Source organism: Mus caroli, unplaced genomic scaffold, assembly GCF_978045245.1.
Source record: "Mus caroli unplaced genomic scaffold, Mus_caroli_1 scaffold_6, whole genome shotgun sequence".
NCBI lineage: Eukaryota > Metazoa > Chordata > Mammalia > Rodentia > Muridae > Mus > Mus caroli.
The window spans coordinates 36,122,757-36,266,935 of record NW_028227261.1 but is presented as its reverse complement, the minus strand read 5'-3'; the positions used below and the strand labels follow the sequence as shown (position 1 = coordinate 36,266,935).

The 144,179-nt window shown below is 41.4% G+C and overlaps 1 protein-coding gene across 6 annotated transcripts; it reads left to right on the top strand.

Annotated features, from left to right (window-relative positions):
- Window positions 1-30,937: 30,937 nt before the first annotated feature.
- Window positions 30,938-143,191, top strand: Scmh1 (Scm polycomb group protein homolog 1). Of its 6 annotated transcripts, none has more exons than XM_085839011.1 (17): window positions 30,954-31,116; window positions 68,693-68,821; window positions 74,966-75,028; window positions 75,474-75,497; window positions 78,026-78,250; window positions 84,755-84,897; window positions 85,813-85,883; window positions 88,796-89,030; window positions 93,840-93,928; window positions 99,771-100,014; window positions 120,057-120,286; window positions 123,288-123,414; window positions 130,319-130,519; window positions 132,124-132,315; window positions 135,782-135,976; window positions 141,137-141,279; window positions 142,124-143,191. In XM_085839011.1, the coding sequence occupies exons 6-17, from the start codon at window positions 84,822-84,824 to the stop codon at window positions 142,247-142,249; spliced, it is 1,929 nt and encodes a 642-aa protein (XP_085695137.1). In that variant the 5' UTR covers window positions 30,954-31,116; window positions 68,693-68,821; window positions 74,966-75,028; window positions 75,474-75,497; window positions 78,026-78,250; window positions 84,755-84,821; the 3' UTR covers window positions 142,250-143,191. The 6 variants fall into 6 exon arrangements, with proteins under 6 accessions (XP_021016465.1, XP_085695136.1, XP_085695137.1 ...); XM_021160808.3 differs by lacking the exon at window positions 30,954-31,116 and adding an exon at window positions 138,258-138,323; XM_021160806.3 differs by lacking the exons at window positions 78,026-78,250; window positions 84,755-84,897 and adding an exon at window positions 138,258-138,323 and having other exon boundaries at window positions 30,938-31,116.
- Window positions 143,192-144,179: the final 988 nt, after the last annotated feature.

Below are 144,179 nucleotides of genomic sequence, written 5' to 3'. Positions count from 1 at the left end.
GTCCTCTTTCAAGGCGAAGCACAGGCAGTGGGGGGTGGCGGTGGGGGTGGGGGTGGGGGACTCCTGAGGAGTGCCTCTGGCCACTTTCTTCTTTCCAGGCCTCCTTAACAGAGCAGCATGCATTTCTTTATACCTTGGCTCCCTAAGAAACAGACTCAACACAGGGTTTTTAATTGGTGAAACTCATTTGATATTCATCACATCTGGGCTTTTCTGGGAGAGCCCCAGTGTCAGATACCCTGCACTCTCATTCCCTCAAACACAGCTCAAAATAATCAGTGAGATGGCTAGCATTCACGGTGTGCTACGCCTGGACAGGCCCTATTCTCCAGACGCTGTGAACAGACTTGTGAGAACTCTCACAAGGACCTGACAGAGCAGATCTTATCATTACTCCTCCTTTCTCAAGAGAAATTGAGACACAAAGAGGAAGTAGGAAAATTGTTCAGGTTGGTAGAGGTGGAATCCTAGCCAAGATAGACTGTCTCTCCCCAAACTGTCATGGACATAGCCTAAAGGACACCCAGAAGTGGCTTTAAAATCTCTTTGTCAAAAACAATTGCCCAGAGGATGTAGCTAAATGGGAGAGCATGTGGCCAGCATTATGCACTGGATTTGAGTTTGCCCTGTAGCACTAAAGAAAAAGAAAGTGCCCCCAATAACTCCCCCCCAGGCAAATGGGACTATAGGTCTCTTCCCTCCAACAGGAGTGAACGTGAATGGCAGAGCTGAGGCTTCTTGAACTCTCCACAGGCTGGCAGCTGAGAGCTCTGTGTCCCAGCTAGAAGATAGGGAAGGCCAGCGCTGGTGCTCACCCCAGGCAGGGCCAGTGTAAGGCACTGGTCCCAGCGACACAAGAGCCTTGGGAAGCATCAGAGCCAGTATGAAGAAGCTACTTGGGATGATACAGGAAATACCTGGCTTCACACAGAGAGGTAGGCACATCAAGTCGAACCTGCCCACTCCACAAAAGTCATTTGAAAACATGCTTAGAGGGCAGAGATAAGCAGCCATTCCATTTCGAAGCCGAGTATGGTTCCATCAGCCCAGCCCCACAGCAGAGGCTGAATCCAAAGCCAAGTATCTGGACACACACTCTGCCTCCCAGAGTTACTGCTCAAGGGGAGGAGTGAGATCTTCGTAACACCACTCGAGCAGAAAACTGCAGAGGTGACTTCTTATACCTCACAGATCTCATTTAGCTTTAATGATGCATATTAGTTTCTAGTTATAAAGAAAAAATGCTTATTCTAAACATTAAGAAAATGTCGTGTGTGCACATGTGTATGTGCAGAGGCTAGAGGAAGATGGCAGTGTCCTACTCTGTAACTCTCTGCCTTATGCATGTCAGATGGGCTCTCACACTCAACCTGAAGGGGAGAGGCTTAGTTACCAGCAAGTCCTTGGAGTCCTACTGTCTCAGCCCTTCCTACAACTTAGCACCAAGGTTACAAAACCACACCTGGCTTTTTACATGGATGTTGGGATTTGATCTCTGGTCCCTGTGTTTATATGCCAAGTATTCTTACCCAATGAGCCATTATCCCAGCCTCAAAAAACCCTTTTTTAAAAGTAAGTCATTCAGCCGGGCGTGGTGGCGCACGCCTTTAATCCCAGCACTCGGGAGGCAGAGGCAGGCGGATTTCTGAGTTCGAGGCCAGCCTGGTCTACAAAGTGAGCTCCAGGACAGCCAGGGCTATACAGAGAAACCCTGTCTCGTAAAAAAAAAAAAAAAAAAAAAAAAAAAAAAAAAAAAAGTAAGTCATTCATAATCACGCCATCCAGAAATAAGAACTGTTAGCACGGTGGGGCTTTTGGAGTCATTTTCTTACACTTATACGCTTTTCCATCATCATTAGGAATCTAACAGTATATGATAAATATTGTCTTATCCCCAAAGCTCTCCAACCATGATTTAACAGCTGTGCAACATCTGATTCTCTAGGACATCCTCTTCGTGTTGGATATTTAGTTAGGTGTAATGTGGCATACATCTAGGGTAGTATGGCTATAGACCGGTTAATCTTTAGATTGTCTCCTCTTATGTCCATTCCAAAACTTCAGTAGTTGTTGGAACAAGAAGTCATGCCACCCAGTCTGTATGAATGAAAGAACAGGCAGATGAATGAACTGGGTTGAGAGTCTAAACAGCCTGAGGAGGGAGTCTGGACCAGAGGGAGAAGGCCTGAGCTGGCCATCAGAAAGCTCTTAGTTCTTTTCTTTTTTTTTGTTTTTTTGTTTTTTTGTTTTTTTGTTTTTTGAGACAGGGTTTCTCTGTATAGCCCTGGCTGTCCTGGAACTCACTTTGTAGACCAGGCTGGCCTCGAACTCAGAAATCCGCCTGCCTCTGCCTCCCGAGTGCTGGGATTAAAGGCGTGCACCATCACGCCCGGCTTAGTTCTTTTCAAGGCAAATGCTGTGACCAATGCCCTGACTATGGGCATGCAGGCAAGAGGCCCTCCCTCCTCAAGACTGGCCTCAAAGAATAAACTCAACAGGAACTTGCCAAGCATGCATCCCCACCTCAGGCAGTACAGGACTGAAAGAGGCACTTGCTCTACTTTCCAAAGTATTCAAAAGCAGAGCTGTCAAAAGCAGGCCCCCCAAACGTTCATATTATGTGGGAGACAGTCTTGGGGAGAAAAGGAGAAAGGAGGAGAATTGTGCAATTGGAAACATCTAGCAATCCAGACACAAGACGACTCAATGGAAATTGCCCTCTGCCATGTTTTGTGGTTTGAGAAAAAGGGGGACTCACTCACAGCTACAGATAGAAACACACAGAGCAAGAAAAATCAGGGGGAGGCAGACACAGAGAGGTGGTGGCAGCCACAGGGAGGGCCTATGAGGAGCGTGTGGGGCAGAGCAGGCTAAGTGGCATAGCCTTGCACCTAGCCTGGGTCTGCTCTCTGTTGACCTGGTCTGCAAAGGGTGAACACAGCAAGCCCAGGGCCAGTCCTGACTCAACTTGCCCAAAGGGGACCCAACAGACCACCTCCTCCTCCAATATGAGGGTTTGGAATAGTCTTCTCTTACTGTGCTGAGCCAAGAAAGCCAATCTCTAAAGGCTATGTATAGCATTATCCACTTCTTTCTTTCTTCCCTTCCTTCCTCATTCTCTTCTTCTTCCTCCTCCTCCTCCTCCTTCTTTTTTGTTTTTGTTTTGTTTTTCAAGACAAGGTCTCTCTGTGTAGCCCTGTCTGTCCTGGAACTAGCCATCACTACCCAGCAAGTACTGTCCAAGAGCAGATTGACAAATTCCAGAATCAGGAATGGTGTGTGTGTGTGTGTGCGTGTGCGTGTGCGTGTGTGTGTGTGTGTGTGTGTGTGTGAGAGAGAGAGAGAGAGAGAGAGAGAGAGAGAGAGAGAGTGAAGCTAGCACATGGGGGACCTGTGCAGTGCTTTAATGGTTCTGTATCTTGACTGCCATAGTATTTGCACACATCTGTACATGTGATCAAATGACATGAAGCACACACATTGTGTTGATGTTGGGATCCTGGTTTTAATTTGGGCCTTTAGGGGAACTAAGCGAAGAGTCAAGGGACCTCTTCGTACATGTTTGACAACTTCCTTTGAATGTATAATTATTTTAAACTAAAAAGCTACCCAAAATAGAACATGTCCTATTTTATAATTGGAAAAGTTATCCTATAATGTTAATCATCACATAGATGAAAGTTAAAATATATTTTGTCATGACCTAAGGGTTACAATCCACACAGAGATTCTCACATTAGCAGAAGTTACCTCAGGAAGAGAAGTTGGAACAGAAACTAGTTGAGGGATTTGGAATGAAAGAGGCTGAGAAGGAAGTGCACTCTGCCTCTTACCTGTGTGTCTTTGGGCAGGTCACTCTGCCTCTCTGGGTCCAGAGTCCTCATCTGCGAAACGGATTGTTATACACACTAGAAGACACAGCACTCGTGAAACACATTATGCTCCATAGAGATGAGTCCCTTCAGTACTCAAGATAGCTATCTGTCATGACAACTGCCCTGGCCTGAGAGCAGGTGACCAGGATGTTGGGAGTTGATCTCTGGTCCCTGTGTTTATAAACCTGCTGGGGCTGAGCAGGATAGCTACATCTGAAGTGCCCTTAGGAAAATTCCCTAAATGCTGTCTAATAGTCCAGAAACATGTTTCTGATTATTGTTTAACACGAATACTGGCAGGAGAGCCACCTGTGAAGACTGTCCACAAAGATGGGAGGCTGAGGACACTGGCAGTGGGGAAACCCTTCAGTGCCTGGTCTCCAACTTCCAATAGGAGAGACTCTGTGAGCCTCCAAGCTCGAGGGCAACTCTCTTATTCACAGATGGAAGTCTCCCCAATGGGAAGTCTGTACCGGAGTTCTCAGGCCTTGCTTCTGGAAATCCATTAGCATGGGGAGCACGGCCAGCTCTGGGGCTGCATGACTTCTGGGAACATCAGTGGCATCCATGATGGCCTGTCCCGCTGCACCACATGCCTTCATAGAGCTGTTTCCTTTGCTCCTCACTCTTGCTTCAAGCCTCCCTCTCCCAGACCCAGGCTCCGAGGAAGGTCAGCTGTCCACCGCTTGAGTTCTCCCGGTGACAGCAGCCCACCCCGTGTTGGACAGCTCCTGTTGTCAGGAGGCTCTCTCAGTCAGCCAGGTGTGATGGCTTTGACCCAGCCAACCAACCCAGCCAACCAACCCCACACACATTCTGTCAGCCTGCCGCTTACATTTCACTCCTGCACATTTGAAAGATGGAAACCTACTCTAGAGTCCCTTCTTAAAATGCAAGTGACCACCTAAAGCTCTAGCAAGGGGAGACCTTGAGGTGAAGTGCAAGTAAGGACCCCAGGCAGGAGCATGGCGAAGAGCGGGGATACAATGAAAAGCAAGCCTGGGAGTCTGGAGACTCAAATGCATTGCAGACCTGTCTTCTCAGGTACTAGAACAGAGATTTATAGGGAGAGGGGAAGGACCCTTTGTTTCCTGAATCTGCATGCCAGTTCCTGGACAATCCTGCCCTTGGCCACAGGCATCTTCCCTCTACCGATTAAGGGGTCCATAAACTTCTGGTCAAGATGGGGTTGCAAATTCATGCTTGCAATCTCTTCTCCCAGAACCAAACTTAGAGCAGCAGTGTGAAAGACAGACTGAGAGAAGGAAGCACCCTGCTCAGAGACAGGACAAACGTCTCTGTGGATCAGAAAGACAGGGAGTGGACACAGCCAGGGTACAATCCTAGTAGCAGGGGACCCTCTGGCCTCTGCTCCCTTAGGGCCAGTGAGGCTACATCAGCCACACATAAAGCTGTGCAAACAACTCACCCCTGTTCAGGAGCTGGTGTGTAAAGTCCTCACTCTCTGCCCAAAAGTTGTCTGGTTAAAACCTGAATCTGGAAGAGACTGGAATAGACACAAAATAGTGCAAAAGGACCCAAAGTCCACAAAACATTAATCCCACCTCAGAAAAGCTGCAAAAGAAAGTTCCAGAACAAAGGGGGAAATAAAACGGTGTCTTGGGAATGACTCCATTGCAGACAAAAAGTAAGTCATGGGGTTATATGAAAACAACTTCAAAATATAACCAAGAATAGGGATTGTGAGATGGCTCAGTGACAGTGTGTTGGGGGCTTGCTGTCAAGCCTGATGACCTGACTTTGATCCCCAAGCTCACATAGTGGAAGGAGAGAATCAATTCCTACAAACTATTCTCTAACCTCCACAAGTATACTGTAGCACACACATACACACACACATGCACTAAATCTAAAAAGTCAGTAATAGCAGTCATTCATAACAATAATAGTAGATTATAAATTAAAGATGTGTAAACAGCAAACATAAGCCATTATAAAACACTGACAGTGATAAATAGGACATATATGTATACCACCTAGATAACCTCGGGAGACAGAATAAATCCAATTGAATATGGTAAACGGCAGAATTAAGTGTTTGGAGGCAAGAATTGAAGATTTCACTTAGGATGCAAGAGTCAAATTATAGGACACAGGAAATAATGTTCTGGGGAAAGTTGGTTTGTACATAGTGTCAGTGAACAGCCCACATTCCCCAGAGTGACCTAAGCAGTCATTTAGGACAGTATTTCTGACCACAAAGCCGTGCTCAGTTTATAAAGGGGAAAGCAGAGTGCTAAAGCCGGTAGCCCCAGAAAAGCTGCTGGGCCAGCAGAAGGCATCAGCTCTTGGCTAAATGCTTTGGCTTCCTTTGAACTGGTGGGAGAGTTAGGTTCCATTTGGCACTAGGTCCTTTTAATGGTTTGAATGAAAATGGCCCCCAAAGGCTCATAGGGATTGGCATTATTTGAAAGGATTAGGAGATGTGGCATTGTTGGGGTGGGTGTGGCATTGTTGGAGTGGGTGTGGCATTGTCCGAGAGTGTCACTGTGGGTGAGCTTTCAGGTTTCAAGTGCTCAAGCCAGGCCCAGTGGTCACGCTGTCCACCTGCTGGCTGCTGATCCAACCATAGAACTCTCAGCTACTTTTCCAGCACCATGAATGCCTGCACATTGCCATGTTTCCTGCCATGATGATAACGGACTATGTCTCTGAACCTGTAAGCCAGCCCCAGTTAAATGTTTCCCTCTATAAGAGTTGCTGTGGTCATGGTGTCTCGTCATAGCTCCATAGAAACCCTAAGACAGTTCATAGCCTTGCCTTGTCAGGATAAGAGTCAGTTGTATCCAGCAATAACTTGCTCATGGCCTAATCTCTTGTTAGTCTTTCCTTCCTGTCTCATGGGACTTTTTAGCTGTGTTTCTTGGGTCTATCCCTTCAGTAAACTGCTTGCATGCAAATCCTTGTTTCAGAGTTTGCTTTTGGAAACTGGAATGGAGATAAATAGAAAAGAACCATAGCTTAACCAAGATGCAACTTCCTTCCAGAGTGGTCCAGCCTCATGTAGTGAGGACTAAGACAACTGCATAAAGTCTTCCAGTGCTGTCCCTACTCCAGCCAACTCACACATCTTTCAAATAGAAAGAAACAGGCCAAGGGCCAGCACACTCATTTGCATTAAAGATGTTTCCCCAAGGCTCCTGGTTGCATTCAATCTAGAACTATTGAGAGTGTGCCTTTATTCTAAGAGACCATGCACCTAATTAAAGGATGGATTTTATTTGCTAAGGAAAGTGAGGTTAGGTACTGGGATGCAAGTAGCATTGTATGGCCCTAGCAGCTCAGGGATGCAGGTTGGCAGGTGCTGTGGAGGGGTTCCGGAATGGAGGGATTGCCAGAGAAGCAAAATTAAAGCGGTAAAAGACTAAGACTTTTGCAGGATTAAAGGGGGATTTGAAATGCATACTCAAGGATGAATGAGAAAAAGAAAAGTAAGTCCACACTTTGCCTGGTGAAGCCATTCAAGGCCACACTTCCTCATTGTTCATGTGGATGCCTGTGCTGAGCCACTCAGACTCTTGAGCAGTGACGGCTGACTTCTCAACTCTGAGCTCCGAGATGTCCTACGGAAGCTTGAAATCAGTCACCACAGAGAGAGACAGCACATCATCCTCAAACACTACAGAGCTCCCCACTTCCGAGAGCACGAGGCTGTGTTGCAAGAGTGAGTCACACTGGCTGGAAGGCATGAACTCTCTGGGATGAGTGTGGGATTTGGAAGCAGTGGCCTTGGTTGGAGCCAACTCTCAACTATATCCCGTTGGGAAATGATTTAACTTCTTCCACTCAGTGTGATACAGAGCTAGGCCTGAGAGGGTGGCTGTGAATACTATGTCTGCCAAAAGTGGGACTCCCCCTTCCCAGAAGCAGAATGGCCTGACCCACGGTCCCCAGAGACCCTCCCTTCTTAGAAGCAACAAGAGTGAAACCTCTGGCTACAGATTTCGCCAGGTTCCTGGTCTCTCCTCTTCCTGGAAGGTCTCTACCGCCACCTATTGTTCATCATTTGTTTCTGCAGGCCAGCCTTTCTGGGGAGAATTGCTTGCTCCTGAAATGGCCTTAAGAAGAGCACTCAGCTAGATGGAGCCAAAGACACATTAGCTGTCTTAACAGTCGCTGTCTGGCCTGTCAACAAAGCCTGCTCCCTGTTGCCCTCCAGCTCCCGCCGTGTGCCAGCCTTGCTGTGCATCTTGAGGGCAGAGGGCAGAAGGCAGGGACCCGTGTCTTCAGCATTCATGCCCCTTCTGGTGCAACCATTCTAATTCAGTCCTTAAGATGCATGTGCCCTTATTCCTTATCTGGAAAATGGAAGCTGAAACCAGGAAGTAACATTCATTTAAGGTTACTAAAGCTACTAGGTGGGCAATTGAAGTAAGATTTGGTTTCAGAACCTATTTCTACAAGTCCAAGTATCTAAAAATTATTATGATTATTATTATTATTATTGTGTCTGTGGCATGTGTGTGCACATGTGCATATGTACAGCAGACAATATGGAGGCCAAAGGACAACTTGCAGACATCAGTTCTCTGCTCTCTTGTGGGCTCTGGGGATTGAACTCTGATTGTCAGGCTCATTGGTAAGTGCCTTTACCCTTCTATCCTGTGAGCCATCTCTCTGGTCCAAGTCCAAGACTGCTCTTTTCCCCACAATTGCATCTATCACAAACTAGGCATTGAGATGCTCAGTGGGTCTTTCTATGTATTAGGCTCTTTTAAAATAAGAAAGCAAAGAGGTCACTGAGCAGGGTCAGGAGACCCACACCCAGGGTCACATTGTCTCATTAGAACTGGTGAGTAATCTTAGTGACCCTCAGTGGTATTCAACATCACCAGGAAAAAAGGACCGGATCAGATGGTCTCAAAGGTTGCCATAAACATGTGGCTGTGACCTCCAAAAATCCTGGCAGGATAAACCAGTCTTTGTTATTTCATAGATGTGCCACCATGGGCAAGTTATTCATCTTGGCATACATTTTCCTCTCTTCAAAAATAAGAATGTGAAAGTCTTCATCGAAAGAACCTCTGCAAACTCTTTAGTTCCTAATAGATGGTAATTTGTGTTCATTAAAAAAAATACATTGGAGCCGGGCGTGGTGGCGCACGCCTTTAATCCCAGCACTCGGGAGGCAGAGGCAGGCGGATTTCTGAGTTCGAGGCCAGCCTGGTCTACAAAGTGAGTTCCAGGACAGCCAGAGCTACACAGAGAAACCCTGTCTCGAAAAACCACAAAAAAAAAAAAAAAAAAAAAAATACATTGGGTCTGCAAGCTACTTAATTCCTTTTGTTAAGCCACCGAGACTGACCGCCTGGCTCACTACAGGCAGGGCTTTGTTAATTCCTCAAGGTAAATCTGCACCACTATTGCACACAGAGCTGCAGACAAAGCAGCTGTTGAAGTCATTTGTTTGACATGCACATTCCTCATAAGATCACCAGGATTTACAATGTCAATAAAATTTGACATTCTTAAGACAAAGCGATCCCCAAAGAGCATTGTTCTATCCTAAGTTTCATCGTTTATGATACCTTTGCTACGTGAAAACTTAAATCCTAAACTGGGCTATTATTGTGAGGTCCAGTTAGTGAAGCTGGGACTACACTAGCCAGTACTCACAAAGACCCTTATTGTGTGCCAGGTCCTAAGTAGGTTTCCATATGACTAAGTTAACAAATGCAGTGTGAATTGGCAAAGGGACAAGATACTGGCTCCTCCTGGATCGCAAATGACAGGTATCAGGCTAGGGAGATAATTTAATAGACAAAGTACCTGTCTTGAAGCCATAAGGACCTAAGCTCTATCCCCAGAACCGCGATAAACAAGAGCCCGTGTGATGGCATGTGTTTGTAATACCTGATCTAGGGAGCTGGAGATAGGTGGATGGAGCTGCCACCAGCTAGCCTAGCCTACTTGGCAAGCTCAGGTCACTGGGAGTCCCTGTCTCAAAGCACTACGACCACAGATAATACAAGATGAAAAATGAAAAACGGCAGCTAGTGCCTGAAGAGAGGCTTGTCTGTCCTCTGGCCTCCGCATACATGAACACATTCACACAGAGACATAAATATGTTCACACACACATCGTGAACACACACCAATGCTGCGGAATGGTGATCCTCTCTACCCTATTCTTTGGGGTCTTTTCATGAAAGCAGAGGGAGTGGTGGGCACCCTGCCTTGTGGAGGGACACAGCCTCTTTCCTCAGAGTTTCAGGCTTCAGAACAACTCAGGCCAGCAGAATCTCCTTGGATGATATGAGATCCGGTGTCTACACTGCACTGTACAGTGAACAGGAGGCACCATTGCTCTGGAGCACTTCATCGGTGCTGCTTGATTTTATTTGCTTTTAACTCATTTAAATTTGAAGTGTCTTATACCTGATGGCCACTGAGCTGCACACAGCAGCTTTGGAGCCATAAGGCAGAGGGCCATCTTCCTACAGAAACCAGAAGGTACCTGATACGTGAAAAATAAGATTTGGCTTGTTTGTAGGCATTCCGTGAATCCATCTTCATGACTGCCCAACATTGCCGTTACATACTTGGAGATTTGGGCTCTACTCTAAAATTTTCTTTGCTTGGTAGGTGACATGATGATAGTGTTCTTCTGACCCATACCTACATGGTCATGACATCTGAGATTGCATGGTGAACTCATACTTCAGACATCTTGACACTCCCCACCCCATTCCTTAGCAGGTCCTTTCTCCCAGACCATCTTCTGGCAGTGTTTTGTCTACTTTGCTAGGTTTACTTAGATACAAATGTGATGTCATTAGCATCTACTTTTCACCTCTACTTGATAACTGTCCTCTAAACACAGACAGGGCTTTCTTCTTCTTCTTGCCTCCAAAACAAAGCACAAAAACCTGCTCAATAAATGTGTACAGAATTAACCCATCAAATGTACCAGAAATCACAGGCTTTACACAAATCTAGGCTTGCCAGATGAGGGAGGAAGAGCTAGCCACTAGGATACCTTGTTTCTGCTTGTGTCTCAGGTTAAGCTGCTGTGTAACTGTAGGGAAATTGTATCCCCTCTCTGGGCCTGAGACAGTTGAGCCAGATCATTTCTTATATTTTTGGTTGTGAGCATGGCCTTTAATGGCTGAGCTCTCTCTCCAGCCTGGACCAGATCATTTCTAAGATGTGCCTCAAGCTCCCCTCAAGGCATGGCCTTGAGGGGCCCCTGCCTCAGGCACTTGGGCAGGCAGAGATGGAGCCACTGGAGGAAGCAGCTGGGAGCAGTGGCTGAAACTGGCCATCACCCAAGGGCAGAATGGCAAGATATAAGGCTGAGATGATGGGACTCCACTACTGGGAAGTGCAATATGTCAGCTACTGCTACTGCTGGGCAACCAGGCCAGGAGAGCTCTGGGTACCCAGAACCCTAGTGGGGGAAAGGCTGGGAAAACAGAAAAAGCCCAGTCCTGAGACAGCCATTTCCACCCACCAGACAGCCATTCATCCACACACCACACTTCCTCATCCACCCAAGGTGTCTTCTCAGGTGTCCCGAGTGAGGAGCTCTGAGGGCATTGGAAGAAGAAACTGAGGGGTTGGGGACATAGCTCCATGGTGTAGCATTTTCCTAGCAAGTTGGAGACTCGAAATTCCATCCTGTACTGGGGGCAGGGCTGGGGAGAAACAGAAGAGGAAAGAAAAGAAGGGAGGGAAAGGATGGAAGGCAAGAAACAGAGGTGTAAGGGAAGAGATTCACCTGTTCTCGGTCACACTGGGGAGTCTCTAGCAAGCCTGCAGCTCAAGACCATCACCCTCTCAAACACCACAGAACTGTGCTGATGAACAGGCAGACTCGACTCACGGCTGGGAGTCAAAGCCTGGACAGGGTGTGCCAGACCAGTCAACAGCAACAGCACTTCCGGACAAAGAAGGAAGATTTAGGGTGTTCCTGGACTTCCTATTGACATGTCCCCTGACACTGTTTTGTTTGTTTGTTTGTTTTTAGACAGGGTTTTACTATGTAACAGGCCTGGCCTTAGACTCAACAGAGATCCACCTGCCTCTGGAGAGCTAGGACTAAAAGTGTGCACCACCACACCTGGCCAGACTCGGTCATTTGTGCAACAGCATGAATTGGAAAAGCCACTCCTTCATAAAACAGAGACAAAGTTCTTCCCAGAGTCACCATGGGGCTGAGATGTGGTGAAGTGTGCAATTGTGCCTAAGACCTCAGCTGATGCCGTGGGAATATGGAGGAAAAGGCAGCCATGCCAGGGGTTTGCTGGCCCAACACTCACAGCCAGGCTGTGGGATCCTCCTAGGGAATATTCAGGAGTTCACAGAACACCAAGACAGATAAAATTGTTATTATTACAATACATAGAGACAAACTTTATCATCCTGTAACTGCCTGAGTACTGACAGGGACCAGACAGAACACTGGTCAAGATTATTAAAAGGATCAAACATCTCCTCCCCTGAGCAAAAGGAGTGTCTCCAGGACTCTACCAATTACAGCTTCAGCCCTGCTCCAGTCTTCCCTCTCTTAGATAAAAATTAAAAAGACCACTAACTATAGAGTTACCTCCACCCTCCGCCAGCACATGCTCCCATAGTGTGCCATGGCTTTTGTACAGTGTGAGATCACGCAGCTTTGACTACAGGATGTGTTTCTGGGAAGCCTTGGTGTGGAATGTTAGAAAAGATTTAAATGGTAGATGCTCATCCCTGTGCCATATAATAATGGAGGAATAGATAGAAACATGCACATATACACTTTTTTTTTGGTCACAAGATCTTTTCTTTAGATTATACAGAGTGGGTAAATTACTAACCTGGGAATTAGAGACATGGAGCCCCTGGTCTAACCAGTCTCTAGCAAAATCTGGGCAATAACGTCCACGGGCAGGAAAAGAAACCAGGACAAGGAGAGATGAATATTTGTAGGAACCTGTCTGCCTGCCAGTCTGTATCATTGATTCCTCCGTGACTACCCTGGAGGTAGAGTTAGTATCTGTCTCCCAGCTAGGAGACAAGGAAGTAAGTTCACAGAGTTAAGTGTGGAGGATGTGCCAAGCAGGACTGTGTCCTCATTCCCTGCCTGCTCTATCCAGGCTGTGAGCACCACCACACCCAGAAAGAAGGGATGAGAGAGCTCAATGCAGCCTCCCCCAGCCCTATACATAACCCATAGGCTAACAGGTAACACTGTTCTGAGGACAGCACCCTTGTCCTTCATGAATTCTCACTCTGTAAAGAAACTGGGTCCAGAGGAAGTGGGGCCCTGCTTCTGTCTGGGTTTCCACCAATGGGAGGGGAGCCAGTCGCTTCTACTTTGTCCAGTGTTAAGGGAAGGCCTAGCGATAGCTACATCAGCCTTGGTGTATGACTCTCCACTGTAGATGTCAGCAAATGCTACAGACAGGATTCCTTTGTCCTTTTTCACTTTGGGTTGTTAAAAAGGTTCAATTTTCAAACATTTGCCAGCACACCATTGGCTTCTTCTCTCCACAGGAGAAGGGATAATAAGTATGAGTGGGGTTGCTTGGGAAGAACTCCTGTCAGAGAACAGGCAAACTGTGAGTTTGCCATTAAGATTCATGTGATCTGTGACTGTTGGTGTCAGAACCACCAGAGGATCCTAGTGACAATGTTTGCTGGGCTGTTCTGAGCCAGGAGCTTACAGAGGGGAACCCTGGGATCTGCATTTTCTACCAGGTCTCCTAAGATGACACCACTTTGGTGTCTGAGTTTGGTTGTCACAACTCTTTTTTATCCACTCTGTCATATCAAGGGACACCTCAGCTACACACAGCAAAGGTTAGACCATCAAAGAAGGTAAAATTCTGCCTCTATTTCCAGAATGCCGGCCATATGCTAGCTGAAGGTAGGGGAAGCCAGGGTCTCCATCTGAGGTATTCTATTCTATTCCTCTGAGGTAATGTTAGAAACCCAGTGATGCACAGACGTTGGAATCAGACAGACTCCTGCCCACATCACCTTTAGAACTTTAGGGGTGAGTTTGCCTGCTAGAGCTTCTGAAAGGACCTATTAACACATGGAAATGCATGGGAGACTCTTAGTTGGTTAAGCCGTTTGAAGGTAGAAGAACTAAGTTAGAGCCTGGGTCTAATTAATTTGATATGTATAATAAAAGATAAGTCCCCTAACCTCTCCAGGACTCTGTTTCTCCCTCTATAAAACCAGCCTCAGAGGTTTGAGAAAACCAAGCAGAATGCAGTGAAAGCTAACTGCTCAAATAGCACTGGGTAGATGCCCTTTCCTCAGCTAGCTCACTCTTGCTAGTGGCTCTTCTCAGCGTTCTGAGAACTGTCTCTGGCTGTGCTGAAAATTACTAAGTATTTCTTGTTGAGCAGGAATTTTAAATGTGAATACTGAATATAAACCCTAAGTGTCAGGGTTCTCCAGAGAAGAGAACCAATAGGGAAGATGGGCAGAAGAATAACAGGACAGACAGACAGACAGACAGACAGACAGACAGACAGACCAGTAAGGTCTTGGATGCTGAAGAGTTCCACACTCCACTGTGTAATATCTGGAGACCCAGGACTCCTACTTGTGTAGCTCATAGTCTTGTGTATCTGAAACCCGAGGTGGAGATTTCAGTCCAGATCTTAAAGTCTGAGGAACAAGAACACCAAAGGCAGGAGAGTATCAGTGTCCCAGCTCTGAGAGTCAAAGTAATCTCCCTCTGTCTCTCTGTTCTCTTCTGACCCTCAACAGCATGCACGCTGCCCAGACACACTGGGGTGGGGCAGGGCAGAGGGTGGGGGTGGCTCTGCTTTAGTCTATCCTAATACTGGTCTCCTCTGGAAGCGCCATTATAGACACACCCAGGAATAATACTCAATCAGGTATGCAAGCATCCTATAGGTCATCAAGTTAACACGTATCATCGGCTATCATAAGAAGGTACAAGCCACAGAAAGGAAAATAAAAACAAAAAACAAGCCGGGCAGTGGTGGCGCTTGCCTCTTAATCCCAGCACTTGGGAGGCAGAGGCAGGTGGATTTCTGAGTTCGAGGCCAGCCTGGTCTACAGAGTGAGTTCTAGGACAGCCAGGGCTACACAGAGAAACCCTGATTCGAAAAACAAAAAACAAGCAAACAAAAAAACCTAAAAGCACACACACAGATACACACAGATACACACAGCTACTAATTGGAGATTGCCACAGGGAGGCAGCATGGAGTTATAAACAAACTATTAGGCTGGGGGTCAGGAATGGAATGCACTTCTACAGCAAACTACCACAAGCTCAGAGACTTAATCCACATGCTGGTGACCTGGGTTCTGTGGGTCAGGAAACAGATGGAGGCATTTTCCAGGGCTGGAGTCGCCTCTGTGCTTGGCTAGGGAGAGATCTGCTTCCATAGGGCTGATGGTTTGGGCAGAATTCAGTTCCTCCAGTCGCAGGATGGACAGGTCAGGCTTCTTGTTGGGTGACAGGCTGGCCACCTTCAGTTCTGTTCCTTGACTAGGAGGTCTCCCATCATAGGCAGCCCAGCACATGGTAGCTGGCTTCTTCAAAGCCAACAACGGCACTAAGACAGGCGTTAAGACTCTACAAGACAGGTACCATGTTTTTATGGGAAAGGACTTTGTTACCCACTCCATCCTTCCATGTATGCTGAGTCTACCAGTTAGAAGTTAAGTCTTCCCTCCCCACTCCACACTGTCGGGGAAGGAGTGATGTAAACCTCGATTGCATAACAAAGAAGTGAGATGATAGGTGATTGACTTAACAACCTGCTCACTGCAGAAGTGGAGGTAAACCTTCTGGGGGATTTCTCTGACAAAACTACTGAGCATATTTGAGGCAGAGTAAATTGTGTGTGTGTGTGTGACACCTATACATGTCCATGCCCATGTATATGTACATATATAGGCTAGTTTGCCTTACTTAAGAGAAAGCCTACAGAGAGGCAGCAGCCAATGGGATTAAATAGCACTGTAAGACTAGAATCCAGAATTTCAATTTCCACCACATTCCTACTGCTGCTAAGTCTGCTTAGTGTCAGGACTTTGGAGACGAAGATGTAAACTTGGTTGACACTTAGAAGCTTAGTTCAGGGGGACACTGGAATGTCTTTGGGAATCTAAAAAAATCAATCTTTATCCTTAGACATTCAAGACTCTTGGGTTCCCTGGCCTGACTAAGAATCCTTCTCTCTCCTCTTGTTATTGTCCCCTCATAGTTGATGTGACACCAAAGAGGACCATTGATGCTTCCAGGGGACACTCCCCTCCCTTTGCATGTTCTTCCCCAAGAATGTCCTTTTCTTTTCTCTCCTTGGAAAATAAACAAAACTGATTGTCCTTTGGGTCTCAGCTAGAATGTCACCTTCCCCCTGAATTTTCCTTTAATTCTCTTAAAAAAAAACAAAACAACTGAACCTCTAATTCTTGTAGGCAGTATGAATCCCTCCCTCCATTCTGCTCTCAGAGTCTTGTACAGTCCCTCTTTTTAAATGTGTGACACTTGTTTTTGACTCCTGCTTCTCCTATGACACGAGGACCTTAAAGTGAGATTGTTAGAAAAATGTGAAATTAATTTGGCTTAAACAAGTCTATGGTGCCAGCTGGCCCTGTCAAAAGAGTACCACAGCCTCCCACTGAGCAGAGTCTCCCACAAGGCTAATGAGAGCATTTGGTTCAAAGCAGATGTTTCTAGCTCACTGCAAGTCAAGGAAAGGCTAGTTTGATCCCCACCCAGTTCCCTCTGTTGTAGCTCTCTGAAAGCTTTGCTCCATTCAGAAAATCTTTGTCGACTGAATGAACAGAACGGGTATCATTCAACAATGGTAATTGATATCTACCAAAGGCCGGCCCCATACTAAGAGTTCAGGTTACAGAGAAGTCAAGAAAACAAGAAAAGGGCATGAATAATCCCAAGCACATTTCATAACCCAAAACAACCTAATTCAAAGCCAGACTCAGCTACTTACTGGCCATTTGACCTTGACCACTTAACTTGACCTTTCTTAGTTAAGACAGGAAATAACAACAGCTACTTCACATGGATGACGTAAGGTACACCCACCTAGCATTCTGCAGAAGGTCACCAAACTTTAGTGGCCTTTTCCTTTTGAGGAGAATTGAAATCACAGGCAGTCACTAACCATCATGTGCTATGATCAATGCTGTAACACTCGAAAGTGCAAGGAAAGCAAATGGAGGTGTTTGTTCTCCCAGAGATGGGGAGAGACAGCTTCCGTCAGAGGAGCTGGCAGGAATATTTCGGAGCGGGAAGGGAAGCATAGCACAAAAGCAACATTGTCCTATACCTAGTCTGTGTCTTTGTCTGCTTCCAAATGAGGCAGCTTCTGTGCCCTGAAGTTAGCTCAGGGATAAAAACAATCTCTCTCTTCTGTGACAGATGACTGACATTTTTATTTTCGTGCCATACTGGAGAAAGTGCTTTCTCTCTCAACCAGAAATACGAAATAATCCTATTTGCAGCCGAGTTAACACTGAGAATTGAAATACATTGAATTCCCAAATTTTGATTCTAAGAAGAATGTCAAGCCAGTCTTGCCCCCTTGTGTGTGACACATCTAGGAAAGTGTGTTAGATAGAAATTAATGCTGTGAGACTGAGGCACACGAATAACCTAGGAGCCATACAGTTGCTGCAGGAATACTTGGAATTTTTTGATGTTTATATAGCCAGAGTTTCATGATCTTAGTAACTTAGATTCCCAGAATCCCAGATGATTAGAACTAAAAGGACTCTCAAAGCTAGATTCTGATGGGGAAATCAAGGCCAAGACACAGCCATGACCCATTCAGGCCCACAGAGCAAAATCCTTAACTTCCACCTCTGAGGTGCAGCCCTGTAAGCCCGACCCCGCTTCTGTATGATCGTTACTTCCAAGAGACTGGTTAAGTTTACAGTGGGTCTTTCCGGATTCTACACCGCAGTCATGAATGCTCACTCAAGTAAGACAAGTTCCCTTTGGTCCAAGATCAACACTAAAATCTCCCAGACTCTTGGCAATTCCCTCGGTACTAGGACCCTGAAGGTGGCAGAAATGGACTCCAAGAGCAAGAAATGAATTTCAGAGATTTAGCTCGTTCATCTCCCTTTCTACAAAATAAGCACCTTTCTTGAATGTATTCACAAGTGCATTCAGCCCTCCCAAGGGAATGCCTGCCATTGTTTGCCCACCATTCTAAGCTTCAATGAGCAGAACTCTGTCTGATCTGTCTTTTAGGAGGAAGGGGAAGGGTGACGATGCTCACTTACTGAGCACACACCTCAAATCACCTGAGTGAGGAACTCCCTAGGGAAAGGCTGGCCTGTGAGTATGTCTGGCAGGAATGGAAAGGTTGGCCTGTGAGTATGTCCGGCAGGAATTACCTGGACTGCCTTTTACCATGGGAAGACCTAGCCTGAAGTAGACAACATCATTCTCTAGTTCCCAGCCTTGGACCACATAAGAGCAGAGAAAGCTCACTGAAAACTGTACATACTCACATTGACTTCTCTCCACTCTTGCCTGTGTGCTAGCTGCTTCAAGTTCCTGCCTTGACTGGCCCCAGTAATGGAGTGTGACCTGGAATTGTGAGCTAAAATAAGTCGCTTCTCCATTAAGTTGCTTTTTGTCAAGGTCTTTCATCACAGTAACAAAACCAAAGCTAGGGCAGCTCACATCATTTTTGTTGAGTGCTTTACAAAGTAGGCGTCTTACCGGCTGAACACCTCTTATCTAAAATACTTGGGGACAGAAGTCTCAGACTTTGGAGCTTCTTATATTTTGGAATATTAGCATAGACTTTCCTGGTTGGGCATCCTTAATCCAAAACTCCAGAATGTGGAACTTTTAAAATGTCATGTTGACGTTCTGAAGCCTGTTTCATCTTTCTCAGCTCGGGCGTGTTCTCCCCATATCTCAATTTATAATTTTAAGACCCAAAAGGTTTTGAGAGTTTAAAGAACAGGCTCAAGTTCAACTGTGACAGGCACAAGGCTCACTGTGTATGTTCTCTGCCTTTCCTGTCTCTGGTATGTGGCTCTTTTGTACAGCCATGACAGCCGTCTGGGCTACAGCTTCACTTTTAAAATCAAATATTCTGCTGAACACCTCTGATGGCTCTTGAATGCCCACTTGAGGTAAACAGTCCAAACTGTTTAGTTGAACAACCAAGACCTTTGACAATCTGGGCTCTAAGAAGACTTGACGTGCCCACTTTGCTCCACTCTTCCAGTGCCCCGAGGTTTCCCAAAAGGATGCTTTTGTGTCTTTGTGTGCATTGTGCTTGCTGCCGTCATGCCCTGCCCCTCTCTTTCTGCCTAAAGAAATCATGATTTTCCTGTAAGTCTCCTTCAAATGTTACTTCCCCAGTGAAGCTTGCTCATTCTCTTCTAGCAAAATACTCTTTTCTCTACTTTCTCTAGTATGTTCTATGGCTTTCTGAAGAGCCTCTTTGGCCTTGTCTTGGTCCTTGAGGTCTACAAGCCTCAAGGACAGCTATTGTATTTTATTTTTCTTTGAATCCTCAGTTCCCAGCACCCAATAGAATCAACATTTATAGAAGTAAAAGCAAACAGGCTTAATCCTTTCTCACGTTTGTTTTCGGCTTTTTGAAGACTTAAGGCCTTGCCATACTTCACTCTTAATTATGCTGGATAAATAGTGTCAAATAGTTCATCTATTTCTTAGAGAGTCTCATGTCCAGGTTTCTCAGCTGGTTACTTGCTTCCAGGTGTCAACTGGTTACTATTCTTCTTTCTATATATGATACCAAGATTAACACTTGATGGCCCAGACATAGCACAGCCAGGAGAGTGTGAGGACTCTGATTTGTGACCTGGAGGGAGTACTCCCTGTACCATGGCCCTATGGGATCCTGTTCCTGCTTTATTTTCTCTCACTCCTCAGGAATCTGGTAAGGTAGGTGTTCTTTCTCCTGTTTTAAAGCTGAGGATCCAAGCCATCTGGTTAACATCCCAAGCCCAGAGCACAATGAGCCTTCGGTCAACTGATAACTGTAGATCATTTTAACATCAACTGCTGTCAAGTTATTATTTTTTTCCAGTTACCAGCTAGCAGCAGTCTTCAGGGCAACCAAGGACAAAAGGGATCCGTGTCTTTAGAAGGGTATAAAACCAAAGCACAGAGAAAAGGCATGTTGGATTAATGACCAGCTGCCCAGCAATAACAGCCTTGATCTAAGAGCTTAGGCAGCGCCTGGAGTTTCTCAACCACATAGCTTCCTGGAACTATTTTTATTTGGTATTTTATAAGAGGAGAGAGACAGAAGTGTTTTAGATAAAGAGTGAGGCCCAGGGCTCAGCCTGTCTCTACAAAGCACTCATGTTATCAGAGTCTACATATCAAATGGGTTGGTGTTACTCAGAGACAATAAGGAAACTGCTTCTCTGGCCTGTGGCTTGGGAGGGAAAGGATCCTGCTGTGTACCTCCATTCCATAGACATCTACTAAGCAACAGTACTATTCCAGGTGCGAGGTGCTGGGGACAGAGTGAACACGAAGCTCCTCTCTCTGAGCATAGCAGAAGACAGAAACAACAACAGACAACACATTTTAGTTAAGCAATGGAAGTATGTGTCCAGGCTACCAGGGCAGCAAGGGGAGAGCCATTTACCCCATCCCTAGGTGAGGATGCAAGAGACATTCAACATTTCCAGGGAAGGCACTCCTCATTCATGTGTAGGCGTTAACCCAGTGAAGACAGCTGAAAGAAGAAAAGTTCCAGGTATGGCAAATGCAAAACTGGAATGAAGTTTGCTTGAGTGTGGGAGGAATTACAAGCAGCTCAAGGTCGATAGTTCAAGAGTCTGGGGAGGTAGGCAGGTTTAAGTGTCTGGTGTGTGTTAAACCTTGTGGTGAACTTTTTACATGCTTTATTTCCGAACATTACCTTACCATATGACCTTACTGTATCTCTCTGGACCTCACTGGTAAAATGAAGACTAGTGAATTCTAATGTACTACTTAATATGGTACTCTTGAGTTAAGACATTCAAATCTTATGCTCTGTCTACCAAGTTTACTGGTTAACTTAAGTGACATTCGAGCATTGTGGTGGTCTTGTACCCAGAAGTTGTAGGCAGAGGGCAGAGTATTTCAGGGGACTCTGTTAGGCTTAAAGCTATTTAGAATTTGGAAAATGTAGATCATAATTCCTGCCTACAAGATTCACTGTGATAAGAAACCATTGGAAAGAGTCAGATGGTGAGCTGTGGTTACTGAGAGCTAGGAGAAAGCCTGGCTGGCTTGGAAGACAGGTCAAGGCCTCTTTAAAGAGAGAGATTGAGGGCTGGAGAGATGGTTCACCGGTTAAGAGCACTGACTGCTCTTCCAGATGGTCCTGAGATCAAATCCCAGCAACCACATGGTGGGTCACAACCATCTGTAAGAGGGATCTGATGTCCTCTTCTGGTGAGTCTGAAGACAGCCACAGTGTACTCACATATAATAAATAAATAAATAAATAAATAAATAAATTAATTAATTAATTAATTAATGAGAGAGAGAGAGAGTTTGCATTGTGGTAGGCCATAGGATGCCAGGAGAGACTAATCAGGGGCATTCCAGGCAACAACGAGAACCTGGAAAAATTAACCAAACACCACATACATTTGCTCCCTGCATCTGCCCACCCCACTGCCCACCCCCGTGCTCACTCATTCTATGTTTGGAATTCCCAGCCGACATCTGATATTCTCCACAACTAGCTCATGGTTCTAGGTCTCCTCTACCTGGACCCTCAGTTCTGCCCACATAGATCCACTTGTCACCTTCTAATTGAGCTTTTTAATTTTGCGTTCCTTATTATAAATTCTCCACACAAGACCCCACTCCCTTAACTCCACCCCAAGCCCCCAATCAAGTTTTCTTCCTAATTGTTGAAGGTCCATTTAAAATCCCACCTTGTCTTTGTAACCCTTCTTGGGTCTCTCTTCTACACATAACAGCATTTTGATTACATGCCTGTTGTACTTACATTTTCCTGTCTTACTTCATAGTCTGTCTCCACTGTCTCCTTGAGAAACACATGCTACTCCAACATCTCCTCCAAGGGACTTACACATGGAGCCACTCAGTAGTAACTGAGAGGATCAGGTTCTCAGTAAAAGTGTGTGCTCTGAGCTCCCTAAACTCAGGCATGCGTATTGGCAGTCCCAGCCACATTCAGTTCCAGCATCAGAATCCAGTTAGCTTTTGACAGAGGATGTGTCTGCATGTTTCTTCTGGGAGTCTGAGGGTGAAGCTGGCTGAGAGGTATGGAGTGGAGAAATGGGGATGGGTCTAATGGGTGTAATAAAAAATAAAATCGAGGTTATGGTAGCACAAGCCTATAATCTCAATACTAGGAACACAGAGGCAGAGGGATCATTAGTTCAAGGCAACCTAGGCTGCACAGAGAGTTCAAGGGCAGCCTACAAACTTGGAGAGTACTTCCAAACAAAACAATCCATTCTAATGGTCCCGCAAGGAATACTTGAGAGCCACTGCTTGGTCACATTTACCAAATTGTGATGTAGATACACTGTTCTTACTTTATAGATGAGCAGACATAGAGAGGCTTGGGGCTTGGAGAGGCATTAATAAGGTACTTGTCCTTGTCCTGTGGTACATCATGGAGTCAGCACTAATGCATTCTCCACTGTGTTGGACCTGCCAGGTCACATCACGGTTTTCTGTGAGGAGACAGTAGGTTCAGAGTTCCCAGTAAATCAGATTTAAAAAATGTCCAACCCTCCTCCTTCAGGTCCAAATTTGGAAAGCAGATGATAGGTCTAAACTGCCCTTGTAATGACCTCAGACAGCTTCAAAGAAGAAAAGCAGTCACAAAAGACACATAGGAAGATGTGAGCTGGATATTTTCAGAATCCTGAGGGAGGCCAGTTCGTATCCAGGCCTTTCCCTCCCCCACTCCCTTTCTTTAAGGACCAGAATCCATGCTTTTCTGCTGCCTTTGGCAGCTCTGCCCTGAGATCATCAAGAGTATAGTCAAAGTAAAATGCTGACTTTTGGTTGACAGTAACACAACAGTCACTCCTGTTTGCTGTTCTCCAAGAAGGCTCTGCCAAGTTTAATTCTTTAATGTAATACATATAGCATAGCTTCCTAGCACCCCCCAATCGCCCCCCCCCTTTTTTTTAAAAGAGCTTGCATCTTGATGAATTTCTCTCATTCCCTCATTCCCCATTGCCTCTGTTTTTACTTATGTCCCCAAGGTCACAGCATCTGTCCAGTTTCACTCTCCAGTTGCTTCCTGGGCTTTAAAGCCCATTGATCTCCTAAACAAACAAACAAACAAACAAAACAACTCCAAACGTTAAACAATTAATGACATCTAAGATGCCTGTATCCTGGGATACTAAGTGGATTATAAATGAAACTCGTGTGTCCAAGGAAACCTGCCTCACTTAAAATATTACAATGTAATACATTTCATATGCTGGTGCTTACTAAATGACCACTCAGAGAAGGGAACAGTGAGCCTCTTTTTACTTTTGTAAAAAGACATGTCAGAGATGTTTTGAGCTGGGTCTGAGAGAAAAACAGGGAGCAAAAGGACAATATGTAGTTTTATTTACCTTTTAGCAAAGTAGTACTGAGTCCTCCTTGCCGCTCTGTGAGCACTGGAGCTACACGTGGGAATGAGGTGCCTGGCTCTCAAGCAGCCTTCAGCCTAGAAAAAGAGGTTACAAATGTAGCCAGTTCACAGGAGATAAGAGAAATTCAAAGCATGCAGGTTATGTAAATGTGCGAGAGGCCCTGTTGATGACAGAGAACTCATGGCAAGGACCTTAAAGCAGTTCTCAGTTAACAGTGAGCAACAACCGTAAAGAAATGAACTCTACCAACAACCCGAAGGTGCTGGAAGCAGACCTTTCCCTCACTGAGGCTCCGGATGCCTTGATTTCAGCCTTGGACCCACTGAGCAGAGAACCCAGACCCACCCGCTGGAGTTCTGACCTCCAGAGCTCATTAGTAGGCATTGTTTGAAGCTGCTAACTTGTGTTAGCTGCTCATGCAGCAACAACATTATTGCCATAGCTATTTACGCATTTGCTTCCTGACAAGGAGTGCCTCGCATTCAGGCTGTAACTATCCCTGTAACCTAGCTGCTTGGTACTAAATTTCCACTGAATGAGCCAGTAAGCCTCAGAGATGCAGATCAATACTCAGACACATTGTGTCTACTCTGCTTTCCCAAGGATAAGAGTTACTGACCTTACACAGAAGGATCCCTGGACAGAGAACAGTAGCCATCCTCCTTCCAGGAGGATATTCCAGGCCCGGCCCCACAGTAAAACAAGTAATCAGCTTTGAGAGCCCCAAGCACGGATTGGATGGACCTTTTCCAAGGCGCTCTGCTGACAGAGGCACCATCCATCAGTACCTGTCTTATGGCACGAGAGCTACAAGTTTTTTTTTTAACTTTTTCTCCTTGCAACCTGTTCTTGCCTGAAAAACTTTGGATGTGACCTTGGATCAGTCTATAAAAATAAGCATACAAATCCACGTTGACATCATAAATTTGTTTTACAGCAATGCTTCGCTAAACATAATTTTATCATTTATCAGAGATAAAAGCAAGACAGGTATGCTCATTTTTGTAGAAATAGTTAAATCTCAGTTGAAGCTATATAAAGGTGGGAAGAGAATCAACTCCACCAAGTTGTCTTCTAGCCTCCACATGCACACTGTTGAACGTGTGCCCCACTCCCATCCCATGTGCATGCCCCCCACATCCCAGGCTCCACAGAGAAGATGGGTTCTGAATGATATTTATATCCATGGCAATCTTGGCAGAGCTGAAGTCTCAGGACTTTTACTTCCCCATATATATGCCTACATATGACATCTTTTGTGGCTAAAGTAGAGCCTTTTAAAAAATTTTATTAGACATTTTTTTTTGATTTTTCGAGACAGGGTTTCTCTGTATAGCCCTGGCTGTCCTGGAACTCACTTTGTAGACCAGGCTGGCCTCGAACTCAGAAATCTACCTGCCTCTGTCTCCCGAGTGCTGGGATTAAAGGTGTGTGCCACACCCAGTTTAGACATTTTTTAATATACATTTCAAATGTTATCCCCTTTCCTGGTTTCCCCTCCAAAAACCCCCATCCCTTCCCCCCTCCCCCTGCTCACTAACCCACCCACTCCTGCTTCCTGACTCTGGCATTCCTCTATACTGGGGCATAGAACCTTCACAGAACCAAGGGCCTCTCCTCCTATTGATGACCAACTAGGCTATCCTCTGCTACATATGCAGCTGAAGCCATGAGTCCCACTCTTTGGTTGGTGGTTTAGTCCTTGGGAGCTCTGGGTGCACTGGTTAGTTCATACTGTTGTTCCTCCTATGGGGCTGCAAACTCCTTCAGCTCCTTGGGTCCTTTCTCTAGCTCCTTCATTGGGGACTCAAAGTAAAGCCTTTTATTCAAAAGTTGAACTCTGTTTATTGATCTCTAGAAATATTTTATACTATACTCAGAAATCCACCTGCCTCTGCCTCCCAAGTGCTGGGATTAAAGGCGTGTGCCACCAAAAAACATTCTTTTAAGAAACTAATTGTATATGGAGGAAAAATAAATCATATTACCCAGTGACAAGACAAAAAAGTCTTAAATGCCCTTAGAGAAGATCAGAAGATTGGAGGGCAGGCTGTGAGAGTCAATGAGAGATGGGAAAATCATCTCTAATTCCAACAGTGGTTGAGAAAGGAGGCTCTAAACAGGACTGTTCATGTTCCTTTGTGTGGCCACCACTTACCTAGACAGCTCTCACTTCTTTTTGTGCTTCGGTTTTCTTACCTATAAAATATGAATCCTTTCACTACTTACTGGACAGGTTTGTTGTGAGAAGTCAGTGTCCCACAGTGAGTTAAGACAGGACAGGTGAAACACCTAATGAGTGCCTGGCTTATAGTAAACAATGGGAAATGCTTTGATATTCAACATCATGGAAGACTGCATGAATCAGTCTTGAATCAAGTGAGGACTTAGACACACGGTGACAGAAAGAAAAGTGTACTAAGACAGAAACTTTATGGGAAATCCTGGAGTACACAGAGGATAAATTAGAAACACGTCAATCGAAGAAGAAGAAAGAAGGATAGTGGGAAATAAGTTGAGAAAGGAAGACTGTGGTTATACCATGGAGAGCCTTGAATGCCAGGCTGAGAAGTTTGGATTGTGGCCCGTTGCTAATGAGGTCTTATTAAGTTTTATGAACTAGGAGACACGCTGCCAGGATCTGGCAGCTGTGGGCGGCAAGTTGGAGAGAACACAATCTGGATTTAGGTTACAACCCCTATAGCTACTTTATTGGACTTGGCTAAGTAAAGGAAGTCATTTCAAAACCACCACTATGGTCTGCATCTTAAATGTCTCCTAAAAGTTAATGCGTTGAAGGCTTGGTCCTCAGTATAGCAGTATTCAGAGGTGGGACATTTTGGGAGGTGATTGGATTATGAAGGATCTAACCTCATTAGTGGATAAATCAATAGACAGGTTCATAACTTAATGGGTCTGGGCAGAAGGCCTTTGCTATAAAAATGAGTCTCTTATTGCTTCCTTACCACATATATAAAAGTGAATGGGTAGAGACTAGCAAGATGGCCAGTGTACCCACTGGCTGCAAAATCATGAAGCACTCACGTGAAACCTTGGTACAGTTGCTGATCTATATCTCTAATCCCAACACGGGGCTGGGGGAGTAAGGACAGGCAGATCCCTGGGTTTCACAGACTAGCCAGCTGAGCTAACTAGTGATGTCTAGGCTCAATGAACACGATAAAAAGCAATAGAAAAAGACATTGGATGTCAACCTCTGGCCTCTACGGGTACTCACAGGCACATACACATACATGTGAGCACATACATGCACATAACACACGGTTAGCCAAGTGAAGGAACAACGCATGGAAACCTCTGAATTGGTGAGGCCAAACGCTCTTTTGATTTCTCTCAGGCACGCTGTCACTGTGACAGAAAGGAGACTAACCATAGCTTTACCCCTAGATGGCTGTCAGTCTAGCAGTGCCATTGCCTGACGTGCTGGACTAACACCGAGACCGTTTACTTTACTCCTTAACCTGTGAAGCTGATGGGTTCCATTCAGAACTGTTGAGCAGGAATGGAGCTGAAACTGAGCAAGTCTGAGCGCAGGGCTGGTGATAGAAGCCAAATGCTCTGGGGTAAGCCTTTCAACAACTTGAGATAGGCATCTGATATTCCCCAAGGGAGGATCTCTCTACTCTTTGTATTATTGTTTTGTTTTTGAAGCAGGGTCTCACTATGTAGCCCAGGCTGGACTTGAGCTGGGGATTTTCTGTCTCAAGCTCTCAAGGGTTGGGAATGCCAACACACTTGAAAGTGAAGAAAACAGAAGAGAAGGCCGGTCTGTCTAGGTCAACCTCATACTTTGTAACCAACTGCTCTGCTCCACCACACCATGGGAGCCTTCTCAGCACTCCAACACAAATAGTCCCTCAGACTTTTCATCGCAGGCTACTCAGTGGGATTCTGGTAAACGTGGATTATTTACTGTCCTGTGATGGTATATGCACCATGGTCACAGCAACTTGGAGAGAAAAGGGCTTTATTTTGCTTTCACTTCCAAGTAACAGCCCATTATTGAGGGGAGTCAGGGCAGGAACTCAAGCAAGCAAGGGACCAGGAGGCAGGAGCCAATGCAGAGGCCATAGAGGGATGCTGCTTACTGGCTTAACATTTCTCATTTTCCTGAAGAGCTGTGGGCACAAGAATCTTCACGCTGTGCTCCCAACAAAGCATTATTATTAAGAAAAGGACACCTCAGTTCACTGACCCCTGAAAGGACCTTAGGGGCACCCTGAGGCTCAAAGTGCATAGTACCATGGACTCAAAAAAAAAAAAAAAACTAATTTGGATGGCCTTTCCTTCAGTTTCTGCGTCACACTTTGTCTCCATATTTCCTCCTGTGAAATTTTGTTCCCCCTTCTAAGAAGCACTGAAGCATCCACACTTTGGTCTTCCTTCTTCTTGAGCTTCATATGGTCTGTAAATCATATCTTGGGTATACCGAACTTTTGGGCTAATATCCACTTATCAGTGAGTACATACCATGTGTGTTCTTTTGTGATTGGGTTACCTCACTCAGGGTGGTATTTTCAAGTTCCATCCATTTATCTGTGAATTTCATGAAGGCATTGTTTTTAATAGCTGAGTAGTACTCCATTGTGTAAATGTACCACATTTTCTATATCCATTCTTTTGTTGAGGGACATTTGGGTTGTTTCCAGCATCTAGCTATTATAAATAAGGCTGCTATGAACATAGTGGAGCATGTGTCCTTATTACATGTTTGAGCATCTTCTGGGTATGTGCCCAGGAATGGTATTGCTGGATCCTCAGGTAGTACTATGGCCAATTTTCTGAGGAACCACCAGACTGATTCCCAGAGTGGTGTACCAGTTTGCAATCCCGCCAACAATGGAGGAGTGTTCCTCTTTCTCCACATCCTTGCTAGCATCTGCTATCACCTGAGTTTTTGATCTCAGCCATTCTGACTGGTGTGAGGTGGAATCTGAGTTGTTTTGATTTGCGTTTTCCTGATGACTAAGGATGTTGAACATTTCTTTAGGTGCTTCTCAGCCATTTGAGTTTCCTCAGTTGAGAATTCTGTTTAGCCCTGTTCCCCATTTTTAAATAGGGTTATTTGGTTCTCTGGAGTCTAACTTCTTGAGTTCTTTGTATATATTGGATATTAGCCCTCTATCAGATGTAGGATTGGTAAAGATCTTTTCCCAATCTGTTGGTTGCTGTTTTGACCTATTGAGTGTGCTTTGCCTTACAGAAGCCTGGCAATCTTTCTTTTTTTTTTTTTTTTGGTTTTTAGAGACAGGGTTTCTCTGTATAGCCCTGGCTGTTCTGGAACTCACTCTGTAGACAAGGCTGGCCTCAAACTCAGAAATCCACCTGCCTCTGCCTCCCAAGTGCTAGGATTAAAGGCGTGCACCACCATTGCCCGGCAAGCCTTGCAATCTTATGAGGTCCCATTTTCAATTCTTGATCTTAGCGCATACATATTGGTGTTCAGGAACGTTTCCCCTGTGCCCATGTGTTCAAGGTTCTTCCCCACTTTCTCTTCTATTAGATTCAGGGTATCTGGTTTTCTGTGGAGGTCCTTGATCCACTTGGACTTGAGCTTTGTACAGGGAGAAGGAAGGTCCATCCAGAGACTGCCCCACTTGGGAATCTGTCCCATATACAGTTGCCAAACCCAGGCGCTATTGCAGATGCTGGGAAGTGCTTGCTGACTGGAGCCTGATAATGACTGTCTCCCGAGAGGCTCTGCCAGAGCCTGACAGATACAGAGGTGGATGCTTGCAGCCAACTATTGGACTGAGCGCAGGGTCCCCAATGAAGGAATTGGAGAAGGGAATGAAGGAGCTGAGGGGGTTTGTAGCCCTATGGGGGAAGCAACAGTGTCAACTGGCCAGACCCCCGCCCCCAGCTCCCAGGGACTGGACTACCAACCAAAGAGTATACAGGGAGGGACCCATGGCTCCGGCCATATATGTGGCAGAGGATAGCCTCGTTGGACATCAGTGGGAGGAGCAGCCCTTGGGCCTCAGGGGTTTGATCCCTCAGTGTAGTGGAATGTCAGGGAGAGAAGGCATTGAGTGTGTGGGTGGGTGGGGGAGCACCCTCATAGAGGCTGGGGGAGAGGGGATGGGATAAGGGGTTTCTGGAGGGGAGACCTGGAAAGGGGATAACGTTTGAAATGTAATAAGGAAAATATCCAATAGAAGAGAAAAAACCAAAACAAAACAAATTGTAGTTCTAATGTAGATGTGCAAGGATCTGCCATGCTTTGGCTTCCCTTCCCTCTCTAACATTACCACCACCAGATTTCCAGAGCCTCTCAGACTCTTGATAGCCATCCCTGCCACACCTTTTGCTCTCAGCCTCTCCTCATCCTGAGACGCCTTTTTTTGCAGCTTCCTTTAGGAACCAGATTGAATGAGCTTGGGGCTAAGTAAGGGCTGCTTTCCCGGAACTCTCTGGTTCTGGTGTGAGTTCCATAGTGATAAAGACCACTACCAAAAGCAACCTGGGAGAGGAAATGGTTTATTTGGCTTACACTTGCACAACATTGTTCATCTCTGAGGAAGGTGAGAACAGCAACAAGGAGACAGGAAATGAAGCGAGGCTATGGAGCAACATCGCTTTATTATTGGCCTTTCTTTATACCACCTAAGGACCACCTCTGCCTAGGGGTAGCACCTCCCACATCAATCATTAGTCAAGAAAATGCCCACACAGAACTTTGCCTATAGGCCATTCTGATGGAGACTGTTAGGCAACTGAGATTCCGCCTTCTGAGATAAGAGTAGATTTGTTTCAGGTTGATAAAAATCAACCAGCATTTCCCTTAACACCTGACCCCTAGGCAAGAGCACAGCCAGTGAAATTGTGTGATCTTGGAGAAGTAGCTCTCCCCCCCCCACCCCCGCCCCTGAACCCCCGTGGAACTTAAGGTTCCGCGGGCTAAAACATCACGTTCTTGAGACGCAATTGTGTGTGGGGTGGGGTAGCAACACTGGAAGGACCCAGGCCACTGTACCTAGCACGCTAACATTCAAAGCCTACTCCGGGGCAAAAGAGAAGGCCTGCTTTTGTTAGTCCTGTTGCACCTTTTGGGGCGCACTGGTTTTCTCCTCATAGCAGTTTTCCTCCCGCCTGCGCATTGGAAAGACTAAAGGTGCGAAGGAACTCTTTTAAGATCACAGCCGGCCACCAGCTGGGTGAGGGCTGAGGGCCAACGGGATTCGAACCTGGGACCTCAGAGGACGTCATTCACTTGTCTGAGAGACGCGAGCAATCCAGTGGGTCCCTTTTTTTTTTTTTTTTTTTTTTTTTTAAGGGCTGGCGGTCGCGAGGCGGGAAGGCGCGAGCGGGGTCGCCCCTTCCCGCCGCCCCGCGCGCGCGCGAGAGAGAACTCAACGGCCGCGGCGCGCGCCACCTCGCGGCAGGAGTCTCTGGCGGGCGGGGCTGGGCAGCTCTCGCCCCCGCCCCCCGCCCCTCGGCCGCCGCCGCCGCCGCCGCCTCCGTGGAGCCCCCCGCCTCCCGCCGCCGCCTCAGCCGAACCGCTCTCCAGAGCCGTCGCCCGCCCCTGCCGGCGTCCTCGCTCGCTCCCTGCGCAGCGGAAACATGGCGGCTGGAAGGGAGTGAGTGAGCCGCCCGCGCCCCGCGCCGCTGTCGCCCTCAGGTAAGCGCCTCGCTGCCACCCCCGGTCCGGCCCGGGCCCCTCAAGGCCCGCCTTACGGCCACGGGCCGGAGCGAGTCCCCGCCCGGTGACCCTGGTGTCTGTGTCCGCGGCCCTCGGGCGGCCGTGTCAACCCGGCCCAAACCCCGGCGGCCTGCTCCGCATCTGCTCGGGCCCAGTGTCCGGCGGCGGCCTGACGCGCCGGGGTCGGCCGGGGGCGCGGCGCGCGAGTCCCCGCACAGGGCCCCTTCCGAGCCGGGAGCAGGGCTTGGGGCGGAACCGGGAAGCCTGGCTCGGGCCCAGTGCGGGGGCTCTTTCGGGCTGGTGGGACGCGTCGCCAGAGAGATTCGCCTGGGTCCCAGCAGCGGAGCACCGGGGGTCGTGGACACCGTGGGCTTGGAGCTTTCTTCAGGGGTCCCGGGGCTGGGGGTGGGTGGGGGGACTCACATGTGTCACCTGTCTGGAGCCGGGCCAGCACCTGGCAGCTACAGCAGGTTTCGAACCTGAGACAGGGAGCGGCGGACAACCTTAGACCACAGCAGGGGAAGGAGTTCCCAGGGAGATAGGTGAACCCCAAAACATACCCCAAAGCGAAGAGATCTGAGAGTCATCCAGGGTCCCCCTACTCTTATCCTATTCGGGATGGAAGTTATCTTTTAAAATTCCAAATAATACCCTAATAATTTGGCGGACCTTTTAGGACGGCTCTCCGTCCTAATCCTGATAACCTTTCCAAAGTAAGACCGGCCAGACTGGCCCTGGATGGATTTGGTTATAGGTAGAAAGGAACGGCTGTCTCTCGTCTTTCTGCTTCGTTTCCCTCTTGGGCAGCTGTTAAGAGTGAAGATAGTAATCGTGTCCCCTGAGTCTTATTTTGGCTAACTCCCAATTCCTTTAGTCTTTTTCTTTACTCTGGTCTTTGATCCGCTCCTTTGATGAGCACTGGTTTGCCCATACTGCCCCCACAGAAGAGCTTCTTGTGAGCAGAGAGACCAAGCTCAATCATTTCTAAGGGAAGAGCTTTGACCCTAAAGGACTGACCTTAAATAAAAAGCACTCTCCCTTCCTCATTTTCGTACTGCGTTGAACTTAGCGGGTGGGGGTTGGGAGTGGAGCGGGAAAAGCTGTGTAGTGGTAGCATGTGTTCCCCCAAGCTAAAAGAGATCATCCTGTTTTGTGGTTTCTCTTCCTTTGAAAAATTGAACACTTCATCAAATGAGCTAATGTATATCAAAAGATTGTACAGTGTAATATATCATGCAGATAAAAGAGCTTATTATTTTTGCTCTAAAAAGGACTGAGATCTAGATTGGTGCCAAACTGCAATTTAATATTTGCTTGGAGAGAGAACTGCCTTATGACAATGAACTCTGCTTTTTTTTCCTGCCAGCAGAAGGCCTCAACTTGCTGTGAAAAAAACACTTTCTGTTGCTCATTAAAAAATCATTCCTTTTTTTTTAAAGTTTAATTCTTTTTAAGTCACTTAGCCTTGGTGGTACGTAGGGTTAAAGTACTTAAAACGGATCTTTTACTAGTTTTTTAGACCTTTGCCTAAGCATCCCTGCAAGCAAGTAATTTCTTAAGCCCATTAGAGAAGTGATGGCTTTGTAGATAAAATGCTAAGATCTGTGTCTGGGACCTCATTCAAGATCTGAGCAAAGTTTCACTGTTTTTGTAACTAAGGCAAGCGCATACCAGCAGTCAGAACTGTGTTTATCTTTGTACTTATGTCTTTGTTTTTTGAATTGGTTAGTGGTTTTAAAATTTGTAGCACATATGTCAAAAATTTAAAGGTATTGCTTTTTTTTGAGTTGTCCATGGAGGCCAGAGGAATAAGATTTCCCTACAGCTGGAGTTATAGACAGTTGTAAGATAACAGTTGGGTGCTAAGAGCTAGGCTTGGTTCCTCTGGAAGAGAGATACATGATCTTAAACATTGAGCTTTCTCACCAGCTCCACACATGTCAGATTTTAATTTCTGGTATGTTAGTTTGTGCAAACACTGTTTCACTTTTGTGTAACTTGTTAAATAATTATATGGCGCCATTCTGTACAGAACTGCATAGAAGTCTCTGAACCCTCCAGGGTAAGGGTTCAAAACTGGGAAAACTGGTATGAACATTACAATGAAATTTAAACTTGCTGTATTGTAACCTTTATACTTATATACTACCCTGTGTCAGGCATTGAGTTATGTATGGTCTAGACTGGACTCACAGATAAGTGAGACATTTCTAATCATTGTGGAGCTGGACCAATGTGGTCCTTACACAGGCTAGCTCAATAAAAGTTAAGCACTGCATGGAGAGTGAGGGCTTTTGAACTAGCCAGGCTTTGAGGGAAGGCTATGGGGAGGGATGAGCTGAGGCTCTGGTGATAAGAGGACCAAGAGGAGTAGAATATGCCTTAGAGAAAATAGAACAAATAAAGGAAAAGTATGAGAAAAGGATTGACCCCCACAAAACCCACAACACTTTGTGACTGCCAATAATGTAACAGTAGAGATAAAATATAGTAAATTATGAAGGTCCAGCCAGGCAAAGACTGTGTCATGGTGGACCTTGTATATATAAATATTGTGAAATTAATTCAGTGGAGGGTGTTCTTTAATCACTGAAAGGCTTACTAAAAGAAAAAAAAAGTAGACATGGTTGAAGTAACTTTAAAAATGGTCACAGAGATGAAAAAGTAAGAAATGAGTTTGAGAAAGCTTATGAGGTCTTATGTGTATGAGGGAATAATTCATGTTGTACTCAGGTCTTAGGCTTGGATGACTATAGGAGGAGGGTGTCATTAATTGAAACAGGAAACACTTGGAGATGGGTTTATTCTTATTTTTAGATTTAGCAATTTTTTGAGTTAGACCAGGGGACAAACATAATGGAAGTAATGTGGAAGAAAATAAATTGTGGCTAGGACATAAAATATTAGTTTATTATTATAAATAATAAAGTTGTCTGATGTGGAACTGTTCTAGGTGACAACTAGATATGCATGTATATGTGTGTGTGCGGGAAAGCTAAGTGAAATACAGCAGAAGCGAAGGTCATTGAAGTGGAGTATGGCGGAGCTGTGAGGACAGCAGAGTGATTTAGGATGATGGGATGAGGAAAAGAGGAAGATTGTGACCCAGGTGCAGTAAAGATAAAGGATTAATTGAGGTGGTAGATGACACAGGAGGCAGTCGGGCAGAAAGTGGTACTGCCAGATGGCACAAGCCTCAGAGGAGGACTTTTAAATGCAGGAGTGGATAAGTCAGGGTTTTTACCTTTTCTTCTTGCAGGCAGGGTTCTCATCTCTTCATTTTTATTTAGGGCTCACATCAAATATTGTTTGCACCAAGACTCTTTTTTGAGTCTTGAAAATAAGGAAACATACCATATACTGAATCTTTTCTGCCCATATATAATGAATGACAAAGGGATTTTTCTCTGTTGCTTGTAGGTAAGTAGGAAACAATTAGATAAAGCAGTGAGATTAACCCATGGTTTTGGGACAATCCAGAAGAAAGAGTCTAGGCTTTGGATTTAGAAACACCAGGATTCACATCTAGGCTCTGCTATTTCTAACCTTATGCCTGTAAATACCCTGATAAATATTAAAATAAATAAATAAAAAAAAAATAAATTCTTATTTCATAGTTTCATAGTTTATTTCATAAACTTACTTCAAAGTTTCCATAAAAAACATAAGAAGCACTAGAAAAGCAATTGGCTCTTTATATAAGTAAAGTAAATGTTAATTTTCTTGTCTTTACTGTTAATGGGCTTACGCTGTGCTTGCAGAAATAAAGCTTTTTCCCCCCACACTTACCAAATTATTAGGCTGAATACAGTAAGTATTCTTTTATCCGAAGGACTAAACGAACAGTAGGGAAGAGCAGGCACTTTCAACATTTGGAAATAAGTTTAGTCTTCACACTCAAGATACATTTCTTTGGGCCCTGGAGATATTTCAGTAGATTAAATAGTAATTATGTCTCGATACCAAGTATACTCTATCAGTATTTCAAATTAATTAGATTTGACACAAATTTGGGTATTTGTTTAAGTCAGCAGTGGGCTATGTGGCTCGAGAAATGGACTGAGCTTTTCTGTGAGAGCCTTGACGCTATCAAATTTGGAATTGGTTCCAGATACATTAGTGAGCGATAGGTTGTACGTCCATCCTCTCTACCTACATCAGTTCACTATGTGTTCATTTGTACACATTAATTCAGAAGTTCAATTTTTTTTATTATTGGGTATTTATTTCATTTACATTTTGAAATGTAAATCCCAAAAGTCCCCCACACCCTCCCACACCCACTCCCCCACCCACCCACTCCCACCTCTTGGCCCTGGCGTTCCCTTGTCCTGAGGCATATAAAGTCTGCACGACCAATGGGCCTCTCTTTCCACTGATGGCAGACTAGGCCATCTTTTGATACATATGCAGCTAGAGACAAGAGCTCTGGGGGGTACTGGTTAGTTCATATTGTTGTTCCACCTATAGGGTTGCAGATCCCCCCAGCTCCCTGGGTACTTCCTCCAGCTCCTCCATTGGGGGCCCTGTGATCCATCCAATAGCTGACTGTGAGCATCCACTTCTGTGTTTGCTAGGCCCCAGCATAGTCTCACAAGAGACAGCTATATCAGGGTCCTTTCAGCAAAATCTTGCTAGTGTATGCAATGGTGTCAGCGTTTGGAGGCTGATTATGGGATGGATCCCTGGGTATGGCAGTCTCTAGATGGTCCATCCTTTCGTCTCAGCTCCAAACTCTGTCTCTGTAGCTCCTTCCATGGGTGCCTTGCTCCCAATTCCAAGGGGCAAAGTATCCACACCTTGGTCTTTGTTCTTCCCAAGCTTCATGTGTTTCACAAATTGTATCTTATATCTTGGGTATTCTAAGTTTCTGGGCTAATATCCACTTATCAGTGAGTACATATCATGTGAGTTCTTTTGTGATTGAGTTACCTCACTCAGGATGATGCCCTCCAGGTCCATCCATTTGCCTAGGAATTTCATAAATTCATTCTTTTTAATAGCTGAGTAGTACTCCATTGTGTAAATGTACCACATTTTCTGTATCCATTCCTCTGTTAAGGGGCATCTGGGTTCTTTCCAGCTTCTGGCTATTATAAATAAGGCTGCTATGAACATAGTGGAGCATGTGTCCTTCTTACCGGTTGGAACATATTCTGGATACATGCCCAGGAGAGGTATTGCAGGATCCTCCGGTAGTACTATGTCCAATTTTTTGAGGAACCGCCAGACTGATTTCCAGAGTGGTTGTACAAGCTTGCAATCCTACCAACAATGGAGGAGTGTTCCTCTTTCTCCACATCCTTGCCAGCATCTGCTGTCACCTGAATTTTTGATCTTAGCCATTCTGACTGGTGTGAGGTGGAATCTCAGGGTTGTTTTGGTTTGCATTTCCCTGATGATTAAGGATGCTGAACATTTTTTCAGGTGCTTCTCTGCCATTCGGTATTCCTCAGGTAAGAATTCTTTGTTTAGCTCTGAGCCCCATTTTTTAGTGGGGTTATTTGATTTTCTGGAGTCCACCTTCTTGAGTTCTTTATATATATTGGATATTAGGCCCCTATCTGATTTAGGATAGGTAAGATCCTTTCCCAATCTGTTGGTGGCCTTTTTGTCTTATTGACGGTGTCTTTGCCTTACAGAAGCTTTGCAATTTTATGAGGTCCCATTTGTTGATTCTCGATCTTACAGCACAAGCCATTGCTGTTCTATTCCAGAAGTTCAAATTTTTGTTTGAAGTAAATAAATTCCTCTTCGAAAATAAGTCCTCCTGTAGGCGAATTTCAGATTAACAAAGTAACTGTTATGGTCTGTTTTGAAGCTGTAGTTTAATCCTTGAAAGGACCTTACTTGGTAGATAGGCTCAGTCAAACACTGGATTCTATTGGTAAAAAATTCTCTTTCCCATCATGCTGACTTAGAGTTAAAACAAAGCCCAGAGCTCTCATTGTTGCTAGGTATTAACTGCACAGAGGCGGTCACTTTGATTCTCAGACATTCAGCTTTTTTATAAAATGAGGGAAGGTATAGCTGTAAGGTTGAAGAAAGTAAATTCTTGGTAGATGTTGGTCACATAAGACACTGAAATGTTGGGTCCCTCTTTCCTTATCTGAAATTGATACCTTGGACAAAGCTTTAATGCTAACTCTAGCTATCAAGGACCTTCTGCAGCTAATTGTTTTGATAACCTTATGGTTGGATAAACCCAGAAACTCTTGGTCTCTCAGCCTCTTTAGTCATTTGTCATTTTTGGTATTATTATTCTTGTTTGGCCTGACTTCCTCTTCGTCTTTCTCCTAAGCTTTATTCTCTTCTTAAGCATTTTTACATGTTCTTCCAAGCTCCTGTTTTCCTGTGTTGTTGACCATTTCATTGGTGGTGCTGTGCGTGCCTATTGAGTCTTGGCGAGGATATTGATTGTTCTGTAACCCTTTAATATATAGCTCATCTACATTCATCTAAATGGGAGAATTGAGGATAACTAATTTTTCTAATTATTTATTTAGACTATTTCCAGACCATGTCTTTTCCTTCGTGTTAAATGCCTCTGGTTTTCTGGAATAGGTGTTAGATTTACCTTCTTAGGCCTTCCTTATTGTTTAGGGTATGGCACCCACGGTCTCTCTTTAACCTTACTCTCTTCATTCTGAGTGACTTCAGTGTTCACATGAATTATTTTTCTCCCAAACATTGGTTTTATCTTTTATCATCTAGAGCTGGCCCACCTCTGAAATGATAAATGAAAGTGACTAGCTTTGTTTAGAATTTCTCCTTTGATGGCCTTTGATTATCCTCATTAGATCATATCTTGACCTTATCACTCCTTCCCTTTCCAGGTCAATTGTTTTTAGCATACTTTTAAAATTCACCCTCTTGCCATTATCTTCTAGTACCATGCTCCATTTTTCTGTCCCTGATGGCTGAAGTCATAAACCTGTTGACTCAGACTGACCTCTTTCCTTGTCTGCATCAGTGTTACCCAACCTGAGACAAACCACACTGGTGACTGATTGCTGCCACTGGGCCTTTACTGCATGCTTACTTTTTTGTCCTATTTTCTATCATGTCTTGGGATAAAACAAACAAACAAAAACCACTCTCTTTTCAGGCTTCTGACCTTTTTAATTCCTCTTCTCAGTCTCAACATATGGCCAACTGCTTAAAAACGTAGATACCATGAAAAAGATATTTGTTTTATTTTCCTTGTAACAAAGTTGCTTTAAATTACATAAGTTTTTCTACATCTTCTGTTTGCCTAAGCTAAATCTCTGAGCCCTGTCTTTTCCTGTTGTCTAACCTTTTTCTCTCTTCTGATGCCTACACAAACACACACACACACACACCACACGTATGTATATAAATCTTATCAATGAAATAAATCTTGTAAACTGCTTACTCTTTATACAAACAAGTTGTTGTTGTTGTTGTTATTTTAGGTGTGTGAGTTGTGTGTGTGTGTGTTGGTGCACATGTGAAGGTCAAAGGTCCTGAGATTTAAACTCATGTCATCAGGCTTGGCAGCAAGCACCTTCAGATGCTGAGCCATCTTGCAGGTCCTCACTTTTTGTTTTCACCATGTCTTGAATTAATAAGGTTCAGTTTCCTAATCTGAAAATAAGCATAGTAGTACTACCTGTTGGGTGCTATAGAACCTCAAGATTTCTGTTAGTTTTTAAAAAATTCATAATGTATGTGAAGGAGCTCTGTACATCGTATATTACATTAATGTATATATTAGTTTATTGTTGCTGCTTGTATCAGTTTCCTAAGTACTCAAGAAATAATAGCCTTCCTATTTCAAAAATTAAACCGATTTAAAGGTTTTGGAATTCATTCTAGTCACCACAGTAAGGTGGCAGAGGCCTGGGAACTGCTCTAGTCAAGATCATCAGTTTCCTCCTTGGTGCTGAAGTGGGCAAGTGTATGAAAGGCAGCAGGTCTGTGCCTCAGCAGTATTTTACTTTCATGATTATTCTCTTCCCTAAAACATTTCTTTTCCCTTGGGACTCAGTGCCCTTCAGTGTTCAGTGTTACCTTGCTGGCTACATCCCTGTATGTAGTCTTTCTTCTCTTGCCTGCCGCTCCATTACATTCTCTTAACAAGCAACTGCTCACTTGTTTTAAGTGCACCTGCATTCTTAGGACTCAAACCCTTCTGTAGTCCTGAGAGTGTTAGCCTATGTTTAGGTACCCATATGCAGCTTCACAAACAGCTGCCAGCCATATCTCCCTCGGTCACTAAGTGGCCTTGTTTTTGGCACTTGTTACAACAGCACTAGCAATTTACCTTCAGAGCAGTTAATGTCCACTTTGGCTATGGGGGTGCTTCAGGTCACAGTAGAGAGGTAGAAGATGTGGGGAAGGGACAATGATTATAACTGCAGAATATTGACAGATGTTGTGTACACCTTTTTAAATTTGAAGTATGTACTAATCCTAATAATGGGAAGCCAGACATTGTCAACAGGATTTTCTGATAAGAAGCTGAAGTGCAGATGCAGAAGATGATGTGCCCAATTGTGAACAGCTACGAAGGGTCAGAATGACTCCTCAAAACCAGGTCTCGGGACACTCTGCTTTGATCAGAGCAGCTCACTGCCTCTTCGACTGCTTTCTAAAAACTTGGTGTGTATTATTGAGCCTCATGGTGGTTCTCCTGATAGTCTTCATGGATTAATTTTCTTAATTTTTGATGTTTACAAATGCTGCTGTATTTTTTGCCCTCATTGTTGATTATAATTGTTATCCACTTTTTTGTTTGTTTGTTTGTTTTGAGACAGGGTTTCTCTGTGTAGCCCTGGCTGTCCTGGAACTCACTCTGTAGAACAGGCTGGCCTTGAACTCAGAAATCCACCTGCCTCTGCCTCCCAACTGCTGGGATTAAAGGCATGCACCACCACGCCAGGCTGTTATCCATTTTTTAAAATGGAAGCATATACATGTATTTTCATTTTATCTGCATGGTTTTTGCAGCTTGGCTTCTAGCCTCATTCCCAGGTGCTTTCTTAGAATGTTTTATTAGAGTCACTTTACACCATCCTTATTGTACTAGCTAGTTTTATGTTAGCTTAACACAACCTAGAGTGAATAATTTGGTAAGAGGGAACCTCAGTTGAGAAAATACTCCTACCAGATTGTCCTGTGAGCAAGCTGATGGTGCATTTTCTTGATTGATGGGCAGTGCCACCCCTGGGTAGGTAATCCTTGGTGGAAGAAGAGAGCAGGATGAACAAACCATAGTAAGCAAGCCAATAAGCAGCATCCTTCCATGGCCTCTCCACTAGTTCCTGCCTCCAGGCCCTGCCCTGACTTACTTTGATAATGTTCCATGATAAGAAAGGGTAGGACGAACTAAAAACCCTGCCATCCCAAGTTGCTTTTGATCAGTGTTTCATCACAGCAGTAGAAATCCTAAAACACTTATATAAACATTCCTCTGGGACACTCCAACATGGTGGACATGTTAGAAACAATGAGACTGTTTTAACTGTTGTGTCCTGTGAAGTATGAGAGAAAACAGAAAAGTCAATATATTCATTCATAAACAGATAATTTAGAAGTTTAGACTTCCAATTCTGATTTTGTAGTATTTCACTGTTCCAGAAAGTTTCCAAATCATATTACATTTGTTTCTTCAAAAATAAAGCAAATTACAGGTCAGCCAGGGTTATGTAGAAAAATCCTGTCCCCAAAAATAAAATAAAATAAAATAATTAGGAGTATAAACACTTATATAAAGGTCATAATCCCAAAGTAAGAGAATATTTATTTGAGTTTAGACACATTGTTGTTGTTGTTGGCATTTTTACAGGCCTTCATTTGTTCATCAGTTTAACAAATATTTGTGTCTAATATTTATTTGTATCTAATAAATACTAGAGTTGAGACACTGCTATGATCCATGTGTCTTAGTTATAGTTACTATTGCTGTGATAGAGTCCCATGACCTAAAGCAACCTGGGGAGGAAAGGTTTATTTTGCTCATAGTTCCATATAACAGGAAATCATCAAAAGCATTGAGGGCAGGGACTCACACAGGTCAGAACTTGGAGGCAGAAGCCATAGAGGAATGCCGCTTACTGGTTTGCTCCTCATGACTTGCTTAGCCTGCTTTTTTATAGAACTCAGGACCACCAGCCTTGGGGTGGCACCACTCACAAAATAAGCTGGATCCTTCTCCATTCATTGCCAATTAAGAAAATACCTTACAGCTGGGTCTTAAGGAGGCATTTTCTCAACTAAGGATTCCTCCTCTCTGTTCATTCTAGCTTGTGTCAAATTGACATAAAACTAGTCAGTAGACTATGATAAAGATGGATACCATAATTAAGAAAATTAAAAGATAAGTCATAGAATAGCCAATATTAGTACAATAATAAAAATCCCTTTTAGTGGATTAAAACAAGATCAACCAGTACACAGATAAGACAGACCAAATGTTTATTAACCATTTGGACAAATTAAATTCTTACAAGATGCCATTTTGTACCTGTCAAATTGGCAAAAATGAAGCCTCGAAATATCAAAAGTTAGTGGAGTGCTGGAGAGATGGCTCAGCGGTTAAGAGCACTGACTGCTCTTCCGAAGGTCTTCAGTTCAAATCCCAGCAACCACATGGTGGTTTACAACCATCAGCAATGAGATCTGATGCCTTTTTTTCTGGGGTGTCTGAAGACAGCAGCAGTGCACTTATGTATAATAATAAATAAATCTTTAGTGGAGATGAAGAAGAGCTAAAAGAGCTCTTGGATACTGTTGGTGAGACTAGAAATTACACAACCACAGCAGAAAACAATTTGGCTACACCTGTTGAAAGTAAAATGTTACACCCTAAAGCCTCACCGGCATGGCTACCTAAACATGAGCTGAATAGGAACAACAATAGACATGCTAAAGGGCCAGAGGGGTAAGATGGTAGGTAAAGGAGTAGGGAAAGCTAAAAGACTCCCACCCTACTCAGAGAACTACAGACAAGTAAGGAATGCTGAGAATGGGAGAGTCTTTCCCAAGAAAGAGGACATCAATTGGTTATCCAATATGGAATGGTGAGCTCGGAAAACATACATATGTGTAACATTATACAGACTAAGCAGGTTGTATTTATGTATACATATTATACATATATGTATGTAACAAGAATTAATGAGGAATGGATATTAATTTGAAAGGGAGTAAGTAAGGGTAAGTAGGAGGGAAGAGAGAGGAAATAATGTAATATTATAATCTCAAAAATAAATCATTAAAAAACAGAAAAATGAAACATACAAAAATATTCACACATGATTATAGCAAAAAAATAAAAATAAGATCAGGCATGATAGCACATGCTATCCTAGTACTTAGGAGGCAGAGGTAAGTGGATTTCTGTGAGTTTGAGGCCAGCCTGGTCTATATATTGAGCTCTAGGACAGCCAGGGGCTACCTAGAGATACCCTGTCTCAAAAAACAAAACAAAAATTAAAATATTGACACTTTACCTAATATAATTACATATGATAATGAAGATGAACTTGTAAATCTCACAAAAATTTGAGTATAGAGTAAATTTCAGAAAATAAGTATATAAAGCTTAAGTTGTATTTCAGTTGTGTAGTGAATATATGTATCAATCCATTATACTTAAAAATATGATCTCAACAGTTGTGTTTTAAACATCAATATATAGCTCTTCTTTATGAGTATAGTATGGCAAAAAAGATAGCAGAAGTATAAAGAGATATAATTAAGTTGAATCATATAAAATTTCTGGTTTTGTAGGTCTGTAATAGCCTAATACAGGCTGTATTAAATTATCTAAACTCTTTGAATCTAGCATAACAAATGCTTTGGTTGAAATACATTCAAATTAGTATCAGAATACAAAAGTGAGAACAGCAGTCTGCCAAGGCAGAAGATGGAGACCTCTGCACGTTTCTGTAGTGAGAACAACATATGAACTCTTGAGAAAGAGCTAATGAAAAGATAGCTCCCCATAGGAAGAGATAAAGACCCCTTTGAATGGAATAGTGTTGAAATGCCTTGAGAGAAGGGGTTAAGAGGAAGAACAGGTACAACAGCATTTATCTGTATGGCACCTAACAGTTGCATAGAACTTAGACAGTCTGCTCAAGGTCACCAGGTTGGCTAATGCCTGGGACCACAGTCGGTGTATATGATCAATAAACTTATAAACAAAATCGGTAGGAAAAAGTGTTTTGAATGTCAAGGGGACAACAATAAGTTAAACAAGAATAGTTATCAGTATGAAAAACCCAAGGTAGTCAAAACAAAAATATTAAAACAGCATTTCACTTTTTCAAAAAAAGTCATTTGCTTTAAGTACAGGACACCAAAATAATGGAGGTACTGCTCTCAGAATCCTAATCATTCAGCTTCCTAGCACTTCTCTGGCCTGGTGATTATACTCCTATTAATTAACAAGATGATAGAGTCCGATATTATTCAAAAGAGATCTCCATTTTTAAGTGCTTGGCGTATCAACATGAAGAAAGGAATTTTTATCCTTTGAAGACTGTAATTATAGTTTCTCTTAGCTAATCAGGATTGATATTGATAATTTTGTTTACTCTTTATCTTCTGATTTTTAACAAAAATAGAACTTATCCTTTTGTTTTTAGTGGATTTCAAGACAAAGTCAAGGGCTTCTGGATACTCTCAAGAACATTTCAGCCTTAGATGCTTTGCCACTGAGAAGATGGAAAGAACTTCAAAGCAGAGTTTAACAATCTGGAAATTGGGGTCAGGAGAAATGGTTCAGGGATTAAGAGTGGGCATTTGTCTTATAGAAGATCTGAATTCAGTTGCCAGTACCCACAGCCTTCTGTAACTCCAGCTCCAGGGGTTTCCACTGCCTTTGATATTTGGCCATAATTAAGAAATGTATGCTAGGACACAGTTTCAAACACAGGCCAGCTTGGCTTAACTCCATGTACACTGTCCCCAGCAGCGTTCTATAATTTTAGGACTTTCTAAGTTGATTTATGATAGTTAGTTAACACATATATGTTTATTGAGTATATATTATTTCATCAAACAGTATAGACAAACTAGAATTCTGATGCTATAATTTTGGGTCTTAAATGCCCCCACAAAAGGCCCATTCGTTAAAGATTTGGTCTCTAGGTTGGTGCTTTTAGATGCTATTGGAACCTTTAAAATATGGGTCTAGGGCTGGTGAGATGGCTCAGTGGGTAAGAGCACCCGACTGCTCTTCCGGAGGTCTGAAGTTCAAATCCCAGCAACCACATGGTGGCTCACAACCACCCGTAATGAGATCTGATGCCCTCTTCTGGTACAATAAATAAATAAATAAATAAATAAATCTTTAAAAAAAAATATGGGTCTAATGGGAAGTCTCTGGGCTATTGGGGACATGCTCTCAAAAGCAATAGTGGGACCTCAGTATCTTCTTTCATTTTTTTCCTGTTTTCCATCATGAGGTTGACAGCTTTGTGCTGCTACAATGCTGATCTACCTCGGGCCCAGAATGACAGGGCCAATTGAATGTGAGTTGAATTCTCTAAAATTGATCCAAAATAAATATTTTCTCCTCATTAGTAGGTTGTCTCAGGTATTTGTTAGAATGACAGAAAATTGATTAACATCTAAGTAGAAGAATGAATTGCTTCAGTAAATCAATCAAGATTCTTTCTGCTTGTGGTGGTGCCCATGCAGGTGGTGCATGCATATGGAGGCCAGAGGAACACCTCAGGAACACTGTCCACCTTATTTCTGAGACAGGTTTTCATGGATCTGGAGCTCCATTAGTAGGCTAGGCTGGCCAGCTAGCTGGCACCCTGCAGGGCCTCTTCCTGCCTTAGCCTTCCAGTAACTGCTAAGATTACCAGTTCACATTACCATATCTGGCTTATTTTTAAAAAATTGGGTTCTGGGGATTACAGCTTGCTTCATGGCAAGCACTATACCAACTGAGTCATTTTTTTCAGCTTGAGGTTGATTTTTGAATTTGAGAAAAATGTATGTTCCTTTTTAGAAGAGTCCATGTTGATGTTTTAATTTCTGTACTCTGTCAACCTTTGGTCTGGATCTGCTTTCCCATCTCAACCTGTCACTTACAAACTCTAATGATACAAAGGAGGAGGAGATGGTTTTTCCCTTGGTGACTTTGTTACAGTTCCCTGCCTGGGGCCCTTTTGTTCTTTTAGGTTAGAAGCAGTGGTTAGGCAAAGCAAAGCTCAAGTGTTAGTCTTTGGCATGGTGCCAGTTGGCATTTGACCCCAGAGGACAAGGCAGTAGGCAGGTAGAGAAGCAGCAGGCAGAAAGTACCTTCTAGTGTTACAGCTTTCCTGCAGGCTTCAGGAAGCCAGGCCCTCAGCTCTACAGTAGTCCAGCTCCCTCCTTGGCCTGGGAAATGGAGAGTCCCTAGCCCTTGGCGGTTGTCAGTTTTACAGCTCCTGGCCTGAGGTGTCTGAGACCTCTGGCTTGTTCCTAAGGGCTTGTCAGCTCTCAGGAACTCTTCAAGTGACTAGGGGGCGTGCAGCTTCTCGTCTCAGTTTCTTATATTCTTCAGTTCTTTGTCAGCCTCAACTCTGTTCTCTTTCTCTTTCTCTTTCTGCCATTCTCCCTGTGTCTGCCCTAGATGGCTTCTTGATTTTTCAGTTCCCTCTTGTTACTATGACGTCTTTCCAGTTGCTCCTGCTCAAGAGGTGACTACTGATGCTTTTTAGCTACTATTGATGCCATTGCTGTGTGTGCTGCACTTGACCACCAGTCTTGTGGTCCTGTCCATACAGGCAGATCAGCTTTTGCAGCTCAGAGTCCTGGCTGCTCCTCTGTCTGCCTTTCTGCTGTCTTGCTGCCACTGCTGCTCTACTTTCTCTGCTCCTTCTCCCTCCTGATACTAGCTCAGCCCCACAACTAGAAGTACACAAGGCCACCCAAGAAGCTTTTACTTGTGCCTAATTTTCCAGTGGCAGAGGAGTTGTCTCTCAGCCAAGTAACCAAACTCCTTGCTTATATAGCCAGAAAATGGGTGTTCTCACCAATCATAGCAAACCTGGCATTCAGATGAAGGTTTGTTTTACAACAATTGAATCAATGTCTTTTTAGCACCTGCCACAATAGTCCCACCAGGAAAAAAAAATGTTCCTTCTGCCTTTGTTGGAAATGGTTACAGGGTCATCTAGTGTTTACTGAGGCTTGTTATACCAAAAAGACAAACTGTTTCAAACAGCCCTGGCTAAGGCTGTACCTTCAGGAGCCAGAGCAATCAGCTTTAGTCCTTACTCAGTTTTTTCAAAGTATCCATGGGGTGTTGGAAACAGCTGGTGTTCCTTGAAGAGTAGTCTGGCTGGCTGTTTGAGCCTCCCTTCAGCAGTCAAGGAAGCAACAGAGAATTCAATCATAGGGTTACATTGCCCCATCCTGTAATATCTTTTTTCATTTACAGTAAAGTGAACATCCATCAGGAATGCTTACAAGAAGATCTTTTTTTTTTACATTAGTTTTTATGTGTGTGGATGTTTTGTATGTATGTATGTATATCACTTGTGAGTTTGGTGCCTGCAGATGCCAGACTAAGGTATCGGATCCCTTGGAACTAGAGTTGCAGTCCATTTCGAGCTGCCTTATGGGTTCCTAGAACTGAACTTTGATGGCCTGGAAAAGCAATTGGTGTTTTTAACCACTGACCTATCTCTCTAGCCCCTGCAATAAAATCAGAAAGAACTTACCAACATTGTAACTTTAGTAGATACTTTATGTGTATGCCTGTGTATGTATATGTATTAGAAAATGCATGCATGTATATAAGCCAGATATTAATTTGTGTGTGTTCTTCAATTGACCCTCTACCTAATTTTTTGAGAGTTTCTCACTGAACCTGAAACTCACAGATTTGACTAGACTGGCTAGGCAGCAAGCTCTAAGGATTCTCCCCTCTCTATTTTCCCAGCACTGGGATTGCAGGTACATACCACCACACACAGCTTTTACCTGTATGCAGGGGCTCAAACTCAAGAACTCATGCTTGTGCAGTCATCACTTTATAGACTAAGTCATCATTCTAGTTCCCAGATTTAATCAGTTTTAACAGAACTGTAACAATGCTTGGTACTTTAGCAGTACTTTTCACCACATGTGCCTGGTGCTCCAGAGAGAGATGGCGCTCCCTCACCTGTTGCAGTTTTTATCCAGGTGAGATGAACCTCACTCCAGTGTCCTTCCTTAACAAGCCTATAACCCTAGTCTCTTCAGCTCACGACAGGAGCATCAAACAAATCCTAGCTGGAGACCAGGCTGAGAAAGAGCGGCTTGGTACTCTTCAAAAATGTGTACATGATTAAAAAGAAAAAAAAAAAGGAAGTCTGAGAAGTTATCAAGCCAAGCTTAAGAAAATAGAACAACTAAATATATTATAATCACTTGGGTGTCATCTTGGAACAAAAAGAGTATGTTAGGTAAAATTAAGGAAAAGTGACTCGAGTATTGGCTTTAAAATTAATAGATTATTAGGATTGGTTTATTTTTCTTATTTAAATGCATTTTATACATCACACAATCATATTGAGTATTTTGAAAAACAAATAATACATAAAAATTTGTTCACCTTTTATATTCATATCCTTTCATACCCTAAAAAATATCATTAATGAATATTTAATACTATCCATAACTGAGAGTCCTATATCTAATGTTGAATACTAAATTGTTTCAAAACATACAAATATTCTTTGGGAGTTAAGCATAGTAAAAGAGCATAAAATATTAAAAATGAATCATTCAGAACTATATTTAAAAGCCTTTACATGATACTACCTGACATAGAGAGAGAATATTTAAAATGCACTATATATCTGTGTACATTGTCTAACAATCAGTTTACTTAAAAAATATCAGTGTTTCTAGGAGAGAAATTATTTTATCAGTAAGTATATTTTAAAAATTTCAAAATAGCAAAAACTCTTTGAAGTTAAACATTAAGAAAATGCTAATTTCTCCCGGGCGGTGGTGGCGCACGCCTTTAATCCCAGCACTTAGGAGGCAGAGGCAGGTGGATTTCTGAGTTTGAGGCCAGCCTGGTCTACAGAGTGAGTTCCAGGACAGCCAGGGCTACACAGAGAAACCCTGTCTCAAAAAACAAAAAAACAAAAACAAAAACAAAAAAACAAAAAAAAAAAGAAAAGAAAAAGACCCCACCCCCAAGAAAGAAAATGCTAATTTCAAGCACAGTGAGAAAAATTATCAACAATATTTCCATGATGTTTGTAGAACATGGTTTTAATATTTTCAACTGTTGACATTCAACAAACAGAATAGTTATTTAACGGTATATTTCATTGTTATGTCTCCCTTTTCATTTCTGATTTTATTAATTTGGATACTGTCTCTGTGCCCTCTAGTTAGGCTGGCTAAGGGTTTATCTATCTTGTTGATTTTCTGAAAGAACCAGCTCCTGGTTCTGTTGATTCTTTGAGTAGTTCCTTTTGTTTCTATTTGATTCTTTCCTGCTTTCTACTCCTCTTGGGTGTATTTGCTTCTTTTTGTTCTAGAGCTTTCAGGTGTGCTGTCAAACTGCTAGTGGAAGAGCTCTCTTCAGTGCCTTTTTGAAGGCACTTAGAGCTATGAGGTTTCCTCCTACAACTGCTTTCATTGTGCCTCATAAGGTTTGGTATGTATCTTCATTTTCATTATATTCTAAAAAGCCTTTAATTTCTTTCTTTATTTCTTCCTTGACCAAGTTATCATTGAGTAGAACGTTGTTCAGCTTCCATGTGTATGTGTACTTTCCATTGTTTTTATTGGTATTTAAGACCAGCCTTAGCCCTTAGTCTGCGGTGATCTGATAGAGTGCATGAGTTTATTTCAATCTTCTTGTATCTGATGAGGCCTGTTTTGTGACCAATTATATGGTCAATTTTGGAGACAGTACCTTGAGGTGCAGAGAAGAAGGTATATTCTTTTGCTTTAGGATGAAATGTTCTATACATATCTGTTAGATCCATTTGTTTCATAACTTCCATTAGTTTCACTGTGTCTCTGTTTAGTTTGTTTCCCTGATCTGTCCATTGCTGAGAGTTGGGTGTTGAAGTCTCCCACAGTTATTGTGTGGAGTGCGATGTGTGCTTTGAGCTTTAGTAAAGTTTCTTTTATGAATGTGGGTGCCCTTGCATTTGTAGCATAGATGTTCAGAATTGAGAGTACATTTTGGTAGATTTTTCCTTTGACCAATATGAAGTATCCTTCCTTATCTTTTTTTTTTTTTGATAACTTTTGGTTGAGAATTGATTTTATTCGATATTAGAATGGCTACTCCAGCTTGTTTTTTGGGACCATTTGCTTGGAAATTTGTTTTCCAACCTTTTACTCCGAGGTAGTGTCTGCCTTTGTCACTGAGTTGCATTTCCTATATGCAGCAAAATGCTGGGTCCTATTTACATATCCAGTCTGTTAGTCTATGTCTTTTTTGGGGAATTGAGTCCATTGATGTTAAGAGATACTAAGGAAGAATGATGTTACTCCCTGTTAGTTTTGTTGTCAGAGGTGGAATTATGTTTGTGTGGCTATCTTCTTTTGGGTTTGTTGAAAGATTACTTTCTTGCTTTTTTTTCTAGGGTGTAGTTTCCCTCCTTGTGTTGGTGTTTTCCATCTGTTATCCTTTGTAGGGCTGGATTTATGGAAAGATATTGTGTAAATTTGGTTTTGTCATGGAATATTTTGGATTCTCCATCTATGGTAGTTGAGAGTTTTGCTGGGTATAGTAGCCTGGGCTGGCATTTGTGTTCTCTTAGGGTCTGTATGTCATCTGCCCAGGATCTTCTAGCTTTCATAGTCTCTGGTGAGAAGTCTGGTGTAATTTTGATAGGTCTGCCTTTATATGTTACTTGACCTTTTTCCCTTACTGCTTTTAATATTCTTTCTTTGTTTTGTGCATTAGGTGTTTTGACTATTATGTGACGGGAGGAATTTATTTTCTGGTCCAGTCTATTTGGAGTTCTGTAGGCTTCTTGTATGTTCATGGGCATCTCTTTCTTTAGGTTAAGGAAGTTTTCTTCTATAATTTTGTTGATATTTACTGGCCCTTTAAGTTGGGACTCTTTGCTCTCTTCTATACCTAATATCCTTAGGTTTGGTCTTCTCATTGTGTCTTGGATTTCCTATATGTTTTGGGTTAGGAGCTTTTTGCTTTTTGCATTTTCTTTGACTGTTGTGTCAGTGTTTTTTTATGGTATCTTCTGCACCTGAGATTCTCTCTTCTATCTCTTGTATTCTGTTGGTGATGCTTGCATCTATGACTCCTGATCTGATCTCTTTCCTAGGTTTTCTAACTCCAGGGTTGTCTCCCTTTGTGATTTCTTTATTGTTTCTAATTCCATTTTTATATCTTGGATGGTTTTGTTCATTTCCCTCACCTGTTTGATTGTGTTTTCCTGTAATTCTTTAAGGAATTTTTTGTGTTTCCTCTTTAAGAACATCTAGCTGTTTACCTGTGTTCTCCTGTATTTCTTTAAGGTCGAATTATTTATGTCCTCCTTAAAGTCCTCTATCATCATCATGAGAAGTGATTTTTTAAAATCCGAATCTTGGTTTTCCTGTGTGATGGTATATCCAGGACTTGCTATGGTGGGAGAATTGGGTTCTGATGATGCCAAGTAACCTTGGTTTCTGTCGCTTATGTTCTTACGCTTGCCTCTCGCCATCTAATTATCTCTAGTGCTACCTGCCCTCACTATATCTGACTGGAGCCTGTTCTTCCTGTGATCCTGGTTGTGTCAGAACTCCTCAGAGTTGAGCTGTCTCTGTGATCCTGTGATTCTGGGATCCTGTGATCCTGAGATTCTAAGTGTGTCAGAGCTCCTGAGAGTTAAGCTGTCTCTGGGACCCTAAGATCCTGGTGTGACCAAGCTCCTGAGATCCTGGAATCCTGTGATTCTGTGGTCCTGGGCGTGTTAGACTGCCTGGGAGTGGAGCTTTCTCTGGGTGTTGGTGGGACTGGCTTTAGAGTTGGCGCCCAAGGTCTGCTCAGGGCACTGGCCCAGACTGGGAAGGAACCTGTGCCACTGGTCAGGCGGAGTTCCCAGTTACCTCTGGTGTTGGGGCAGATATTGTGTCCTCCTCAGCTCTGACCCTATGATCCCGGGTGTGTTAGAGCGCCTTTTGGCATTGTTTTATTAACAATATGCATGTTAACAGATATGCATGTTATTATGATACAAGATATTATAAACAGGAAACTGAGTAGAAACTACAAAGTATCTATGCAGTTTTCCATAAATCTAAAACTGTTCAAATAAAGGATTAGATGCTATTTATTTGAAATGTAATTAAAACATGTTTCTTCATAATGATATGCCAAATGGTTAACTCATTTTATGGGTCTGACAAACTGCAGTCTATAGATAGACTCATGTGTTAGAGTATATGCTAAATGGATGTCATATAAATTTTCTCATATCTATGTCATACATGTAGGTGTCAAAAATATGCCAAGTGCAGGTCAACAGAAAGCATTCAGACAAATATAAACAATTTGTATCATATAATATTGTTTCTTAATTGAAAACACAGTGTCATTATTTGTCAGAATTGTGAATATGTCCTCACATTGACTTGTGAACAAAAATGATTTCATATATAGATATAGTTTTTTATTTGAATTGTTTATATGGTGCTGAAAAATGTTTTAATAGTTATTACCTTTGTATATCAACATCAGTTGAGTAGTTAAGATTTTGTCTGTATGAAAAGTATGGGATAAACTTAAAAGACCTATAAAACGTTTTCAAGGGCTAGGGAGATGCTCAGTAGGTAAAATGCTTGGTGTGTAAGCATGAGGACCTGAATTTAGATTCACAGTACACATAGGAAAAGCTGGGTGTGATGGTGCACACTTATAATCCAGTCCTGGAAGGCAGAGACGGAGGACTCCCGGGCTTGCCCACATCTAGCCTGATTGATGAACTTCAGGGTCAGTGAGAGACCCTTGTGAAAAAATAAAGTGGTGTTTGATACCTACCTTTGGCTTGTGCACAGATGAGAGAGAACATGCGGTACTTGTCTTTCTGTGTATGCATGTCTTACCTTACTAAATATCATCTAGTTTCATCTATCTTGATGAAGATGACAGGATTTCATATTTCATTGCTTAAAAATATATTCTCTCTCATGCACACACACACACACGTGGATGGATAAATAAGACACTGTCCTATCCTAGTTGGATTCTCTGTTGCTGTGACAAAACACTAATCAGAAGCAACTTAGGGGAAGAAAGGGTTTATTTCACCTTATAGGTTATAGCTCATCTTTCAGGGAAGCAAGCGCAGGAGCTCAAGAGTGGAACCAGAAGGTAAGACTCACACAGAGAGACAATGGAGGAAATCTGCTTACTGGCCAGCTTGCTTTCTAATGCAGTCCAACACCACCAGTCCAAGGGTAGCATCACCCATACTGGGCTGGGCCCTCCACATTAACCATCAGTGAAGAAAACACTGCCCACCCCCACCCCGAGACTTGCCTGCAGACCGAATCGGATAGAGCCGATTCCTTAGTGAAGCTTCCCTCTTCCCAGGTGACTGTAAAATTGACAAAAACTAGCCAGTACAGATATCATATTTTCTTGACTCTTTCATCTGATGGGCACCTAGTTTGGTTCTCTGTATATGCTCTTATGAATAGTACTTCAGTGGACATAGCCATTGAAGTATCTTTGTGGTATGCTAATCACATATCTTTGAAATGTATATTCAGAATTGGGGCAGATGTCTCATATGGTAGTTTGGCTTTTTAAAAAAGTATACATTGAATGTATAAAATAGTACATTGGTTATGATATTCCTTGCATGTATGTCATATCCTTAGATCATTTCTGTCCCCATTATACCCTTTCCCTTTATGCAGGACCCCTCCCTCTGCCCAAATAGTGCTGTTCATACTTTCATGTCTTACCTTTTTAAAACTCTAGATTCTGTGTATGAGAGAAAATATGTGATGTTTGTCTTCCTGGATCTAGCTTATTTCACTTAGCATGATGAGCGTTTCAGGCCAACCAGGGTGATATAGTGAGATTCTGCCCCTCCTTCCTCCAAAAAGGTAGATTGCTGTTTTTTAACTTCAAATGAATTAAATATCTTAATATAAGCCCTAAAACATGAAACTGTTAAAGGAAAAAATATAGAAAACATTTCAAGATTTTGGCTACCATGTCTGTCCACAGAGGAATGAAAAAAGAAAATGTGATATTTTATATATAATGAAGATTTTCATCTATGAAGAATAAGGAAGTTCTGTAACTTGACTGTACTCATTTACAACCCATAATGGTTAGACTACGTTCCCACCAATGGTGTGTGCAGAATTCCTTTTTCTCCACATTGTGTATGTGTCATGCATGCACATGCCATAAGTTTGTATAAGTCAGAAAATAACCTCAAATGTTGTTTCTCAGGAGCTGGTCCTCTATCTTTTTTGTTTTTGTTTTTGAGACAGCATATTTCCTAAATAACTTTGAATCTGGCATGAGTAAGCCCCTGGATATGGCCCATCCTGAGACTGAATCGACTCTGTGAAACCTAGAAGACAGGTTACCTGCTTCCAAGATACAGTGATACGGCAGTCACAGGAGAAAGTTCCATCAAAAAAAGGAGAAATTTTTTTATTGATTCTTTGGGAATTTTACATCATGTAAATCCCCTACTCGTTTCCCAGTCCTTCCATATCCTCCATCCATCCTTGTAATTCCATCAAAATAAAATAAAAATTAAAGAAAAAACTCACCGAAGCCTCTGGGCATGAGCCCAGGACCTTGAGGATAAAAGTATCACTGGTCTAGAGTAAGTTCATGATTCTGTAGGAGGCATTACATTCAAGATAAGAGAATAGAATTTTGTGGTTAAATTGTGTCTTCTGAGCTGCTAAAATGCCTGTATCCTTCCATCCCAAAATCTCATTGGCCTATGACTCTGTATCTGTGACTCTGCCTTTGGAAACTATATACCTTTGTAGTGCTCTATTTCTGCCCCTTTGGTCCAGTCTGAAGAAGTTTCTGCTGGTATGAAATTCTCAAAACTTTGTCAAGCTTCCCATATAATGTACATCCAAGCCATCTGATGAGAGACTTGACTGACTCACACAAATGAGTATCTAGCCTCAGTTTTTATTGTGTTTTCAGAGTGCAGTCTCTAGATGAGCAGAGATTTTTCCAAGTCATCAATTAATGGTTCCTTTTTGCTTATTGTTTTCTTAATTTGTCTTCTATATTTTACTTTAAGCATCAAGAAGACTCCAGGCCCTTTCACACTTTAGTTAGTAATACGAGATAAGCATCCAAGGTAATCACTTTTACCTTGTAAAGAAACTCAGCTGCCAAACACAATTTAAAGTTTTCTGCCACTTTATTATAAGAGATTTCTTGAAGATGTCCAATAACTTGTATTTTATTTCCTTCCAAGGTCCCACCAGAAATACCTTTAGTGCTCAGATTTTATAACCATGTGTCTCATCAAGTCAAAGTGTTTTTTTATTGAGGACCCTTAACCTCTTTCAGCTCCTTCTCTTAACTTAATTCTAGGATTAAGTCCTTAGTCTTAACTGTTAGAGCAGCATTCCATTTTAGGTACAAAGATCATTATTAGTTTCCTAGGGCTGCTAGAGCAAATCACGCAGGCCTGTCTACAGCTTGATGTCAAATTTCAGCTTTGTAGCATGATACATTCTAGAGCTGTTACTGAGTATAGCAGCCCTAGGAAAAGCAAATAGGAGTGTTGTCTGGGGTACTGTGCTCATCAGTGCAAGGCGGTGAGCACCACATAGCTGTGTGTTTAAAGGGCTTTCCGCCTTGCAAGCCATATGATAATAGGCAGGTTCTACTATGCCTGGTTCCTTTGTCTATCTTCATGAGGACCTATAGTTTTTGTACTTTAAAAAACTTCTCTTTAGTACTAACATCAATGTTGAAGATCTTAGACTACTATATAAAAATGGTTTTGCATGAAGAAGACTTAACCATGGCACTGCTGGTGAAAGGGAGCTCTAGTGCTGTAAAGTGTTGGTGAAAGGGAGCTCTAGTGCTGTAAAGTGTTGGTGAAAGGGAGCTCTAGTGCTGTAAAGTGTTGGTGAAAGGGAGCTCTAGTGCTGTAAAGTGTTGGTGAAAGGGAGCTCTAGTGCTGTAAAGTGCTGGTGAAAGGGAGCTCTAGTGCTGTAAAGTGTTGGTGAAAGGGAGCTCTAGTGTTGTAAAGTGTTGGTGAAAGGGAGCCCTAGTGCTGTAAAGTGCTGGTGAAAGGGAGCCCTAGTGCTGTAAAGTGTTGGTGAAAGGGAGCTCTAGTGCTGTAAAGTGTTGGTGAAAGGGAGCTCTAGTGTTGTAAAGTGTTGGTGAAAGGGAGCTCTAGTGCTGTAAAGTGTTGGTGAAAGGGAGCTCTAGTGTTGTAAAGTGTTGGTGAAAGGGAGCTCTAGTGCTGTAAAGTGCTGGTGAAAGGGAGCTCTAGTGCTGTAAAGTGTTGGTGAAAGGGAGCTCTAGTGCTGTAAAGTGTTGGTGAAAGGGAGCTCTAGTGCTGTAAAGTGTTGGTGAAAGGGAGCTCTAGTGCTGTAAAGTGCTGGTGAAAGGGAGCTCTAGTGCTGTAAAGTGTTGGTGAAAGGGAGCTCTAGTGCTGTAAAGTGTTGGTGAAAGGGAGCTCTAGTGTTGTAAAGTGTTGGTGAAAGGGAGCTCTAGTGCTGTAAAGTGTTGGTGAAAGGGAGCTCTAGTGCTGTAAAGTGTTGGTGAAAGGGAGCTCTAGTGCTGTAAAGTGCTGGTGAAAGGGAGCTCTAGTGCTGTAAAGTGTTGGTGAAAGGGAGCTCTAGTGCTGTAAAGTGTTGGTGAAAGGGAGCTCTAGTGCTGTAAAGTGTTGGTGAAAGGGAGCTCTAGTGCTGTAAAGTGTTGGTGAAAGGGAGCTCTAGTGCTGTAAAGTGTTGGTGAAGGGGAGCTCTAGTGCTGTAAAGTGTTGGTGAAAGGGAGCTCTAGTGCTGTAAAGTGCTGGTGAAAGGGAGCTCTAGTGCTGTAAAGTGCTGGTGAAAGGGAGCTCTAGTGCTGTAAAGTGTTGGTGAAAGGGAGCTCTAGTGCTGTAAAGTGTTGGTGAAAGGGAGCTCTAGTGCTGTAAAGTGCTGGTGAAAGGGAGCTCTAGTGCTGTAAAGTGTTGGTGAAAGGGGGCTCTAGTGCTGTAAAGTGTTGGTGAAAAGGAGCTCTAGTGCTGTAAAGTGCTGGTGAAAGGGAGCTCTAGTGCTGTAAAGTGTTGGTGAAAGGGGGCTCTAGTGCTGTAAAGTGTTGGTGAAAAGGAGCTCTAGTGCTGTAAAGTGTTGGTGAAAGGGAGCTCTAGTGCTGTAAAGTGTTGGTGAAAAGGAGCTCTAGTGCTGTAAAGTGCTGGTGAAAGGGGGCTCTAGTGCTGTAAAGTGTTGGTGAAAGGGAGCTCTAGTGCTGTAAAGTGCTGGTGAAAGGGAGCTCTAGTGCTGTAAAGTGCTGGTGAAAGGGAGCTCTAGTGCTGTAAAGTGCTGGTGAAAGGGAGCTCTAGTGTTGGTTGCCAGGACGTCATTTCAGTTGATTTTCCTTGCATTGAGCACATTAATAAATTGCCACTGTGGTAATATGAAAGTAATGAACTTTCCAGAGGCCAGCTGGGGCACAGAGTGCTAGCAGGGACCTTCTGGGCAAATGCCATTGTTGTGCACAATTTAGTTAAAAAGGTGTAAGGTTTCTGTTTTATTTCCTTTGAAACATACACTTTGCAAAGTCCAAATACTATTTTAGTGCTATGTGCTTTCTAACTCGATAAGAATGTACTTTTAATTTTACTTAGTTTTAAATTTTATTTTAAAAATTTAACTTGTGTGTGTGTATGTGGAGAGAGAATTATAATGTGATTTGACTGTTTTAAAGTATGAATTAGCTATAAATATTGTGTAGAAGAGGAATTGTTTACCAAGGGAAAAGAGTCAGAAAGGCTGAAAGGGAGCAGTTTCACTGATTTTTAAGTTAAATTGTAAGGAAAGAGTTTTAAGTTAGCAAGATGTGTTCGGTGTGCAGCAGATGAGTCAAAGTGTAATGAATCTTGTAAGACAACTTGGAGGAAGGAGGAAGAGAAGATGAGCTGGAGAAGTATCCTGAAGCAAATCTTAATTAAAGCTTTGAGTTTGCTGTGTACAATATACAAATAACTAACACAAATAAGTTAATAGTGAATCAGATGACTGAAACCTATAAAGGATTTTGAAACTGGATGAAATCTTTATATAGTTGGATTTTGTAAAATGATTTTATTATCCTTATTTAAAGTGCCTCTCAAGTATAGCTGAGATAGTAACTTTGTTAGATGCCTTTAATAAGTGACAAAGGAGCTGCAGAGACAGCACAGCCACCTGAAGCTGGGCTCACAACCAACATCATAAAGTTCATGGTAGAGATGACTGAAGACCTCATGTTTTCAAGCCTGTAGCTGTATATTGTATTTTAAAAATCTTTTGTGCCATTAATCTCAGCACCCAGGGGGCAGAGGCAGGAGGATTTCTGAGTTCGAGGCTAGCCTGGTCTACAAAGTGAGTTCCAGGACAGCCAGGGCTACACAGAGAAACCCTGTCTCAAAAAAAGAAAAGAAAACAACAACAACAAAAACCTTTTGTTATTTGAATGCATGGCTTTTAACTGGCTTTTAATCAGCTAGAATTTGCCTTTGTGTCAATAAGTTGTGTTGTAAAGCTGAATTATAGTCATTGTTACTCAATTCCTTCCATCATGAAGGTACCTTTAAACAATGATCCTATGAAGTTACAATGACTTACAGATAAATATTAAAGTCATCTTATTTTTGTTTAATTTAGGAGAGTTTCTGTCTCAGTCATTAGCTAAACTACTTTGTGCTACTGATGAGTCGCACATGAGCAACTGCCTAAGAGCTGTCTGGATTTGCAAATGAAAGACAGATGTGTGTGCGCTCGCGCACACACACACACACATACCACCCCACCCCACCCCACCCCAGTTTAATATGCCTTGACTAGCTCAAAGCCTGGACAGTTCTAATCCTCCCCGCGGCTAGCACACATTTCCCTCCAGTACTCCTGGTTTAAAGTCCTCTAATTCTATATTTTATCTTTTTTGCTCTGGCTCCTTTTGGTGGCCCCCTAGTCTTTGCTGCCCAAGACGCTTCAGGACAGCCCTTCGAGGGGGCACATTCCTTTTCACCTACACATCAGATGATTTTCCTTCAGCGGCTCTAAATCTGATATGTCTCCCTCCAAATCATGGCAATTCTCTTTTCTTCCTCCCTTCCAGTTCCTAGCCTGTGCGAATCTAAAAGTTCTGCCTCTCTCTCTCCACCCAGCCATTGGCAGTTGGCTTTTTACTGGTCGATTAAAAAAAAATCAATTGAGAACAAGGACCTTCAGCGTTTGAACACACAGATTCCCAATTTGGGGGGCAGATAAATTAAAAGCATTAGAACCAATCTTCAACAATTTTCATTAATTATTTTTCTCTCAGAAATCTATTCATGGGTTCTAATTGCAAATCCTTCCAAGAAAAAATTTAAAAATTCAATTGTGACTACTGTGTTCTTTCTTATCTGATTTTTGAAAAATGTATACTATTTTTCCCAGTTATTAGAGTACTTTCATTTAACTCATAAATATCATTTCCTCTGTGCTAGACATATTTCAGGTGTTGAGATCTCGGGCTGAATGAATAACAAGGACAACGCCATGTTGGGAGAGAGACATAAATAGATGTAGAAAATATTTAATGTTGCTAATTACTATGTAGATAACTAAGGAATAATTGAGAAGGTCTGAATGACAACTTCGAAGTGAGAGGTTTCTCTCTGGAGCTTACATTTAAAGTGAGGCCTGGAAAAATAAAAAGTTAGCCAGGTGACTAGAAGAATGAAACATTGCAGAAATGCGGAGATTCTTGGCCTCTCAGTAGAGGCTGGAGTGTGGAGTGAATGAGAGAGCTAGGACAGGATAAAAGAGAGGCAGAGAGCTCAGAGCCAGGTCACATTGTTCTATGGAGGCCATGGGAAGGTACGCTCAGCCTTAGAAAGATTTTTAATGAGTGTGATATGATTGAATTTACATTAATATGTAATCCAGACAGGATTCTATGAAAATGGTCAATACTGAGAACCTCTCATATGCAAAAGATTGCATTTTCTGCTAAGTAAAATCAAGTATTCTGGTTTTCTTGAAAAACCATAGAGGTAAGAAATTTAACCAAATTCTATTGCTTTTAAGTTAATGCACCATTTAAAAAAAAGTAAGTGCACCATTAACTAAATGTATAAACTTAAGTTTTCAGACCTTCTTTTGCAATAATAATAGCTCTAGCCTTATAGAATAGAGATAATTCAACATTTTCTTTTAATACATGTGAAATATTTAGAGAAAATTTAGTACATTATAAACCCTTAATAGATGCCTATTAATATTTATTCTTTCAAGCTTGGGTGTGTCTTGAACTTTTTAAACTTAATATAACTTTAATTAGAAACTAACCTTCATTTACGTTCTTAGAAAAATTTTTAAGTAGGGTTTGAACACCTTGCTTATATGAGACGCTTTTTCAATTATAACCGTAAAAAACAAAATACAGATCATGATTTTCTAATGAAAAATTCTCACTTAACAAGTTATACTTATAACCACATACCAAATTTTGAAGACTTATTATGAAAAAGAATGAGGCTTTTATTAATGACATTTATGTTTACTTAAAATATTTATTTATGCTTTGCTGTGGTGGCATACACCTTTAATCTCAGCACTTGGGAGGCAGAAGGCAAGTGGATCTCTCTGAGTTTAAGGCCAGCCTGGTCTACAGAGTGAGCTCTAGGACAGTCAAGGCTACACAGTAAAACCCTGTCTTAATTTTTTTTTTTTTTTAAAAGGGCTGGAGAGATGGCTCAGCAGTTAAGAGCACTGACTGCTCTTCCAAAAGTCCTGAGTTCTAATCTCAGCAACCACATGGTAGCTCACAACCATCTGTAATGAGATCTGACGCCCTCTTCTGGATTATCTGAAGACAGGAATAGTGTACTACATATAATAAATAAATAAATCTTTGAAAAAAAGACATGAATTTAAGAATAAAAAACAATTAAAAAAATAAAAATCGGGTTGGAGAGATGGCTCAGCAGTTAGAGCACTGACTGCTCTTCCAGAGATCCTGAGTTCAATTCCCAGCAACCACATGGTGGCTCACAACCATCTGTAATGGGATCTGATGCTCTCTTCTGAAGACAGCTACAGTATACTCACATACATAAGTAATTCTTTAAAAAAATAATAAAATATTTCTTAAATTTTTATGTGTGTGTATTTGTGCCTGTGTGAGTTCAGGTGCATCATGTGTGGTGGTGTAGAGAGGTCAGAAGAGGGCATCAGATCTGGAATTACAGGTGGTTTAATGCTACCATGAGGGTTTTGGGAGTCCTTAACCACTGAACTACCTCTCCAGCCCCATTTTGGCTCCTGTACTTCAGTGTCATAGTTAAAAGTCACTGACAAATTAAGTGTAATAACGACTTTACTTTGTGTTTCTCCTAACAATTTTAGCTCTTAATGAATTTTGAGTAGTTTTGTGTGTGTGTGTGTGTGTAATATATATAACAAAGGTTCAGTTTTGCTCTATGGCATTAATTAAAAATACTCTTTTTAAATATTCTTTTAGCTGCTCAGGATTTTAAAAAAGATTTCATATACATTAAAAATCAATATATATTTATTTCTGAGAATTTCATATTTGCATATTCATCACTCACTCCTATCCTCCACTACATACATTTTGGAGCCTGTTTGTGTGTGTGTGTGCAAGTGTGTGAAAAGGCCAGAAATAGACATTGGATGTCTTCCTCAATTGCTCTCCATCTTGTTTTGTTTTTTGAGACGGGCGCTCTCACTCACTGAACCTGGAGCTTACAATTGAGCTAGCAAATCTCAGGAATCCTTTAATGTCTGTCTCCCCAGTACTGGGACTAGAGGCATATGCCAGTACACCTGCATTTTTTGTGGGTTCTAGGCTTTGAACTCAGATTTTCATGTTTTCATGGCATTTTACTGAGTCATCTCTCTAGCACTTCCATGTAAATTTTAAGACCAATTTCCCTAGCTGTATGAAAGGCAAAAAAGAAAGATTGAGGTCTTCATAGGAATTTGATTTGACTCTGTATATTCCTTTGAGTAGTACCATAATCCTAACAATACTAGTCTTAGAATTCATGAACACGGGTTGCCTTTTTATTAATTGATTTTATTTATTGCCTTTAATATTTCAGAACTGTTTGATAATTTTCAGTATGCATTTCTTTGGTTAAGAAATCCCTATGTTGGGCTGAAGAGATGGCTCCGCAGTTAGGAGTACTTGCTTCTCTTTAGAAGACCTAAGTTCAGCTCTCAGCACCCACATGGCAGCTCACAACTGTCTTTAACTCCAGTTCCATATAATCTGGCACCCTCTGACAGACATTCAGGCAAAACACCAATGTACATAAAAATAAATACATTTTTAAAAAAGAATCCTATATATTTTTTCATATTATTTTAATTTCCTTTTTAGATCATCATTAACATCCTGTAACTATGCTGAGTTTATTAGTTCTATTAACTCTTTCATGTGTGTGTGTGTGTGTGTGTGTGTACTTATTAAGGTTTACTATATTCCTCTATCAGCTTCAAAGATTGTTCAGCTGCTTCCTTTCAAATCTGGATACCTGTAATTACTGGTGTGATGTATGAACGTTTTCTCTTATTATTGCCTAAGTAGTAAAAAGTAACAACTATTTACATCACATTCATATTATTATATGTACATATAGGTATTACAGGCAGTCTAGAGATGGCTTATGGGAGATGTCTTTTTCCTAATTTTAAGGGAAAAGTTTTCACTTTTTTCTTCCTTCCTTCCTTCCTTCCTTCCTTCCTTCCTTCCTTCCTCTCTCTCTCTCTCTCTCTCTTTCTTTCTTTCTTTCTTTCTTTCTTTTGGTTTTTCGAGACAGGGTTTCTCTGTGTAGCCCTGGCTGTCCTGGAACTCACTTTGTAGACCAGGCTGGCCTCGAACTCAGAAATCCTCCTGCCTCTGCCTCCTGAGTGCTGGGATTAAAGGCGTGCACACCACCATGCCCGGCTTTTTTTTTGTCAATTTTTTCTATTGTTTATACTATTAGCTATGAGTTTTTCATATGTGATGTTTATTATGTTAATACTATTCTTTGTTGAGTGTTTTATTATGAAAGTGTTAAATTTTGTCAAATGCTTTTTAACATCAATTGAGATTTTTTTTTCAAATTTTTGCCTTTTTAAAATCTCTTTCTGATTATGGCATACATTTCATTGTTTGGTTTTCATATGGTGAACCACCTTTGCATTCTGGAAATAATTTTTGCTGATATTTGTATGTAATAATCCTCAGACCATGTGGCTAAATTTTGTTAGTGTTTTTTTTTAATTTTTCTATTAAATCATAGTCTGTTACCTGTTTTTGAATTAAAATATTAGAATGCAACCATGCCCATTAATTTTTGTGCTGCTTGTGGCTGCTTTCATACTACAACAGAAGAACTGAGGTGTTCCAGCAGCCAAATTCATCCTTTCCTTTACAGTGAGCTTATTTCATTTTTGGGATACCTTTGACTGCCAAAATTTCTAAGTAATGTGCTCATATCTTCCTATCTGTAACTTCCACTCTCTAGTTGGCAGTATTTCCCCTAGAGGAATTATTGAACAAGAAGAGGAAACTTCATCACTCCTCTACATAAGAGGCCTCCAGATATTTACAAACAGTTGTGTATTTCTCAAAAGTCTTTTCCTTCCTAACCATCCATAGTTTCACACACCAGGTTGGGGAGATGGCTCAGGGTTAAAAACCACAGGCTGCTTTTTACAGAGGACCCAGAGTCTATTTCCAGCACCAACATAGAGGCTCATAACCATCTAAAACAACATTTTCAGAGGGTCCAATGCCATCTTCTGGTTTCTGTAGATACCATCCACGCACACATGTAGTACATGGATGGGTATGCATGTGGCCAAAGCATCCATACACATACAACTTTAAAAATATATATATTTAGAAAGAAAACCTTTCAAACTGGTGAGATGTCTCAGGAGGTAAGAGCACTGACTGCCCTTCCAAAGGTACTGAGTTCAAATCCCAGCAGCCACATGGTGGCTCACAACCATCCATAATGAGATCTGATGCCCTCTTCTGGTACGTCTGAAGACAGCTGCAGTGTACTTATTTATAGTAATAAATAAATCTTTGGACCGGAGCGAGCAGGGTGGACCGGATCAAGTGGGGTTGACCAGAGTGAACAAAAATCCTAAATTTGGGGCTGGTGAGATGGCTCAGCAGGTAAGAGCGCCCGACTGCTCTTCCAAAGGTCCTTAGTTCAAATCCCAGCAACCACATGGTGGCTCACAACCATCCGTAACAAGATCTGACTCCCTCTTCTGGTGTGTCTGAAGACAGCTACTTCTGTTCAAGGACCCACTTCTGTTCAAGAAGCACAAGCCAGAAGTGTACTTACATATAATTAATAAATAAATGTTTAAAAAAAAAGTCCTAAATTCAATTCCCAAGAACCAGATGAAGACTCACAACTATCTATACAGCTACAGTGTATGCTCATATACATAAAATAAATAAATAAATCTTTTTTAAAAAACCTTTCTCTCCTTGTTGCTTTGAAATCATGCACCTGTAGCACATTCAGGGTTACAGATCTAGATTTTGAACATAAGGGCCTATCTCTGATGTGTTCTGATTGACATAGAGTAGAGCATATGGGACTATCATTTCCTTTATTCCAAATACTAACAAGATTGAGCTTAGTGATACTCTAAGTCAGAGATACTTAAGAGAATTGAGCACTTGAAGCTAGCTTGGACTGCATAGTGGGATGACATCTCAGCAGACAGAAAGCTAAGTACTAACTGGGGAAGAGATGGTGATGGTGGGACATTACTTACTTCATGACATAAGGTCCACATTTGTATTCCTGGAAATACAACATGGTAACATTGGACCCACTTCTGTTCAAGAAGCACAAGCCAGAAGCATTCTAAGGAACATCAGCTTCTCTTTTGCCGTGGCTCACACAGAAGCCATTAAAAACAGTAAGCATTATATATATTGAAGTTTATTTAGGACAAAGGGCATCATTGCCTCTTAGCATTTCCACGAGCCCTCCATTGCTAGCTGCCTTTGGTTGTTGAAGAAAATGTTGGCATTCTCTGGGATTCTTCTCTTTGTATGTACAGACAGAGAGGCAAGATCTGTTACAAAGCAAGTGGCAGAAATCTATTCTTGTTCGCTCACATCTGCTATGTAGAAGAAACAGGATTGCCTGGTTTGCTGCCCTTCCTTCTCTTAGAGCACATCCTGGAGGAATATTAATCTCACTCTTGTGTCCAAATGAAGTATATAAATTAAGAGACCCTGGAGGCAGACAATCGGCTGAGAGGCACTAAGAATATGAACTAATGGAAGTGGTTCATCAGACCAGTTCCCTGCCTATTTCGAACAGGTGTTCTATTACCGGCTCTTACATTTTGAGCTCTGTATATACTGGCATGGAATTATGTTTTATCCCAAACCAAAGGGGTTCTCTTTTCGTAGTGGGTCTTCAGAGGTATTTTTGATGCATCTTTGTTTTCCAGGTTCATTTTCTGGGGGATCTTCCCTTTTTTCCTATTCCTTTGGTCCACTTCCTTTCTCACCGCTTTACATTTGTATGTATGTTCAAACCTATTGTCCTCTCATATTTTTCAAACTTTATGAGCATTTGAAACATGGTACCTATGAGCATTCTACATTTAATTATGCCACTCTTTTTTTTTTTTTTTTTTTGGTTTTTCGAGACAGGGTTTCTCTGAGTAGCCCTGGCTCGTCCTGGAACTCACTCTGTAGACCAGGCTGGCCTCGAATTCAGAAATCCAGCTGCCTCTGCCTCCCAAGTGCTGAGATTAAAGGCGTGCACCACCATGCCCTACTCACTATGCCACTCTTATTCGGCATCCAGATTGAGGTAATAATAAGCATGTTAGAAGCATTCACAGGTTTCCTTGGTCATTTTTGTTGGGGTAGGACAGCATAGAGATGGGAGACACTATAGTTAACATGGAGGAATACTAGAGCTATAACTCAGTGGTCAAGAGCACGTACTAATTTTGCAGAGGATCTGAATTTGGACCCCAGTATTTATATCAGCTACAGAGGATCCAACACCCTCTTCTGACCTCCATAGGTACCCACACATATTCATAACACAAACACAGACATACTAAATCAATAAAAATAAAAACCAGAGCTGGAGAGACAGCTCAGTGGTTAAGAACACATACTATTTATTTTTGGAGAGAGCTCTAGTTTACTTCCCAGAACTCATGTTGGGTGGCTCAGATCTGCCTGTAATTCCAGCTCCAGGGAATATGATGGATTCTAGCCATTACAGGCATTTGTACTCATGAGCATCCCCTGCCCACACACACAATACAGATAATTGAAAATTGTGAGGAGCAGATGTGGCAGCAGTCCCAAGAAGGTGCCAGGGACTGCAGCTAAGTCGTATGACTTTCACCTGACTTCCTCATATAAACCACAAACATCGTGAGAGCTGCGCAGGTGTACTAGGTTACTGGCGAAGCTATTTTGGTGGAGATATGCCCCTGCTGCCCTGATTAGCTGAAGCTGCGTGCCTGGTGAGGTGGCGTGGCCTGCTGTGCGTGGATGAGAACTGATAGTATATAAGAGTGAGAGGCCCAGGGCTCGGAGTCTTTCGCCTACACAGTCAATGCGCAGCCCAATAAACGTGTGCAGAAGGATCCTATTGTGGCGTCTTACTTGCTGGCGAGTTAGGCGTCCCACAGAAAATAAACATTAAATAAACAAATAAATGGATTAAGTACCACTTATGATAAGGAGATTTTTAAAATAAAAAATTAAAATTAAGTTGTTTTTTTTTTAAAGAAGAATATTGATTGAGTTCAAATGATTTTTCTAATGAAAGAAAGTTAATTGAACTTTTTTGGTATTATTTCTTTAGTAAAAGAAGATAGTGATATTGTGCCACATGGTGAATACTCAACTAGGTAGTATCTGTTAGTTAAGTGCTTAGTATCCTACCTGGCTTATGGTGGACTCTTTAGTGGTAGTGATAATGTTAAGAATTAATAGTAATATATGTTACAATTTACAGCTGATTTTTTTTTAATAGTAAGTATCATATGCTGAATTTGTCCAAGCTTTCTTGGCTTCCGGGGTGGTTAGAGTGATGTTTTGTCCCATTTATAAAGAATGTTTCCATATCCCTGTTGATATTTCAGCCACATTTCTTTCTTTTAAAAATTTCCAGAAATACATGCAAGTGTAGAGGAACATGAAAATAATCCTTGCACTTGGGGGTCTGAGAAAGTGGATTATGAATTCAAGGCAAGCCTGGGTTATATATCAAGTTTGAGCTTATAAAGTGAGACTATTATCATAGAGATACATGATCAAACATGTTCATTGATGTTATATTCAGAATACCTTGAATTTGGAAATAATCTTTATGGCCCTCAACAAAAGAATGAATAAAAAAAATGTATTACAAGCCGGGCGTGGTGGCGCACGCCTTTAATCCTAGCACTTGGGAAGCAGAGGCAGACAGATTTCTGAGTTCGAGACCAGCCTGGTCTACAAAGTGAGTTCCAGGACAGCCAGGGCTACACAGAGAAACCCTGTCTCAAAAAAAAAAAAAAAATGTATTACGTTTATATTGTGAAACATCACTCCTCCTTTAAAAATAATAAAATAATGAAACTTGTAGGTAAATGGATGAAATTTGAAAAAAATCACCCCAACTGAGGTGACCCAGACCCAAAAGGACAAATATGATCAGTCCCTAGTTCAGCCATCATCAGAGAATCTTACTCCTGCAACATATCAGAGCAAATACAGAGATCCACAGCAAGATGGTATGCAGAGAGGGAGAGGCCTTTCATTCGGCCATTTGTGGGATATCTCCTTCAAATCCTGTATCTCAAGGCACAGGAAGCACCATGGAAGAGGAGGAAGGAACAACATAAGAGCCAGAGGAGATCGTGCACATCAAGAAAACAAGGCCTTCTAAATCACTATAATTGATGCATGTATGAACTCACAGAGACTGAGGCAGCATGCCCAGGAAGAGATTACCAACAGAAAATGAACTTACATTTTTGGAGATTCATTGCCTCCGAATGTCATGTCAGGGCTTTTCTTATTTTAAATTCTGTCCTTTAAAAATTTTTGGGGACAAGAGGAACCTCTATAAAGTCTCAGAGACGTGAGACGAGAAGCTCCCAGGACTCAGTGGGGGTGACCTTAGCGAAAATGGCCAATGGTGGGGAGATGGAATCTGAAGAAACCACCTTCAGTAAATAGGGCCCCCAGTGAAGAGATGGGATCACCGACCCACCTTCAAACTTTTGACCTAGAATTGTTCCTATCTAAAGGAAATACAGGGACAAAAATGGAGCAGAGAATGAAGGAAAGGCCATCCAGTGATAGGCCCAACTTGGGATCTATCCCATGGGCAGGCACCAAAACCTGACACTATGTTACTGATGCTGCGCTGTGCTTGCAGACAGGAGCCTAGCATTGATGTCTGAGAGGCTCTACCAGCAGCTGAGACAGATTCGGATACTCAGAGATAACCATTGGAATGAAGTCAGGGACCCCTATGGAAGGGTTAGGGGAAGGATTGATGGAGTTGAAGGGGATGGCACCCCATAAGACCAACAGTGTCAACTAACCTGGAGCCCTAGGACTAAGTCACCAATCAAAGAACATACATGGGCTAGTGCATGGACCCTAGCACATATGTAGCAGAGAATTGCCTTGAGTGGTCGCAGTGGAAGAGGATGCTCCCAGTCCTGTAGATACTTGATGTCCCGGGGAAGGGTGATGCCTGGGTGGGGGTGTGAGGTGAGGTGGAGTAGGTGGGAGAACACACTCTCAGAGCAAAGGGGAGGAAGGGAATGGGCTGAAGAACTCTTGGAGGGGGGACATAGAGGGGTGGGTAACATTTTGAATATAAATAAATAAAATGAATATTAAAAAACCAAACCAAACAAAAACTTTTCTAAAAAATCAAAATAATTATATTCTATAAATCTACAATTTCCAGTACAGTGGCCACTCTCTATCACTGTGATTTCATTCTATAGTAATTACCACTTTATAAAACCTATCTCCAAATATGTTCAAATTGTGGGGTTAAGGTTTCAAAATATGTATGGTAGAGCTTAATTCATAATCCTTATTAGTAGGTTTTTGTGACTTGGATTTTCTGGCTTTATTTGGTTAGTCGGAAGCTATGTTTATTTTCAACATTTGTATAGAAACAAATATAAAAACATATTTCTGAGTGTAAAGAGTTCAATTGTACCTGTTGTATTTGTTATAAAGAACCGTTTAATTCTGTGATACTCTTACTAGCAAAAAAAAAAAAAAAAGAGGTATTGAAATACATTTTTCTTAATAGTGCAGCCCAGTATTAGTACTTAGGTCTCACCATGGAATTTTAACCATTCTCTTTCTCTCCACTCCCTTTCTTTACAGATGGAGAGAGTAATACACAGAGAAACTAACTTGTCAGAGGTCAGAGCAAGGTATAGGTGGATCCAGGAATAAGTCTCAAGCTTTATCACTCCTTGCTTAGTTTTAGTCCATTGACTATGCAGCCTAGTGGTAAGTATTCACTCATACTATCTTATCAGTAAGTAGAATTAAGGAGATTTTAGAGTTTAAGAGATTTCTTGTTACTAATTAAGTTTATTATCCTTTTTGTCTTAGAGTTTTATTGCTGTGAAGAGACATGACCAAGGCAACTCTTATAAAGGAAAACATTTAGTTGGGGCTGGCTTACAGTTCAGATGTTTAGTTCATTATCATCATGATGGGAAACACAGCAGCAGGCAGGCAGATATGGTGCTGGAGGAGCTGAGAGTTCTACATTTTGATCTGCAGGTGGCAGAAGGAAATTGTATGACTAGGGGTAGCTTGAGCATATATAATCTCAAAGCCCACCCCCACAGTGACACACTTCCTCCAACAAGGCCACACCTCCCAATAGTGCCACTCCTGGGGGTGGGGCAAACCCATCAAACCACCACACTTTTCCATTTAGTTTATTTTTAAATTTGGTGTATGCATATAGATGCATGAGGTTTGCGCAAATGAGTGCAGGTTCTTATAGAAGAGGGCATTGGATCCCCTGAAGCTGGAGTTACAGGAGTTACAGTCACCTGACATGGGCATTGTGAACCACTCTAGTCTTCTACAAGAAGAGTGAATACTTTAATGGCTGAGTCATCTCTCTAGGCCCCTTACTTTTCCTTTATACCTATAATGCCTTCTTGCCATTGTTGTTAACATGAATTTTCCAAGTTGGGAAAGGAGATTGGAAGTTTAACTTTTCAAATAGCTAAAACTATTTTCCTGTTTGGCCAGACTAGAGATTATTAAGAATGGAAAAAGCAACAAACAAAGAAAAAAACCCTGAAATTTAATGAATTTCTTATCTGTGTGAGCACCACAATCTAAGCATTTTTTGTTGGCTTTTGTTGTTTATTTATTTTTTAATTTTTGAGACAAGGTTTTCCTATGTAGCCCTAGCTGGCCCTGGAGCTTGCTGTGTAGATCAGGCTGACCTCAAACTCAGAGATTCCTCTGCTTCTACCTCCTGAGTGCTGGGATTAAAGGGGTCCTCCACCATTCCCAGCCCTTCACGCTAGGCACTTTCTTTCTTTTTCTTAAGTGTAATAAAGTATACAGCCATTGCCTTGTCAACTGAAGCACAGATGTCCAACTTGGTGTTCTCCAGTAGAGACCAGTGCAATTTGCATATGCAATTTAAACTTTAACATTAAAAAGATAAAAACCAGGGAAATTAATAATATGTGTTTTATATTTTAAACATTATTTTGACATGTGACCAACATAAAAAGGTGTTTAGAATCTATTTAACACATCTTAATTCAGGTCCTAGATTTATCAGAAATACCTAATTTGTATTTATATTTTAAAAATAATTACAGGCTGGAGAGATAGCTCCCCAGTTGGATGCACTTGCTGTTCTAGCAGAGGACATATGTTTGGTTTCTGGTAATCACATAGTGGTTCACAACCATCTCTTAGGCACTCACATTGTAAAAACACTCGAGCACATAAAATAAGCAAATCTGAAAATGAAAAAAAAAAGGATCACAGTTGGAAAAGTAAGTTCACATATCAAGTCTTGTTCCAAATATATTTAAAAGTTTTCTCAAATATACATAAGCGTCTTCTTAGGAGCTGTAGTCAGTTTTTTTTTTTTTTTTTTTTTTGGTTTTTCGAGACAGGGTTTCTCTGTGTAGCCCTGGCTGTCCTGGCACTCACTTTGTAGACCAGGCTGGCCTCGAACTCAGAAATCCGCCTGCCTCTGCCTCCCGAGTGCGCCACCACGCCCGGCCTGTAGTCAGTTTTTTAAATTTCAATTAATGAAAGTACACAAAACTGCAGACATACTCACCTCTTCAGTGATTGGGGCACATTGCAAGTACACGGCTGTTGATGTGGCCAGGGGCTGCCCTGCCAGACTGGGCAGCACATGCAGCCCTCGCTGCTGCTTCACTCCCTTGACACCACTGCTTTACTTCACTGTCAGGATTCCTGCTCCAAGACTCAACCCTTTCACTCCTTCCTTTATAGAACTGGCTCCTCCCTCATGTCTGCCTCAAGTCCCATGCTTTGTTTTAATATAATGTCTACAACACTTTAATGTGTGTGTTTATGTGTCTTTCCCCCTTTTTTAGACTAAAAAGTGGATGTCTTGTTATTTTTTGTGTTCTCATTATATAGCACACAGCTGGGACCTATATGTTGTCAGTGAATTTTCATTCTAAGCATGAATGAGTAGAATTTTAATAAGGAAGTAGCAGGCAGTTTAGAGATTTATTTTGAAAATAATATGTTTGAAACTTAATTTCAATATCAAATTGAATGACATAGAATATGAAGACTTGAACTGCTTTTCTGTCCATCCATTCCTTTCATTGAATCAGATGTATGTAATAGAACAGAAGATATGGCATAATCTATGCAGATTAGTAGCTCATAAGCAGGATGGACACATACATACTCTTAGACACAAAGACATACAAAAATGTATCTATCGCTGCTTTGTCAGCACCCAAATGTTCTTTGATGCTTAATGAAAGAGAATTCAAGTGTTTACTAGGATCTCAATAGTTCATTTGGTCACTTCACTTGTCCAACCTGTACATTCCTTCTCAGCTTGGAAAGTTCTCCAAAACCTTGGTAGTAAGTGTTCATCCAGCCTTTCTACCTGCTCATTTTAGTGACTAACCACAGGCCAAGTCTCATTATCTAAAAGTTTCTGACATGTGCCTCCTTGCAATGAGTATTCTTCAAGATCCCTCAAATAAGGGTCTGGGAAGATAGCTCAGCAGTTAAGAGCACTTGCTGCTTCTCCAAAGGACTGGAGTTTGAATCCCAAGCCCATGACATGTGACTCTCAGCCACCTGTAACTTTAGATCCAGGGGAGCTGATGCCTTCTTTTTTTTTTTATTTTTTATTTATTCATTTTACATCCCAATCACAGAATGCCCCCCTCCTCACTGTCCCACCCCACACCTCCCCTCTTTCCATTCTCCCTTTCTCCTTAGAGAAGGGGAGCTCCCCCCATGGGTACCAAACCACCCTGGCACATTTGATGTCCTCTCTTGACCTTCATAGGCACCCATATGCACATGTGTACAGACACCATACACATGTACATACCTGCGCACACACATACACATATGCACACACATATTTGTGGAACCCTGCATGAGCAAGTACACACACACATACATCTGAAAAGATAGTAAAAAAATAAAATCTTTTAAGAAAAGATTCCTCTAATAAAAAAAAGATATTTTTTAAATCCCTGGTGAGCACATCATAGACTATAGACTGGGGCATGGGGATTTTTTTTTTGCTTGCTTGTTTGTTTGTTTGTTTTGAAGCAGGGTTTCTCTGTGTAGCCCTGGCTGTCCTGGAACTTACTCTGTAGACCAGGCTGGCCTTATACTCAGAAATCCACTGCCTTTGTCTCCCAAGTGCTGGGATTAAAGGTGTGTACCACCACCGCCCAGCAGGGGGCAAGAGTTTATCCACTTTATTCAGTGATCTTCATATTTAGAGTAGTGACTGCTAAAGAGCAGATGATGACTATTTGCTGAATGTATAGACCCAAATAAGCATGTTTACAGATGTTATTTTTATTTTTCTTATTATTTGACAACTTTATTCATGTATAGAAGAATTAGTTTTAGTTATTTTACCCCTGTTTCCCTTGCATATTCCCTCTCCCTCTTCTGCTGAATCCTTTTTTCTTCCTAAGAAGTTACCCCTTCTACTTTCATGTCTTCTGTGCTTGCATGAGCATAAGTAGGGGGTTATTTCCGATAGTATGGGCAACTTCCCACTGAAGAAAATGACACTTCTCTCACTAGCAGCTATAGTCCCTTAGGTAAAGGGTGAGGCCTTATGAACCTGTCCATGATGGAATGCTGGTTGGCCCAGTCTTGTTCAGATAACCACAGCTGCTGTGGTTCATCGGTGCGTTGGCCGTGTTGTGTTCGTGAGACTTTTTTCACAGCATACCTCCTCATCCTCTGGCTCTTATATTCTTTCTGCCCTCTCTTCCATAATGTTCCTTGAGTCTTGGAAGGAGTGATGTAAGTGTCCTATTTAGAGTAGTAGAACACAGTTGCTTATTTTTGGCACGTTAACCATTTTTGAATCTCTGCATTAACTGCTTCCAGCACCAATTAGAAGCTTCTCTGACAAAAGTTGAATAATACCAATCTGTGGGTATAAACACTAGTAGTTAGAAGGCAATTTGACAACTTGTCCACTTAGCAAAGACTTGTAAGTTTCCCTTTAGGGCCTATGCCCTCCCTGGTCATGGCTCTTTAGTAGGTTTACGGTACCAGGCACAGGTTGCCTTCTGTGGATGTGCCTCAAATCAGAAAGCCACTGCATGACTATCTTGGTAGGTACTATACCTTGCAGGGTTCACAGCTGGGTAAGACTTTTAGGTTGCTCTTTTTCCCTCAGCAGCCTGGATGGCACCTCCTGACACATTGAAAGCTAGCCAGCAGGAAGGAAGTTTCCAGTGCAGTTTCAGCTTGAGTTCCCTGTGTTCTGTAATTGTGTGGTTACATTTACAGGATTTTCCCATCAGATTCTGATGGGCATCCAAGAACAGTGGCAAAAATCTGTATTTGTTATTCTAAGGAGTTCAGAAGGCTCCTGACCAAGTAGGGATGTATCCCACTAAGTATTTCCATTTCTATGTGGATTCACTTTTTTGTAGAATGTTTTTATCTTTCCTTGCCCTTGCCCCAACCAATTGTTACTGCATCCTAATTTCTCACCTTTAAAAAGATACCGATAATACCTGATATGACATATATGAGAGAGTCTGCACTGGTCTAGTACATGGGTATAGTAGAAGTTAGTTGAATCTGAAATAAAATGAATACATAAATGGCCTGAGCCTTCCTTCATCTAGATATGTGCCCTGTCTTTTTCCCAAGCAAGGTCATTAGATAATGAATTGAGGATCGACTTGGCATAGGTAGGGCTTTCTGTGAATCATGATATGGAAAGCTGAGTATTTTTATATGTTGACAGAGTACTATGTTAGGTCCCACAGCATACTTGATAAGACTCTGTGTAGCTTGTTTTTTGAAAAGGGTGGTGGTGGGGAGTTTGTTTCCTCTGTCTGTCTGTCTGTCTTGGGTTCTGGTTCACAGCCTCGGGTCTCTCTAGAACTCCTGTGCTGCTCCTGTAGCAGTTTCCTGGCAGGCAGGCAGGCAGTTATGCTGATTAGTGGGGTGGCTTTGGCAGCCTACTTGCTGCAGGAATAGTCAAGGTCCATTTGTAGACATTTGCTGGTGTGTACAGAAAACAATCTCTGTCTGTGAGTAAGGGAGATAGCAGGATCATCTTAAAGCTGTAGTGCAGCAACCCTAGTTATTATTCTGTCAACTCTATCTTCTATCCATCCACTTGTACAGATGCAGCTTCTAATCTGCCATCTTACCTGGAAGTTCTTAATTTGAACTTTCAAATAATCATAGGAAACTGATCTTGTTTTCTCCTTTCCACACAATCTAGGAAACCAGCCTAAGGAATGGTACCACCCACATTTGTTGTAGGGGATGGAGAGTCTTCTCACTCTAACCAATCTAGAAAGTAGAAAGATATTCCTAGAAATTTTCAGTGATCCTAGATCTAGTCAAGTTGACAATAATAACCATCAAAAGGCTACCTCTCGCCAACTTAACATTCAGATATATCACTTTAAGCCTGGCCCATAGGCTTGTGGAAATCTGATAAGGCAGAATGCATTTAGTCCAACTTAAAAAACCTCCTAGTCTTGAACAGATCTAAGGTGTAAATGCAGTCTTTTCTAAGAGTCATGCAGTCTTTTAATTGTGAACACCTATAAGCAGCTTCTATGCTTCCAACGCACACTGGCACAGAATAAACACTGCCATTCCAAAAGGAGGAAATGGGAGCATACCAGGGAAAGAATTAACTAGAGGAAGCTTGAACCCAGGGAACATACCAAATCCTGAAACACTTGACTTTTTCTTTTATTATATAGAAAAGCTGAACCTTTTCAAATAAAACCTTTTTCTCTATTTGTATTATTTCCTTAGAGTGAAATCTCTGAGATGCATTTTATTAAGAACTACTAATTCATGCTGCCACAAGTACTGAATCTTGTATTTTCTTTCCTCATGACATATCCTTATCTCTTTATGTAAAAATAGACTGGAATGATGTGAAAAAACCTAAGTATGGTCACTTGTCAGAGTCTGCATCTCAATATCAAGGTAAGAAAATAATATTTAGCATGAAAAATTGTATTCAGTCTCTCACCATAAAAGTTGTTCTTAGAAGTCTGCATTTATAACCAACTGGCTCTTTAAATTAAAAGCATATATTATCATGTATAGAGGTGTCTGTCAAAAGAAATCTATTTTCTTTTGATCTGGAAACCTAGACTAGATTCTGAGTATAAATAATCCCAAATTAGTGTTAATGCTGTAGGCACAGTTGCTTGGCCTCTGCATTTCCATTTTATTCTTTTAAGCTTAAAAGGAAGGCAAGATTGAATGTTATGCTTCTTCAGTTATTAATAAGCTCTTTTAAAATAAATTAGTTATACTAGATAAACTTTTAAGCCCCTGTTTTGTACCAGAGCTTTAACTTTCTGTCATTCTGTTATAGTCTGTATTACCTAATGACCTATGGTTTAACATTTGTTTTCTTTAATAGAACCTGTTGACATCCTGGAGCTAGGTAAGATATTTTTCTTTTTCTGTTAAATAAGGTGACTTACTAGACCAGGGATTTGATTGTAAGTAATTTTAATCCACTAGGAAAAGAACTCCATGTGTCTTTGTTTCATAATCTAGGAATCACTGTTTGCCTAATTGGCATGTAATTAACTTAGGTATCCTATCAAGTCCTACTTATCAGGAGGTTACAGACCAAAATAACAAAAAGGGAAGGAGTATGGTTAATTATATAAGGTACAGGTAAAACAGGAAGCCAAACCAAACTGGAAGTCACTCTACCAAGTTCATGCTAAAGCAAACCTCCATTGTTCATAATACATTTAGTGCGATTTTTCTAAAGGAAATTATTAATAGGATATGTTGAGCCAAAATTAAACATAATGATATCTTTTGTTTATAAACTACAGAAAACCACAGATACATCTGTGTAAGTAACAAGTCAGATGTGGTACTGCATTTAGTTTTTATCTTGCATAGTATATTTCAGGACTAAGATTTGAGGAATAAAACTAATGCTAATGGTTCTCAGTCAGCTTTTAAGGTTTCTACATAAACAGCAGTCAGTTTCTTAGGGTCCTGTGATGACCTGGGTAACACATAAGTGTCAATGTTTGCTCAAGTATTTCGATACATTTTGTTACTGTAATTCAATGTGTTCAGCAGTATTATAGTTATTATCCACTCTCTTCTTGTTGTCTTTTCTTCCTATAAGATATTTCTGTCAATCCTGATACAGAAAACAGCAAAACATAAGAGTAGAGGAGTCCAGTAGAATTCCTGAGTTGTTGAGAGCTGGCTCTGCTATGTAGTCACTTTGTGGCTCTGGTCCTTAGTTTTAACATTAGTTAAGTGGGAATAATAATGTACCTTGTCTGGTCGCAGGACTGGAAGATCACATGAGTTAGTGAATGTGAAAACAGCATAAACCTTGCCTATTCAAGCTTTACACTGGAGACTGTAATGTTTTCATTCTTCTCAGCAGCTGAGCTCACACATTAAGTACAATTTGACATTTTTTGAAATGAAGCATTTTGAATGTGGGCTGAAGAAATGAATGAAGTGAAATGGTGAAGGGCAAAGTACCTGGAATTTGGTGAACAAGTAATAGATATTACTTAATTCTTTAGATTTTTCCTCAAGCTTTTATGGCACTAATGTGTAAGTGGGAAAACCATGAACATGGAGTTGGTCAGGCTGGGTTCAATTCCTGTTCTCTACTCCAAGCAAATTAATCTTTCTGAGATAATTCCTTGTCTTTAAAATGAACATGAAACAGAGATGCTGAGCTAATCTAAGATCATCAGGCAAAGGGCACAGTTTAGCTGCTGCTGATTTTGGTCTTGTTGCTAATTTGAATCATGTTAACAGTTGTAGCTCACTTCGCTGCCTTTGGCATGTTCTAAAGAGTATGTTTACAGGGAGTTTTGTTATTTTACATGAAGGGTGTTAGTTGGCAAGGGACTTTATAATTTGAAAGTACAGTTTTCCTGATGAGAGTACTTGGTGACACAGGTGTATTCTCCAAAGTACATTAAGGCTTCATGATCTATTTTTCCCATGAGAATCGAGAGTCAAAGACTTCCAAAGCCTTCATTCTGAAAAAGACCCTAAAATAATCTGCTTTGGAGCGCTGGGATATAACTCACTGATAGTGTGTTTGCCTGGCATGTTTAAAACCCTAGATTTGATATGAGTAATAATTATTATTTGCTTTGATGTAGCATTTCAAAATTTGACACTTTAGATTGCTTATTGACTATCTTGAGCTCCTCAAATTGTTAGGGATTTAATTGCCTCTTCAGGTAAGTAGCTTCATATTAGAGAGGTATCTGTTGAGCCAAATATGTTTCTTCATAATTTCTGTTACATATTGTAACTTTGGGCCATACAGAAGAGAGTCTGCTTTCTGGTTATTAGGTAGCAGCTCCAGGTATGCCTTCTCTCTTCTGCTCTGCCACTTTTATAGTGCAGCCACTGTCACCTACACCAAGGTAACAGTGCAGCTAGAGTGACTGCCCCCTAAACACATGAGTATTGTATTTCTTAACACAGTGCATTAGTTCCTTGTCTTGATGTTATAGCAGAATACTTGACATGAACAAGTTAGGAAGAAAGAAGGGTTTATTTAGTTGGAGTTCATACTCATGAACAGTGTGTGTATGTACAGAGCAGGGCAGTAGTGGTGTCAGGAGCTTCAGACAGCTACCATCTCCACAAATAGGAAGCAGAGGGAGTTGAATGCCTCTATTCAGCTAAATTTCTCCATCTTATGTACTCTGGAACCCTTTGAATGGTGGCGTTTACAGTTTGTGTGTGTATTTTCACCTCAGTTAACCTAATCTAGATAAACCTTTATAGACATGCCCAGAAATTTGTTTCTAGGTCCTATTGTGTTGACTATATTAACCATGTAGTATAAAGAGTCCTTAATACCCACACTTTTTCAGTCTATAATCTCTTTTTGAAACTTTTCTCTAAAACAGTTTGCTTTTGCTTTGACTCCTGCTTATCTTATCCTTTTATACTTAGGAGCCCGAATGTTATTGCCTCTGGGAAGCCTTCCACAAACCTTCTGCGTGCTCCTACAGCACCCTCCACCTCTCCAAGTGCAGCCCTCACCACACCTTTCTGCCATGGATCACTTAGTTTCTGTCCCTCACTAGACTGAAGCTCACAAGAATGAGGGCAATATTTTGATCATGGTTGTATCTGCAGTGCCCAGCACAATACTGTAAATAAGTCTTGGAAGAATGGGTGAGGAAATGACTCTGAGATTTCTTACCTTGTCTAATGTTAATGGATTGTTTCTTCCGTTGATTCACAGGTGACATACTTTCAGATCTCTAACACAAAGTCACCATTTTTATTCTTGTGTACTATCTTTTTCTCTCTGAGTCAGGCCACACTTAATGCCCACATGTGATGTTACTAGTTCAGGACAGAAGTAGGACTTGTGTGCTTCTTCCTTGCTTTCATTTATCCAAAAATTTTGACTAGGCTGCACTAAACTTCAAGGCACTGTGCTTAACAATGAGGGTTGAATAAACAGCCTTCATCCATCGACTTTAATCACAGTGATATGACAGGATGAGTGTGAAAAGAGCATAAAGGAGATAAGGAAAATCAGAAGGCTTTGCAGATGAAATTGTGGTTGTGTTGAGTGACTTCAAATATATACTGGTGGTATGGTACAAGGTAGTTAGAGTGCAGTGCTACGGTAGGAGGCCAAGCCAAGTATCCAAAAATTTGTTTGAGGAAACTCTTAAGCTTCCATCTAGAATAAGTTTAATGATTCTGGGCCTGTGAAGCCTCTTGAACCCAGACCTTTTCCACCCCAGATTCCTTGCCTGAACTCTACAGAAAGCATAGCAAAGCCTCTTTTCTTCATTACCTGAAAAGAACAGTACCATTGCTCTAGATATTCTATTACAACAACACCTCAACTGACCTGTCTTTTTCTTTCTTTTTTTCCTCAGTGAAGAAACTACATGAAAATGTTTTTCAGTGTCACAGCTGAAACTTTTTTACTTTGTTTTGTTTTGTTTTGGTGTAGTTGGGTTGGTTTTGTTTTGTGAGGTTTTTGTTGTTGTTTTGGGTTTTGTTTAAATGTTTGGTCTTTGTTTTACCCAACCTTCTGCTCTAGTCTTGAGGCATTTGATGAAAGCCTATACATACTAACTCACTCATACTTCTCTGTGCATGAATTTTTTAAAACCCCAAACCAGATGGTTGGAATGTATATGAATGAACTCTTGATGCATTGATTCTGGGAGCTGAGCTGCCACTTGAAACTTCCTTTTTAGCCAGGGTATTTGATAAGCACTTTGCTGTTAGCTAAGAGGTTTCTTTGTGGTATATCTGAGAAACACTAATAATGCAATTAAGTTATTTTCAGAAGTTATATTTTGGTTTGATATTTTATTTTTAGCTGATCCATTAAAATATCAATCTAATAATTTTAAAGGGTTCTAGATGATGTTTTGTTTTTTATTGTTTTTTGTTTGTTTTTGTTTTGTTTTTTTGTTTTTTTGAGACAGGGTTTCTCTGTAGCCCTGGCTGTCCTGGAACTCACTCTGTAGACCAGGCTGGCCTCGAACTCAGAAATCCATCTGCCTCTGACTCCCAAGTACTGGGATTAAAGCCGTGTGCCACCACTGCCCGGCTCTGGATGATGTTTTGTGAGTACTGTTTAACATTAGACATTTTAGGACAACTGGATTTTATTAAAACTATATATGCTACCATTTAATAATCATCTGAAAAATGCCAAGAACACATAGTATGCAAACTATGAATTATTAAAAGAACCCAGTCAAGCAAATTATTTAAATTGATTATGAAATTACTTGAAGCAATGTTTCTGATGCTGAGATAGACAGATTAATGAGAAGAACAGAATAGTATCCAGAAATAGATCTAAGAATGTATAAAAAATTAATACACAAGCAAGGGAATTTCAAATCCATGGAGAAAAAATGGTTTATTCAGTAGATGATATTGGAGCACATTTATTAGAGAAAAAAGTAAAAGAGGAAAGCCAGATGCTTGCCTCATTTATTTTATAATCTAAATTACAAAAAGATTAGTGCTTACATATAAAAAAAAAACTGGAGATATTCTTGAAGAAAAAAATAACTTCATATATTTTATAATATAAACAAAGTGTGGTATGAAAAACAAGAAGCCATAAAAGGGATGGTGGAGAAACATAAGGGCAAACCCTACTGAATGAGACAAGCGTTTTAATGATATAGAGGAAGGGCTGATATTTGCAAAGACCTTAGACTCTGTAAGAAATGGAAGCTTGTTAGCAGAAAGATTGCAAAAAATAAAAACTAAGTTTCCAAAGATCTTCAACCTTATTAGTAATCAAAGAACTGTCCAAAAAGTATACTAGCATATCATTTAGTTTTGTTTTGGTTTGGTTTTTACTGTTGAGATTTATCTAATTTCCTAGCACATGAGAAGCTAAGGCAGTAGCATTGCTAGGTTGAGGTCAGACTAGGATAAATACCAAGTTCCAGGTCAGACTGGGATATATAAGTGAGACCCTGTCTTAAAAAAAATCAAAAGCGAGAAACTGTCAAAACAGAATTTTAGTAAAGACATGAAATACATACTTACATACTTTATTTTATTTATCTATTCTTTGAGAATTTTATACATGTATACAATCTACTCTCTCTTCATTCATGTACTTGTAATAGTAGTAGAAATTGGACTACTCTTTGTAGAGGATATTTCAGCAATATATATTATGCCAAAACCTAAAATATCCAGTTTATCTATTAATTCTCCTCTTTGGTATTTTCCCTAGGAAGACCATCTTAGTCAGACTTTCATCACTAACTAAAACCTTAGAGTAGGATGAAACAAGAGAGGGAGTGGTATGAATATGACCAAAATGCTTTATATACATATACAAAGTATCCTAATGAAACACATTGTGTATAATTAACATATGTTAATAAAAACATTAAAAGTTACATAAATAATAGACAGATACTCAAGAGAATTTAAGCGAGGAGAGATTTATTTTGGGTTTTTATTTCAGAGGTTTTGGTCATGGTCAGCTGGACCATGAAACACATTGTGTATAATTAACATATGTTAATAAAAACATTAAAAGTTAAATAAATAATATACAGATACCCAAGAGAATTTAAGTGAGGAGAGATTTATTTTTGGTTGTTGTTTCAGAGGTTTTGGTCATGGCCAGCTGGCCCTGTTGCTGTTAGGTCTATGGGAAAGCAGATGTATCAAGAAGGAAGGGAAGTACCGATTGTCTCATTGTAAACAAGGTAAAGAGGAGTAACAGAAAGGGACCCGAGACTAGATAAACCCTTCAAAGGCACATACCAAGTAATCAACCTCTTAATTAGACTCCATCTCTACCGTTTGACCACTTCCCAGGAATCTACCGACAGTCTCAATCTATCAATAGATTAAGACATTGATTAGGTCAGAGCCCTCAAGATGTATTCATCTGTGGAAACACCTTCTTAGAGGCCCAGGAAGATGCTTTAATAAGCTCCTAGGTGTCTCTCAGTCCAAACAAGTTAATAATTAAGATTAACCATCCCAAAGATCATTTTAAAAGTACAGATGGGTACACAAAGATAAGCACTAAGACATCAGGTGACCATCACATTGTTGTTAGGATATATTAAGTTACAGGGCATATGCACAATGAAACAGTGTTTTAACAGTAATCTTGGAGTAGAATTTCTAATCTAAAGATATTGATCATTATTATTTCTCTTAAGGACTTTTCACATCTAAGTAGAATGAAGTAGAGTTTTTAAAGGGAACATAACCAGAATAGTAGCCAGTTAAAATAGCTGATGCAAAAATCAATAATTTTGCTTCTTTGTTTTTTACATAATTTTTCACACCACTTTATTCCTTCCTTTCAAATGTTTATCACATTTTTTATTTGTGTGCTAGGTGTGTCTTATCATACACCAGAGTGCAAGGTAAATTCCATAAGGAAGGGATTTCTGTTAAAGTGCCTACTCTGAAAGATGCTCAATAAACATGTGTTGGATAAATAATTGAAAACTCAAATTATAATATTTGAATGTTTTAAATAACATGTGAACACTTTTAAACACTTGTTTTATATGTGCTTAAATTATAAAATACTATATGTCTGTTAATAATATTAGTCAAGTGATTGCAGACCCCAGCTATGAACTAAATTTCCCTTTACTGGGCTTGGAGAGGTGGCTTAACAATTTAGAGTACTTGCTGCTCCTGAAGAGGACCTCAGTTTGGTTCCCAGCACCCAGGTCAGGTGGCTCATCTGTAACTCTAACTCTAAGGAGATTGGAGGCCCTTTTTTTGGACTCTGTGGACACCCATACACATGTGTGCATACTCAAACACTGACATAACACGCATAATTAAAGTAACAAAAATGAAATATTAAAATTTTCCTATACTACATTCTCATAGTGATCTGTTCCACCTTGTTAAACTTAATTACAATATTACATGTGCAAGTAAGTTTAATATTCTGCTTATCTAGTAACTGAAAGTGTCATAACATCTAACACAGTTCTTTATACTTGAAAGGATATTATGTTTTTATCAAATGAAGAAGTTATATGCAATTGTATGCATTGTATATACAACTTTCTCCATCTTTCAGCTGAGTAAACTGAGGCATGGAAGGTTAAGTTTGCCCAAGATATTTGCTATAAAAGCAACATTTTTTGACTTCCAATATATGTAAAAATGCCAGTAGCCCATAAACACAGCTTCAAGTACCAGAGTCCTTGAAACTACTGAGTGAAAACTTTGAAGAAATGAGAGCACTTAGGAGCACGGTTTTGGAATCAACAAGTTAGACCCTGTGTTGTGAAACTACTATTGGAGGCCCATACTCAGCTGCTTTTAGCAAGGCTTCCTAGATGCAAGCTTTCACTGTTATTTCCAACTGTCTGCTGCTCTGTCACACCGCAGTGGCTTAGTGTAAGAACTGTGACATGGACTAGGTAGCTTCCATAACATAATAGTTTTTTTTAAAAAACTAACTCTTGATATATACCTTGTTTACTGTCATTTCTTTTGTGATTATTTTAATGCTTGCAGATTCAGAAGTCATGTAATAGCTGACTTTATGATAAACATGAAAGAATGTGTTTAAATAATCTGGTTAGGTTTCTCTCATTTCCTCCCTCTCCTTCTCCCCCTACCTCCACACCTGTTGATAACCCAGGCAATCAAATAGAAGAAAAAAAATATGGTTCAAAGCAGTGAGCCATCATGGTGGGTGAGCTGTTTTTAACAAAATTCCTCTTTACTCAGTAACAAGAGACTTCTTAAATGGTATTTGCTTGAGGTTTCTGGGCTTTTTACCTTATAGCACAGGAATTGATTAGCATGGTTGATCTGTGTGATAGGCAACTGAAACTAATGCCATCATAATTCTTAAAACCAGAGTCTCTTGGGTACTTTTGATCAGAACTCATGCTAATAAAAACAGTTACCCAGAATTGGCCATACATTTTAACCTGTGCTTCCTAACACATTGGGTATGAGCCATATGTACATTTTAAAATTATTTGAAGTTAAATAAAAGTTAAAATTTAGTTCCTTCATGGAAGGAGTTACAGAGACAAAGTTTGGAGCTGTGATGAAAGGATGGACCATCTAGAGACTGCCATATCCAGGGATCCATCCCATAATCAGCCTCCAAACGCTGACACCATTGCATACACTAGCAAGATTGTGCTGAAAGGACCCTGATATAGCTGTCTCTTGTGAGACTATGCCCAGGCCTAGCAAACACAGAAGTGGATGCTCATAGTCAGCTATTGGATGGATCACAGGGCCCCCAATGGAGGAGCTAGAGAAAGTACCCAAGGAGCTAAAGGGATCTGCAACCCTATAGGTGGAACAACATTATGAACTAACCAGTACCCCGGAGCTCTTGTCTCTAGCTGCATATGTATCAAAAGATGGCCTAGTTGGCCATCACTGGAAAGAGAGGCCCATTGGACTTGCAAACTTTATATGCCCCAGTACAGGGGAATGCCAGGGCCAAAAAGTGGGAGTGGGTGGGTAAGGGGGGTGGGGGACTTTTGGGATAGCATTGGAAATGTAAATGAGGAAAATACCTAATAAAAAAGAAAAAAAGGAAAAAAACAAAAAGAAAAAAAATTTAGTTCCTTACACTAGTCACATTTAAAATGTTCAGAAGTTACATGTAGTATTATGTAGCTAGTGTTATCTTATGGGGTCCATAGTTCATTTCTGTCAGCACAGAAAAGTTGAACTGGACTTTCTGCTCTAGATGGTAGTGAGCTTAAGGGTCTCAGTCCAGTGAAATTCAAGATTTAAAAGTTGACTTAAATCTTTCACTTGTAAAGATGTAATAATAATTTGCAATGTTCTTTTTCTAATAGCAAGTAATGATAACATTATTCAGTCTTCAACTTAAGACCTTCTCAACTAGTAGCTATAACATAGTACTATCAAAATTGAATTTTGGTAACCTCTTTAAGTCTTCACTCCGGGAAATTACCCTCTCGTTTACTATATGGACTGTCTTCTAGTCATACTGTTTAATCATTGACTGGCTTGTGAAATATTTCAGAGCTAATTAGGATTTCTGGCCAGACTTACTTGCTTAGTTAAGGATGGTGGGAAAGGGACAAAACAGCAGGTATAAAGCTGACAGAGTGCGAAGACTTGGCATCGTCTTTGTAGTGATTTAGATATTATTATTCAGTGACTCATTTTTATTCCCAGCATCTAGTGCTTTTTGCATGGCCCAAAGGGGCCCTGTGCTGCTCCACTACAGAGGAAAATTCAAGAAATGCTGGTTTGCTACAGTGTTTTAGCTTGTGAGAGTCTCTGGGACCTTCCCTGCTCCATCATGGGGTCACCTCTAGGTGGGTATTAGGGGGAAACTGTAAATTGCTTTAACTTTTAAATAAAGAACTTGGTGATCTTTTTGTCATTCAGTGATGTTGTATATAATAGCCTATGCCTTTCTATGTTGTCCTGGGCCCAGGATTCTGTCAACCTTAGATTGCTTCTCTAGTTCACTGTTCTTTACCCTTTGAGATACTTAAGGCAATATCAAGAGACTAAAAGATTCTGTAGACAGCCAGTCTCCTCCTATTGCCGCCAGGATTGCTTCCTAAGTCCTACTTTGGCCTAGATTATAGCATTCTTCATTCCATACCACTGTACAGCATTTGGTGCCTGGAGTAACAATTTAACAGGTGAGGGCTGGAGTGTATTTATCTCACTCATGTTGCTTTCCCTCCTGTGAAGTCTTCTGGCCATGTCTCTAGATAGTCTTTGCTTTATACTTCCTAAACTGTGATGTGGGGGTGAATCATATTGAGTGCTAAATTATGTTAAATGACAGCATTTCAGGGCTTCTCTAGGAGTTTGATTGTTCAAAACAAACAATTCTCCCACCACCTTCTGCCTTTTCTGCATCTCTAGTTCACTGTGTGTAGAAAGTTCTAGCCTTCTATGGGCTTCTTGGTACTTCTTTACTACCCTATATAAGGTATACTAATATATCCTACTTGAGAATTTTCTGTCAGTATAAGTACTAACATGAAAAACAGTGAAAGTCATCTTAAGACTGATTTTAAAATATTAATTTAAAAAGACTCACCCGGGGCACTTGGATTCTTCCCTCTAAGATCACCTTTGATTAAGATCAAATAGGGAAAAAAAGTTTAAATTTAAAGTTCACTAATGACTTAGTTGTTGTTTAGTGTAAAATGCATCCTAAAAGCATTTTTTAAGGAAGTTGACTGTGATAGAGATTTCTATTTCCTTTACAGGTCATTTTACCTGGGACAAATACCTAAAAGAAACATGTTCAGTCCCAGCGCCTGTCCATTGCTTCAAGCAGGTAATTGATTTTCAACATGGTTAGTAGGTGGGAGATAGTGCTCTCTGGTGCTTGAGTAATCAGAGCATGAAGTAGGAGCCCTTTGACTTCTTACCTAAGGATCCCAACATAAAATTTTATTAGAATGACTCAAGTAAAAGTTGGGCACTGAGTTTTATTTAGCCCCAGGCATCTCCCCAACTTCATTCCAAGGAACACCTTCTTTCCTCCAAGGTTATTCTGCTACTCATTATACTCAGTCTTTTTATTTTTTTTCTTTTCTATAGCTCTTAATTCAGAGAGAGCTAGAAATGAGAACTGTGGATTTTATGTGGTTCTTGAATATGGAGCAGTGTTTTCCAGTATTCAACACTCTGCCACAATCTTACCTTTCTTTAAGAACACTGAACCCAAGTTTGCTGAGGGACATTTTTGGAGTAATTTAGAGCTTCCCACATACAATTAAGTGTTCCAGACAATGTGTGGATGTTTGTGATATCAGTGTGTGATAAAGTTGGTGAGTGAAGCAGTGCACTGTTGGTAAGCTGCAAGATGTCACAGGTTCTCTATATGTTCTTCCTTTAGTCCTCAACTACTCCTTATCAATGTCTTAGGTTTTATCTGTTTTCTAAGAAAAAGTACATATATCTGGTTATTTGAGATAATGTAGTCTAAGTTCATATTTTTACCTAAAATATTTTTCAGTCAAAATATACTAAGCGATAGCTTTCAAGTCACCAAAGATCAGGCAACTGAACAGTGATCTGAGAAATGGGAAACAAATGAGCTAAGCCTGTGTGATTTGACTTCTCACTGCCTTGATCCAGATCATCTTCCAAGGACAGAGAATCTTGGGTTGAGCCACCAGACTCCCTAATTCAAGCATATGGAACAGGGAGTCCAGACACATTAAAGTAGCTAGAATTTACAGGGAAGCGTGTCAGAGAAGATGAGTGTTTAACATAACAAAACCCAACAGGTGTACAGATAATTGTCTTTAATTATTCAGGAAAGTACTGCTGTTGAGGGATGAGAAACCTATTTACAGCCAGTGGGAAATCAATCTGAAAGTGTTAGAAGACAGCCTGATAATCACTCACACAAGACTGAGCAGAGTTCCTGGAAAACCCTTTCATTAATTGGGCATTGGGATAATACTCAGGAAGCCTTTTGATAATATGAAATAGTCATACTCTGAGCAATGTTCCATTCTTTCATTAAAAAAAAATCATAAAAGTAAAACTTGAAGGGCTCAAACTGCCCTTAGTAAACTTTATATAGAAACAAATCACAGGAAATCTATAGAAAAATAAAATACCTGGTACTCTGTGTTAAAATCCATGGTACCTAACATGCAGTCACAGATTATTAGGCATGCAAAGAGGCAGAAGAGTGCAGTCAGTAATAAAATTAATTGGTTCAAGTGACTCAGGACCGTACAGAACAGCAGGTAAACACCTTAAACTGATATTTTAATTGATAGGTTCAAAATATAAGTAGAAAAATGAAATATATCAAGACTCTCAGCTATGTGTAAAATTAAAAACACTATGGTTAGTATTAATGTTAGAAGAAAATATTAAGCTCTGAGACACAGGAACAGAAATTATCCAAAGTGAACCACAGAGAGTCCAGATATAAAAGAAAAGAGAACAGCAAGCCCCGGCTTCTGCTCACCACATGGATGTATAATTGGAGTTCCCAAAGAGAATGGAAAGAGAAAAGAGTATGTGAGGCTAAGATATTCCCATTTAAAAGACTTCAGATGGGGTAAAGATAATGGAGCAAAGGGGATTCATATATGTTAGCAAACAGACACAGTGGCTTACCCTCGGCAGAAAACATAATACTACTAAAGGAGAAATCAACCTTAGAAATAAATAATTTAACTAGAAAATTTGCCTCAGTATTGTTAGCATTCTAGTTAATTATTTAAAATAATCCAACAAGATTTTTTTTTTGTGGTTTTTTGAGACAGGGTTTCTCTGTGTAGCCCTGGCTGTCCTGGAACTCACTTTATAGACCAGGCTGGCCTCGAACTCAGAAATCCCAGAGTGCTGAGATTAAAGGCGTGCGCCACCACTCTTATGGGTATCTATGGATTTAACCCATCTAAGCATGCAATTTATTATTGTTTCTTACATGTCTTATGCCTCTAGTCTCAAGGTAATTATTATACAATATTTTAATAGTCTGTATTTTGACTTCAACACATCATGTAATGCCAAGTACAGAATTTTCTTGTACCAGCATGTCAGTGACAAAGTTTCTCATTTGAATCTCAAAATTTCAGGTTAGGTATACTTTACTTATATTGATATCTTTAGCAATATGGAGAATAGTTATACTAACTAAAAAAATTAATAATAAAAACAGTACTCCTCCATGATTCCATGTAAGATTAGAAGGGGAGGGGCTAGCAAAGGAAAGTATAATGAAGCATGTGAGAACTTGAAGAATAATGGTGTGTTCATTATTTTGATCATAATGGTACTTTCAGAGGTAAATACGGTACATGTAATGCCATGTCAAGACTTACCAAAGAGTACAGTTTACTGTATGTCAATTATGTTAATTGATTGAATATTAAAATAAAAAAATTAACCTCTAATGGTCTGTGTGGTAGAAGTAGAAAAGGTGGATGCTCAGCAGACATCACCAGACACTCCTACCATTTCTTATACTGGTAATGAGTAGACACTTGATACGTCACAGGGAAGTAACTTTTTTCCTTCATTGTATTTTCTCATGCTTCATTTGTGTAAAACCTTTCTTAAATGTCAGGGACTAAGCAAGGCTGGTTGTCCCTGTCCCAAGTGTATAGCCAGTTTGAATCCAAATGCTTGTTTTTTTCAAGTTCCACCTCCTTAGCATTCCTATTGACATGCAGTTTATCCGTAGTCTGCCCTATTCCCTTGCCTTGTTCTCCTCAGTCCTATACACCTCCAAGTAATGAGTTCAAGATCAGCATGAAATTGGAAGCACAGGATCCCAGGAACACCACATCCACCTGTATTGCCACGGTAGTTGGATTGACAGGTGCCCGACTTCGTCTGCGTCTTGATGGCAGTGACAACAAGAATGACTTCTGGAGACTGGTTGACTCCTCTGAAATCCAGCCAATTGGAAACTGTGAGAAGAATGGCGGGATGCTGCAGCCCCCTCTAGGTGAGTATCTAGAGCCTTGCTCTCCCTGGCCAATTGGCTAGCTTCCAAAAAGAATACATCGTATTATGGAAAAGTCTGGAACACATCCCTACTCTTTTTTTTTCTTTTTCATAGAGTAGTTCCCCTGAAAGGCCACCTAAAATAAAGTGACTTATCTTTACCTTAGTGCAGGGTTATAGTCCACACACACCCTGGTTAACTTAACAAGAGACCATGCTCTTCCCATTTGTGCCAGTGCTCATGGATCCTGAGAGAACAGAAGGGGATTGCTCCATCTAACCTACCTCAAAAACATAGGGGTGAGAGACAGACAGAGAGAGAAGGAGACAGACAGACAGACAGACAGACAGAGGGAGCATAAAGCTCTTATCAAATCCAAAAAAAGATGAGAGAGAAAATTCACCTGGAGGAAAGGATACCTGGTCCTCTCCCCCAGTTCTTCTCTCCCAGTTCTTACTTGGCCATTGGAATTTTCTCATTAAGGATCCATCTATTCTTTTAGTTAAACTAATAGTTACACTTCTCCTTTAGATCATAGTCATTCTTTTTGTTTTCTCAGTACCTGAGAAAATCAAGCCACCTCATCAGTTATTGACAGTTAACTATTAATTGTGGTGAGTCTTCATAAGATGGAGTGATAAGTTATGGGCTCTGGGACATTTTCCTTTCAGGATGCTGAGCTATATATTAACTGTGCTCAGGGGATATGTATCATTTGAAAGAGTTTTAACATTTTTCTTCCATGTAAAAAAAATATGTGGGAAACTTTCATGTATGTACAAAAGTAAAGAAAACAACACAATTATGTCAGTCTTCTATTGTTACAATTATCATTGTGTACTCTATTTTACCTGTACTTGGTTGTTTCTGTCCTAAGTACAATATAGTGTTACCTTATCATGAAACAGTATGTCTCATAGGCAAGAATATTTTTAAAACATAGCTATGCCACATTATCACTTTTAATAAATAAATTCTTTTTATTTTTGTAACTGCTTCTATGAGGATGTTCCCCAACCCACCCACCCACTCTTGTCTCCCCGCCCTTGCATTCCCCTACACTGGGGCATTGAGTCTTCACAGGACCAAGAGCCTCTCCTCTCATTGATGTCCGACAAGGTCATCCTCTACTACATATGCAGCTGGAGCCATGGGTCCTTCTATGTGTACTCCTTGGATGTTGTTCAGTCCTAGGGAGCTGGGAGGCGGGGGAGAGCGGGGGCTCTGGTTGGTTGATATTTTTGTTCTTCTTATGGGGTTGCAAACCCCTTCAGCTCCTTCAGTCCTTTCTCTTAAGTCCTCTGTTGGAGACAGATCAAGGAAACCTCTGCTATTATTTGTGCCAGGGGCCTCAGACCAGCCCATGTATGCTGCCTGGTTGGTGGCTCAGTCCCTGGGTTATGGGTAAGACTGCTGGTCTTCTATGGGGTCACTCTCCCTTTCATCTTCTTCAATCCTTCCCCCAATTCAATCATAGGGGTCTGTGCCTTGAGTCCAATGGTTGGGTGTAAGTATCTGCTTCTGTCATAGTCAGCTGCTAGTAGGTCTCTCTCATGGTTCCTGTCTATAAGCACATCATAGCATAGTAGTGTCAGGCCTTGGTGTCCCCCCCCCATGAGATGGATACTAAGTTGGACTGCCTTTCCTTCAGTCTCTTCTCCATTTTTGTCCCTGCAGTTCTTTTAGACAGGAACAATTCTGAGTCAGAAACTTTGACTGTGTCTTAGTTAACCCTGACCCTACACTTGAGGCCCTGTCTATCTACAGGAGGTAGACTCTTTGAGTTCCCTCTCCCCAGTGCTGGACATTTTGGTTAAGGTCACTCCTAATGAGTCCTGAGAGTGTCTCACCTCCTGGGTCTCTGATACTTTCTAAAGGGTCCCCCTGCCTCCCATTCCCCAAGGCTGCTTGTTTCCATTCCTTCTCTTGACCCTCTGGGCTTCTCTCCTGTCCCCCTTTCCCCTTCCCCTTTCCCTCTCCCACTCAGGTCCCTCCCTCCCTCCACCTCCCGTGATTATTTCCTTCCCCTTTCTAAGTGGGATTGAAGCCTCCTCACTTGGCATTTCTGATTGTTACACTTCTTTTGGTCTGTAGGTTGAATCCTACGTATTCTGTACTTTTTGGCTAATACCCACTTATCAGTGAGTACATACATACTGATGTCCATCCATTTGCCTGCAAACTTCATGATCTTGTTTTAATAGCTGAGTAATATTCCATTGTGTAAATGAATCACATTTTCTGGTATCCTTTCTTCGTAGACTACATGGTTCAAAGATGGCAACTTTCCCTCAGAACTATTATTGATCCGTTCTTCTCAATATTGTGTTTAAACAGTGCTTCTGGAGCAGTAGGTCTAAAACTTGGATATCTGCTAAAATCACTAGGGAGCTTTAAGTAATTTCTTTATCTAGGTTTTAGATTGGTAAAGTCAGAATTTGGGTAGTAAAACAGATAGAACCTGTAAATTGCCCCTGAAGGTTCCACTGTCCAAATTTGTGAGACACTGGTTTAGAGCAGAACTAAACATGATAGAATAAACTGCTCAGCAACGTTGGCTACCATCTGATAGGTATGTGCTATGCTATGTGAAAGGAACTCTGTGTGTGGTCTATATTGTTCAATTGTTTTCTTTGCTATATAGCTTTCAGGATCAGTGGAGAGATTTTTTTTCCAAAGATATATCGATTGTTTATTGAACTTTATAGAAATTTGTAAATTTTTATTGAAGAAAACCAGTCAAAATATTAGAGAGAAGCAGCTTTTATCATGGTGCCTTAAATGCTTATTTTATAAAGGTAATTTTTAAAGTTTTCACTGACCTAGTCTGCAGCAAGGCTCTTGGCATTGATAATGCAAGAAATGTTTGTTGGACCACATCTGCACCTTTGGCCTACATCAAGATCAGTCACAACTCCTATTGCCAGTGAAATCTGAGTTGTAGGTGCAATTCTTCCCATATAGTCTCCTCCTGAGTACTTCTCTAGTTCTGTTTCTTCTTTCTTGCACTCTTGGGCTGAAACTTTGATAACCCCAAAGCATGCTTGGAAAGTAGTGCTTTGGGTCAGCATCTTGTCTGGCAAATACAGAAATAGGGAAAGCAGAGGAAAGTCCATAGGACTAATGAGTTAATGACACCTCTGTATGCACATTCACATGCCAAGCTCTTCAGAGAGGAGAGCCGAGACTAGGTGCCATGGAGTCTTATTGATAGCCATAACCAAAGCTAGTTACACAAGACATTGGTAATGGTAGAGTGGGAGTGGATCCACCTGTTATCTATAGTAATGTTCTATGGCTTGCCACCAGAGGGTTCAAATTCTAATTAAGAGTACAGCTCTGTCGATCTACATTTAAATCCGTGACATGATAGTTCACTAAACAGCTGGACTCTACTTCTCCAATGACTCCCACAACCTCAGGAACACCTGGAAACTCTTGGAATGGCTTCTTGAAGATTTTGAAATGATCCTAGCCAAGTGAGCACAAAGCAGGCTGTGTCAGGACTGACTTAATATTGTGTGGCCAAGGATAATTTACTTTACCTTAATTTTAACCTCAAGTCGTTTCACCTGAAACATCATTAGTAAGCTTTAGTACTAATGGCTTGTGTGATAATTAAATGGAATTAACACTGTGAATCAACCATTAACTTCTGACACCCAAGTTCCTTTTCAATGTAAAACTCAGATCTATGACTTCAAGAGTATTGAAACAAATTTCCTATTCTCTTGAATTTGGATGGGGAGAGATCCACATCACCTGGAAAGCCATGGAATAAGATACTGCCTTTTCAACATGTGTATCTGGCCCTTCTACCCTGAAAGATGTTTGCTAGGAGGTAATGAAGTAAACAACTATAAGTCTAACAAACATTAGGCAGAGCTTGATGAAGTCTGTAGAATGGTGGAGAAAGGATTATAGAAGACAGGGGAGTCAAGAAAACCCACAAAATCTACTAACATGAACTCAGAGAGACTGAACTGCCCAATCTGATGTAGGCCCTCTGCATAGGTGTAGCTTGGTGTTGTAGGACTCCTAATAGTAATAGAAGGGACTGTCTCTGACTCTTTTGCCTGCTTTTGGAACCCTGTTTTATCCTAATGAGGATGGGTTGCCTCATCCAGCATTAATATGAGGGGGAAATACCTAATCCTATTGCAACTTGACATGCCATATTTGGGTGATATGCCTGGGAGGCCTTCCCTTTTCTGAAGGGAAATGGAGGAAGAGTGGATGAGGGTGGTGGGAATGGGGACAGATGACTGCATTGGGATTAATACTGGGATCATAAATAATTTTTTTAAAGATAGGGCAAACCATCATGTATTGAAATCTGTCCCCACTACACTAATGTGACCTTGGACAACCTACCACTCTTATCTCCATCTCATCTTCTATAAACTGGGGATAAATCATTGTGTGTGTCTTATGGTATTATTTTATATGTTGTGTGGTATGTGAAGTGAATGCTACATTCAGTATACATTGGCTGTTGTGCTGATACCCCTATATGTCTGAAAGGATTTTTTAGCTCCTCATGTTTCAAATGAGATGGAAGATTCTCAGTGACCTTTCTTTAAAATGTTGTACTACTTATTTGCTGCATTATCTTGGATAAATTTGCATTCCCTCCAAAGGGCCTCCTTTCGTTCATCTGTCTGAGCCACTTCTTCTGTGCAGCTTTTAAACCCTTCTCTAGGGCCTCTGATTCTGTGACTGTCACAGCATAGGACCAGCAGGAATAGCTAGATACCACCTTGTGTTTGAGAACATTTCTTAACCTGTTCTCCATTATATTTACTGCAGGATTTCGGCTGAATGCCTCCTCTTGGCCCATGTTCCTTTTGAAGACACTAAATGGAGCAGAGATGGCTCCCATCAAGATTTTCCATAAGGTATACTGTCCCTCAGCTATCACCAGCTGTAAGCTTCATAAGATCAAGTATTTGCCTTCCATCAATTTCTGAGTCTCTGTTGTCTCCTTTATTTCTGTGGCATGAGAATGCTTCTCAAAAACTAGTTCAGTAGAAGATTTTTTAAAACACCTGTGAAGTGGGTGTTATCTTCAGTGAATTATATTAAAATGCAATAATGAGACAGTATTCCTGGTTTGTGGGTTCTAGCTGCCAATAACAAACAAATGTAATATCTTTTTGTTGTTGGTTTGGTTTGGTTTTTTGAGAACTCCTAGAGATCCACATGCTTCTGCCTTCTGAGTGCTGGGATTAGAAAGCATGGACCACCACCACCCAGCCGAGATTTTTTTTTTTACTTTATTTGCAGAGTAAACTCTTACAGGATTGTTAAGAAATTAAGATGTGTTTATTAAAACTCAAATATAATACAATCCTAAAGCAATTCTTACAGAGTTCTGTAGTCTGTGTTCTAAGTAGGGAGGCATGAAGGAAACTGTTAATTATCTATAACATGTTTGTAACCTTATATATATTATCACACTTAATACGCATCTCTAGCTTATATATACTAAGAATTATTAAACTCAACAACTAAAGAAGCATACTTAAAAATTTTTAATTGCCTTTATTTGTTTTTTTGTTTGGGGGGGATTTGGCCACATACATGTATGTGTACCACATACATGCCTAGTGCCCCCAAAGGCCAGAAAAGGATGTCAGATTCCCTGGAACTAGAGTTACAAATGTTTATGAACCACCATGTAGGTGCTGGAAGCCAAACCTGGGTCCTCTGAAAGAGCAACCTGCATTCTTACCTGCTAAGCCGGCTCTCCAGCCCCTAGGAAGCTTGCTTCTGAGTAAGGGTCACACAGCTAGCGAGGGGCAGAGCAGGAGTAGTAACCTGTGTTTATTCTTTCTGTACCTCAAAAGGAGAAAACATTAGCCTGTTGATAGTTGACTTCTCTAGTGGGCTGAGAGTCCCTGTAGAGATGACTGAGCTAGGCTTACCTGTGTTGCTAGTTAAAGCTAAATCATGGGGAAACTCTGGTTTCCAAATATAATATATTAGGCCACTTGAAGCCTCTTTCAGTGATAAATACCTTAGACTGTGAGGTAGTTATGTAGGGAAAGCTCCTCGTGCTGTGTGGTGCTCACTAGAAAGTAAGAAAAGCAACAGTGTTAAAAACATGTGATAAATTCATGACTGTCTTGGGTGCTCTGCCAATCTTACTTTATAGAATCTTGCTTTTATATACCCATGGTAAAGCACAAGATTAGTCTTGAACCCATGCCAGAATAAAGTAGATCTTAGAGCCTGGCCGGATCTGTTAAATTTTTATCTCTTATGTGAAAAAGATAATGACATTTCTAAGGAAGAGACTCTGGGAAGGGGTGGGATGCAGCCACCTTTGATTACTCTTCTCCCCTGGGGTTGGGTTGTCCAGGGACTTCAAAGTTATATGAAGGTATTGCTTGGTGCCTGGCAGAAGCAAACCCCAAACTCTCTAGATGGTTTGATGTCACAGTAATTCAGTGAAGACTGCTCAGAATGACCACTGGGTCCTGCCTTACAGAAATCTCAGAAACTTTCAAAACACATCTCTTACATGGTACAAATGTAACAAACACTACACACTCAAAGTAGTTTCAGACAGTACAAATATCAGCTAAAGGGTATGTATAAGGTAAGTATTTTGCCTGAAGAACTAGAAGAAGAAAGAAGAAAGAAACTTTTGGTTTTAAATTTATCTTTACATATTTTATTTTGTGGGGAGAGGTACATGCCATTCATACTTATATGGAGGTCAGGGACAACTTGTAGGAGCATGTTCTCTCTCCTTCCATTTTTTGGGTCCCGGGGATGAAACTCAGGTTACAGATAAGACTTGTCAGCAAGTGTCTATAACCACCGAGCCATCTCACTAGCTCAAAATATCCTATTTTAAATGCCACATTTTTAAAAGGACAAAAGCAAACATCTGAAAATAAAACAGAAATTTCAAACCTTTAAAATTAAAGATTAAAAAGACATCCACCATAATATATATGTATGTATATATATGTGTGTGTGTGTATGTATGTGTGTGTGTGTGTATATATATACATATATATATATATATACACATATACATACATATATATGTGTATGTATGTATGTATGAAGTTACCCCCTCAGACTATAACATGGAGAAATACACACTAAGGAGAAAAAAATGAGAAGAATATAAGGAGGCAGCATATGTGGAAATCCTGAAACTCAGAAAGATGAGTTGAGTAAAAGGGAAGTAATATTTGAAGAGATCATAAGTTTTCCAGCATGTGTAATAGATACAAATACTGTAAGAATGAGGCATTGTTATAACTAGAAAGTGAAGGCCAATACAGAAGATCTGAGCATGTAATCAGCAGGATGCCTTCAGAGTGGTTACATTGACCACAGCATATTTCTCCACAGCAGCAGTTCAAGCCAAAGTGTTTCCAAATACTAAGTCATCTACCTTGAAGCTGATCTCCAACTACACTGTCATTTCAGAATGGAAGTGAAAATCAGACTATCAAACAAACGAGTGCAGGTAGAGTGTAGCATAGCCATGTTGGGTATGTTTCAGAAAGAAAGCAATTGAACCACAAGGTAAGGATGAGACACAAGAAGAGTTGGTGAAGAAATGGGTTTGTTTTCATGTAGACTATTGTATGTTCTAAGTATAATAACAAAGTGGTTAACTGGGAGTAAAAGCAACATAGAAATTACTTACTTATCCCTTTATAACCCAGAAGTAGTTAAAACAGTCTAAAGCTCTTCCATTGTCTAGGACTATATATAAAGATGAGGTAGATTTTGTATGTCATCTATACAGTTAAATTCTTAAGGAATCTACAAAAGATTATAAATAGAATAACTTCTGAGTTGGTAAAGGAGAAAAGGGGGAAAATTTTTAAGAGATGTTTTAGATTTTTTGAATTAGCCGTACAGTTAAGATCTTAAAGGAATCCACCAAACAACTATACATAGAGTGTTTAACTTCTCAGTCAGTGAAGAGAAAGTGAGGGAAATGTAGTTTGTTGAAAAAAATTAAAAAAAAAAACATAAATAAAATTAAGTAGAAACATAGGCAGCCGGGCGTGGTGGCGCACGCCTTTAATCCCAGCACTCGGGAGGCAGAGGCAGGCGGATTTCTGAGTTCGAGGCCAACCTGGTCTACAAAGTGAGCTCCAGGACAGCCAGAGCTATAAAGAGAAACCCTGTCTCCAAAAACCAAAAAAAAAAAAAAAAAAAAAAAAAGAAACATAGGCAGTAAGATCTCTGTAATAAATTCAGATGGGCTTAGTGTAACCTGCTTGTAGTTCAAGTTTTCAGAAAGCTGAGATGGGAGAATCCCTTGAGCCCAAGAATTTGGGTCAAACTTGGGAAACATATCAAGACTTCTCAAAACACAAGTAAATAAATATTGTTACAATCATCATGAGAAACTTTTGTTTTGTTTTGTTTTGCTTTTGTTTTTTTTTTTTGTTTGTTTTTTTTTTTTCGAGACAGGGTTTCTCTGTGTAGCCCTGGCTGTCCTGGCACTCACTTTGTAGACCAGGCTGGCCTCGAACTCAGAAATCCTCCTGCCTCTGCCTCTCGAGTGCTGGGATTAAAGGCGTGCGCCACCACGCTCAGCCGAGAAACTTTTTAATTACAACATACTATTTGTAATAGACATATTAAGGCATAGTAACATAAAAATATTGATAGTAGCCATTGAACATGATAGCATACACCTTTAATCCTGGCACTCGGGAGGCAGAGACAGAGGCAGGCGGATCTCTATTACAAGGACAGCCTAGTCTATATAGCAAGCTCTAGGCTGGCCATGGCTGCATAGTAAAGCTCTATATCAAAAAAATATATATTGGCAGTGTAAAAACATAAGAGATAGTACCAGGCAAACCTTTATCAAGATAAAATTTATATAGAATAGAACAGAGATGTTGATACTAAAAAGCATTAAAGAAGTCACTAGGTGCTGAGTTAAAAGTAAGAGTTCACCAAGAAAACAAAGCAATCATCGTAGTACATATGCCCTTTAAAAATAGCCTTAGAGTCCATGAAAAAGAAAATGATAATCAATGGTGATGTGGCAATTCCTTTCCTAGGAAAATATAGCAATATTTTCTTATAAGACCTCTCCTTATAAGACCCAGTGACAGGGGGATGAGATGGCTCAGTGGTTAAGAGCGCCGATTGTTCTTCTGAAGGTCCCAAGTTCAAATCCCAGCAACCACATGGTGGCTCACAACCATCCGTAATGAAATCTGATGCCCTCTTCTGGAGTGTCTGAAGACAGCTACAGTGTACTTGCATATAATAAATAAATAGATCTTAAAAAAAAAAAAGACCCAGTGACAAAGCCAAGTCCAGCCTAGGAATCCAGTGAGTCAGTTGAGCATGCTGTAGAACATGGGGTTGCTTACAAAACATGTGTGACCTCACAGCAGCTGCATTGGAAAGCTTTCTTCATCCAGCATGGGTGATGTCTTCCACGTATCTACATAGATGGGTGGAGCTCCTCTCTCCAGTTAACCTTCCCCATCCTGTGTTCTCTAGTACCTTGCTAGACCCTAAAACTAAATGCAGTTATGGCAGAATTGCATAAAAATGACTGAGGTACAAAAGGGAGCTAATCTCAGGAGAGGATTCAGTGACTCTTCCTTGCCTTTTCTGAGGGAACATCACCAGGCTGCTAGTGGTGTTCTATTGTAAGCAGCTGCAGCTGCTCGGATCAAGATGGTTTGCTCAGAGAGCCTCAGCCTACAAAACACAACAAAACTGGAAAATCTGCAATCAGTAGGAAATACTTTCTTGTATATTGCTCAGTGGTTGATAACTAAAGCAGGCAAAAATTCATATACCAAGAGCATTGATCAACTTTTAAGACATTATTCATTTCTACTTTAACTAATTGTTTAATAATAAAAAAATTTAAATACCATTCATGGTAACAATGGGACATTAATATACCTAGAACAAATGTTTGTAAACAACATGAGGGGCTCAGTGGGTAAAGATGCTTGCTGCCAACCCTGACAACCCAACTTTTATCCCTGGGACTCAGGTGTTAGAAGAAACCAACTCCCATAATTTGTGCTTTAACATGTATACTATAGTAGTACACCTCCACATATACCCACACACAAAATAAATAAATGTAACAAAAATTAAAGCATGATATATTTATAGAAGATATTTAAATTTTGTATAAAAGAGAAGTCTGTATTAAAGAAGTTTTAAATGGAAGAAGGGAATCAGGTGCATAGATAAGGTTTAAAGTTATCAGTAATAAACGCTATTTCTTCCCAAATCAATCTATAAATGCACTGCAGTTCCAGTCAAGATCCAAGTAAGGTTGTTGTTGTTTTTTTTTTTTTTTTTATCTTAACTGCAAAAGTCAATTAATTCATTTGAAGGATGAAGGAGAAAGAACAACTCAAAATAAAGCTAAAGAATGGCAAAGTAGCCAGGCATGGTGGTGCATGCCTTTAATCCCAGCACTTGGGAAGCAGAGGCAGGTGAATTACTGAGTTCGAGGCCAGCCTGGTCTGCAGAGTGAGTTCCAGGACAGCCAGGGATATACAGAGAAACCCTGTCTCAAAAAAACAAAAACAAAAACAAAAAAACCCCAAACAAACAAACAAAAGAATGACATAGTAGAGAGGCACTTCCAACCAGGTTCTTATGAGGAGAAAAGAACAGAGTGGACAGTGAATTTATTTGCAGTTTGATCTGTGTAGCTACCTCACACATTAGAAAAAGGTCTGAATATTTCTGTTTTTCATTTAGGAGCCACCATCACCTTCCCACAACTTCTTCAAAATGGGAATGAAATTAGAAGCTGTAGACAGAAAGAACCCTCATTTCATTTGCCCAGCCACTATTGGAGAAGTTCGAGGCTCAGAGGTGCTAGTCACCTTTGATGGGTGGCGAGGCGCATTTGACTACTGGTGCCGCTTTGACTCCCGGGACATCTTTCCTGTGGGCTGGTGTTCTTTGACTGGAGATAACCTGCAGCCACCTGGCACCAAAGGTAAAGAGCCACCTGTAGTTGCCTGAAGCCAGACCTTAGCTAATAGGAGGAGTCGTCCAGGTTTAGTGTGGTCAGTGTGTCTGTGCTAGCATGCTTCACTGTAGGCAGGAGAAGAATGAGGGCTGACTCCTTAGGTACAAACCAACCAAGGGCTTCCAGAGAATAATCACTAACAGATCAAGAGTAAGGTCAAATTAAGCCAGATATGAAATTTGGGGAAAAGTAAAAAATTCTCTCTTCTAAATAGCCCAACCTATTCTCAGGCAATTCCTGCTTTTGCTCCTAACACATTTAAAAGTTTAGAAGTGTCATTCTCAGCCTCCAAGGGTTGAGAATTGTGTAGTGAGCTAGGAAACACTGTTGACGAAGTAGAACCTTTGGAATAAGAGGATAGGCCATACCTCTGCCTGTCACTAGCAGCTAATTCACCTCTAAACCTCAAATGCCCGTTTATAAAAGAACACCTACTTCAAAAAATTCCTGAGAGAAATAAATGAAATCACATGGACAAAATGCCCACATCTGCAAAATAGCAAGCTCCAAGACAATTTCTGTTTTATTTCTGTGGCCATTTTTTTTCTTTTTTGTTTTTGTTTTTGTTTTTCACTTTCTTTTTTTATTAGATATTTTCTTCATTTACATTTCAAATGCTACCCCCTTTCCTAATTTCCTCTTCGAAAATTCCCCATACCCTCCCCCTCCCCCTGCTCCCCAACCCACCCACTCCCCAATTCCTGGCCCTGGCATTTCCCTAAACTGGGACATATAATCTTCACAAGACCTAGGGCCTCTCCTCCCATTGATGGGTGACTAGGCCATCCTCTGCTACATAGGCAGCTAGAGACACGAGGTCTGGGGGATACTGGTTAGTTCATATTGTTGTTTGTCCTGTAGGGTTGCAGACCCCTTCCACTCCTTAGGTACTTTCTCTAGCTCCTTCATTGGGGACCGTGTGTTCCATCCAATAGATGACTGTGAGCATCCACTTCTGTATTTGCCAGGCACTGGCATAGTCTCACAGAAGACAGCTATATTGGGGTCCTGTCAGCAAAATCTTGTTGGCATATACACTAGTGTCTGGTTTTGGTGGTTGTTTATGGGATGGATCCCCGGGTGGGGCAGTCTCTGGATGGTCCTTCCTTCAGTCTCAGCTCCAAACTTGTCTCTGTAACTCTTTCCATGGGTATTTTGTTCCCCATTCTAAGAAGGAACGAAGTATTTCTGTGGCTATTATTATAGCTATTATATGCTGTACTTATTATCATTACTTATATTATACATGTTATACTAGACTACATCAGCATTGTTATAATACCATTGCTATAAAATTAACCATACAAATGCAGGAATATGTATACCATATTACAGTAGCGCCACATACACAACAATGCTTGTAATAATGATAGTAGAGATCATCTGTTAATTTTACAGATGTAAGGAGAAAGATGACTGACCCAAATCATGGCCAAATTAATAAAAGCAAGCTTTTTTTTTTTTTTTTTTTTTTTTTACGTACACAGGCTGTCTCCCTTTAAAGGTAGGGTTCAAGAGATGAGAATTGGACATAGGTGAGATAAGACTTTTTATAGCAGAGAAGTTGGGTGTGTGCAGGGGATGTCAGGCAAATAGGAAGGGGTTGCAGAAGCAGAACATGAACATAACAAGGTGATCATCACAAGCTCCTGAAACAAAGGTACAGTTGAGTTGCCATTTCCTGGAACAGCTCAATCCTTGAAAAACAGATTAAATCATTAACAGGAATGAACCTAGTTTGTCTTTACTATGAGATGGCTTTCAAGCCTAAGATGGAGCCAGGCTGGTTAATCATATCCAAGAGAGATTTTAAGATAGATACTCTTGGGAGCAAAAATAATAGCTCCATTATCTTAAGTCTAAAGCATATTAGTAAATCTGAAAGAATGGAAAATTACCCTATTGTTTCAGCATTTCTTTTCTAAACATTTATACAAAACATTGATTAATTATCTACTTATTGGATGCCAACTGTAAACCAAGCTGAGGATTCAGCAGTGACACAAATGGACAGTCTTCCTGCTTTCATGAAATAAGGTCACTTCAGTGGATAGAGCTATCACAAGTTCGGTGGTATATGTGCCATAGCATGAGCGAGATCCCGGTTTCAATCAACACAAAGAAGGTCATGTTTTAAATGTATATTTTGAAAAAAATCCTAACATAAATACACATCCATGGTACCATTGCTATCATTGAAAAAATGCTATAGGTCTATCATCCCCCCAGATTTATTTGTGGAGAATTTTCTTTTTCAGGAAAGTTTGTAAAGTTTTCAGTTGCAGCCTTGGGGAATAAGAAGGAGCCATGTATGGAAAAAGATTACAAGTATACAGAGAAAACCACTGACACTGTGCTGTTAATAACATACATGAGCAAAATGAAGATGTTCTTACTAGAGTATGTAGCTGAGGGGGAAGGTGGTGTGAATAGGTGCTGTAGAGGCAGGCAGATCACTTATAAGCCTGAGTGGCAGTTTTGTTCTTTGTTCTAAATTAATTGGGGAACCACATACAGATATCATTGTTTTCAAATTATTGCCTAAAAATATTCTGAGTTGCATTCATGCAACCTGGCCACAGGTAGAGTGAAGAGATTTGATTCATTGTTTGAAATTACTTTCTAAAATATAAAAGAATACTTAGAGCTCAGGGATAGAAAAGATAACCCAATTTTAAAATAGACAGGATGTCAGCAAATGAATATATTTTGTGTGTGTGGAGGGTGTCATATGAGGGAAAGCTGAAGGGAGGAAATAAGGGAAATGTGGCAATAATGTAATACTTGCAACACAAAAACAGAAGGTGTGACTATCCGTAAGGGGTAAGGAAGCCAGCAAGAAGGGATGTGGGAATGCTGCGGGGGAGGGGGTGAAGAAAAACAGTGTATAATTATATGCATGCATAAAAATGCTATACTGAAACTATTACTTTGTATTCTAACTTATAAACAGGCAAATTATTTGAGTAGATACTCCTCCAGAGAACAAATGGCCTATACGGCCTGGGAAAGATGCTCATCACCATTCGTCATTTGGGAAATGCTAATCACACTGCAGTGCCATTTCACACCCACTTGTTGCTGTAATCAGAACATGGATAGGGATGAGTGTAGTGGAAGGTGTAGAACAATTGGACTCTTCATACATTGCTGTCAGGTTGTAAAATGGTGCAGATGCATTAGAAAACAGTTTGGAAATCACAGAAGCTGGATGGAGTTACTGTATGACACAGAATTTCCACTCACAGGTATATACTCCCCAAAACAGAAGACACATTTCCATAAAACATGAGTATCTTAGCAGTACTGTTCATCACAGCCCAGGAACAGATATATTTCAGTATATTCACTTAATAAAATATTATTTGGCAACAAAAAGGGAATGGATTACTGGTTGTGCTCCAGCACAGCTCTACTGTACAGTTGTGTGAAGTGGAATGAGAATGCCAGTTAGTGGTGCTGAAGTAGAGGGATCTTGAACCAAGATAAGGGGAAACAGGCTTTTTAATCTCAGGAAAGTGCCACTCTTCTGTATGCTGCAAGAAACATATGTCCTAGATCAGTGTAAGAAATGTATTGCCATCCCCTAACTTGCAAGGCTCTGGGAAACAGCAAGTACCTTGGAAGTGGTGGTTGATTTATTTTTGTTTACTTAAAACTAAAACCAGATAAGTGCTGTTCTTCAGGCTCTGTTCAGAAGTAAGGTAGACTAGACTTCTTGTCTAGAAAATTCTGTTCTGTTACTGGAAGATCTAGACCAGTCAGTCAGGCCACTGAGCCAAAAGATCTGGGAGGTTTTATCTAGCCTCTACTAACTACACATCCCTTTCTGACTGCATCCTTAATGATAAGAAGCATGACTCACTGTGTGCTGATGCTTCCAGAGGAGTAGGAGAGCAGCTGGCTGCTCTCCTGTGTCTTTTAGAAAGCCATAGACTTTATTTCAATGACAGGTGGCCAGAAAGACCAGGCTCAGGGAGCAGAGACCTTCTTTCACAGCATTTTCAGCATTTATCATTCCTCTTTCCTCCAGTAATGCTTTTGTCTCCTCCCTCCTGCCTCAGTAGGTCCCAAAGAAGAGATTTATTGAGCTTCCCACCCTGACTAGGAAGCAACTGACACAGTATGAAAGGAATGTGATTATGCAATCCATTCCACAGAACAAGATGTTTTCTGTCTATTAGTCTATTCTCCTAGTCTGATTATTATGTCTCCTCCATCTTTCCTACCTTCTGGTCATTAGAATGCAATGTTTAAAAATTCAAAGTAAAATAGGAATGTTTCTTGTTGTGGTAAGAAAAAGGTATGTTTACTTAATGTTATTTCACACATGCTGTTTCATTTAATTTTCCCTTTAACTCTAAATTAGGCATAATGAATTTCAGATACATTTTACTTATGAGGAAACTGAAGCTTAAAATGACTTGGTATATGATATCCAAGGCAGGAAGAGACAGCTGTCAGGCCTGAGCCACAGTGCCCGTATACATCATCCTCACATATCACCGCATACTCTAAATTCTTCTGCACATGCCTGTACTATTCAAAGCTTCATTTGAGATCCTAGATTTGAGCTTCCAGGTCCTGGTAGAGGAAAGAGACAGTATTTATACTAACAGAACTCTAAAGTAGGTTCTAGGCTCAGTGAGACCACACACATGTTTTGTCTTTAAGCAAATAATTCTGAATGAGAGAGGCTTAACTAGAGCTTTGAAGAGCCTTAGCCTCTAAAAGTCCCATGTATTAATGAACTTGGGAACAGGTAGCAAATGCCTCATGACTTTGTCTCCTACTTGATTCCAGCTAGTCAGCTCCCCTACTGTTCATCTCTGTCTATGTTGAGAGAATCCTACGTGCTGATCACAGCCTCTCCTTTCCTTTACTAAGCCAGGCATAGGCCTGTTAGCTACTAAACTCATGGCACCATCTAACAAGTAGGCAACTAATTCAGGATTCTTGGTTATATGAGGCAACAGTTTTTATTTTTTTAGCTTAATCATTTTTAAGTGAAACAAATCTAATATAGTATATGCTTTATTTTTAATATAAAAAGTAATAGAAGCCGGGTGGTGGTGGTGGTGGTGCATGCCTTTAATCCCAGCACTTGGGAGGCAGAGGCAGGTGTATTTCTGAGTTCGAGGCCAGCCTGGTTTACAAAAGTAAGTTCCAGGACAGCCAGGGCTATTACAGTCTTGACAAACAAAACAAAACAAAGACGAAACAAAATAAAAAATAATAGAATTCATCCCACATGACATACAGTGATACTACTCAGGCTTCAGTCATCATAAGTCATTTAACTTCCCCTTGCTTTGATATGATAGCAGTTTCAATATAACTTGACTTGCTAAGTACTTTTATAAGAGGAAGAAAACAAATATACCCTATATCATACTCATTTTCTTTTAAAAGCCAGTATATTGCTATCCTGGATCATACCACAAATTATTCTGCTAATTGGGACTGTCTGCTCCAGTCCAGTGTCCAGTAGAGATGCTACTCTGGAGCACACCTGATGACATACACAATTAGCCAGACTTCTTTTTCATACCTCAAAGACCATTCCTAGTGACATACTTTCTCCCTCCCACAAGGCAACACCTACGTCAACAAGACCATACCTCATTCTTCTAATCCTTTCAAATAGCACCACTCCCCAATGAGTAAGCATTCAAATACATGAGCCTATTGGGGCCATTTTTAGTCAAACCATTAGGCAATAGCATATTCACTTCCAGATTCTGAGACACAAATAGAGTTGGTTAAAATATAATCCTAGACTACAGATGGGGATGAATAGAGATGAGATGAGCACAGTAAGGTGAACTTCAGGTCATGCCTGAGTGTTATTACTAGCTGGATTAAGGGGACCCTGCCTTTAGAGGTCACAGTTTTGAGAGTAGGGAGACCAATTGTAACTTTAGAGGACCAAACATGCCAAAGAACCCTTAACCTAGATAAGAGGACTGGAGATTGAAGATTTGGAAACTTACAAATTAAGGAACAACTAATCTAATATCTAAAGAATAGAAAGGTAGAGAGTGGAAACAGATGAGCAGAGTCGCAGAATTTTGTTGTTGCTGGTGGCTTTTCATTTTTATTTTCAGTATTTGAGTATTTTGTGTATGTGTATGTCTATGCACCATGTGCATGTCTAGTGCCAGAAAGGGCCAGAAGACAGCATCAGATGTCAGGAAGTGGTGTTACAGAGAGTTGTGAGTCTCAGTGTAGGTGCTGGAATGTGAACCTGGGTCCTGTAGAAGAGCAACCAGTACTCTTAACCACTGAGCCATCATCTCTCCAGCTCCTGTGGTAACTCTGTAAGTCAGAGTCTCACACTGTGGCCCCAGCTGGCCTGGGACCCACTGTGTAGATGGCGGTGTCCCCAGAACTTGCAGCCATTTTCTTGTTTCCTGTGGGCAAGAGATACAGATGTACACCACTCTACCTGGATCACAATTTAAAAAAAAAAACAACTGAAAACCAACAATAAAAAAGGAGAAGTTGAAGACAGAAAAAAGATTGAATATCTAGTGGTGGCGCACGCCTTTAACCCCAGCACTTGGGAGGCAAGGCAGGCGGATTTCTGAGTTCGAGGACAGCCAGGGCTACACGAGAAACCCTGTCTCAAAAAACCAAAAAAAAAAAAAAAAAAAAAAGAATATCTAGATCTTAAGGAGAGGAATAGAGATGAGATGAAAGAGGAAAGCACAAGAAATGCAAAGCTTCCCATAGTGGCCATTTGACACGTGGGTCTTTATCTTATAAGCTGTGAAGGCTGTTGAATTGGTTGTAAGTGGCAAAGTTACAGGTCAGGTTCATTTTCAGGAAAACCATCTTGGCAGCACAAGATGGTGTTCAGAGCCAATGGCAAGAGGTGTCAACTAGCAAGCTGCTGAAGTCACTAGTATTCCATGTGACAGAGGAGAAGCTTTTCAGGGAAGAAGAGCTAAGACTGAAGCCATCTCTCTCTTTGTTAAGGATGCTGAGATGTAAGGTAGAAAGTAATGCTTATTTTCACACCTATTTTAATGGTGGTTTTATTTTTATTTAGGAGTCTATCCCTAATAAGTTTTTAATATAAGCATTAATGAAGATCTAAAGTTCACTCTTCCATCTCAAGGAATTTAGTTTTTTTTTTTAACCTGAATCTGTGTTAAATAGAACTAATTTATTAATTATATTTTTATATCTCATCACATGTCACATGAGTAGCCATGTTTATTGAGTGGTTTTGGTGAGATAGATTATACTACCATTTGATTTCATTTCAGTTGATGCTCATGTGATGTCATTATTCTGACATTATTTACTTGATTAAAAATAGCAGTACTAATATTTACTAAAGTTGTATGAGCAGATTAAAAGCCATTTTAACAGTGTTCTTTTTCTAACTTGGGAAATTTGATGGCCAGTGTTAAGAATGGCACATACCACCTCTGTGTTTATAAATACGTGTACACCTCTATGCCTGGACCACCTCCTGCTTCTGCTCAGCTTCTGTTTCTAATAAGGTACAAGATACTGTCTCTTCAGGAAACTTCTGATAGCTAGGATGCTCCTCTGGGTCTCATAAAGAAGCATTCAGTAGCCATGCCAAAAAGGAAAAAACGTATGTGAATTTTGGTTAATGAGTAAAGTCATTGATGACCTGGATGAGAACGACTGCTTTTCTCTTTTTCTCTTTTTTACTCCTCATTTTTTAAAAAGATTTATTTATTTATTTATTTATTTATTTATTTATTTATTTATTTATTATATGTGTGTACGCTGTAGCTGTCTTCAGACACTCCAGAAGAGGGTATCAGATTTTTGTTATGGATGGTTGTGAGCCACCTTGTGGTTGCTGGGATTTGAACTCAGGACCTTTGGAAGAGCAGACGGCGCTCTTAACCGCTGAGCCATCTCACCAACCCCTACTCCTCATTTTTTAGTCCCAACACATGGCATATCATAGCTAATAAACTAGTTGTCTTCACCATTTCCCTGAACTGGTAATCGAGTTCCTTATTTGGTTCACACAAAACACATCGGATGTCATTATTCCATCTTTGGTCTTGTGACATCTTCACACCTAGCTACCTTGACCTTTATTCATACATCTCCTTAACACGTGTAGACCATCTCCTGTTAGCAGTGTGAGGCTCGGTGGAGGTTATGGAGAGTGTCTGCTCTAAAGGTAGATTGAAACTTAAAATGAAAAGGTTTGTACGTTCAAAGCACTGTAATAAATGGCCTACCATGTGATACTTAATACCTAAATGAAAATGCCCAGGCATCCCAATAAAAAAGGAACTGCACATTCAGTCATGAAGTATTCAGATTTGATCAGGAAGAGCATGTATTATTTTTGTGATGTGAGATTTGTGCAATGAGCCACTGTCCCATAAATAATCCTTTCTTGATTGCATGCTTATTGGCACAAACAGAAGTAGAAATGTGGAGAAATGAGATGTAGTGCTCACTCTAAAATGAAGCAGAGAACTTGGGTTTTTCTCACTGATTCTAATTATATCTGCCAGATGACCAAAATATCTTGCTCCATGCCTCTCTTCTAAGTACCTTAAGCTATGCCTCCGGGGTCCTTGCTGATGCCCAGGTACTTGAGAATGAGAATAGGTTTGGGTATATGTATTAGTATCTTTCAAATCCCTAGAAACAGTGAGATCTGACTTAAGCAGGTCAAAACTGCTTATTTGTGGAAATACATAGAACTCATGAAGGTTTTTTTAACAAGCTTTTATTGTATCATGGACCAGCATGAGTACATACTGACTTATAAGACCTTCCTGCTTTTTACATTTTTTTTTTGAGACAGGGTTTCTCTGTGTAGCCTTGACTGTCCTGGAACTCACTTTGTAGGACCAGGCTGGCCTCGAACTCAGAAATCCGCCTGCCTCTGCCTCCCAAGTGCTGGGATTAAAGGCGTGCGCCACCACACCCGCTTAACTTTTTACATATTTATTTCATTACATATTTCATACATGTATATAGTATATCTTGACCCTATCTATCCCTTACTTCCCCCTTCCAACTCTTCCAAGGACCCCCAATCATATCTCCCTCCTAACTTCATGTCCTTTTATGTTTATTTATTTAACCCACTGAATCCAGCAGTACTGTGTATACCTGCATGAGCATGGGTCACTCATGGCAGCATAGGGAATCTAGTAATAAGCCACACTCTCTGGGGAGAAAAAGATCCTTCTTTCCTTAGTAGCTGTCAGCTGTTCAGGGTTGGGATACCCTCTTCCTGCTTCGTGCTGGAATTGCTAACTGGGCTGGTTTTGTGCAGATTTTATGTGTATAGGTAACCACAATATCTATAAGTTCATGTGTGCAATAGCCATGTCAAGGCTAAGGGTCAGAATTTCATAGCCCTTATCCTCTGACTTCCACTTTCTTTCTATCCCCTCTCTGGAGATGTTTCCTGAGCTCTGGGGTGGTGACACAGATGTCCCACCCAGGCAAAGGACTCAGAGTCACTTGTTCTTAGAGCTTAAATATCCCCACCACAAAAAAAAAAAAAAAAAAAAAAAAAAAAAAAAAAAAAAAAAAATTAGTCTTAAGAATTTTTTCTCAGTTCTCTAGATTTGCAGTTACAAATGAGGACTCCATTGTTTCTTTTTAAGTGATGGTATGTTAAATACATTTAGGCATCTTTTTCTATGCTGAATATTAAAGCCTTAAGTTTTGGGTCTTAATAACCTAACCAGAGGAAAAATTTAAACATATATGCATACATACATACATACATACATACATACAGAGAGAGAATTGTGTTACATTTTATATGTAATTCCATATGCTCTGTTACTGCTGTAAAGAAGATAAAATTAGCAATAACTTCTTCTTTAGGACACCTATTACTGCCTACTAAGGTTTATTTAGAAAATATAGAAAGCAGTAGAATCCTAAAGTCACTTATTATTATATAGAGACATGCCTAATTTCTTAACATCCCTCACTTTTATGCTCCATTGTTTCTCTTTAAGTAATGGTATGTTAAACACATTTAGACATCTTTTCTATGCCAAATACTAGAGCCTTAAGTTATGGTCTCAAAAATACAAGACAGTCAAAGAAATAAAATATTTTTAAGAACCTTGGCTGCATACTGCATTTTTACTTTTAAAATGTATTTTTCATCTTTAGCCAAAAATCTTTCTATTAAAACCTACCAGAAAACAGTATCCAGGTAGAATTTTGGCTGCTTTTATCATATGGGTTTAAGATTATATAGCATACAGATACAATGTTCCTAACTACAATTATTGCAAATCAGAAGCAAATAGGTTGATTTTTTTGCCTGTTTTTTACTATTCTTATATGTATGTTATTGTTCAAAAACAGGCCTTATCTGGAGTTGTGACTGTGAAGCTCAAAAGTATTCCCTAGGGAAGAAAATGTGTATAATCTGTCTAAAATCCATGCCTAATGCTTTGGCAGCTACATATAATCTTGATTAACCTCTGTTGTGGGTTTATAGTCTACTAAGGACTTTTAAAAAGAGCACTGAAAAAGTAGTCAACATAGAGCAAAATCCTGAACTAAGTCCTAGCTTATATATTATAGCTATGCCCCTAGCACCTAGCATGGGTAAAGATCAAGTTTAGGAAATATAGGTAACAGTATTGTCCTTAGTAAATTACATTTCTCAGACTAAATAAATAAGCAAAAGGCTGAAGACACACTTCAGTGCATAGTGTTTGTGTAGTATTTGGTAATCTTGATTGAATCAGTTATTTCATTATTTCCTAAATTAATTTTCAAATTTTCTAATTTTATTCATATTCATTAACTGAAATGATCCCTGCAAGAAAGTTAAGTTATTGACAACTATGCTAAGCCAATTAAAGTTTTTAGTTCTTTTATTAATGGCCAGACCAAGAACCAGCTCATACTCTGAAAAGTCTACCCAAGCTTAGAGGCACAACTTTTTACATCAGTGTTTGAAGGGGCCTTACGGACGGACTTGTGGGTGTGTGGCTAGTAACATCTGATTTTTTTTTTTAAGGTCGGTGGTTACTTCCTAGTTCCTATGTAGTACATTTGGGCCATGGTCAAGATCATGGACAATCCCAGGAGCATGGCCAAGGCAAATGTGGCTGTTAGGGGTAGAAGACTGGCAAGTGACCAGGCAGGCAGGATATAACATTAGGATGGTATGGTGTCACTTCAGTCATTTCATTAGCCTGAATCATTCAATAAGAGAGAGTTCTCTTTGCAGCCCCCTAGGAGGAACAACAATATGAACTAACCAGTAACCCCAGAGCTCCCTGAGACTAAACCACCAATCAAAGAAAACACATGGTGGGACTCATGGATCTAGCTGCATATGTAGCAGAGGGTGGCCTAGTCGGTCATCAATGGGAGGAGAGGCTCTTGGTCCTGTGAAGGTTCTATGCCCAAGTATAGAGGAATGCCTAGGCCAGGAAGCAGAAGTGGGTGGGTGGGTGAGCAGGGGGAGAGGGAAGAGGATAGGGGATTTTTGGAGGGGAAACCAGGAAAGGGGATAACATTTGAAATGTAAATAAAGGAAATATCTAATAAAAAAAATAAAAAGAGAGCTTTCTCTTTCCCCTGACAGCTTTACTACCACTTGCCATGTTCTCAGAAGCTAATATGGTCAAGTTAATTAGCACACAAACTGCTGCTCCCAGGGCTTCCATGATGAGGAAGCTGTGATGGTGAAAGCATCCTAGCTGTTGGCAGGAGTATGAGGAACACTGCTTAGCAGTCAGGAGCAGATGAACGCTGGTGCTCCCTGGCTCTCTTCTTTTTGTTCAGAGAAAGCTTTCTTTCTTCTAGGCTACATAACAAAGACTAGAATGGTGTCCAGCTCTACCTCTTTAACTTTGAGGAAGCTTGTTCTCCTCGTTTGTCAGGAGACACTGCCAGTCTTCACAAGAGTTTCTTTAAGGCCAAGTGAAAGCCCAGGTGTATAAGAACTTAAGTACTGAGGATTGAGGACTTAATTCTTTCCACCTTAGTGGAACTGAAATGTGTTGAAGTATACTTATGTCCTTCATCCTTCTCCGATATAAGACAGTCATTAAAGTGGTTAATCATCTACATCTAGAAAAGTGAGAAAAGATTATATTTAAATGTCAACTTCAAGGTCATATCATAAGGGACAGAACTAGAATTAGGTCCCTGGTCCCTTGATAGCATCTCTTTTGTCAACCAAGATAATTAAGTTAGAACGTGCAAGGTGGATTGGGGCTTTCTAACGGAAGAACTTCCAGATCTTCCCCCAGGATAGCTTCTTTGGATGTAGTTATTATGGAGCTATTAAATTAGCCTGAAACCTCATCTCAGTGTTGCTCACAAAAGACACGCATGACCTGAATTTTAAGAACTGTCCAATATAACTGTTTTCCTCTCTCTAGATCTTTCAGTCCAGCGAATGTGATTTCCTCCCCAGTTCATAGTTGTGTACTATATGCTTACGCTTTAGAGAAAAGGAGAAACAAAACTATTAGAATTGCAGAAAAGAGCTGGGACAGAGGACTGTTCTTCTCTTGTTATCTGGCTTCATTTCAGTTCTGTGGACATGTGCTAAGTACCAGCTAAGAGCCCTGTTTGTCATATGACTAATTATCTCTTTACTCAACTTAGGTTGATAGTCTGTCACTATCTTGGGACCAATAATAATCAGTTTAAAGTGGGCCATTTGGCTTGTTTAGTTATTCCAGCTAAGGCATAAAATAAGAAGAACACTGAATTTAAATGAGTTAAGGTTTTTTTCTATACAAGAAAGAAAAGAACTTTCTCACAGTATTGCTGTAGATAGAGAGCTCTAATATCGTCAACTTTAGTAGTAGTGTATGTACTGGGCTGTTTGTAGATAGTCATAGAAAGTGGACAGAAATTAGTGCTGGAAACACACTGGTTTTTCTACTCTCTACTTTTTATTTGGTCTAAGACCCCAGCCTGTGAAACAGGACCACCTACATTTGAGGTAGATCTTCACATCTCCTTAAAACTTTGTAGAAATAACCTCACAAACACGCCTAGAAATTTGTCTACTAAAAGATTCTAACATCAAGTAGACAAGATTAACTGTCAAATATATTTTAAAGACTTCAAACAAATTTTATATATATTTTCATATTGCTGCAGAAGAAATTAAAACATAGAACTTTAAAAATACATTTTCTCCAATTTATTTTTTTTTATCTGTGTGTGAATGTTTTTCCTGCATTATGTCTGTGAGCCATGTGTGTGCCTGATGCCTAAGGAGGCCAAGAAAGGATGCAGACTCCTTGGGACTAGAGTTACAGACAGTTGTGAACTGTTGTGCGGGTGCTGCAGCAGTTTCCAGCAGATGTGCTGGAAGAGCAGCCAGTGTTTTTAACTGCAGAGCCGTTTCTCCAGTCCAGAGTGAACTTTTAAAAACAGGAGTATACGAACACATATTCACAGAAACAAACAAACCAGGTATCTATGAACAGATAAACATTTAAAAACAGGAGTATACGAGCACATATTCACAGAAACAAACAAACCAGGTATCTATGAACAGATAAGCATTTAAAAACAGGAGTATACGAGCACATATTCACAGAAACAAACAAACCAGGTATCTATGAACAGATAAGCATTTAAAAACAGGAGTATACGAGCACATATTCACAGAAACAAACAAACCAGGTATCTATGAACAGATAAACATTTAAAAACAGGAGTATACGAGCACATATTCACAGAAACAAACAAACCAGGTATCTATGAACAGATAAGCAGAAATGTGGTTATGAAACTCGGTGTTAAAAGGACTGGGGTGAGGGGAGGGGGAAGAATGAATATGAATGCCCTCTATAATAATATGGACAAACCCAGAGGGCTTTTTGCTAAGTGAAATAAGCCAAGCATAAAAGGATAATACTACATGATTCTACTCATATGAAGTATCTAAAATAGCCAAATGTATAGAAGCAGACTAGATTGGCAGTTGCCAAAGGGTATGTGAGAAAGAGATACGGACTTGTTACTCAGTGAATATAAAGTTTCAGTGGCACATGGTAAGTTCGGAGACTACTGTATAACACAGTGCCTATATATACTGTGTGCTTAAGATATTGGTAAGAGTGTAGTTCTCATGTTAAATGTTCTCATCACACACACAAAAGGAACTCATAATGAATCAGAAAAAAAATTTTGGAGATGATGACTATGGTTTTTACCTTGATTATGGTACCATAAATATGTGCATGTATCCAAACTCGTCAAACAATGTACATTAAAGTTATGCATACTTATATACAAAGAAACTGTTTTTATTTTTATGTGTGTGTGTATGTTTTGCATGTATGTATGTCTGTGTCCACAGGCCAGAGGAGGACATGAACTGAAGTATGACTGTGAGCTGCCACATAGCCGCTCGCTAGTAATTAAGCCTGAGTCCTGGAAGAGCAGCCAGTGCTCTTAACCACTGAGCAATCTTTCTAGACCTGAGAAAGCTACCCCTGAAAACTAGGTTTTAAAAGTATTTAGTAGTGAATAAATATTGCTCAAGAAAAAACATTACACAAGTAGATGTTTGGTTACCAGTGATGCCCATAAAGTAGTGTCATTGTCATCTCCGAGTCTTACTGCCTCCCTCTGCTAACCTAGGCCTAGTCATGGGAGCCTCTAGCCTCTTTACAATTTTATCTAGGCCTAGAATGTTTTCAGCCTCTGAGAGTTACTGCTAAATAAGCTCACCCCTTCCTAGACCTTTCTTAACTCTGGCTGGCTGATCAATTCAGCTGTTCTGGTTCAAAATTACTCTCCACACTGATTCAATCTGGCTTCTCTCAGCTTCTCCTAAATTGTTCTTTTCTACCTCAAACTAACTTCAGCAATCTGTTCTCATCTTCTGGCTCCTTCTCATCCTCTGGCTTGTTCTCTTTTTCCTGTGTCTAGCTGGTTCTCTCTCTACAACCTGTCTTGTACAACTGTCCAGTAAAAATGCCTCCTTCCTTCTTCCCCTCTCTGCACTGCTCTCTTAAGTAGCTTCCATTCCCTCTCTTCTCATGAGAGTTGGGCATATCCCATTCTGTCAGATCTTTCTCTGATTTGTCACTTTTTCTGCCACTCAATTAGACATTACTTTGAAACATGGGTGTTTCCTTTTACAAAGGAACTTCACCTTCATTGTTTGGGATGAGTGGTATATTCTAAGGGTGTCTCTGTATTTCAGCCATAGGATTAAAGGTGTATGCTAAGGGCTGAGCCACACCACAGGTCTGGTCTTTCAGTAAATAACACAGTCTCGGGGTTCACAGCTGATTAAATATCCTGCAACAGAGTAGCCTCTGGAAAACTCCATCATGAGAGAATGAATGTGAAAAGGGAAAATAATACTGATCACCATTAGAAACTCAAGAAGGATCTTTTTCCTTTCTTTTTGTGTCTCTGTGTGTGCATGTTCATGTGTACATGTAAGCATATACATGAGTGCACATGAGTTTGGAGGACAGAGGCCAAACTTCAGGCACTGTCTGCCTTGGATTTTAGAGACGAGGTCTCTTATCAGCCAGCTTCAGGGATTTATGTTCCCATCTCAACACTATGGTAACAAGCATATACCATAATGCCTGGCTTTTTATATACATGCTGGTGATCAAACTCAGATCCATGTGTTTGGGCAGCAAGCATGTTACGGACTAAGCAGTCTCCCTGGGCTCCCCAAGTGCTTGTGATGTGAGCTACCATTCTTAGCTTAAATAGCATTTAAAAATCTGTCCCTCTTTTTAAAATGTGTATGTGTGCTGTAGGACACGCCTAGGGACTCATGATGCTCACGAACACATGTTCAGTCAGTGCCCAGCCTAAATCCATTTTACTAATAGTGCACATTTGGATAATTTCAACTTTTCAGTTATTAAAAATAACACAAGAGAACCATGCCTAGGTCCATGGTCCTGCTGCAGCCAAGGGCTGTATTGATGTCTGTGGCCCTTTTACCATGGAAGGCCAGGTAGACATCCATGTTCTGTGCTGCCACCTAAAGCCATGTTGATGTCCATGGACCGGGCTGCCACTGGGGCCCATATTGGTGTCCATGGCCTGTACTGGAGCAGAGGGTCATGTTGATGTTTGTATTTTTGGCCTGTACTGTTACCAAGGGTTTTGATGGTGCCCATGGCCTGGATTTTCCCAGAGGCCATGTTGATGTGCATGATCTGTACTCCCACCAGAGACCATGTGGAAGCCCAATATGTGCTCCCTTCCTTTTAAGGGCAAAAAAACCCCAAAAACCAAAAAACAAAACCCCCCACTTTTGTAGTTGTATCAATGACTGCAGACTTACAGTTGAGAAAGGCAGACATAGAAAATTTCTCTGACAACTCCTACCACCCACTCCCACCACTTCCAAAAAATAACAGTCTAGATGAAAAGCCATTGAGGAGAACTCTTAAAAACTGTGATGAAGTGATGCTGAAGTGTAGCTCTCTGCAATTGATAGCATCTGGCACGGGTGCGGGTGGGGAAGGACTCAGATTTAAGAGGCTGACCACTGGGAGTTTTACAGTGCTCCACTGAGTATATGGGTAATATAAATTGGGTACTGCTGCCGCTGCCGCCTCCCCCTCCTCTTCCTCTTTTTCCTCTTCCTCTTTCTCTTCTTCCTTTTCCTCTTTATCTTCTTTTTTGTCAAGGGGAGTCACAAGGATGAGGAGGCAGACCTGGGAGGACTGGAAAGTGTGATCAGGGTGCATGATGTAAAATTTCCAAATAATCAATGAAAATATTATATTGGAAAAATACTGCTTTCAACATATATGCGATATAAGTATGCTAGAGTGTATTCCTATGATTGTAATTGCTAAATCATGTGGTAAATACATCCTCTAATTTATTCAGTAATTCATATGATGCCCTACCATAATGTGACTCAGTAAGCCACACTTGACATGAGATGTTGCCAGAGTAAGTATGTAAATCTTATCAATTGATCTATTATCCCTTTTCAAATGTATATTCCCCCTAGGCTCTAAACCAAACTGTACATTGCTTTAACTGTATGTCACTCTCACCTTCAGAATATAGAATAATTCCTGTATTTGTCTGTCTGTAACAAGGCCAGTTATTTTGTTAGTTTTGGTGTGTTTGACCTCAAAAAGAATTGATTTGAAGGAAAGATGGTGTGTATGTGATATTCTTGGTCCATCACATTATAAGATAACCCGGGGTGTTCTAGCTGTGGTGGTGTTAGCTTTGATCATAGGTTGGGGTGCTACCTTTTCCACTTTCCTGGAACTTCATCCTCACTTTCTGTTGGATTCATTTTTAGGCCACTCTTTAGTCTCCTCTTCTATACCGTTTTCTATCTAACTGATGCACATTAATGTGTCTTAGAAATTATCTTCTTTCCTCTTTTTTTGATTATGTATTCATAGTCAACAAAATCTCATTTATTCTAATGGTTTTACATACCAGTAAACACACTGATTATTCTCAAATTTTTATCTTCAAATCCAGCATCTCCTTTGGATTCCAGATTGAGATGTATAACTCCCTAATTAACATTTCCATATTTTAACGTCTAATAGGCAGTTCCTAAGAAACAAGTTTAGAAACTCAGTTCCAGATCTCTTTCTCTGGTGTTTTCCATCTCAATAAAAAGCGTCATTATTCTCCCAGCTGGTCCAGCTAATAACATTGTATCATGTAAACTCCTTGTTTTCATTAGATATGATTTTAATGGAATGTGTTCAGTATATTTTCCTGGTTTGTTTGCTAATGTTTGGCTACATTTAATCAAGTAGATGTAACTTTTATGTGAATGATGGGGATCTGAACTTGGACCCTCATTCTTGTGTGGCAAGAACTGAGCCTTCTCTTCAGCCCTATTTTGTCTTCTCTGTTTCTTTTATTCTGCTACAGTTTATTTTAAGCATCTCAAAGTCTCCCTCATAGTATCCTGTTCCTTCAAATTGATTTATCTTGTCAATCTAGATTATTTTGTTCTACAAATTGTATGTGTATTCTGGCTCTTTCTTATTTAATTTTTATTTGGCTTCTTTTATGCAGCATATTTCTATGAGATTGAGCTATGTTGTTGCATATAAAAATGGTTAGCAGTAGTTCATTGTGTTTCTTGTGATGTTCCTCTGTATGAATATACTACATTTTTTTAGAAATCTGTTCTGCTGTTTGTCATTTGAGTTGTTTCCATCATTTACCTCACAAAAAAATGTGATGTCCAGCACATGTCTGATGGTGGCCATATCTTTTGTTGGATCATAAGGTATGCAACTAAATAATTTTCCAAAATGATTTATGTTCAGACCAGTAGTGTTGAATTCTAATTGCTTCACATCCTTCACCACTATTAGGGATGGATTTTAATCCTTTTGATTTTGGAAATTTTGATTGGATATAGTAATTTCAAATGTTTTGTATGTTTTTGTGTATTTATATGCTGGTGTATGTGAGTACTGGAAATCAGAATTCAGATGAGCATGCTTATGCAGCAAGCACCTTACTGACTGCCATCCCCTTAGCAACCCCTAAACCTGGTTTTTTGTTTGTTTGTTTGTTTGTTTTTTATTTTTTGAGATGGGGGTCTCATTGGCCCACTTTACCTGGTAAATTTGGCTGGCTGAGCAGTGAGCCCCAGGTTTCTTCCCATCTCTGCCTTTCCAGAGATAGGACTACAAGTGCACACCACCACAGCCAGCTTTCTTAGATGGATTCTGGGTTCAGACTTAAGTCTTTGTGCTTGCATAGCAGTGGCTGACCTATCTACCCAACTTGATCTACTCAGTCTTAGTGCTATTCTTCTCTAACCTAGTCTCCACATTGCTACCTCATGTCCAGCTACTCTAACTTCAGACACACAAACATGTTCCCCGGATTGGAAGCTGTTCTGTTCACTGTTCTGTCTATCCGTAGGACTCAAAGAAGTATATAATCGATAGCAAGTGCTCAGTTACTATTTGTGTGATGAATTAAGTATTCCTTATCTCTAAATATTCTCAATTTAAGGAGAAGATGAATGATTGGCATAAAACTAAGGAGTCCTAGAACACAGATATCCACAGAATACTTTAGAAGGTATCCTAGTCAGAACTTAAGTGAAAATGTGGCCGTGTATTAAGCTTTGAGAACTGAGTATTGATACATGTGTAACCAAGAACAATAAGAAGCTCAATACATAGGGCAACTGGAATATAAAAGTAGATGACACAGTATGACATTAGGCATAACTAGAGCACGAAGCAGAAGCGAAAGCCCATACTTCTTGGAAATTACAATAAATAACCTTGCAGTTAATGAAGAGCAAGCACTTTAAGTTAAGGAGTATGATTCCATTTCCATTTTTCACTCCCCTCACTGCAGTTACCATGCGAAAACCTCAACCATGGTGATGTGGCCTTGGCTGTCTGGGCTCAGTTGAAAACAAAAGTTCTTGCCTCACTGAGTAACCTGGGAGAGACATCATTTCCTCTTTAATTAGAGCTCTATTCTCATCAGAAGAAGGGTGTAGACACCTGAGCTCTGTCCCAGTTCTGAACCTCTGGGACAGAAGTGCAAACTATTTTTCCTTCTGTCTGGGTGGTGTGCTGGCTGATCTTATGTCAAATTTACACAAGCTAGAGTTATCTGAAAGGAGGAACCTCAACTGAGAAAATATGCCCATAAGATCCAGCTGTAAGACATTTTCTTAGTTAGTGATTGATCGGGGAGGACCCAGCCCATTTGGAGTGGCATCTTTCCTAGGCTGGTGGTCCTGGGTTCTATAAGAATGTAGGCTGAGGAAGGCATGCAGAGAAAATCAACAACAGCAAGCCTCCAAGGCTTCTACATCAGTCCCTGCCTTCAGTTTCCTACCTTGTTTTGAGTTCCTGTCCTGACTTCCTTCAGTGATGGACTACAATATGGGAAGTAGTGTAATCCCAATACACTTCCTTTCCAGCTTGTTTTCTGGTCATGGTGTTTTGTAGTAATGGAATCCCTAAGACAGATGGAAATGCAGGTGGAGGGATGATAGGATGAATCTTTTTTTCTTACAGTTGTGATTCCAAAGAATCCGTCCCCTTCATCTGATGTGAGCACTGAGAAGCCCAGCATCCACAGCACCAAAACTGTCTTGGAGCATCAGCCAGGGCAGAGGGGGCGCAAACCAGGAAAGAAGCGGGGCCGAACACCCAAGATCCTTATTCCCCATCCCACCTCTACCCCATCCAAGTCAGCTGAACCTTTGAAATTTCCAAAGAAGAGAGGTCCCAAGCCTGGCAGTAAGGTAGGTAAAAACGTGGGTTTCCCAGAAAGAGGTACAGGAGAGCAAAGAGGAAATTCATTCATATGTTTCATCTCAAAAAAGAGCACATCTAGTCATCTTGCCCCCCAGGTGGATGGATTTTAAGAGGAAATCCTATATTTTCATTCCTGCTTAGCACTTATATGGAGTTTGCTAATGTTAGAGTAGGAAACAAATTTTGGGTTTTGAGAGGATCTATCTAATGTCTTCCATAGATAACAGTCCTGCCCCTCATTATCCTTCACAAAATAGATATCTAACATGTAAACAGAGTATGTCAATTGTGTAAATGTATTTCTTTTGTTATTCCTACCATTTCTTTTAAAGAACGTCACTTAATCACTTAATGCCAGGCTATAGTAGTTGCTATCGCATCCACATCATGACTATCACAGATCTCTGAGAAGTACTATTAGCATTATTTTATTATGGAGTAAGTTAAAACGTAGACTTGTGAAAAGGTTGCAGTGATAGGTTCCTAGATCTAGTTCCAAGGTTGCTACAGAATACACACCTTCTATACCTACGAGACATATATTTTCTTCTAATGTGGGAAAAGACCAAGTCCAGCTTCACTGAGCATTGTTGCTGAACGTACTACTTCTTCTTAAGTCATCCCATCTATTCATGGATATCTTCCCTAGCACAAGTAATGGTATGAAAACTTCTCTATGGCCTCTGTTAGCATTTCACCTCTACTTGACTCCCAATGATCAAAGATTTCTCAGAGCCTCCCTCCTGAGCTAGATTAATTGAGTCACCCTATGGAAAAAATATCCTGTTCACACTGGATTTCCACTGCAGTTTCCATATTTCCCCAGCGTTGGTTATTTGGATGACTTATTTGTTGTTCTTCTTAGTAACTCTAGCTAACCTCTGTCCTCAGAGTCAATTACCTAATCTTCTCTTTTCCTCCTGCAGTGCTGTTCTATATATGAAAGATAGATGGATAGATGGATGGGCCGATGGATGGATAGATAGATGGGTAGTTGGATGAGTGGATGGATGAATGATTTTAGTTATGATGTTGCCACTCTTAGTTGTCTAATTTTTGATTGGATATAAATTCTTAATGTTAGGACCCTGATATAGCTGTCTCTAGTGAGACTACGCCGGGGCCTAGCAAACACATAAGTGGATGCTCACAGTCAGCTATTGGATGGATCACAGGGCCCCCAAAGGAGGAGCTAAAGAAAGTACCCAAAGAGCTAAAGGGATCTGTGACCCTATAGGTGGAACAACATTATGAACTAACCAGTACCCCGGAGCTCTTGTCTCTAGCTGCATATGTATCAAAAGATGGCCTAGTCGGCCATCACTGGAAAGAGAGGCCCATTGGACTTGCAAACTTTATATGCCCCAGTACAGGGGAACGCCAAGGCCAAAAAGTGGGAGTGGGTGGGTAGGGGGGTGGGGAGGAGGGTATGGGGGACTTTTAGGATAGCATTGGAAATGTAAATGAGGAAAATACCTAATGAAAAAAAAAGAAAGGAAAAAAATTCTTAATGTTGTTGCTTAATCTTTCTGTACTTCTGATCTGTTGCCAATAACACCTAACACTTTTTTTTTTTTTTTTCAATTTTTCGAGACAGGGTTTCCCTGTGCAGCCCTGGCTGTCCTGGAACTCACTTTGTAGACCAGGCTGGCCTCAAACCCAGAAATCAGCCTGCCTCTGCCTCCCAAGTGCTGGGATTAAAGGTGTGCGCCACCACGCCCGGCTCTATCTACTACACTCTTATTAGTATTAGTATAAGATTAGTATTAGTATTACATTACCACCACCACCACTATTACCTCTATCTATTACACAATTACTTTATTACACTCGTTTTCATGTTGTAGAGGAGAAGCTGAAAACCTTAAGGATTCCAAGGCTTGTGGGTATATCTTGAGGGTAATCAAAAGAGTGAATGTATGTATCTGAGAGACTCCAAAGACAAAATAAGAGCCAGTAAGTGGGAAGTTGCACAGAAGGTCTTTGTTTCAAATACAAGGAATTATCTCAAAATAGTAGTAAGCCTTATGGTTGCCAATGTTTTCTCAGGGACTAGGTGGCGCTGTAAGAGGGCTATTTCAGGAAGAGGAAGACAGAAATATTGAAGCTGATTATATTAAAGGCCCTTTAGGATCCTTTAAAAACCAAGACCTATGATACTATGATTGCTTCTGCTCTGTCCCTCATGAAGTCTGAAACACAGTAGACCATATCCTCTTTCCATCTTCTTGAAAATAAAGGGGGATCTTACCCCCTTATTGTTACCGATATCTACTATATGATTCATGAGAAACATTTATTAATACTTCTATGTCACGTGCCATGTGAGGATTAGCACTCAGACCCTCAAAGAGAGCTCTATAGGTTAACCAAGGCCATCAGTGGGTAAGCAGATAGCAATATAATAGTACTTGGACAAATGTGGACAAAGAATGGAGTTAAGACGAAAAGTAAGAGAGCAAGAGAGAACATTTCCTATTGAAGAGAAAGCTTAAAATTCTAAAGATGTAGGCAGATAAAATTGTAGGGTTTTTAGAGAAGTAGTATATTTAGGGACTGTTAGATTATTAAGGGAAGAAATAGCAGGTAATGAGCTAAAGAGGTGAGAGGCAGAAGAAAGCATTTGTTAGAGTCAGAGGTTCATTTCCATTTAGAGAAAGAAACAAAGTAATAACATTAAACCATAGCATGCTTTCTGCTTTTATCTGCCTAATTTACAAAGGATTTGGAGTTCTTATGATACTGAATCTAACATGCAAGTGCATTAAGCTCTTTCTCTTCAGAAGATCAAAATTATATACATACATTCAGAAAATGTCACTAAGGATTCTCAGTACATGCAACTTTGAGGCCAGTTACTAGGTAGAAAATAAAGATGATGTGGTTCCATTCATAAATATACTGGTTTCATGGGTATACTGAGTGATAGGGATAGAGGAGAGAAGTCACCTGTTACAGTAGCAAACTTTTCTGCATCCATTTTAACAGAGGAAACCTCGGACTTTGCTGAGCCCACCACCCACTTCACCAACAACCAGCACCCCTGAACCGGACACCAGCACTGTTCCTCAAGATGCTGCCACCATCCCAAGTTCAGCCATGCAGGCCCCCACAGGTAAGAGCAGAAGATGGATCTAGTTGCAGTTCCCCCTGGGGCATAGTCTCTACATTTCCTCTAGTCTTCTACCGATAACTAGCCCTGTCCACTTCTAAATCTAGGTAGAATTTAAAAACAAACAAACAAACAAACAAAAAAACCTCGTTGGCATTTGAAATTGTCTCGGAGAAGTTTCATTTGTCAGAAGGGGGAAAACTAGGGCAACTGTCCTGTGAACTCAGAGCTGGAGAAGAGCCAGGGCTGATTTCACTTAGTTGAGACATTCCCTTCTTTTTTTTTTTAATCTATTTTTTATTTTATGTACATTGGTGTTTTGCCTGCATATATGTCTATATGAGGGAGTCGGATCACCTGGAACTGGAGTTAGAGTTGTGAGCTGCCAAGTGGGTGCTGGAATTGAACCTGGGTCCTCTGGGTCCTGGGTTAAGAGCACTGGCTGCTCTTAACCACTGAACCATTTCTCTAGCTTGGGACATTCCCTTCTTAATGATCCCTTATAGCATTCCAGTGAGGCTGCCACCATTCAGATTTAGATGAAAAGCTGCTTCTAAGTTTTAGAAAAACAATCATTAATGAAGACAAACCTTGATACGGTGAAAATGAATTTTACTTTGGAGACCAGCCAACAAATGATTGATTCATAGCAAAATCTAGTAGTTGAGGAGGATGAAAAATCAACCTGGGGGCTAGGGTCTGAGTGCAGGTGCACATGCAAAAGTCATACATATCTGTCCCCATTTTATAGAATGTCTTCTATAAAGGTAACTGTAAAATACCTATACCTTTAAAGCATATGCATACCTTTCCAGTGGGGCGATCTTAAAGTACTCATTTGTGTGTATGCATTGAGATACTTGGCTGAAAACTTACAGTTTTTTCTGCACAAACCCTAAAATGTCAAGAGACAGGAGGGGTACTTAGCCATAGTTTCCTCTCCAGATAGCTTCAAAATGCAGGGCCTTCCTATAGCATGCACAAGGTCTTTGTCTATCTGTTTGCTTGTTGTTTGACTTTTGGGTGGGGAAGGGTTCACATGAATTTTCAGTTGTTCCAACACAATTTATTGAAGAAACTGTTTTTACTCCTTTGTCAAAAACAAGGTGAATTCTTGTAAGTTTATTTCTGGGCTCTATAATATCTTGTTTTGTTTGTCTGTTCACTTGCCAGTATACACTCCATGGTTGCAGTGACTATACTAAGTTTTGAGGTCATGAAGTTTCAGGCCCCCAGCTTTCTCTGTCTTCACCTCTAATACGCTATTGAATGGAGTAAACTTCCTTTAGCTCCCAATTAAATGGTGTTTGTTTGTTTGTTTTATAAGAGTTGCCTTGGTCACACATGTAAATGGTGGCACAGGCCTTGAATCCCAGCACTCAGGAGGCAGAGGCAGGCAGATCTCTGTGAGTTTGAGGCCAGCATTATCTACATAGTGAGTTCCAGGACAGCCAGGACTCTGAAGGGGGAGACCCTGTCTCAAGAAAAAAAATAAACCAAATAAACTAAAAAAGAGTTGCTTTGGTCATGGTGCCTCTTTGCAGCAGTAGAACAGTTGAATGACTAAGATGTTGGTATTAATAATTTCATGTATATTTAAGCATATATGTATGTGTGTGTGTGTGTGTATATATATATATACACATATATATTTACATATAAGCTCTGGTAATCAAATATATTGTTGATAATTATTTAGAATAAATTTTAGTAATTAAGAATAAAAACATTTGTCTTCATTTAGTTTTTCTTATTTATTTATTTATTTATTTACTTGCTTGCTTGCTTGCTTTGGAAATCCAGACTAGGGTCTTGTACATACTAGGCAAGTATTCTATCACTGAGCTATACTCCTTAGCCCTTCCTTCTTTATAATCTATTTCTGATCTATATCTTACTAAAGAACTTAACATTTCTTAGAGGATGCTATTTTAGCTTTTTTTCTCTCTTTTTTTTTTTTTGTTTTTTGGTTTTTCGAGACAGGGTTTCTCTTTGTAGGCTGGCCTCGAACCTCAGAAATCCGCCTGCCTCTGCCTCCCAAGTGCTAGGATTAAAGGCATACACCACCACTGCCACGCTATTTTAGCTTTTCTTTTTATTTCTCCTTTACATTTGAAGGAGAATTTTTACAGGGTTCAGAAGTTTGTGTTGGTGGGAGCTTTTCTTTCAATAATTTAGTTTATATTTTCTTTTTGTATGATTCTGAGATGTTATCCTATAGATAAGATGATTTTTTTTCCACCTGACTTTTAATTTATGTTGTTCTGGTTTTTGTTAATGAGCTTTTTGTTTGTTTTGATTCTTTGGTGTTTTATTTTGAGACAGTCTTTCAATATTATCCAAGTTGATCTTAAATTCTTTGGGCAACTGATTCTTTGTTCATCCTAGAAAACAGCACGACCAAACACAATTTGTGGAGGAGGAAGGGGTTTATTTGGCTTGCACTTTCACATAATAGTCCACCCTTAAAGGAATTCAGGGCAGCAACCTGGTGATTTACTCAGCCTGCCTTCTTTTTTTTTTCTTTTTTTTTTTTATTTATTTTTTTTATTATATGTAAGTACACTGTCGCTGTCTTCAGACACTCCAGAAGAGGGAGTCAGATTACGTTATGGATGGTTGTGAGCCACCATGTGGTTGCTGGGATTTGAACTCTGGACCTTCGGAAGAGCAGTCGGGTGCTCTTACCCACTGAGCCATCTCACCAGCCCCAGCCTGCCTTCTTATACCATCCAGGACCACCTGCCCAGGCGCCCACACTAGGTTGGTCCCTACATCAATTATCAATCAAGAAAATAAATGACCAACAGATTTTCCTGTAAGCCAATTGAATGGAGGCATTTTTTCAATTGAGATACCTCTTCCCAGATAACTCCAACTTGTCCTAGCCACATACTCATTATTAATAGAATATTGTTAGAAAGACACTAATGCCCAGGCCCCAAACTTAGCATAGCATTATTTCAACCATATTCTGTTGGTCAGTGAACCATGGAACCTAAATTCAAGAATAGGGATCCCTAATCAGACCTCACCTCTCAGTGTGGGAGGATTAAAGAATCATGAGCTATATTTTAAAACCACCTCAGACAACTCCCTAAATATAAATTATTTGTATTTTTCTTATTTGAGAAGCTAAATTCTCAGTCCTTCACAGGACTCTTCATCAAAAGTGTCTTCTCTTTGCAATGTCAGGCAGCAGGTCCTCTGAACGAGGTACAGGTAAGTGAAATTTCTTAGCCACAAGACTTAGATGTGCTTTTTCATATAGGGAACACGTGACTGTGAACAGGGTCGGGATAGGTTTATTGTGCGTAGCAATCACTAATTGCAGAAATTGTGAAATTCAAATGAGCACATGTGGCAGTTCCTTAACTAGATCCAGTGTTGTCTCTTAGACGTTGTAAACTTCTGTTTTGTCCTTTGCCATTAGACAAGTAGGTATTCTCCTTTCTCCTTGCCTATGAAAAGTTGGGAGTCCAAAAAGATGAAGATGCAGGGCTGAAAGAATAGGTGTTTTCCATTTTGTACTGCCTCTGAACCTTCTAAGTCCAATATTAGCAATCATTCTAACAAAAGAACTATCTTAACAGTTTGAGGTTTTTCTGAGTAGCATCAGGGTTCAAGATGAGTGACAAAGGTTTCTGAAAATAAACCCTTCTCTACTTTGTGCCTCTTCTGCAGCTACAGCTAAAAGACAGCACCCTGGAGAACCTTAGTAATTAAAGAATAAGAGGCCATGAATTTGAGATGAAATGGAAGGAAAAGTGAAATTTATGTAACTGTATTTTAATTAAAATATTTAAAAATTGTAGTATAACAGAGTCTGCAAGGATTTCCTTAGCAAATTCCTATGGAAATCTTTGGCCTAAAACAAATCTATGAAGCATATTCGTGTATCTTTCTGACTTTTGTTTGGTTTGGATTTTTGAAACAGGGTCTCACTGTGTAATCTTAGTTGTCCTGGTACTCATGATGTAGACTAACCTGACCTCAAACTCAGAAATCCACCTGTCTCCGATATGAATGCTGGGATCAAAGACATGTGACACCATGATCCCACCTTCTTTCTTACCTCTTAAAAAAGGATTTTTCTCTCTCATCTTACATTTTATCATAAACAGTAAGAAGACAGGCAACGCTTTGATGGCTTTAAAACACCTTAGCTATTTCATTGAGCTCATCAAGAACATCTCCTGCTTTGTTATTATGGGCAGCAGTCATATCAAACTTTCAGTACCTCCTAGCACATTGTCCCTCCCACCCCCATCCTTCACCTTCCTTTAAACTCTCACTGATAGCTTTCTGGGCAACTTTAGGCTTCCATTAAAACTCTATTAAAGCCGGGCGTGGTGGCGCACACCTTTATTCCCAGCACTCGGGAGGCAGAGGCAGGCGGATTTCTGAGTTCGAGGCCAGCCTGGTCTACAAAGTGAGTGCCAGGACAGCCAGGGCTAAACAGAGAAACCCTGTCTCGAAAAACCACAAAAAAAAAAACAAAAAAAAAAAACAAAAAAAAAAACCTCTATTAAAGGGGCTAGGAATGTAGCTCAGTGGTAGCTAAGCGCTTGCTTAGCTTGGATGAGGCCCTGGATTTGATCCCCAGCACCAAAGGAAAGAAATATCCCAGGGAGGGGTCTGAGTTCACACTAGTGCTTTGCTTTTGCTGCTTTCTACCTCTGGTTCCAAATCTAGTGCTGTATGCTTAGCATTTGCTACTGAAGCATCTTGTATTAGAATTTATTCTGGGGGCTGGAGAGATGGCTCTGCGGTTAACAGCACTGACTGCTCTTCCAGAGACCCCGAGTTCCATGCCCAGCAACCACATGGTGGCTCACAACCATCTATAATACCCTCTTCTGGTGTGTCTGAAGACAGCGACAGTGTACTCACATACATGAAAGAAATAAATAAATCTTTTTAAAAAAAGAATCTATTCTGATACACTTTTGCTATGTGATAAACTACTACAGAACTAAATTTTGAAACACTAAGGGCTGATTAGGTAGAGACAGCTCATCTATTACATACAGTGCTAGATTGGGCCGGGGGAGGAGGGGCTAATTAGGTTTGGGGATTCACTTTTACACATGGCTGGCATAATGGTTCTGCCTGTTTCTCTACATGAACCTCTTCACAAAATAATTTGTTTTCCCACACATAGAGTTGGGACCAAAGAGTAATTATCCCAAGAAATAGAAAGTAGAAGCTGCTGCTTTCTTAATCCTAGGCCCAGACCTACTGCTGTCTATTGGTCAAGTGCGACAGAGATCAATTAGAGTCATGAAAGCCATGTTCTAAAATGGACAGTCTTCTAGAGGTTACATAGTTTGGTCTTTGGTATTTTACCATATGACCCATGTATAATTAATTTTTAAAATCACTATTAGAATAATTATATAAGATTTACATCAGTAAAATAAATCTTAGTTGCAAGTCTATTGTACACTCATATAATTTGCTGAGTTTTAATAAATCTCAGCACCTGTGTAACTCCTCCCCACTGCCACTGTGATAAAGACGCAGAACACCGCCACTGCCCCAGAAGTCCATCAGGCTCTTGCGTCAGTCTCTGCCGCTAATCTGATTGCAGTATTCTTAACATAAATTAGAGTTCCCAGAGCTGGAATTTGATATAAATTAGCCATGCCGCCCGTCTGTACTCTTGAATCTCATTTCTTTTACTCAAAAAATATTTTTGAAACTCACTTTTGAAAGCCATTTTTCAAAGTTTTGTTGTTGTTGTTGTTGTTGATATCTATACTTGAAAGTTTTCTTTCTGCCATGTGGTTTTCCTTCAGATGAACATACCATAATTTGTGTGTTCATTCTCCTGTTGATGAATACCTAAGCTGGTTTTCATTTGAGGTTATTGTGAATAAACTACTGCTATGAATATTTGTGTTCTTATTATGTATCTTATCTCTGAGTTTCTCTATTTTTAGTGACTTTAGAACAAGGGTCACACTGCCAAACATGAAAAGCCTTTTTTTTTTCTTTTCCTTTTTCTTTTCTTTTTACATTTTGCCTTTTGTTATTTGTTCTTGTTTGTTCTCTTAAATTTGGGGAGGTTTTGAGTCTACTTAATATTACCTCAAGCTTGCCTGGAACCCAGAATTCTGCCTCAGCATCCTAAGTGCTGGGATTACAGATGTTCAACAACATGCACTGTTTGTGTTTTATTTCCTTGTGTGTGTGTGGTATGTACATACATGTGTGTGCCAATAGTTTTCCTCAATCTCTTTCTACCTTATTCAATGAGGCAAGGTCTCTCAGTTAAACCCAAAGCTCACCAATGTAGGATAGTCTAGGTAGCTAGCAAGCTCCGGGGAACTTCGGACTCTGCCTTCCAAGGGTTTGGATTAGAGGTGGTCCACCATGCCTTTACATGGATTCTTGTGGTACTAACTCCAGTCCTCACACTTTACATTAAGCACTTGATCTACTAAACATCGTCATAGTCCCTGTCCCCATTTCTTAACAGTCAGACCGACTGATCCTTCTTTTCATAGATTGACCCTTAGATCCACCTTCATGGGAACTTTTGTCCTGCCAGTTAGCTATCTTTAGGTTAGGAGAAAAGGCAGTTTGATTCTTGAGTCTTCTTCAAAGTTTACACTTTCTTTTAGGGGACCAGAAAACAAAACACAAGGCCTGTGCCTTGATTTCTGTTCTGTGTTGTTCTCCTAATGGGCTTTGTTTTGAGTTTTTGGTGGTGCAGCTTGGGCTGGTAGCAACTAGGCACTGGATTGTCTAAACCTTCTTCATCACCTACAGTGCTCTGCTGCATAGTTGTGGGGAATCCCAGTGGAGCTAAGTCCAGAGTTGAGCAGATGGAAGAGAGCTGCTCTCTGACTTCTCTCTGCCAGGCACACTCTAAGGTTCCTGGGTTCTTTGTTTCCTGTAGTTTGTATCTACTTGAACAAGAGCGGCAGCACGGGCCCCCACCTGGATAAGAAGAAGATCCAACAACTCCCTGACCATTTTGGGCCTGCCCGTGCCTCTGTGGTGCTGCAGCAGGCTGTCCAGGCTTGCATTGACTGTGCTTATCACCAGAAAACTGTCTTCAGCTTCCTCAAACAGGGCCACGGCGGTGAAGTCATTTCAGGTAAACTTTTGGGCTAGTTTGGCCTCCTAACCCGAGTGTCAGACCTTCATTCTGATGAGAGATCCTAGTACTGAATTCATACTCATAGGCTCTAGAGGATGCAAACGTATCTCATTCCTCCAGAGCCCTTACTGCCAGTTCCCAGGCTCTGCTGAACTTATATAACCTGAATACCATATAGTATATACCAAATACCTCTGCCAAAAATACCTAACACAACTTCTAAACTTTGGTCTACACACAGAAAATATGAGTGTTGCTTAAAGCCATTTCATGGGGAAAATACATAGGGCCTATGTTGTTGCAGCAAAAGAATTTCCTCAACTGGCTCCAGAGGACCTTTGACCTCCTTTCATTTCTCTGCCTCCTAAGCTTCTAGGCCTATAGGACCCATCCAAGAGAGCTGAATTCCAGGATAGAGGGAAAATGCAAGCTTGATTTAACAGTATGGTACTTTTTCTGCAGTAACTGACGATACTTTCCTGCTGTGCTCTATTTCTTTTTGGTTTTCTTAAGTCCAAAATCTTATTTTTACCCACCAAAGCTACAGTGGCTTGACCTACCTTATGCCTTCCAGTCTTTACTCTAATGTTTCCTTATAGTCCACTCCCTTTCCCCTTAGCAAGCTGCTATGGTATTAAGGAGCCAGCTGACAGGAAGCATAAACAGCCAAATAGTCCTTTTAGCAAATACCTGTTGAGCCTTTACTGTGTGGCAGAGGTTTCTGCCAAACACTAGCCAGGAAAAGGGAAAACAGACTATGACAGGCTCATGTCTGCAATGGTGGAAAAGAAAATCTACATACTCTATAGAAGGGTGACAACAGAAATGTTACAGAGGCAAGTCTAGACAGTCAATGGATGCATGGAGGATGGGTACTGCAGATACATTCAAACCATGTCTTGAGGCCCAGACCACTCTCTGGCCTCCTTTGCAGCAGTCTGCAGGGTCTGAGGCGTCCTAACTGCCTGCGGTTGCTCTTCACCTCTACTGCCTAGAGTTCTTCCTCTTTAAAACTTTCTTGAGTGATTTATCTCCCCAGATTTCCAATTCCTCACTTCCCTCAAAGACACTTACATGAGCCTTTTGCTTTTTAAAAATTATGACAATATTTTGATAGAAATAGATAGTATGTAAAAATAAAAACAAGTGTGAAACATTTCCCAATGTTGTCCAAATCCTGATGTAGATTGGAAATTGTATGTCTAGGCCGCTGCTAGCAACAGCAGTATTATTTCGGCATAGCCTCCCTGTTGTTGGGCAGATTTCTTGTGAACACAGCACCCTAGGTGAGCGCACTTCCTGAAAGAGGCCCAGCCAGGTGATGAAGCAGATAGCATTATGTTCGTAGTTGTTTACACAGGTTGAGTCAGACCACACCAGAGCCCTGAGGGTGCAACAGACCTGGCCTGGCACTCCCATGATTACACACCCTTTGGAGTTAGAGGCAAAAATCAAAGCCCTTGAGCAAGGGAAAGTGGGCAAGCAGCCTGGCACTGCCGTTTTTGTAACCTGCCAAGCCTAAGACACACATGAGCTGAGCTTCTCCAGCCGGCACGGCCCATCGCTGTACAACTTACTTCTTTGTGTACTTAACTCCACAGCTGTGTTTGACCGGGAACAGCACACACTCAACCTCCCAGCAGTCAACAGCATCACCTATGTCCTCCGTTTCCTGGAGAAGCTCTGCCACAACCTTCGAAGTGATAATCTTTTTGGCAACCAGCCCTTTACACAGACTCACTTATCACTCACTGCCACAGAGTATAATCACAACCACGACAGGTACCTACCAGGTAGGAGCTGGGATGGGGACTGGGCTGAGCTGTGGCTGTGCAGCCAGGAGCGCCTGCGAGCCTAGCACCCACTGTCCAGAGATGTGGTTTCTGCCCTTTACCCTTGCCACATCTGGGTTAATCTAGGGGATTTTGGTTTTCTGCCACTTTAAGTCTTCAGAATTTTGCTGTCATTCTAGAATCTCTCTTTCCTCTGGACCCCTGTCTTGAGAAGTTGTCCTATGGGTTCCTTCTGTGCAGCCCAAGAAGCCCCAGCACATCTCTCGGTACGAATCAAAGGCCTCATGTTGCTCTCCTTTGCTAGCTACAAGGTTTACTCTCAGTCTAGAGATTGAGGAAGTTGTTCCTTCTGACTGGCCATCCATTCTTTCCTTTGGCACGTGGCCCTAACTTCTAGCATTGCCAGTCTAACAAGTCCATTCAAGTTCCTGCTGTTTCCAACTAGGCTGGAAAATAACTTTTTAGTTAACATACCAGAGCCACAATGAGAAAGCGGATGCCACGTGGCTAGGTCAGTGACTAAGCACTTCCCAGGCTGCTTGAAGAATGAGTGGAGCTCGGCAGCTCTGATCTGGAATACAGGACACAGAACCGAGGGAGGGAGGAAAGCTTGGTCGAAACAGAGAGAGGTAGGTTGGTGTTAAGAGGGAGGAATTGTTCTTTAAAAGACACCTGTGATGGTGCCCTAAGTAGAGAGGAGGTACGTCAGCCTGGGGCTACTCTGTCTGTCTCAGGTGCGAGAGTCTGAAAGGTGCCTGGGGCTTCTGCATGGGTCTCACTCCCACACTCCCTTTCCTGATGTCTTTTCATCAGACTCTTAATGAAAAGACTTCTGACGAAAGTATCACTTCTAGAGAATGTACTCAGGGAAGAGCCACACAACCAGTCTCCTCTGACCCCTCTAGACTTCTGCCCCAAATGAGGATTGCTTGTGTGATTTGAGGTAAAAAGATACCTAAACTCCTCCTTTTGCCTGCATGTCAACCAAACATCTGGTCCCTGCAGCTGTCTCATGCCTCTCAGGTGGTTCTTTTCTTCAGAGGAAACTTCTTAAACTACCTGCTCTATATTGCCTTTTTTTAAACATCAGAACCTATAAGAACAGTCCTTCAGTTAGAATGTTGTATTGGATAGGCTGGAGTTGGAACAGACAAAGACAACGTGTTAAATATTCTCAGCCATTGTCATTTGGGAGCCCTGGGCTCTGTTTCCCGGATGAAAGGCCTGACTGGAAATCTGCAAGAGGAGGTGCCTGAGAGGGAGCTGTACAAAGAGAAGAAACTTAGAACACTGCCCCTCATGAACTGGGAAAGTACAGTGGCGGCAGCGCTCAGCGGCTGCTGGGGGCATGCCCACAGTGGGCCTCTAGTCATGATGAAGAGCAGGGGTACCCTTTCTAGCTGTGACTGAGTCCCATCAACCCCATGTCAGACAGGCTGCACCAACTCTGAGCCTCTCTGCCCACCAAGCTGTTCCTCATGGGAGGTTTCAGCATGTTGTCTACTTGCATCCTGCCTTCTGTTTACTTCTTACAAGTAGTTTTAACTGTGCCCAGACAAGCCAGGGCTTTGTCTAGACTTCTGACTCCTCTTCTCTGTAGCTTGTCTTCTCTGCCTGCCTGTTCCTCTGCTCTGATACCTCATTGGCACCTATATTTTTCTGGTTATTTACCCACCCTCTGCAGAGCCCCATCAGTACCTGTAGCTTTTTTTTTTTTTGCTTTTCCTTTGAACCTGTTTTGTTGCCATTCCCCCACATTTCCTGGAGCCCTTCCTACTGGAAGGTAGCAAGCAAGTGAGCGAGGAAAGGGGAAGGGGTGGGAAATAAATATGGAGAAAAGTCATGGGTAACAAATACTCCCAGAAGAACCTGGGAAGACAGGCAAGACTCAGAGTACAGAGAGTAGAACATGGGGAACAATTTGTAAGAAGACAGATTTCAGCTTTAAAAAAAAAAAAAAAAAAAAGGGCATTTTAGCCATTAGAACTCTCAACAGTGACATGTTTGCCAAAAATCTTCTAAGAGAACAGTCAGTCATTGTGGGTGGGTGGGTGAGTAGTTTTTGTTTTTTTTTTTTTTTTCGAGACAGGGTTTCTCTGTATAGACCAGGCTGGCCTCGAACTCAGAAATCCGCCTCCCTCTGCCTCCCGAGTGCTGAGATTAAAGGCATGTGCCACCACGCCCAGCCGAGCAGTTTTTTTCAAGTGCAGGTCAGAGAACCACTGAATCTAGAGAATATTATATTCCGCATGGCTTATTCAGCCTGCTTTCTAATAGAACCCACGACCACCAGCCCAGGAGCGGCATGGTACACAGTGGGCTGGGCCCTCCCCCATCAAAATGATCTTACGGAGGCATTCTCAACTGAAAGTCTCTCCTATCCTACAACTCAAGCTTGTATCAAGTTGCGTAAGACTAGCCAGCATACCGTCCTGAGGTTTAGGTTAGACCCACACCCTGGCGACTGGGTCCTGCTGTCTGACATCGTCCATAGAGGTGCATAATTGTCATGAGATCCTCTTCTCAAAGGCTTTCAGATGTTCACAAAGCCCTTGGAAGGCTTCCTGTGTGTGGGTAAACTTCTCAGGGTTTCCCACAGTGTAGTAAAAGAAGCGGAGTGTCTGCAGAGTCACGTTCTTACCCTGTGCCTGCGCCTGCACTCCCTGGCTTCTGTGCAACAAGGTCAGTGGAACAGATAAAGGACTAGGGGCATTGAAGAGACAGGTTCTCTGCACACAGGCTTTTAATCAGGCGTCATGGAGTATTTCTGGGATGTCCTGCTGATCAGCTTCTAAAGAATCCTCCTGTCAGGATTTACTGGCTCAGTAATTAAAAGCACTTGCTCTGAAATAGTGAGGATTTGAGTTTGAATCCCTCCTGCCCACATTAAAAAGTAATTGTGACTGTATGTGCTAATAACTCCAACATTGGGGGTCAAGGGCAGGCAGGTCTTGGGATCTCACTAGCCAGCTAGCCTAGTTCAAAAAACAGTGAACTTCAGGCTCAGTGACAAATCCTGTCTCAAGAGAATGAAGCAGAACATGCTAGAGGAAGACACTCAGTATCCTCTGGCCTTGACATGTGTGTGCATGGGCACACACGTCCAGAAGCCTCCTCTGAGCATTTGCATCTTTCCCACAGCCCTTATCCTCTTTCTAGCATCTTAGGACTAAGGAATTATCTTCCGCCTAAAGTAACTCTATTCCTTTTCAGTTGTCCTTCTCCAGAAAAGGAAGGACTACTACTGTCTCAGGCCAAAAGGAATTCCAGAAAGAGAGTCCAGGGAGGAATCCAAGTCCTGAGCTCCTGAGCCAGGAGCCAGGAGTGATACACAGGTGTCCTGAGTCCTTGTAGAGCTTTATGTCTTGCTGCCTCTTGTTCCACTCAGGAAGGTACCTGGAGCCAGCACTCTGCCAGTCCCTCCAAGCTAGTCCCTACCTTTAACTCTGGTTTTATTATTTTCCAGGTGAAACCTTTGTCCTGGGGAATAGCCTGGCCCGGTCCTTGGAGACACACTCAGACCTGATGGATTCTGCCTTGAAGCCTGCCAACCTTGTCAGCACATCCCAAAACCTTCGGACTCCTGGCTATCGGCCCTTGCTTCCCTCCTGTGGCCTCCCGTTAAGCACTGTCTCTGCTGTGCGTAGGCTCTGCTCTAAGGGTAAGCTGATGAGGGCTCTGCGGTCCTCATGACTCTTTGCCCTTTCTTCCCTTGTGCCTGGGATCAAAGAGTACTAAGGGAAACTAGTTTTGCTGCCCTACTGGGTGTTAGGACTGGGGCTATACTCACCTTTGTACCTTGCCCAGCCATCTGGGATGTTATTGGTGTTCTGGGCTTGGTTTAAAAAAAAAAAAACATAAATTGGGAGCCAAAGACTTAGAACAAAAAGGGACCGAATGGAGCTAAAGGCAGAGCATAGAATCAGCCTCATGGGGACTGTATGGCTTTGGCATTGCTGAAACAGTGTCAGAGTTAGGGCTTATAGTATGGAAAACTTCCAAACTGATGAGTTTAGAGTTGATCATTCTGGCAGAGCTAGTCTACCAGTGGTGATCAGAGGCAAGACACAAACAGAACTCTGTCTGAATAACGGAGTGCTGGCTTGAACCTGGACTTGAGGGACAAGACTAGAAAGAATGGGCCAGAACCGAAGTGAGAACAGCCTGAAAATTAGGATAGTGTTAGAAACTTCTCACTAGATTAATTTAGAAAAGCTTGAAGACAGTGAGGAAGGAGGAAGTGGGGACTGTCTCCTAGGTTTAGAGATCTAGATACAGTTTGCTGAATGGTGTGCCATTCTCTATGAAAGATCTAGAGGTGGAAGGGAGGGAGGAGCATGAGTCATCTTGGAGATATACAGCAGACAGCAGCTAGTGCAGGTCAGATTCATAGGAAGAGTGCAGAGCTTAAGTGTTTGGAAACCATTCATCAATTACTGTTGAAACTTTACAAGTAAATGAGTCCCCAGGAGTAAAGGTGGGATGAGAAGAGCAGCTTACCAAAGATGGGTGCCTAGTAGGCCAAGTGGGAAAAGTGGGAGCAGAAACCGGGGATTACGCAGCAGGAAAGGCACCCAGTGTGAGGAGAAGGGGGTATTGGATGGATGGTGGCTGAACACTCCCAAGAATGTTTAGCAGCAGACCTGAGGAATATCTACACAACTCAGTAATTGGTAGGTAGTTTGGTAATCTTATCAAGAGACATGGGGAGGGTATTGCCATGAGTTGAGAAATTGATCAAAATAAAGACAGATGAGAGGACCTGTGAGTCCAAAGAAATTCTTATTGAGCAGAGCACTTGGGCATGATTGCCAATAGATAACTTGAACTTCTGAGAGGTTAAGGCAGAGAAGAAAGGAATGGTGGGAAGTAGTGGGGGTCCAGAGCACAGGCAGATGGATTGGAAGATACACTTTCTTTGACACAGGAAGAAGACTGCTAGCAGTGAACATTGAAAGGACTGAACAGGGAAGGCTTTAGGAGTGGTGAGAGAGTAGACCAATCATATAGACAATGAAAGACAGTGGATAAAGAAAAGAATGTTTGCCAGAAAGCTCAGGGGCCAGCTGTGGGTAGAGACTAATTTCTAAAAGCTATGGATTTCTTTTGTTTCTTAGAGTCTTCTATAGGAGATGAGACAAGACAGTTTGGAAATCAAGGTTGTATGGTGTGATAGTAAGGCAAGAACCGGGAAGGAGGACAGTGCATAAAGAATTCAGTGGAACCAGAGGAGCTTAGTGGGGATCATTGGCAGCTAAGCATTGTAACATAACAGCTCTGGGAGAGAGCTAGAAAGATGACCAGTTGGTATCAGAGAAGAGCATGGTTAAAATTCTGAAGTGTTTGTTCCAAATGCTGATAAACACCAGAGAGATACCTTAGCAGTAGATATCTGAAGTAGAAGAGAGGTGAAAGTCACTGGAGGTATGAGAGTTGAATGGATTGCCCCACAGGGTGGGACAAAATAGTGAGCTATGCACCAAAAAAACCTCTTTAATATGGGAATGTAACACAGAGCTTTATTGATAAATAACAGTGTTCAAAAAGAACAGATGGTTGGATATGAGTTTAGCCTCTGAAACACATGACTTTCATAGGAAGGTGATGAAGAAATACCAACAGGAAGCCAGGAGGTTGTACTGTCCTCAAACCCTAGCCTCCCTCAGCACAGAGTGTGTAAAGTGTATAAAATAAAAAGATTGCAGTAACAAGAAGTGAAAGGTGACTTTATAAGAGAGATTTCATGAGGCTGAGACAGACATGCTCCCTGTGTTATATCCTAGCAGGGGGCAAAATGAAGTAGAAAAAGCTGTCACACAGAGCTGTAGCTGAGACATGGCTACCTCAGTTTCCTTGCCTTGAGACATGGATAAGTTGTCTCTATGTGCAAAGTGCTCCCCGTGAAGAATGGAAAGTCTCATGTCAACCTGGTCTTTCCACAGGAGTGTTAAAAGGAAAAAAGGAAAGAAGGGATGTGGAGTCATTTTGGAAACTAAATCATTCCCCAGGTATGTGGGGAGTCACTGTGATTTTCATCTCCACCATGGCAGGGTCTGGTTCCAGTAGGGATGCCTTGTGATAGGCTCTCTCCCCTCCTTAGCGCACATGGCACTGTGGGTCAGCTCTCCCCTCTTTAAACATGTCATGGGCCAGGTTATACTCAACTCTTTTGTACATGAAGAACCTGCATGAAGAAGCTGGATTCTACCTGATGAGCTCTAGCTTATCTCAAAAAAGAATTTGAGTCTTATTTCGTTAATTCAGAAGATCAGACATAAGTGTGCTACCCTGCTCCCTTATAGATCCTCTCTACCTGACCCTGTCATCCTCAGACTAATATAGTTTGTCTTTCCTGAGTGTGGAGGTGAGGGCCCTGAGGTCAGCTCTCTACAGAAAAGGGAGCAGGCAAGTCAAGGATAAGGCACTAACTCATCTCCTTCTTAGCTGGGTAGTCTTTTTTTTTTTTTTTTTTTTTTTTTTTTTGGTTTTTCGAGACAGGGTTTCTCTGTGTAGCCCTGGCTGTCCTGGCACTCACTTTGTAGACCAGGCTGGCCTCGAACTCAGAAATCCGCCTGCCTCTGCCTCCCGAGTGCTGGGATTAAAGGCGTGCGCCACCACGCCCGGCTCAGCTGGGTAGTCTTAAGCTAGTCACTTCACCTCTCTAGGCCTCAGTCCCCTCCTTTCAGTGCTGAAGATGGGTTAACCCCTCCTTCAAGGGCTGTTTTAGAAGTCACAGAATCTGAGAACAGTAGGTCTTCTAACTTGTAGACTGCTGTTCTTAGCGTCAATTGCTTTCCTGACTACCTCTGCAGTACACTGTGCCAGTGTCTGCGGCCTAGGCTATCACCAAGACTCCCCTTGCCCTGAACACCTATTCTCAGCAGACTGCACGTGAGCCTTCTCCTGGGTTGGTGCATCACTCATCTTCAAAGCTACCTGAGCACAGTCAGTAGTTGTCAGTGATAGACATGGTTCTCTCCTATCCTCACCACCCCGCCCTCTTCCCCTCAGTAAGCACACACGCCACACACATCACCTCATGCTTTTGTTTCTCCCTCATTCCCTTCCTAATACCCTTAAACATGCCAACTGTTCTGCTGCTTCAAGTCTTTGCTCAGATGTCATTTCATGAAAGGCCCTCTGGTTATCACATAAATTAAAACTCCTGCCACCTGCCCTGTTGAATTTATATTCTAATGGAGGTGCTGACAAATATAAATACTTAATAGTATCAGTATGTAAAGTGTTAGCTCCTCTGTACTGCTATAAGGATTACTATAAAGTGGGTTGCTCGCAAACAACAGAAATTTATTTCTCCCAGTTCTAAAAGCTGGAAAGCCAAGATTAAGGTGTTGGCATATCTGTCATGTGATGAGCCTCGCCTAACCCACAGACTTGGGTGGGTATCCCCTCAGGCTTCCTTCATAAAAAGAACCCTGATCTTTTTACTAAATTTGGACTCTGCCCAAACTCCTAATATAATCACTTTTGAGGGTTGGGAATTTCAACATAGGAATTTGGGGAAAACACAACATAGTTAACAGTATGCTGTGCAATGTATATGTGTGTAAGCCTGCATGTGTATTTCTTTGTGAACAAACACACATACTTCCTAGCCCTGATTAAAGGCATCAGCTGGATGGTCCAAATGGGGCACATTTGCACCGTACACCACTCACTGCTCAACCATGCCTCCACTCCAGAGTACCAGCACTGGTTTCATGTTTGGCATTACAAAGGACTGTTAGTCAAGGGGAAAGTGACAAGCTTGCAGAGCACCCTCCCACTTCAGTCTTAGCTCCTTCGGAGGCCATGGAGTGTGCCAGGGGCTGCCTCTAGTCATCTGCTGTCTTAGCACTTCTGCTCTTGTCTGCTCAGTGCCTGACCACGAGCTGGAAGGGTTTGCTGATGCTCTACTAACCTTCGACAAAAAAGGAAAGGTCAGGTGTGCCTGCTACTGTGCTTTAGCCCTAAGACCCAGAATGAAGACAGGCAGGCAGGAGGAGGTTCTCAGCCTCAGGAGAAGATAGATAAAGAATACCATTCTTCGCTTATGTGTCTTAGCTACGCTACCAGGTAGTTACGTGTCTACATGTGCTGTCTTCAGAATAGGTTGTAACCAATATAGGAGATGCTTTGAGGGACCAATTATTTTAAGCATTGAAACCGATGTGGTGCTAGGAGGCAGAACCTCCTTAGATAAGCTAGAGTTTGCCTGAAGAGATGGAGAGACTGCAGGAGAAAAGGGAACCCACGTGCAAAGACATACAAGAGTGGATGACCAAAATAACCAGATACCAAGTCACACAGGGACAAAGAAGAGCTGTGTTTCAACCACAATTGAGATAAAAGCTATAAACAGAACAGGGTCCTAAATTAATATTGAGATTCCTGGCAGCCAAGGCAAAAATCGTGTTGTGTTTTGTTTGGTTCTGCCCTAGTATATGGAACTGTAGGGAAGCCACATATTCTTCAACCCTTGGCAAAGGACCCAGAGTATGCTTTATCAGTTTTATCTCTAGTCCCCAAAGCAAAAGTAAGTGCCTGCTTCTTTCTGTCCCACCACCAAACTCAGGAGTAGCCCCCTTGTATTGATACCTACCTTGGGTTTAGTGTGAATCACTGCCTGGTGTAAAATTTCCAAAAGCTGGACAGAATGAAGTGTGGTGACTTCTCTTTATGGAAACATTCTTCATTCCCTGGGAAACCTCCTAGCATCTCCTAGCATTTGAACGTTGCTATGAGTGTCACTTCGGAGGCCATGGAGTGTGCCAGGTGACCAGTGGCCATGCATTGTGCTAAGTGCCCTTGTGTCCTTCAGGGTCAGATCGACATCTGGAGAGCCGAGATCCCCCTCGCCTGAGTGGCCGGGACCCCTCCTCATGGACAGTGGAGGATGTGATGCAGTTTGTCCGGGAAGCCGATCCGCAGCTTGGATCCCATGCTGACCTCTTCCGAAAACATGTAGGTGCCTCTGTCTGACTTCCTGTGTGTGCTCTAACCAATAGATCTCAGAGGGCATGGCTGTCTGCTCTGTGTCCACTGAAACATAATGCAAGTGATGCTTCCTGGGTTTACCTCAATCTTAGCACAGGCTCTCATTGAGCCACATTCCTACTGGGTTTATGGCCTGGTGGGGCTCAGTTCCAGGTTACAGGGATCTCTTTCTCAAGGGTGTTTTATCCATGTCTGCCTTGGTATGAGATTCAGGGACTTCAGCCCAAGTTAAAGAATCCTATGCGAGCGACCCCTGCTTCCGTCTTCATGGTCCTCTCCTCTGCTGAACTGTGAACCCAGTGTTCCCTCCAAGAAACCACTTGGTTCCGTGGCTAGGCATTGCTCTTGCCTTCCTGCTCTGACCACACCCTAATTTTGGGCTCAAATCCATTTCCCTACCTTTGCTGCCACTTGGTGCCATTCTTCCTGTGGTCACAGAGATAAAGTCTACCCCCTGTCACTGACTATTAAATCTTTTAGGTAGGTGGGTCTGCAGAGGCTCCGTCCAGAGCAGGCCTAAAGGTCACCACTGCCTCAAGAGGGCTCAGTGCACAGTGCATCTTGAGGGCCAGTGTCTGCCCAGCCTTCTTTAGAGGCTCAGGACAGGAAAGCAGCCCCCAGTAGCAGAGAAGAGCACGGTGGAAATAACCTGTCCTACAGTACCTGCCTGGGGAGAAGGTGCTCAGAGTGACAGGGAAGGGAACGGGCAAGCTTCAGGATCCCAGCAGCCTGACTGCACTGTGTGCCTAACACTGCTCTGGACGGTCTTCCACCAAGAAGACCTCTGATGGTTGCTCTTCCCCACCCCCAGGAAATCGATGGCAAGGCCCTGCTCCTGCTGCGCAGTGACATGATGATGAAGTACATGGGCCTGAAGCTGGGGCCCGCCCTCAAGCTCTCCTTTCACATTGACCGGCTGAAGCAGGGCAAGTTCTGAACAGGAGGCACTCTTCTCCCAGGAAGCCGCCAGCCAGCTCCCAGGCACCTTAGTAGGGCTCTGGGTGACCTCAGGACTCTAGGAGGCTGGAAAGCCACCACTGCTACCCTTCCTGCCCTGATGTGTCCTTCCATGAAGGACTGAGGAGGGAACAGTGGGCCCGGGGCTGGTGCTGCTCTTCCCCTTAGCCTGCTGTGGCTCCCAGGCCCTTCTATTTATTTCTCAAGGCTAGCCAGCCTCTCTCCACAAGTTTAGACGAGCACCTTTCAAGAGATGAGGAAGATGCCAGCCCTAGGACCTTGAAAGGCCCTGGTACCCAGGCCCCTTGCCACCTCCTGGGCTTGGCATAGTGTCCCACGGCCCCCAGCTCATGCCTTCTCACTGGATCCCCAGACTCTGAACTTACGGTGCAGACCTTTTTTAAAGAGATCCTTTCTTATTGCTAATTTATTGCTTCTGGCATTTGGACTTAATGCTTCTCTTGCACCAAACAGTTTTTTGGAAAAGGGAGACCATCCTCTGGTCCAAAGAGGGCCTCTCCAGAGAAGTGTGGCCCTATTTCAGAAGACACTGCCCTAGGGCACTTCTTCTCTGGAATGGACAAAGTATTTGGCTCACTGAGCAAAAGGTGAGGGTCTCTCTTCCTACACTGGGTCCTTTGTAGCCCCAGTCTTCATCTCTGATGGAGTTTCCCCTCATCCTGCCCCCACAGCTCCCTGCCCTGGTCAGAATTGCTGCAAAAGATGGGGCCTAATGCAATTAGGTCATGGGGCCCCAATGGTGGGAGGAGGACCTCAAGGCTGGAGGAGTTTTGCCCTCTGCTAGCTCCTGTGCTTTCCTCCTAAGCAAGTCAGCAGCACTGCTGCCCCCACTGCCATCTGAACTATTTTGTGTCCGTTTGTTTATAAATAAAAACCAATACAAATGCCCGTGTCTTTTTAACCAGTTGATATCCAAATCACTCAACAAGCAGGTTACCCCTTCACTTCATCTTGGTTCTTTCACATGTAAAACAAGGAGCCTGAGCAGGATCATCCTTTGGAACTCTTCTTGCCTCACAGTCCCAAAGAGCAGGCTACTGTCCAAGTGCCTACAGCACTCAGCATGGTGCAGGCCCCAGGCTTTCTCCCAGTTGCTTCACTGTCAGGTTGGCAATCATTTGCACTGTAGTTTCATCAAGCCAAGAAGCAACCCAAGAGATAGCAACTCCAAAGCCTCAATAGGCTGCTTTACCTCCGCCTCGTGGGGTGAGAAGAGGCAATACAGACAGCCTTCATGATACCCACTGTACTGAGCAAGGCCTGGCACTCAAGGATCATGCAGGCTTACAGTGGGAGCAGGTTTACAGGAGGTGAAGAAGGATGACTGAGATAACAGCCAAGGAGCCACCAAGCTTCACTGCTGCTTTGGGAGTGAGAGCTGTGGGGCCGACTGGAGCAGGCATGGCCAAGTCTTCAAAGAGCCTCACCCGGCCACCCTGTGGAGCTAGGCCTCTTCCTTACCTGCACACTATTGCCTTTTTATTTCCCTGCAGTTCCCTGCCCAAGCTTCTGCCTCCAACCCTACATGCAACAAAGGCTCAGGCATGCCTTCAAAATGGCTGCCCTCAGGAAGGCAAACAGCTACTTGATTGAACCAGTCAGTCACTGTGGTCTCCCCTTGTTCCCAGTAATCAGGGTCACTAGAAGTAGAGGAGGGAAGTGTGTGATGAAGTATTTATCTGGGAGCCAACAAGGTGACTTGGTCAGTAAAAAGTGTTTGATCCCCAAAATTCAAAGGTAGGAAGGAGAGAGCCAACTCCACAGTTGTCCTCTGTACTCCCTCCCCCACATCATGCACAGTAATAGATCAAGGTTCTTTTTCCTTCCTTCCTTCCTCTCTCTCTCTCTCTCTCTCTCTCTCTCTCTCTCTCTCTCTCTCTCTCTCTCTC

What these genes read in the sequence shown, in the direction of transcription:
- Scmh1 (XM_021160806.3), top strand. An exon ending in CTGTCCATTGCTTCAAGCAG is followed by an intron (nt 85,884 to 88,795) that starts GTAATTGATTTT and finishes TGTTCTCCTCAG; the next exon opens with TCCTATACACCTCCAAGTAA. An exon ending in GTCCCAAGCCTGGCAGTAAG is followed by an intron (nt 120,287 to 123,287) that starts GTAGGTAAAAAC and finishes CCATTTTAACAG; the next exon opens with AGGAAACCTCGGACTTTGCT.